This window comes from Palaemon carinicauda, chromosome 6 (genome assembly GCF_036898095.1).
Source record: "Palaemon carinicauda isolate YSFRI2023 chromosome 6, ASM3689809v2, whole genome shotgun sequence".
Lineage (NCBI taxonomy): Eukaryota > Metazoa > Arthropoda > Malacostraca > Decapoda > Palaemonidae > Palaemon > Palaemon carinicauda.
The window spans coordinates 22,880,732-22,983,120 of record NC_090730.1 but is presented as its reverse complement, the minus strand read 5'-3'; the positions used below and the strand labels follow the sequence as shown (position 1 = coordinate 22,983,120).

Below are 102,389 nucleotides of genomic sequence, written 5' to 3'. Positions count from 1 at the left end.
CTGAGACAATCTGCCATGACATTCAAGTTGCCTTGGATGAACCTCGTTACTAGTGGTATGTTTAGACCTTTTGACCAGGTGAGGAGGTCCCTTGCGATCTCGTACAACGTCAGAGAGTAGGTCCCTCCTTGCTTGGAGATGTACGCCAAAGCCGTGGTGTTGTCCGAGTTCACCTCCACCACTTTGCCTTGAAGGAGAGACCTGAAGCTTTTCCAGGCCAGACGTACTGCCAGTAGCTCCTTGCAGTTGATATGCATTGTCCTTTGACTCGAGTTCCATATTCCCGAGCATTCCCGACCGTCTAATGTCGCACCCCAGCCTACGTCCGATGCGTGCGAGAAGAGAACGTGGTTGGGAGTCTGAACAGCCAGGGGAAGACCCTCTCTTAGGTTGATATTGTCCTTTCACCAAGTCAGACAAGACTTTATCTTTTCAGAAACCGGGATCGAGACCGCTTCTAGCGTCTTGTCCTTTTTCCAGTGAAAAGCTAGATGGTATTGAAGAGGACGGAGGTGTAGTCTTCCTAGTGACACAAATTGTTCCACGGATGACAGCGTCCCTACCAGACTCATCCACAGCCTGACTGAGCAGCGTTCCTTCTTCAGCATCTTCTGGATGGATAGCAGGGCTGGGGGCTGATCGTCTTGTTGTTCAGCATCGTCCTCATCAGAGGGTTCCTCATCCGAAAACTGATGAGGAAACGGCAACGGAGTGGGCAACGTCTGGCTCGCTGAGTCCGGTCGCACTGGTGGAAGCGTGACGGAGCCGGACGCAATATCATGGAACTGCTGCACAGTCTGTGAAATGTCAACAACCATGGGTGCGCGAGGAAGCACAGCGTCAACCCGAGACTGTCTAGACCGTCTGGGTTGTGCAGTCAACACCCTACCGGGTTGCTGAGGTTGACGCACTGCGTCAAAACAAGTCACCTCTGCTGGTTGTTGAACGTCCTGAACGTCAACAACCACCTCCGAGCGTCGCTTAACGTCAACGTGCGGCTGGCAACCCATACTGGGTCGCATCGGTGGAGGAACCACCCCAACTGGCAGACGCGAGTAGGTTATCTCAGCGTCAACAAGGCGCACAACCGACCGGTTGGAAGGTTGTTGGCCAGAAGGTTCGGTAGCAACCTTCTCCGCATTTAAGTCCTCTATCAAGGACACAAGCTTGGACTGCATGTCTTGCAGCAAAGCCCATTTAGGGTCTATGGGAGCAGGTGTGGCAACAGACGGGGTTAGCGACTGAGGCGGAACCGTTTACCATCCCTGAAAGCCTTGTTATGCGTGACATAATTGTACAGCAAAACTTCAAAGGCTCGAAAACAGTTGTGAAGTTGACCTGTAAACAACTTGGAGCGTCTCCTGGCTAGGCGCCAGGGAGAGTCTACCAGAATTGAGAAGTCTATCTGGGCAGAGGCATGAACTCCCAAGCCGAGAACTTCTCTCGTGTCATATCAGACTCTCGCTCTATAAACCAGTTTAAAAGAAGGGAAAGCAAAGGCTGTATCCCCCAAACTCCTCCTGGTGAAAAACCAGTCGCCTAGCCAACGTAACGCTCTCTAGGAGAGCGAGAGAGCACTAGCTTAAAAACAACGGCTTCGAAGTAGCTAGGCCTAGTGTGAGCTCTGACGTTTAGGCGAACGAGGAGCAGCAGTTACAAAAAGATCCGGACGAAGATCCTTAAAAAAATCATCATGATTTAATTAAAGTCCATAGGAGGCTAAGCAGCTTTAGGCTCCTCTCCATCTGACAGAGTCCTCAAGGGAATATCAGTAGGAGGGAGAACAGCAACTTCCTCATCTACAGGAACCTTGTCCGATAAAAACCGAGTCTCAAGCAAGGGAGAGACCTACCGTGGTGGCAATGCTTTACAAGCAGAGTCCACACTCACTGGTGCATTAGTAGCGGACCAGAACGCAACGTCATGTAACTGCTTGACAGTCTGTGAACTGTCAACAACTGAACTGTCAACCACAACAGGTGCGTGAGGACGCACAGCGTCCACTCGAGACTGCTTTGACTGCCTAGACTGAGCAGTCAAAATGACTCTAGAATGCGGAGGTTGACGCACAGCGTCAAAACAAGTCAACTCCGATTGTTAGTGAACGTCTTGAACGTCAACAGGAGCATCAGCAAGTGGCCTAACATCCAAATGCGGCTGAAAAACCACACGAGACCGCATCGAGTGTGGTTCTAAACAACCTGACTGACGTGACTAAGCTACGCCAACGTCAACAGTAAGCACAAAGGAACGTTAGGTTGGCTGAAAGCCAGGATATCGATGAGATAAACGGCTAGACTCAACGGACTAATCGCTAGAATAGTCTTCCATAAGGGAGGCAAGCATATACTGCATGTCTTGCCATACAACCCATTAAGGATCAACGGAAATGGTTGTGGTAAGAGACGAGGGTAACGTCTGTGACCGCAACACTTTGCCTACAAAAAAAGACTCTCGGAGTCTGTGTTACGCTTTTGTTAGGCGGCGAGCAGTTATCCGATGACTGCATAGGGTCAGAGCTGTCCTAATGGTTGTAACCAGGACGCTGGACCTGTCCTGAAAGGACTGACTTTCGCTTAAGGGCTTCAAAACCTTGTGACAGGTTTCTTATGCGAAAAGCCTTCGGATGACGAGGAGAAACAACGTCTCTCTCGTCTTATGGTAGGGGAGATCTTGGTAAGATACACCCGATACCATAGAGGGAAAAACGTCTGTTCGTTGGTCAAGGCCTCTCGAACCCATAAGTCGTTTGACATTACTTCTCCCCTGGGCTTGGGAGCATGTAAGAGGTCCCGGACTAGGTGAACGACAGGCACAAACAGACGAACCCTCGGACGCAACACTGTAACACTTTGCGCCTCGGACGCAACACTGTAACACTTTGCGCATATCACTTTATCACTTCGATTTTCTGTTTTGCACTTATTTCTTCCTGAAACACGCAATTCTACCCTTCATTAAAAGGTAGTAATTGCGAAATCAGTCGTATAATGCAAGCTCATTAATACCAGCAAAAAACAGAAAACATATTTTAAGATAAAAAAAATCAGTGGCTGGGAAAGAGACTAAACACTAGTTCATATAACTACGTTTTCAATCTCTCACCGCACATAGCCTGGGGACGAGAATAAAAACCTAAAAACGTTTTATCCTTCCTCCCCGTACAGCGACTAGGGACGCGAGTAACACGAGAACAACGTTACCCGCTTGAACGGAACGTTTTCTCTCCTCTCTCTCCCTCCGTCTCTATCTCTCTCTCTCTTTCTCTCTTGATTTCGCACCTAAGAGAAGAGCCCAATTATATTTCGTCAAAAAAACATGTTATTTGACTAAAGGAAAAAACTGAAAGGTTTTTCAATAAAAAGTTCCTTTAAATTAGAATTTAAAACATTTAAGCTAAGAAAGAATGAACAAAACGTCAGAATCGATTTACTCTTACTGCAAAGTGAAACCGTGATACACTCTCTCTCTATCGTTACGATAGAGCGCATGTTGAACGTCCTGAACGTCAAACAACTGCGTAGCATAAAAAAACTAAACGTTAGTTCATCTTTGAAAACAGTACGAAGACTATCAAAGAAATTCTTTCATAAAATATTACCTTTAAAAAGTTTTAAATCCTTAGCTCTTTAAAAGCTAATTACGATATAAAGGGCTAAACGTCTATTAACTTCGGTTTCCAAGTTCGGACCGCCTACTCTCAGGAAAGGTCTATATAAACAAAACATTAAAATTTTATTTTTATATGTTTATAATAAATGGAAAGTTAATCGAAGAGGCCTAATAAAGGCGGAGAGATATAAAATATATAGAGGAAAATCTATAACGTGATAAGAATTACTAAAAGCCTAAACACACTTCCGTCTAAGGGAAGGGTCGGCCATTTAAAAGTGAAAGAAAGTCCATACTCTCTTTGTCACCATAATTAAATCTATCCAAAACGAGTTCAAGATTTAAGATGAAGATAAAACACCTGCATAGCGAAAGCTCAAAACTAGAATAAAGTACTTCACCAATTAGTTGTGAAAAAACTCCAGTTTAGCAACAGCGAATAAGAGCGTCTTGTCGATAGCTCGACAGAGAGAAAATTGAGTTCTTTGTTTACAATGAGTACTGGGTATCTGAACGACAGATGGCGCTGTTGAGTACACCCCCTACCTGTGTAGCGATCGCTGGCGAATTTTTCCGTAGAGTTTTTCTGTCGAGCAACAGAGTTGCAGCTATTATAATCACCGGCTAAGTTAAATATTGAAAAATACCACATATATCATTAATGACATTTAGAGTTACAGCTTCATCTTTTGCTGTAAAGTATATGGTAAAGAATTTTACTTTGAAAAATTAAATAACTATACTGTATAGGTACATGAACATTCTTTCCATGGTTACCATACACCACTGTAGATCAGTACACATTCATTCACATGTATTTATGCACTTAATAAACAACATAGGCTAAGAGGAGATAATTTTCAACTAAACTACAGTATGTTCACCTTGCCTTAAGACTTTAATAGATCAAATAGGCAAAAAAATATCATACTGAAGGCAAAAATACTATAATTAAAAAGACACAAAGTACAATATTCTAACAAATAAAGCAAAATATTTACATATAAAACCGATGTTTCTGACAACCAGTGAAATGGCAAACCAGTCCTCGAAGTCCAATGTTAAGAGTACTGTATGATAATGTAAAGTATAACAAGAGGAAGTAGTAGCTTTAACAGCTAGTGCTTTAAAATAATTTGGATTCAGACTTGGTATAATTATCCTGAGACTGACAAAAAGGACAATTAAAACAAAATTTACACTGCATATGACCATAAAATTTAATTTTGAGACAACACAAATAGGAATTGAAAAATAAAAGAAACATTTTGTTACAAAAAATTATTTATTTACAATAAAATAAAGTAATAATATTTATGTTACAAAAATACAAATGCCTTTCTGAAACACACTCCAAAATACCCTATAGGCAACGTTTAAGTCAAGTGCAGAATTCTCATTTGCCTAAATGAAGGGCATATAACCAAAGGTGAATGACCTAACAACTAATGAAAGACCCTTCCTCTCTCATGCTTAAAGTGACTTAGACCTAACTAATTGCAGCTAATATTTGCACTATCAATTGGAAATATGAGGAGCAACTTCCAGTGAAATATAATTGAACTTTTGTAAAGACAAGCTGAGTAAGATTTGGAGAACAAATAGACTGATTTAAAAAAAAGTAAGATTATCCATTAGTATTGTAAGATCTGTATTGATATGAACTTATATCACAATAATGAAATTATATTAAAAATACTTTGATGATTTAAAAACTGATCTAAAAGAAGAATATTAAGGGTTGCAACGCATGACAGTGTTCCATAAGTAGATGAGATAGTGATGAAGGGGAGGAGATGACATGACAGTCAGCTGGGCTCCTCTGGACTCCATAAAAGATGAAAGACCCAAAGAACCATGAGATAGAATGCTGGAGATGAGTTGATATTTGTGGAAGTGATGGCACAGGAAAGAATTGAGAGTTGGAATATCACAGAGGTCCTTTGCAGCACACAGCATAGAAGAGGTGATGATGATATGAGTTTTCAGAAAAGACAAAACTTATTCTATTCATATTGGATGGTCAATTAATTTCTAAATATAGTAATTCTCTAGACCACATTATATGATTGAAAATCTTATTACCATGCTATCTTTTCTGCCTTATTGCAACCTATAGTCACTTGCACCAGATTCCATCTTTGAAAATATTAAACCACCCATTATGTTCTTCATCATCTAGTCTATGAGCTGTATACTTCTCAAGGAAATCTCCTTTTCTTGTCTCCTAATAATTCCAGTACTTTGTTAATAATTACAAGCAACTACATTAAATGTATGGTATCTACATTGGGGGAAGTGCCTTGGTATATGTATGTATGTATCTACATAACTATCTTAGTTATGGCTGATACCACTGTAAGTACTGTGGAACAGTTGATAGTTACTTTGCACCTAAAAAGCAATGTAAGTATGCAGATTTAGCTAGACATTTGTAATCTCTTCATAGGTGTAAAAGTGTGTGGATGTAGAATGACAGTAACAGTAAAAAATTTGAGATTGGAAGTATGGTTTCGAATATGAGGATGAATGTATTGGCCTTATGTGAGACAAAGATAAAAGGGAAGGGTGAAGTGATGTTTAGTGAAGTGACAGGTAGTGTGTCTGGGATTGATGGGGGAAGAGTGAGCGAGGGTGTGGCTTTATTTCTGAGTGAATAGCTGATAGGTAGAGTAGTGGAATGGAAGGTGTCATTTAGGTTTATGTGGGAAAGGGTTAGGTTGGATAGGTAATTTTGGGCTTTTGTTAGTGCATATGGGCCGAGTTGTGAGAAAAGTGAAGAAGAGCTGAATGGATTCTGGAATGAATTAACTAGGTGTGTAAGACTGAGTAGAAAAAAATATGTAGATGAGTTGGGTGACTTAAATGCCAGAGTGGGTGCTGGAGATGTAGAAGGTGTCATTGGGAAATATGGAGTACCACGTGAAAATTAGTGGTGAGAGACTGATAGATGTGTGTTGAACAAGAGCTGATGGTTAGTAGTTTTTTCAAGAAGAGAGATGTGAATAAGTATGAATGGGTAAGAGTGCTAATGGAAGAGTGGGAGAAAGAGCATTGTTGGATTATGTGTTGATAACTAAAAGAATATTTGGAAGATTGAAAGACGTGCACGTGTTTAAGGGTATGGCTAACAGTACAGTATATCCGATTCTTTCTTTTCTTTTTGTTAAAGAAAAATGAAAATTGGTTGAGCAATAGAGTGAGGAAATACAATGGGGGATGTAAGAGGGAGGTAAAGAAGGTGGAAGAGTTAAAAAAAGCAGTGATAAAAAGTGAATATCAAGTAAGAATAGAAGTGGCATATGACAGGGTAAATGTGAGAGACACTGGTGATCTAGAGGAGTGGAAGTTAGTAAAAGAAAATTTTGTTAGGCTTAGGCAGCATACAGAAGGGTAGTGAGTGGTGGAATGAAGGAGTGAAGATGAAAAGTGGAAGAGAAAAAAGGGATTTTGACGAAGGAAAAATCTATTTCTGGGGAGAGACCTGTGACGCCCGGCGAAAAAGTCCTTCTTTGTACTTTTTCTGATATAAATCTTCCAAATATACCAGAGAAAATTAAAAGCATGGAATGCAGAGGTTACAACCCTCGCGCGAGCACCTTGTTGGTGTCGTATATCTAACAAGGGCGTTTGTAAAACGTGTCCATCGCAAGTTTGAGAACACCATTCAGAGACCAAGAGTCCTTTTGTGGCCGAACCGAAGGTCGAAGCCTAGCACATGTTTTTGGTGTTGATGAGAAATAGGAATCAGCTAGGTTAATGTTGAACCCAACAAGGAAGATCTTCTTCAAAGCTGACTTGATGGTGGTTAAAGTGCTAACTGTTAGGCCTTTGACAAATAGGAGCCTCAAGAAAGAGATGGCTAAATGCGGGGACATACGAGTATGGTCTGCACTATTAGGGGACCTACTAGTTGTTAACGGCCGAATCATATTGGCGAATTGTCGAGTCCCTTTTGTCCCATTCGATGAAGAGATCGTTTCCGGTTCAATGTTCGCATCTCTACGAGTTGCCAACTTCCTGTAGTCCACAAAGTTAGAGTTTTGGCTATCCTTGAGTAATCTGACACAGTGAGTTTGGATACTCGGGTCAGTTTGAGGAACGGGATCCGGATGGGACTGAGTTTCAACTCGAGGAGGAGAGGAAACCAACTGTTCTTGGCCAGTGAGGTGGTACTAAAGCCACTGCGCCCCGGAAGGAGCGTAGTTTGTGTAAAAGTTTTTAGAAGATTCCCTGGGGGAGATAGGGAAATCTTCTTCTAATGGTTCCATCCTGGAAGAGTTAAAAAAAGCAGTGATAAAAAGTGAATATCAAGTAAGAATAGAAGTGGCATATGACAGGGTAAATGTGAGAGACACTGGTGATCTAGAGGAGTGGAAGTTAGTAAAAGAAAATTTTGTTAGGCTTAGGCAGCATACAGAAGGGTAGTGAGTGGTGGAATGAAGGAGTGAAGATGAAAAGTGGAAGAGAAAAAAAGGGTATTTGAAGAATGGCTGCAGAGTAATAATATAAAGAAGTATGAAAAAGATAGAAAGAAAAATGTGGAAGTAAAACGGAAGGTAGCTGAGATGAAGAGGGCGGCTGACTGGAGGTGGGGTCAGGGATTGAGTAGTTCATCAGAAGAAAATAAGAAGTTTTGGAAAGTGAAGAGAGTAAAGTTGGGTGGATCAAGGAGTGAAAAGACAGTGAATGATGATAATGGAAAGTTGATGAAAGGAGATGAGGTGAGAAAAAAGTGGGCTGAATATTTTGAAAGGTTGCTGAATATTGAGGATGATAGGGAGGCAGATATAATTGCTCTTGCTGGTGTTGAGGTGCCAGTGATTGGAGGTGAGAATGAGAGATATTACAAAAGAAGAGGTGAAGAAAGCACAAGATGAAACGCAAGGAAAAGCACCCGGTATGGATGGTATGAGGGCTGAAATGTTAAAGGAAGGGGAAATGACTGAGTGGAATGGTTGGTGAGATTGTTTAATATGTTTTATGTTATTAATGGTGTCCGTGTACTGAATATGTGAGAGTATTGTTCCGTTATATAAAGGTAAGGGAGATGTGCAAGAGTGTTGTTGGAAAAGTGTATGGTAGTTTTAATTATTAGGATTAAGGATAAAACAAAGGATGCAATCTTAGAAGTGCAGGGTAGCTTTAGAAGAGGTAGGGGATGTATGGATCAAATTTTATAGTTAGGCAGACATGCGAGGAATATCTAGCAAAGGTAAGGAGGTATATTTTGCATTCATGGAACTGGAGAAAACTTATTATAAAGACTCGATAGGGAAGTGATGTGGAATGTGATGAGGTAATATGGAATTGGTAGAAGGTTGTTGTAAGCAGAGAGGAGTTTATACATGGGCAGTAAAGCATGTGTTAGAATAGGGAATGTAGTGAGAGAGGGGTTTCCAATGAGAATGAGGCTGAGATAGATGTGCGATGTCACCATGGTTGTTCAATTAGTTTATTGATGGAACTGTAAGAGGTGAATGCTCGAGTACTTAGTTAAGGATTGAAACTAATACTGTAAAAGAGTGATCATGAGTAGGAGTTAAATCAGTTGTTGTTTGGGGGATGATACTGTAATGGTTGTAAACTCGGAGGAGAAGGTATGTCAATTGGTGACTGAATTTGAAAGGGTTTGAGACAGAAAGATGTTGCGAGTTAATGTCGGAAAGAGTACGGTTATGAGATGCACAAGAAGGGAGGATGGTGCTAGATTGAATGTCATGTTGAATGGAGTTACTTGAGGAAGTAGATCAGTTTATGTACTTGGGTTCTATTGTTGCTACAAATGGTGGAGTGGAAGCAGATGTACGTCAGTGAGTGAATGAAAAATATAGAGTTGGGGCGGTGAAGGGAGTGGTAAAGAATAGTGAGTTAGTGAGGTAAAGTGAATTGTGTGTGAGAAAATGATTGTAACAAGTGTGATGTATGAATCAGAATTCCCCAAGTAAAGAAAGTTCTGTATGAGAAAGTGATTGTAACAACTATGACGTATGGATTGGAGTTGTGGGGAATGAAAGTAACGGAGACAGAAATTGAAAGTGTTCGAGACAAAGTGTCTGAGGAGTATGGCTGATCCATCTTGATTGGATAGGGTTAGGAACGAAGTAGTAAAGTGAGAATGGGTGTGAGAAAGGAATCAGTAGCTAGAGTGGATATAAATGTGTTAGGTGGTTTGGCCATGTAGAGAGGATGGGAAATGCTTGTCTTCTAAAGAAGGTGATAAATACAAGAGTTGATGGGAGAAGTGCAAAAGGAAGGCCAAGGTTTGGGTGAATGGATGGAGTGAAGAAAGCCCTAAGTGACAGGAGGATAGATGTGAGAGAGCCAAATGAGCAAGCTAGGAATAAAAATGAATGGCAAGCAACTGTGACACAGTTCCGATAGGCCCTGCTGCTACCTCGGGCCGAGATAGTGGCAGTAGGAGAGTCAGCATATGGAGCTTCATTTGTGGTGGAAAACCGGGAAAGGGTGGGCTGTGACACCCTTGCAGTACCAACCAAACTTACCTAAATCCCTCGACAGGTAAGGAAGAACGAGGAAGAAAAAATCCCCTTTGTTTCAATTTGGATGTTAGCTACCTTCCAAAATTGGGGGAAGTGCCATGGTAGATAGATATACAGTATAGATCTTTTGTATAGTACCTATGTAACAAAACAACAACCTGAGCTGCAAACGGAGTTGTAATATTAAGTGGTTTAATTGGAATTCTAATCTTTAGTAGGAATTCTGAAGATGAAAAAAGTTTCACCAATGGTTATTCTCAAGTACTGGTCATTATCCTAACGGACAGGGCAACTCACTGACTGACCTGCCAGATGTAATTACCCAAAATTAATATTTCCATCCCGTAAGATGAAGAATGCTTAGCTAAACAGCTTCTAGAAATTAAAGTAGTCCCAATTCTCAGGACTGATTGGTTGTTGGGATAATTTTAACTAAAAACTCATGAAAAGGACCCTCAAACCTATGTCTCCGTGAGATTAAAGCCTCTCATTTTCATACCTCTTGATATGCTCATCTATATCCCTTTATTAAATATTCTGAAAGCTGGCTATCTTAACTGGCCCATACAAATAAATGCAAGTCTTAAATCAGAGGAATACTGTAGTGACAGAGAGAAAATATATCTTCCCCAGTGCATCTGTGGTTGCCTCATAATCATGAATCTTCCTGCAAATGTATAGAAAAGTACTCTGCATTCAGTTTGCTGCATACCTCCTTGTGCAAATTGTCGATGACTAAGTTATTGGGATTGCCACACAAGATTGGGCCCGAAGGTGGGTTATACCAAGAAATTAATTATAAGACCTACAAAAATTGGTTATTTCAATTTATATCAACCCTAATAATGTGGACAATAACATCCTGATTGTGCTGGGCTAAACCAGGGAAGGTAAGGGTAAAGAATAAGTTAGTAAATTGTCTATGTATGTAAGTGTACTGTTAAAGGTTAAATGTTAAGTTTCAGTTCCAATTTCACCTAAAGATTTTCTCATTATAATGTCAGCCGCACAAGCCCAAGCTCCACTGAGGTGTCCAACCACAGCAATAACATCCCCAGTAAATAGGTTATACAGTCCGAGGCGGGACTAGATCTGTCGTCCAAGCAAGTGCAAGGATATCGCATTACCACTGTACTATACATTATCTTAAAACACTAACAGGTATTACAATGGAAAATATTATGCTCAGAGCTCATGGCTGTGGTTAATTTCTGCAATGTAGAGATTTACTCCATGACAGTTTGCACACTAGAGAATGCAATGACCGCTCCTATAACAGTACTTGTTTCCTACTGCTAGGAACATTTTCCCCCGATATGTCTTTTTATCCATACAAATTCTATGAAACTGATGATCTTTTTCCATTTTGCAGAATAAATGTACACTAAGAATTATCTTAAAACTTGTCTTTGACCTATCTTCCCTTCATTTTTGGATACATATGTCATTGTTGGCAAGCTGCCCAGCTTAAGGGTTTGCCTGATGAAAAAGGGCTCAATTTGATCACTGATTTTCAGCTTTTCATTGTACCTGGAACATCATTTTGCATTAGTTCCATAGAAAATGACCTTCATTCTGACTACCTTACTTTATATTATTGATCTCTTGAGCCAAAACTACGAAATTTCCTTTCCGGAAGGTAAGGAGAACAATCAGAATAGGGATGATAAGCTTTTGCATTAAACACAGTCCTGTCTTTCCTGATGACTGCAAATACTTATGAGTCTGAATCAAAGGTTTCCATATCCTCATGGTCAACTGTTTATGTTTCACTTCTAATACTATCTAATTTAGCAATAGAGGGAGACAAATGGAGTCATCACTTAAGCTCTTTTTTTTTTTAGGACGTTTTGTGCTACCCAACCCCCTGGCAGCATCAGTTTAGCCAAGCAACTGGAAAACCTGGTTTGTGGCCACTCGTAGAAGGAAAATTATCTCTTTTATACCATTATGTTACTACTACTATCTCAAATTGTGTAGTCTTAAAATCATTGCCATGGTCTCAACCTGCTTTAGGAGGGTCATATAGCTTTCCTATGTAGGGTCGTTTCCAATGAATTTCTAGTACAGGAGTTTCAACTGATTTTGGGCCAACCAATTCTACACATCAAGTTAGGTTAATAGTAACTACCAAGTTAATGTGGCATCCCACCTCTAAAGCCAGGGTAAAGCTTATACAGTAATTGCTGTCCTCTGTTGGAGTACCCATACCCACAGTTCATGACTTTCGCATCCAGCTCAACATTGCTACGTGTAAAATTGACAAAGGCCAATCAGATGAAAGGAACTCATGATGTTTTATCTTCAAGGGTGTTTTCTGGGGATGGATTCCATCTAATACTGGAGAAATCCTGAAATTTATGAGCCTATCAATTATATTCCCAAATACCAAGAGGTTTTTCCCATCGAAAGTTACTGAAAATAGCTTTGGAGCCTAGGAGGCCACTGCTTCCCAGCTGCATTTGCCTTTTGAATTTGCATACTTATCTCTACATATCTCTTGTGAAATCTGAGTAAGCTAATAAAAAGATATCTTGCTTGTCAGTATCTTCAACAAAGGCCACTCACTGATTTTTCTTGAGTTGAGATTGTTGTTCTTAGATTCATCTGAAATCACTGATTTTGCTAATTCAGCACTACACTTCTACTAATGAGGCCACATTCTTGATTTAATTCCCTGGTATCTACCTTTCTTTTGAAATGCATCATATGTAAAGAGATAGTCCATCTTGACATGTTTATTTCTTCCACCTACAAGATGATAAATGGGAAAGTGCCTTCTGGTGAGAGCTAACTTCTCATTACTCTTCGGGGAGAGACTGCTCTCACTCATTCTGGCCATGCAAGGCCTAACTGACAGCCATGGACAAAGCATCAACCATTATCATCACTGAAATTATTTCTTGATAATAGTTAAGGGAAGTTATAAAGCAATGATAATGAACAACTCAGGCACAACACAACACTGCTAAAAATGTATATTTATCTCCCATGGACACAAACTTACTGTAATTGCAAAATCATGCCCAACTAAAACCAATGTCTCACTCAAGCAAATTTAAACTTAAATAAAAATTCTTGTGTAATGCAAATTATTGCAAATATGGTAACCTTATACCTAACAAAATACAAATCAATAAACTATATCTAACACTAATCAACATGGCTTGAGCATCAACCAAAAGTACTGAAAAATTAGAGATCTAACAATAAATTAAGCTAAAAATATAAATACATCTGGAATTAATGGGACTATGAGAAGAAGCTGTGATAAAGTGGTGAAAGTATGACCTTGTAGTTTACTACTTTAACACAAAACCATATTTATGAATAAGGAAGAATGCAAAATTATGTAATGTAATAAATGTTCTGAAACCATCTGTTCTGTTAGATGAGCTAGTTAATACAGGAAGAGATATTCATTTGGTGATGAACTGTGACAAATTACAGTCTAGACATTTTAAAAATTTATTTGGAATTCAGCACTTGACTTCAATTGGAGTTTTTGGCATTATACATTAAGTCAAAATAGCATGTCTGTTTCTTGTATAATCACATTTCATGTGATGATACAACTTAATAATGACTAAAGTAATTCTTTAATATCAAACATTATCAACAGGATCATCTGAAGCCCCAGAAGCATTCATGATGGACTCATGTTGGGCAGTGTCTTCCTCATCTTCATCTTCATCATCTTCTTCTACTTCCATTTCAAAAAGTCTCACTCTTCTTCTATTTTCTGATAGTAAAAGGGCAACTTTACGGGACCCAGACACTGCCAGTGTAGATAAAGTACCAGCTTCAAGACGTCTATAGCCACTTGCATCAACCAATGTACTGGCATCCCGTGGTGTAATGCCCGCATCAGCCAAACTTTTTCCACCATATAATGCTAAAGGCTGTAGTTCACCACAAGCAGCTACTATCCATAACTGGATAAATAAAGATGCCTTTGGATCCCCAGGATCTTGAGCTAATACTGACAATGTTTCTTCTGTATAAAATTGAGCCCCAATTACCTTAAGTAAAGGTAATGTAGTACCAGGCTGGTCAGCAGAGCATCCTCTCACTCCTTCTAAACGTGAAAATACAAATGGAACAGCTTCTACATGATGAGCAGGACCAGGAATGTGGATTGACTGTGCAAGACGTTCAGCAACAGTTGACCACCTAGCCAAATACATTAGGGACTGTTGTGGACCCGGTAACAATACAGTATACATAGCATTTGTACGTGAACAGCTTATCTGACTTACATTTACAATGCCATTTGCAGTAACATTCATGAAAGGTACCCAGGACACAATATTAACTGCTCCACTTATAACTTGTGCTGGTTGTCCAGCCATGTCTTCCAGTACCTTAACAAGACTATTGTGTTCTTGTAAAAGAGAGCGCTCTTTATTATGAGGAAAAATGACAGAATGGCTAGCCAACTGTGGATGTTCCTCTAAAAACTGAACCCAAGGGTTGCGCCCTGAATCAGGAGGACAAGTCAGAGGTTCATCTTTAAGGTACTGACCTACACGTTCCAATCTAAACTTTGTTTCTTTTTCACCATCTGGACCTACGGTTGTGTCTTCAAGAGTATCATGAAGGAAATCTGTTATGTACGTTAAATCCTGCTGAGTCATACGACTTATTTCATCTGGTACTGCATCTCCACGGATTCTCTGAACAACTACGTAGAGCCAACGGAGGAAGGACTTGAAAGTATTCATTGAACCGTCAATGACCTGCTGCAGTTCAACAGCTTTTAATACAAACGATCCTGTTTCTCTGATTGCATTAATAACTACATCCTCTTGAACACCAAGCATACCAAAATGGTCATAGTCACGAGATAATCCTACAAGTGCGCTTAATTGGAAAACTAGTGCTTGTCCGACAGATTGAACATTTCGTAGAACTAACTTTTGGATATTTGAATAGCTTAATTCTATTGAGTGACCCAGTTTTTTTAAGCCTTTCTCAGTTAACTGATTAGAAAGAAACAAATCAAACTCAGGAGAAGAGAGACCAAACACTAATAAATCAAGGAAATCAGCAGATACACCACTGGCTGGAACTGTACTTGCATATTTTGATAATTTTCCATCAAGTTCTAGTAATATATTTTCCCATGCCTCCGTCAGAAGAGTAATTGTCTGTGAAGCATACATCATGAGACCATAGATTTTTCCATATCTATAAGCGAGTGCCTGAAGTTCTTTGTGTCGACATGCAAGAATCATTGTTTCAACAGTTACATGAATAATTGATTTTTCCCCTTCACTATCACATTCTGCCACACAACTGATTATATGCAGATCATGAGAGGGTGTGGCATCAATCACGCGACCAGCTCCTGGGATGGAGTCTTGCAAATGAACTGTGGCACAGTGAAAGAGTCCAAATGCATATATGTACACAGATGCATCAGCTGTTGCAACAGTTAGAAGAGTCAAAGAAGTTTGATCTTTCAACAGATGACCATCTTGCCAACCATCATCTCGATCCTCAACGGTGTTAGGAGAATAAGTTTTTGTGAGTGATGCTAAAGGAGGTAAGTAGACTTCCGAGTTATCCTGCAGGAAATTGAAGAACTACAGCAACATGACTAAAGTGTTAGTAATAATGAATAATAGAACTACATATACCATCAATATTAAGTCATACTGTATGTTCTAAGTACCGTATATGTATATAAACATGCATTTATTCAAATGTAACAAAAATAAAATATGATAAATATATATATATATAATCTATACACTAGCAACAAGATATCAATACATAATAACATAATGGACTACATAGTAAGAGGAGGATGTTTAGATTTGAAGATCAAGTTATTTGAAAAATAATTCAAATTTACACAATGTAAACTATTTTTCCATGTAATCATCCTGGACAATTGTACTTTGTGAGAGTAATATTTTGTATTTCTTTACGAAACATCTTTACTGCCACCATTTAGGATAGCAATGATTTCAGGGCCCTTAGGCAGTTAACTTTAGGCATTACTTATTGGTTTTACCAGTGCCCCTATGGCCCCTACCTAATTCCTAAATACTTTCTCAAATACTTACAGTACTTCCATCTTATTGTCTAACTCCTAACTTTTATTCCAAAGTGTAACTACAGGGTTGTCCTCTGCTGCACCTTGGTATTGAATGATCCTACTCAAATTCCATTAATCTCAATCTCTCTACAGCCGACTCATTCAGAAATATAGTCACGGATTCCTTGAGTTCTTAGGCTTATAATAAATTTCTGAATGGTACTCCAAGACCACTTTAGTTTTTCACAATCATAACATGTGTGTGAAACTCCGGTTTCCTACATTACTATCCAATATATGACAATTCCAGAATACTTTCTAAATTCACGAAGTTATGACAATTATTTTCTGAGACGATAGAAGTTCCCATTAAGCTCAAGTGAATGGAAATATCTTTTATTTATTCTTTTTAATAATGAAGTGATTACAATGGGTCATTCAAAATTCCATGAGAGGCATATCAGCTGAAGAAAGCATATCTGGCAGCAGATATGTATCATGATCATGAATTGATTCAAGGCAAAATAGTCTGCAATGTATACTAAGCATTACAAATAAGGATCACCAGCACCCTATTTGCATTTGTTCACCTCAGCACATTTAGTTCAATTCTGTATCACTTACTAATATGCTCTCAAACTACATCGTGACCACATCACTTGGAGAAAAGTTTGAGGCTTTTGACTTACATGTACTTTATAGTAATACCTCTAGATAAGACCTTAATCAGTTCTGGAGTGGCTTTCATATCAATGATTTTTTTCATATAATGATGGTAGTTTTACAAATAAATTTCCTAATTTGTTCCAAGCTCTACAAAAGCACCCCACAAATTTCATAATAAAGCTATAACCACAATGAAATACAGCCAAATTCATTTGAATCATTTAATATACCTAACCTAACTATTAATACCTGTAAATGAAGTAGTTATTAGAACATAATGCAATAACTAATGGAAAATAATAAAATATGTTATTTTGATTATAAAATAAATTTTTGAATATACTTACCCGGTGATTATATAGCTGCAACTCTGTTGCTCGACAGACAACTCTACGGAAAAACTCGCCAGCGATCGCTACACAGGTTGCGGGTGTGCCCAACAGCGCCATCTGTCGACCAGATACCCAGCTCTCAATGTAAACAAAGACTCAATTTTCTCCTCGTCCCACTGCGTCTCTATTGGGGAGGAAGGGAGGGTCATTTAATTTATAATCACCGGGTAAGTATATTCAAAAATTTATTTTATAATCAAAATAACATTTTTCAATATTTAACTTAGCCGGTGATTATATAGCTGATTCACACCCAGGATGGTGGGTAGAGACCAGTAATATATGTTTACACTTTTATGAGCTAAGAGTTTTTTATTTCATTTTAGAAGTTATCAAAATAACAAAAACAAAATAAATAGGTACCTGGTAAGGAAGTCGACTTGAACAATTACTCTGCCTTTTAAGTACGTCTTCCTTACGGAGCCTCGCGATCCTCTTAGGATGCTGATCGACCCCTAGGATCTGAAGTATCAAGGGTTGCAACCCATACAACAGGACCTCATCAAACCCCTAATCTAGGCGCTCTCAAGAAATGACTTTGACCACCCGCCAAATCAACCAGGATGCGAAAGGCTTCTTAGCCTTCCGGACAATCCATAAAAAAACAACATTTCAAGAGACAGATTAAAAGGATAAGGAATTAGGGAATTGTAGTGGTTGAGCCCTCACCCACTACTGCACTCGCTGCTACGAATGGTCCCAGTGTGTAGCAGTTCTTGTAAAGAGACTGGACATCTTTCAAGTAAAATGACGCGAACACTGACTTGCTTCTCCAATTAGGTTGCGTCCATTATACTTTGCAGAGATATATTTTGCTTAAAGGCCACGGAAGTTGTTACAGCTCTAACTTCGTGCGTCTTCACCTTAAGCAAAGTTCGGTCTTCCTCACTCAGATGTGAATGAGCTTCTCGTATTAACAATCTGATAAAGTCTGACCAAGCATTCTTTGACATAGGCAAGGATGGTTTCTTAACTGAACACCATAAAGCTTCAGATTGGCCTTGTAAAGGTTTAGTACGCTTTAAATAGAACTTAAGAGCTCTAACAGGGCATAAGACTCTTTCTAGTTCATTGCCTACAATCTCCGATAAGCTGGGGATATCGAAAGATTTAGGCCAAGGCCGAGAAGGCAGCTCATTTTTGGCTAGAAAACCAAGTTGTAGCGAACAAGTGGCTTTTTCTGACGAAAATCCGATGTTCTTGCTGAAGGCATGAATCTCACTGACTCTTTTAGCCGAGGCTAAGCATACCAGGAAAAGAGTCTTAAGAGTGAGATCTTTCAGGGAGGCTGATTGTAACAGCTCCAACCTGTCTGACATGAAGAATCTTAGTACCACGTCTAAATTCCATCCAGGGGTAGCCAAACGACGCTCCTTCGTGGTCTCAAAAGACTTAAGGAGGTCTTGCAGATCTTTATGTTTGGAAAGATCTAAGCCTCTATGCCGGAAGACCGATGCCAACATGCTTCTGTAGCCCTTGATAGTGGGAGCTGAAAGGGATCGTCCTTTTCTCAGGTATAAGAGAAAAACAGCTATTTGAGCTACAGAGGTACTGGTCGAGGAAGAAACTGACTTGCACCAGTCTCGGAAGACTTCCCACTTCGATTGGTAGACTCTAATGGAAGACGCTCTCCTTGCTCTAGCAATCGCACTGGCTGCTTCCTTCGAAAAGCCTCTAGCTCTCGAGAGTCTTTCGATAGTCTGAAGGCAGTCAGACGAAGAGCGTGGAGGCTTTGGAGTACCTTCTTTACGTGTGGCTGACGTAGAAGGTCTACCCTTAGAGGAAGACTACTGGGAACGTCTACTAACCATCGAAGTATCTCGGTGAACCATTCTCTCGCGGGCCAGAGGGAAGCAACTAACGTCAACCTTGTCCCTTCGTGAGAGGCGAACTTCTGCAGTACCTTGTTGACAATCTTGAACGGTGGGAATGCGTAGAGATCCAGATGTGACCAATCTAGGAGGAAAGCATCTATATGTATTGCTGCTGGGTCCGGGACTGGAGAGCAATAGATTGGAAGCCTCTTGGTCAGCGAGGTTGCAAAGAGATCTATGGATGGTTTTACCCCAAGTGGCCCAAAGTCTCTTGCACACATCCTTGTGGAGGGTCCATTCGGTTGGAATTACTTGCCCTTTCCGACTGAGACAATCTGCTATGACGTTCAAGTCGCCTTGGATGAACCTCGTTACTAGGGAGATGTCTTGACCTTTTGACCAGATGAGCAGGTCCCTTGCGATCTCGTACAACGTCAGTGAGTGGGTACCTCCTTGTTTGGAGATGTACGCCAAGGCCGTGGTGATGTCCGAGTTAACTTCCACCACTTTGCCTCGAAGGAGAGACTTGAAGCTTTTCAAGGCCAGATGTACTGCCAACAGCTCCTTGCAGTTGATATGCATGCTCCTCTGACTCGAGTTCCACAGTCCTGAGCATTCCCGACCGTCTAGTGTCGCGCCCCAGCCCACGTCCGATGCGCCCGAGAAGAGAACGTGGTTGGGAGTCTGAACAGCCAGGGGAAGACCCTCTCTTAGGTTGATATTGTCCTTCCACCAAGTCAGACAAGACTTTATCTTTTCGGAAACCGGGATCGAGACCGCTTCTAGCGTCTTGTCCTTTTTCCAGTGAAAAGCTAGATGGTATTGAAGAGGACGGAGGTGTAGTCTTCCTAGTGACACAAATTGTTCCACGGATGACAGCGTCCCTACCAGACTCATCCACAGCCTGACTGAGCAGCGTTCCTTCTTCAGCATCTTCTGGATGGATAGCAGGGCTTGATCTATTCTGGGGGCTGATCGTCTTGTTGTTCAGCAACGTCCTCATCAGAGGGTTCCTCATCCGAAAACTGATGAGGAAACGGCAACGGAGTGGGCAACGTCTGGCTCGCTGAGTCCGGTAGCACTGGTGCATGCGTGACGGAGCCGGACGCAACATCATGGAACTGCTGCACAGTCTGTGAACTGTCAACAACCATGGGTGCGCGAGGAAGCACAGCGTCAACCCGAGACTGTCTAGACCGTCTGGGTTGTGCAGTCAACACCCTACCGGGTTGCTGAGGTTGACGCACTGCGTCAAAACAAGTCACCTCTGCTGGTTGTTGAACATCCTGAACGTCAACAACCACCTCCGAGCGTCGCTTAACGTCAACGTGCGGCTGGCAACCCACACTGGGTCGCATCGGTGGAGGAACCACCTCAACTGGCAGACGCGAGTAGGTTACCTCAGCGTCAACAGGGCGCACAACCGACCGGTTGGAAGGTTGTTGGCCAGAAGGTTCGGTAGCAACCTTCTCCGCATTAAAGTCCTCTATCAAGGACGCAAGCTTGGACTGCATGTCTTGCAGCAAAGCCCATTTAGGGTCTACGGGAGCAGGTGCGGCAACAGACGGGGTTAGCGACTGAGGCGGTACCGCTTACCATCCCTGAAAGCCTTGTTATGCATGACATAATTGTACAGCAAAACTTCAAAGGCTCGAAAACAGCTGTGAAGTTGACCTGTAAAAAACTTGGAGCGTCTCCTGGCCAGGCGCCAGGGAGAGTCTACGAGAATTGAGAAGTCTATCTGGGCAGAGGCATGAACTCCCAAGCCGAGAACTTCTCTCGTGTCATATCAGACTCTCGCTCTATAAACCAGTTTAAAAGAAGGGAAAGCAAAAGCTGTATCCCCCAAACTCCTCCTGGTGAAAAACCAGTCGCCTAGCCAACGTAAAGCTCTCTAGGAGAGCGAGAGAGCACTAGCTTAAAAACAACGGCTTCGAAGTAGCTAGGCCTAGTGTAAGCTCTGACGTTTAGGCGAACGAGGAGCAGCAGTTACAAAAAGATCCGGACAAAGATCCTTAAAAAAAATCATCATGATTTAATTAAAGTCCATAGGGGGCTAAGCAGCTTTAGGCTCCTCTCCATCTGACAGAGTCCTCAAGGGAATATCAGTAGGAGGGGGAACAGCAACTTCCTCATCTACAGGAACCTTGTCCGATAAAAGCTGAGTCTCAAGCAAGGGAGAGACCTACCGTGGTGGCAATGCTTTACAAGCAGAGTCCACACTCACTGGTGCATTAGTAGCGGACCAGAACGCAACGTCATGTAACTGCTTGACAGTCTGTGAACTGTCAACAACTGAACTGTCAACCACAACAGGTGCGTGAGGACGCACAGCGTCCACTCGAGACTGCTTTGACTGCCTAGACTGAGCAGTCAAAACAACTCTAGAATGCGGAGGTTGACGCACAGCGTCAAAACAAGTCAACTCCGATTGTTAGTGAACGTCTTGAACGTCAACAGGAGCATCAGCAAGTGGCCTAACGTCCAAATGCGGCTGAAAAACCACCCGAGACCGCATCGAGTGTGGTTCTAAACAACCTGACTGACGTGACTAAGCTACGCCAACGTCAACAGTAAGCACAAAGGAACGTTAGGTTGGCTGAAAGCCAGGATATCGATGAGATAAACGGCTAGACTCAACGGACTAATCGGCAGAATAGTCTTCCATAAGGGAGGCAAGCATATACTGCATGTCTTGCCATACAACCCCTTAAGGATCAACGGAAATGGTTGTGGTAAGAGACGAGGGTAACGTCTGTGACCGCAACACTTTGCCAACAAAAAAAGACTCTCAGAGTCTGTGTTACGCTTTTGTTAGGCGGCGAGCAGTTATCCGATGACTGCATAGGGTCAGAGCTGTCCTAATGGTTGTAACCAGGACGCTGGACCTGTCCTGAAAGGACTGACTTTCGCTTAAGGGCTTCGAAACCTTGTGACAGGTTTCTTATGCGAAAAGCCTTCGGATGACGAGGAGAAACAACGTCTCTCTCGTCTTATGGTAGGGGAGATCTTGGTAAGATACACCCGATACCATAGAGGGAAAACGTCTGTTCGTTGATCAAGGCCTCTCGAACCCATAAGTCGTTTGACATTACTTCTCCCCTGGGCTTGGGAGCATGCAAGAGGTCCCGGACTAGGTGAACGACAGGCACGAACAGACGAACCCTCGGACGCAACACTGTAACACTTTGCGCATATCACTTTATCACTTCGATTTTCTGTTTTGCACTTATTTCACTGAAATCGAAACTTTTACTGATTTCTACCTGAAACACGCAATTCTACCCTTCATTAAAAGGTAGTGATTGCGAAATCAGTCGTATAATGCAAGCTCATTAATACCAGCAAAAAACAGAAAACATATTTTAAGATAAAAAAATCAGTGGCTGGGAAAGAGACTAAACACTAGTTCATATAAACTACGTTTTCAATCTCTCACCGCACATAGCCTGGGGACGAGACTAAAAAACTAAAAATGTTTTATCCTTCCTCCCCGTACAGCGACTAGGGACGAGAGTAACTCGAGAACAACGTTACCCGCTTGAACGGAACGTTTTCTCTCCTCTCTCTCCCTCCGTCTCTATCTCTCTCTCTCTTTCTCTCTTGATTTCGCACCTAAGAGAAGAGCCCAATTATATTTCGTCAAAAAAACATGTTATTTGACTAAAGGAAAAAACTGAAAGGTTTTTCAAATAAAAAGTTCCTTTAAAATAGAATTTAAAACATTTAAGCTAAGAAAGAATGAACAAAACATCAGAATCGATTTACTCTTACTGCAAAGTGAAACCGTGATACACTCTCTCTTTATCGTAACGATAGAGCGCATGTTGAACGTCCTGAACGTCAACAACTGCGTAGCATAAATAAACTAAACGTTAGTTCATCTTTGAAAACAGTACGAAGACTATCAAAGAAATTCTTTCATAAAATATTACATTTAAAAAGTTTTAAATCCTTAGCTCTTTAAAAGCTAATTACGATATAAAGGGCTCAACGTTGATTAACTTCGGTTTCCAAGTTAGGACCGCCTACTCTCAGGAAAGGTCGCATATAAACAAAACATTAAAATTTATTTTTATATGTTAATAATAAATGGAAAGTTAATCGAAGAGGCCTAATAAAGGCGGAGAGATATAAAATATATAGAGGAAAATCTATAACGTGATAAGATAATTACTAAAAGCCTAAACACACTTCCGTCTAAGGGAAGGGTCGGCCATTTAAAAGTGAAAGAAAGTCCATACTCTCTTTGTCACCATAATTAAATCTATCCAAAACGAGTTCAAGATTTAAGATGAAGATAAAACACCTGCATAGTGAAAGCTCAAAACTAGAATATAGTACTTCACCAAATAGATGTGAAAAACTCCAGTTTAGCAACAGCGAGTAAAGTACGTCTTGTCGACACCTCGACAGAGAGAAAATTGAGTCTTTGTTTACATTGAGAGCTGGGTATCTGGTCGACAGATGGCGCTGTTGGGCACACCCGCAACCTGTGTAGCGATCGCTGGCGAGTTTTTCCGTAGAGTTGTCTGTCGAGCAACAGAGTTGCAGCTATATAATCACCGGCTAAGTTAAATATTGAAAAACATACAGTAATGTACAGTACAATATTGCAGGCTACATATAGGAAATATACAGTACTGCATGTACTGTATGTTATCAATGTTACCCTTACAGTAGAGCGGTACATTTTCTATCATGCATAACCAAACCATTTTCTTCAACTCGTGCATAATTTTAACTACAACTAATTTATTGTTCAATAAAACAATTAATATTCATTAGTGATACATCAATAAATAACCTTCCTGTTTTTTTACACTCGTATTTTTAAGTAATTCAATTGTAAAACAAGCAAGATTCATTGATGTTAATATCTACTGTATGTGTACTTACTCTGTAGAATGAATAAACTTTAATTGTTCAGTAAATAGTTTATGAACATGACAAATTCGGAGATAATTTGTATTTTTCCTAACCATACAAACCTTAGCTATTTACATTGGGTATTACTTTCGGCGTAGCTGAAATGACGAGCCATTAGATTTTAACGTGGGTTTCCTACCCCGCGCTAGTTAGCAGGGGTAGGGGGAGGGGTAGCTTGCTACCCCCCCCCCCCCTCCCTCACACACCGGTGAAATGTCTCACTTCACTTAGAGGTAGGACTTGTCTTGGGGGACAGGGCTGGCGGGCAAATATGTGTAAATAGCTAAGGTTTGTATGGTTAGGAAAAATACAAATTATCTATGAATTTGTCATTTGTTCCGTAACCGAAATACAAACCACGCTATTTACATTGGGTGACTTACCCCTTAGGAAGGGTGGAAAGTCCCCAGCCATACTAGCTTTGGCTTTACCCGGGGACTCAGAATCCGAGTGAGTCGCACTCGAGAAAAGGAGTCCCTGCACCTCACAAAGTTCCTTGCTCCGCAAAGAAACGTGTGGCCTACATAAGCTTGTGTGTGAAGGAAGAAAGTGTGACCCGTCCTAGGCAGTTGACCTGGAGTTTCAGAAGGAACTCTGGGTTAGGACGTTCCCAATACCACCTCGTCAGGGTATGGGGGACGCGACAGTATTGACTCAATACTCGGGACACAAGGAAGCATGGTTTACCTCTAGAGGTTTGAGGTCAGCTATGCAGAGACCAGGATGCTGCTTCCCCAGTAGAGGGGATGATGAAGAAAGAAGTAAGGGCCAGACATACTTCTTTCGTTCATGCAGACTAAAACCTGATAACAATGCCCCCAACCTTCTGCTACCTGGCCAAAAAGGAGCCTGAGGTTAGACCAGCTGTTGTGTAGCCACCACAGAGCGATAGAAAAGTATCGATATTCCTGTGGGTCACGTCCTGCAGGAAGCGGGCTGCGAAGGTCATTAGACGCTTCCAGACTCCAGCTTGTAGCACCTGCGTCACAGAGTAGTTCTACTCGAAGGCGAGGGACGTTGCGATGTATCCGACATCGTGCTGTAGGGCGACGTGACGGGGGGAGGGTTTGGATGAATGCCCTTGAGTCCGAGCTGAAGAGGTATACTGGTGACTCTCCCGTGTCCTTCCTGTGCTCCCAACCAGGCTGCACGTGAGGACAAACTGCAGCTGTTCTCAAAGATAACCCCTTGATTCCTTTACTGGCAAGAAGGAGAAGGTTTGGGTCATCTGATACAGAATGGAGACTCGAAATCTTGAAGGAGTTGGACCGAAGGCCCGGGACTCCAAGATTCTGAGTCTAGAAAACAACTCAGGAGCGAACCTGAATGTTGCCTTCCCCTATGCTCTTGAAAGGGCGGAGTCGTACGAGACCAAGAAGATTGCTTACACACTGGCCGAGGCCAGAGTGAGCAGGAGCACCGTCCCCCAAGATGGAATACGATCAGAGGCCTGACGTAATGGTTCTTGAGAAGATCTCTTAAGGGACTAAAGAGTCCGAACCATGCTCCACGGAGGAGGTCTCACTCCGACTGGGGGCAGGGACGTTCGCAACTTCGCATGAGCGAAGAAAGGTCCAGCGGGAAGGAAAAAGTCTATTCCTTTCAGCCTGAAGGCCAGGGAAAGGCTGAGCGATAGGCTTCACTGCCGAGAGCGGAAAAGATTTTCCTCCCGCCGAAAAGCAATAAGTCCGTAATTGCTGGAGAAGAGGCCTCAAGGGAAGAGGTATCTCTCCCACGACACCAACCACAGAAGACTCTCCACTTCACCTGGTAGACCCCTGCGGATGACTATCGAAGCTGACGCGACCTCTGCAACCTGGTCGTGTTAAGACCCATTCTCAACAGACAACAATGGTGGGAAGACGCAGACGTCGATGTTGTCCCACCGTCACCGGAAAGCATCTTGCCAAGTTGTCTTGGGGTCTGAGACTGGGGGGAAGAACAGCGGAAGCTTGAAGTCCCAGGCTGTCGAGATCAGGTCCCCCAGGCCAGGACTTACTGGTTACTATAGGCCAAAGACCCCCAGGTACTCTCTATCTGCGAGGCTCTGCTCAGATAGTCGGAGAGAACATTCCTCTACCCGGAATGAGCGAGCCGATAGTGGTATTGAGAGGACATCGGATCATCTCAGTATCTCTACTGCAAGATGCGAAGGTATGAAAATGCGTTCCTTGCTGGTTGGAATACGCCAGTACCATGAAGTCGTCGCGCATGGAGCGACTCGGCAGGAACTGTAGGATCTGTAGAGGGGCCAGACTACGGCCCCTAAGCCTGCCTGAATGATGGGGAGGTATCCTTCAGGTCCTGACCATAGACCTGAACCGGACCATGCCCCCCCCCCCCCACCCCTTTTCTTTGATGAGTGCGAGAACAGCATCAAAATGTGGGGAAAGGACGAGAATATCCACTCCCATCAAGAGGTTCCATAGGTCAACCCCCATTGCAGATCTAAACGTTCCGCTGGTCCCATAGGGGCCAGAAAGTCCGGTTAATCGTTGCTTTGATACCACCGGAACTTGGGCCGCCTCACAGGGAACTTATCCTGAAGCGACCGTTCGAGACTTTAGACGGGACAATGAGGAAAAGAGACCTAGGAAACATTCCAAGGTAGGGCTGAAAGCTCTGCTTGACTGAGAACAGGTACTGCGATTCCCCTCAGCCTTGCCACAGTCAACTGAAGGGAAGGCTCGGAGAAGGAGGCAACAGCATCTGGTGTTCCCAGGCGGTCACCCATCCAAGTACTGACCAGACCCAACGTTGCTTAACTTCGCTGATCGGACGAGACGCGGTGTTTTCAACGTGGTATGGCCGTTGACTCAATATCATGGCTAGATACTCCAGATGTTGAGGCAGAAGTAGAGAAGGCTCCTAGCAAATTACCATGATCCCTCACTCTTGGTAAAGACCCGGAAGCTTGTCCCGGTGTTGAAGAAGGTCGAACCCGAGCCTACCGGGGTTGACCAGACCTCCAAAAAGCGAAGGAGGCGGAAGCCTGCTCCTGAGCGGCCATGAGGAAAGCAGGGGAAAAACCTGCGATGCCGCAGCGGGATCGCCACACCGCATCTTGAGCAGGAACACCTGTAGTCTAGGCTGAATTCCAAGAGCTTCCTGGAAGATGGATGGAATGGAAACTGGAAGTACCCGTCCTTCCGATCCAGGGCCTAAGGAGTCCTGAGCCTCGTTACCAGTCTGATCGTCTCTGCTGTTCCACGCTGGACGAAGTTTGTTCGACAAACTTGATCAGAGCTGAGAGGTCGACGACGGAACTCCCGTCTCAGATGCTTTCCTACGAGAAAGGATCGACTGAAGAAGCCGGGGGGTGAAGCCGTCGACGATCCTATGGAGGACCTTCTCCTAAGGCATGGATCCTTATGCCCAAACGGGCAAAACTCTTGCCGACCCCATGGCAGAGGTTCAGTGACACTGGATTCGCTGACAGAGACGGAGAGATGGTAAGAGCGAGGCGCGATATCCTTGGCTGATCACGGAGATCGTGCAGGAATCGTCATCGGGAAGCTGTTATCCGGATGAGTAACCTTAGGCATCCCCCCACCATGAGACCTGCCAGGGGGGGTTGCCAATCCTAGAGTTTGTGAACTCTGCTGCTCCCTCTAGGATTATGCCTCCCCGGGAGAGCCTCCCGTGCTACCTGTCCCTGACAGGAGGGGACTGCTATTGTACACCTTGTCTTAGCTGCCGTAGCCGGTCCGATAACTTAGGCCGACGAGGCTGAAAGAAGAGGCGTTGGAGGCCTGCAGGGTCTGGAAGAAAGCGCCTTGGAGGAGTGAAAACGGAAGTCGACTTCCTCCGCAAAACAGCTGTCCATGTCTCTGTCCTTGGGCTCAAACAAGCTCTTCCCAAGGATGGAAGAGTGTCTGAGCTTGTCGACATCCACGGATGAGACACCCGAGGGGAAGCCCTCGGTCACTGCGTCTAGATGCTCCAACATCGAGTTTTCCCACAAGTTCGAAACTTGGCGATGGAACGCAAAGGTGCTTGAGCCTGAGAGGGAGAAAGTACCTATGATCTTCCTGGAGCTTCCTTGTACAAAACCTCGGGTCGCAACCGAGAAGGGAAAGGACCTGGTAAGCCCCTTCCACGGGATGGAGAAGAGGAAGGGCTAAACCGGTCACCCCTTGCCCGACAGAGAAATCTCGAAAGGAAAACTCCCTGGCACGACCCTTCCAGGGAATGACGAGGAGGAAGGGCTAACGCAGGTTCTGGAAAGAAGAATGTTGCCCAGACCTCTCGGAAGATTCTTCCTGTTCTTGCACGTGCCATGCTCTGCGTTTACGGGGTGAAGACCGTGTTCTGGAAATACGCGCTCCAGAAAGACTCGCCAGGCTGGCCGTGTTGCGAAATCCCGACGGGAATCGCGGTCGCAATCGCCCTGGTGCTCGCGCGATGGTAAATTAATGGTTCGCGTGTGGCCGAACGTGGAAGCGCCAGTGCGCGGGCACGCAGGAGCGCGGACGAAAGTGCGCGAGGGAGCGCAGAAGGAGGGCGAGTGTGGTTGGAAGGGCGAGAGCTGGCAGTCGGAATCCGATAGTTCACAGGCGAGCGATGACCCATAGGCAAGCAATGGCTACTGCAGGAATCAAGCTGGCGCTCGCGCGATGGAACACCGTCGGTTCGCGCGATGGAACCCCGTCGGTTCGCGCGATGGAACCCCGTCGGTTCGCGCGATGGAACCCCGTCGGTTCGCGCGATGGAACCCCGTCGGTTCGCGCGATGGAACCCCGTCGGTTCGCGCGATGGAACACCGTCGGTTCGCGCGATGGAACACCGTCGGTTCGCGCGATGGAACACCGTCGGTTCGCGCGATGGAACACCGTCGGTTCGCGCGATGGAACACCGTCGGTTCGCGCGATGGAACACCGTCGGTTCGCGCGATGGAACACCGTCGGTTCGCGCGATGGAACACCGTCGGTTCGCGCGATGGAACACCGTCGGTTCGCGCGATGGAACACCGTCGGTTCGCGCGCGGGCGAACATTGGAGCGCATGTGCGCGGGCGCGCGGGCACGTGGGCATGCGGTCGCGTGGGCACGTGGGCATGCGGTCGCGTGGGCACGTGGGCGTGTGGTCGCCGGGGGAGCGCAGGCGGTCGGGAGACCGATGGCGCGTAGGCGGGCGATGGCGCGTAGGCGGGCGATGGCGCGTTGACGGGCGATGGCGCGTTGACGGGCGATGGCGCGTTGACGGGCGATGGCGCGTTGACGGGCGATGGCGCGTCTTGGCGAGCGAAGGCCCGTAGGCGAGTGAAGGCGCGTTGGCAAGGCGATGGCGCGTCAGCAAGCGATGGCGCGTTGGCGAGCGGTAGTGCGTTAACGAAACGCTAGCGCGCAGGCGAAGAATCGCGCGGGCGCGTAGGAGATCGCTGACGCGTAAGAGACTAGGGATGATTAGCACGCATCGCGCTAAACAGAAGGCGCGCAGGTGCATCAGGAAGGTGAGCGCCGATGCGAGCTGTCAATCAGGCGATCCTGGACGGTCAGGAAAAACTGTTGGCGCCCATTGATGCGTGGCAGAAAAGGGGGCGCAGACGTGCGCTGGCGATTGAAGGAAGCTGGCGCACAGAAGGACAGAAGTAAAGGTGAGTGCTGGCGAGCAGGAGGAAGATCTACGGCAAGACTCAGCTACCGGAGATCGTGGTCCACAGCAGGCGAGTGCTAGATCGCTACTGATGGTGTCCAGGGGACCTGACACGCGTGGAAGATCGATGGCGATCGTTGACGCGCAGGAGATCGCTGACGAGCAGACGAACGTTGACGCGTCTGTGGTCGCTGGCGAGCAGAAGGGCGACGCGTGGAATCCTGTGCGTAGAAGAGTCCTTGTCTAAGACCTGAACCGAAGTTCTAGGTTGCGCGGGCGAAGGTGGGCACACAGGGCGCGTATCAGGAACTGGAAGCGCAGGTGCGCTCTGACGGGCAGGAGATCTAGAGCGCTCAGGAGACCGATGGCGCGCAGGGCGCACAACAGGAACAGCAGGATGTTCGAAGTCCTCAGGAGAGCGCTGGCGAGCAGTAGGGCGACGATCATCAGGAGAGCGCTGACGAACAGGAGAGCGCTGGCGATCAGGAAAACGCTGATGAGCAGGAGCGCGCCTGTGCGCTAACACTGCAGAAGGGCGCGCAGGGGAACCCTGACACGCAAGGGAAGCACCCCCCGTGGGAGGCAACCCTTTGCCCCGAAGGGACCGTTGCCCGTCGGATGACGAGGTCAGACTGCTGTCCATCTGCACCAGGGGCGGAAGGTCAGGAAGGCGTTGGAGATCGATCCCCGGAGAGATCTAAGGAGGAAGAGACGGGTCAGCCAGTGACCTAAAAAGAGCAATCCTCCCTTGAGCGTAACTGCAGGTGCGACCGCTCAGCACCAAGAGCATAGTCGTACGAAATAAAGGCAAGAGGAGAACCCCCCAAAGGGGAAAAAAACTCAAGCCTGGACAGGAAAACTTCCCTCGGAAGGAAAGTTACCCACCCAAGGAGGTGAGCCTCCTGAGCGTTCTAAAATGAACTGGAGAGCTGTCAATCGTCACGGGAGTACTTCCAGGAGAAGGAGACACGCCCCTGACGAAGATCTATAGGGGAGGCAGCAACAGCCGAATCCCCAGGCCTCAACAAGACAGCTCACTCCGTTGTCACATTACAGAAACGAACTAGATCGGTAACTGTGAAAAATAAAAACAAAAATCATTAGTTAACATTCATTCCCCCGGGGAGGCTCCAAAGAGGAATCCCGAGGGAAAAGAACACAAGAATTACACAACAGGCACGTGCCCTCACAACCACTTACACTCACGGAAGGAGAGCTGTAACCAACACAGAATTATAACAATTATAATTATGTAACTATGTAATTATGTAATTTAAAAATGAATGAACACTAAAAAAAGAACGAAAACCCCGAAAGGAATCGTTCTACAAAAGCTGAAAATTTAACAAATACAATTAGATTCATAAACTAATTGAGACAAAACGTACGGCGTAGCAACCCCACCCACACGGGAAGGAAGCTACTCAGACGTAGTAACGTAGAAAAGGGTGAACGACCTCAAAAGAGAGAGAGAGAGAAAGACCGTAGTCAAACTCGATCGCGACCCATGAAATTACACCGTGGTGGCCTAACTGCCGAGGGCTCCACGGAGATATCGTACACTACACACACAAGCACAAACTCTGAAAAGGAAACTTACTGATTTCTATACTCAAATATATACATAAACACGAAAAAATGTTTACATATATATTGAGTAAAAGAAAAGTAAGTGATTAAGTAAAGACAAAACAAACAATGGCTGCCAAGCGAGGAAAAAGACAAAGACGTCTGTCCATTGTCCGAGCCAAAAGTGAAGTGAGACATTTCACCGGTGTGTGAGGGAGAGGGGGGGGGGGGTAGCAAGCTACCCCTCCCCCTACCCCTGCTAACTAGCGTGGGGTAGGAAACCCTCGTTAAAATCTAATGGCTCGTCATTTCAGCTACGTCGAAAGTAATACCCAATGTAAATAGCGATGTGTGTGTTTTTCGGTTACGGAACAATTATGTATTTACCGAAATGAAAGAAAAATATATCGCTAAGGTTTTGATATGTGTATGCAAATAATGTACAAACACACAATACAGTAGCGTTCATTGTGATTTTTAAAATAACCATGTACTTGATATTGTAAAATTAATTGTAAATAAATAATCATGACAAAAGGAAAAAATATGTTACAAGAGGAAGGTTTGGAAGGATGGATGGATAAATGGAGTGAAGAAACCTCTGAGTGATACGAGGATAGATGTGAAAGAAGCAAGAGAGCATGCTAGAAATAGGAATGAACGGCGAGCGATTGTGATGCAGTTCCGATAAGCCCTGCTGCTTCCTCCGGTCGCTTTGGATGACCGCAGAGGTAGCAGCAGTAGGGGATTCAGCGTTATGAAGCTTCATCTGTGGTGGATAACGGGGGAGGGTGAGCTGTGGCACCCTAGCAGGACCAGCCAAACTCGGTTGAATCCCTTGTCAGGCTGGGAGGAACGTAGAGAGGAAAGGTCCCCTTTTTTTATTTGTTTGATGTCGGTTACCCATGATATATGTATGTATGTATGTATGAACGAAAAATATATCGCTAATGTGTTTGATATGCGTAGTAGCATTGTGCGTTTGTACATACAATACAGTTCTGTTCGTTGTGTTTTTTAATATAAAAATGTACTTAATGATATAAAATTAATTGTAAAAAAATAGTTATCACATTAAAATGAAAAAGTATGTTATGATCTATTATCTATTTACCAAAATGAAATATATTGCTAATATTTTGATATGCGTAATAGCATTGTGCATACGTACATACAGAACATATACACAATACAGTGCTATTAATTGGGTTTTTTAATTTAAAAATGTACTTATTGATACAATATAGAAGACCAAGATCTTATGGCAGTTACTAGCATCAAGGTAGGGATATAATCAATGGGAGAGCAGGATGATTGTGGTGTGTTTACAGTTTTGAGGGGTGCAAATTTTAAGATTAATCATCGCTGCCAGGCATATCTACTTTCGTATCATGAGAGGTTTTTCGTAATATGAGGAGAAAAAATCTTTGAATCTTTTTGCATTTTGAATTTTTCGGATACAGAAATTTTCTTATCGAGAGGTATTATTGTACTATAAATTGCTCTAAAGAACTAACATTTGTGTACTCAACCTATTATGCCCTAGATATGCAGACGGACACCAAACTTGATACTATTGTATATGACAAATTTTATTCTATTTTGAAGAAACCATCTAAAAATTTGGGCAATAAATACTTCTATCAAATACTGGAAACAATATTGGACAGCTTTTTTTCAACTTCAAATTATGTAACACTGGTTCCCAACCCCATGGTTGCCACCCTAATGAGGGTCACCAGAGGACCTTAAAATACCACTGATAATAATTCACAGCTGGTCTCATTTTGATTTTGAGGAATGTAGCTGATTTACTCCAGAAGGAGAGCAAGAAGATTATCCTGGACACAAACTTTAGAGATGTATGCTAATAAAGTACCCAGAAGTAGTTGGTCAAGACACTAGCCAACCATAGAAATACTACAGCTGGCCAGACAGTACTACATTGGATCCCTATCAGGTTACAGTTCATTTTTCCTTTGCCTATGCATACAATGTATAATCTGGCCTATGATTTCCACATTCTCCTCTTTCCTCAAACAATTGACAACACTTCAATAACAGAAAAATTCTTCTTCACTTTAGGGGTTTAACTACTGTATTGTAATTGTTTAGTGGCTATTTTTCCCTTGGTAAGGGTAGAAGAGACTCTTTATCTATGGTAAGCAGCTCTTCTAGGAAACTCCATAATCAAAACACTGTTCTCTAGTCTTAGGCAATGCCATAGCCTCTGTACCATGGTCTTCCACTGTCTTGAGTATGAGTTTTCTTGCTTGAGGGTACACTCAAGCAAACTATCCTATCTGTTTCCTTATTTGCTTTCCTCATTACGCTATTTTTCCTGCTGGTACCCTTGGGCTTATAGTATCCTGCTTTTCTAACAAGGGTTGTAGCTTAGCTAGTAATAATAATACTTATGAGCTTCACATCTCTCACCACCATTTTTGCTTCTGTTTTTCTGTTTCTACATGTCTGTCTCAGTCAGTATGGTTACATTTATAATGCAGTACTAAACTTTAGAATATAAACTGGAAGAGGACTAAAGAAAATGTTCGCAGGGGAATAATTTCCCTTTAAATATATAATAATGGTTCCTATGGTACTGTTAGTCTTCCTTAATGCAGCTACCTAATTGAACCATTTAGATACAGCAGTGTCAAACATATAATTTAATAGTAACGTAATTCTCTAACTTACTACGTTTAGGTCTACTACAAACATCAGAAAGGATGATTACACAAAGGCATCTGTCATATAAATGTAAGAAGGACAGTGAAATGTAATTCTTTATACAAAATCCTATTCATAAGGCTTTTTTAGGTTTTAAAGATACAATTATTAAAAAATTTACAAGCTTACCTCACACAGTGTTTCATCTTTAGCTTCATCCTTTGATATGTGCTGTGCCCACGTAAGAGATGTCACTTCCGCATTAACATTCAAATTGTGAACAGGATTGCTGTCTTCAATGTCAACTAGCACCACCTCACCTAAATTTATAGCAATGAAAATCTCTGATAATCACATTAAGTGTTTTGGGTTTACCTTCAAATACTGTAGACAGTATTCTTTAAATTATTCAAGTACTGTACAGTAAAACAAAAAGAAATATTTAATCTTTGTAACATTAATAACAAATAACAAATTTTAATTCATCTTTGTAACATCAATAACAAATCTTAAAAGTAATTTACATTTATCTTATCTAGACAAACAAGGGTCCTTTAAAATAAGGATTTCTTCAACAGCACTGGGACGGCCCTTGAACTGATACAAGGTAGTTAGTTAATGGCAGGTGAGGGAAGCCCTACCCACCCTCCTTTCAGAAAACTCACTTTTGTTCATAGATCTAGGACTGCAAGGAGTGATTAAGGTGGGTAATTTAATTCAAAGAACTCAGTTCTTTATGTAAGGATAGGTTTTCAGCGCAAGCTTGAATGGCGTTAAAATTGTTAATGAGATATTTAACATGTGGGAGTAAGGGTAAGGAGCCCTGCCCCTTTTACCTGTCAAAGTCTCTTCACTTATGGCCTTTTGGCTCAGGACTGAGAGGGGTGGTTGTGAAGGGAAGTATAATATAAAGGACTCAGGTTTGTATAGCTAGGAAAAATAAAAATTACTTTAAACATTTATGATTTGTTCCTATGAGGATACAAACCATCGTCTTTTATGTAGGAAGATTCACTGCTTGGGGGTTCAGCAGACCCCTTAAAACCAAACTGGTTAGTTCTTTTACTTCTTTGGAAATGTCAATCTACTTTGTCCAGTACGTGAATGAGGGAGATGACTCCAGCAACCTCCTATCTGTCTATCATCGTGATGAATAGACTAATAATGCTTGGCCTGTCCAATAAGATTGGTACGCCATCAAAGGAGGGATCCCTTTCCCAAGGGGATCACAGTTCGGAATAATATACCTGGCATATAAGGACCAAAGGGTTGGTATATATTCCACCATCCCCATCTCTAAGATTTAAAGAATGAAGGTCAAGACTGAGGTTCACCAGTATCAAGTCAGATCCAATAAGTAACGGTTCAACTGTTTCATCCATAACATGGAGGTACCAAAAATGGAGGAGAAGAGGCAGTTATTATGCCTCCATTCATGACTTTTATCTATACATTACCTATCTGGTTTTCAAGTGATGACTCGTCTCAAGTTGAAGAACAAAAACTTGCTGTCTATTAAATTTCTTATCTTGATATGAATATTAATCTGTGGCACCATTATTCAGTTAGTTCTTTATGCATGTTGCATAAGATTTTTCATTATTTTGTATCAAGATTTTCCTATCTTGTATGAAGTACTAGTTATGCAGTTAATTTTAACAGTCATTTCTTCATCATAAGGCTCAACACTATACAGTATTCAAGAAGTTTTATTCCAGTTATACCCAGATTGTTAAATGATCTTTCTAATCTGACAGTTGAATTAGTGGAACTTCAGAAGTTCATAGTTTATACAGTACTATATATGACATATCTATTTTAATGTTGATACTGATCTTAAAATTTTTTAGATTTTTTTTATTTATTACTTCTCATATATAGTTTACTGTATTTCCTTCCCTCACTGGGCTACTTTTCTTGTTGGAGTCATTGGGCTTGTAACATCCTGATTTTCCAATTAGGGTTGTAGCTTAGCTTGTAATAATATGTGCAAAGACGGTAATCTAAATATTTTATCACTCCTGTGACATAAGTGGTCTTTACAACTCTTATTGTTTTGTAGATGGTTAATTGGTTTCCTTTTGTATAAAGATTCACAAGATCTGTCTGATTACATCTTTGAATGGGTGCGTGCATTGTTTACTTAGAGTTTCGCCACTAGTCTATCTTGTTTTTTTCTCAAATAGGGTAAATAAATGTGATTAGTACTTCACTTACTTGAGCTAGTCTCATTATCTCATACACATCAGTATTGGCATGTAGTAAGTAGTTATTTGGAAAACTGTTCAGTAAAATTCTAAAAATAAATTATAGTGAAAATTTTAAGATAAACTATTTAACAAAGCCAAATTAGCTACTTAAGGTTCATAATTCATTTTGGCAGATATACAAATTAACCTAAATTCAGAGTAGGGCTGGTAATTCAAGTTCCCGTTTAATGCTAAGGCCTTTTATTCTACTAGAGGGATCAATGCCAGTTTAGACTTGGATTACAATCTTTTCCCTGTCTTGTTACCTGTTAGGAAAAAAATATTTGTTTGAAGGTGTTAACTTCAAATAATGGTTAATCCATTTATTGGTTACTTTAAGTTGCCGGGTACCTAAATGAAGTTAGGTTAAGAGGATGGGTTTTAGATATTTGTAATCCCAAGGCAGACCTTAGCAGTATTTTCAGACATATGTCATCACTAGACCACATCCGAAACCAAAGGAGTACAAGGTCATCCTCCCTTTTTCGGATAAGGGAGGTACTGTTAGTTTGGGTAGGATATATCAGCCTATCAAGGTTTTGTAATAAAGGCAGAGAAGAGGTATTTACTTCCTATTTCTGTTCTGAAGGCCAGGGTTCTTAAGAATGTTTGAAGAACGGATGAGTACACTATCGGAAAAAGAGAAAAAGTGGGAATGCTACAAAGCATAACCTTCTTATTCCCTTGTTACCCCCATCCCACTGTCTGAAGAACCTTGGTTCCTTCCTAGATGTTGTATATGGTCCTGCTACGGACTAGGAAAGGCCCATTTGGAAAACTCTTTATAATTTTGGGGGTGCTGTTACAAGCATCCCTACATAATCTGTTTGATGTTATTAATAAACTCAACTCACATGATTCTCTCCAAACATTGATAGGCTATTGAGAGAAAACTAAATCTGAATAAATTAGTCTGTCAATAACTACGGATAGGTGACAAGAGCCAATCTACTCTACACATGCCTAACTGAAATTTAGATTTTGTCATTCTAATTATCATTACCTGATGAATATCCAACAGCAAGAATCTTACTGTCAGGCCTCCAAGCTAATCCTGTGACTTTTATGTTCTCTCCTTTTGAGCTGATAAGCCAAACTCTCTGCCAAGACAAGCGATGCATGGCTACTTGACCTGTAAGGATAAATTCATATTAAAAGTACATACATAAGTGTACCTATAAGTAATTTAAAATCCTTTTAATATAACAAATTTTAAATGTCATAAGTATTTTCCTTGGTGACACAAACCTGAGTCCTTTAAATAGGGAATGTATATAGCGAAGCTGGAAAGGCCATTGAAATCGTTAACGAGTAGTTAACGACAAGTGGAGGGTGCAGGCGAGTAGCCCCGCCCCTCCGCCTCTAAAAGACTCTTCACTTTAGACCTTCCGCTCTATTAGGAATAATCTCTCAAAGGGGGAATTATTAAGAATGTTTTAAAAGCTTAAAATCATTACGATGTTATGAATCGTAATATTAATTTTTATAATTATTATCATTATCTTATTATGTAAATGCTCAGTAGTGTAACTGAATTGTGAATGCTGGATAATTTGGTGTACCAATACCAAAATTTAATGCGCACCATGCACATAAAATGCGTTGCCTTTTAGTGTGACGTCATAAAATCTGAATGCAGAAAAAATCACGTTGCTTGTTAAATTTGGAAGACATAAGAGGAAGGGTATGGCATTATAAGGGAAGTGATGTCATTTGAAATGAGCCTCACTTCCGAAATCCTATTCTATCATGGTTAATAAAAATTTATCTTAAAACAGTTTATATCAAATGAATATGAATAAATTTAGCTACTTTCTATAATATTATGAAAAGTAACATTCTATTATGAAGATCCTTAAATTAGAAGCATTTGTATACAATGTAGGGATCATGTGACTTATAAAACTCTAACCAAAGGGGATATAAAAGTGGGTGGATGACGAAAAATGACACAATTTGATTGAACAAGAAGCAAAGAAGACAACCTTGTCTAGTTACTCTACTTATCTATGAACAACAGTTTCTCCTCAGTTTCTCAATGTGATTTCTTGTTAGTACCTCTGTTCCCTATCATAGCTCAAAGCTCGTTCAAAACTAGAAGTATTTATATCTAGCACTATTATAAATTGTTAATGAATAGATCAATGTTTTGTCACTTGATCTGTTCCTTTAAGACTTGTCTAATACAATTTGTATCCGGAATTATTGATAATTGCTATTATTGAATAATTTGTATAATCAATGATTTTATCACTCAGTCTATCACTAAGCGTGTCTTATGTATATAATAAATTGAATAATACCATTGATATTTCTCCCGATTTAGTACAAACTTCTGTTACCTCGGAAATGTAGTAATCTGTCGACTGAAACCAATTTTATAATTCGACCAGTGCTCTTGGCTGAAAGCAGACCATCTTTTGTGTATTATTGAGATTTCTTTGAATTAACAGGCGAGTGTAGATCAGGATGCAAAGACATACTATAAAGTATGTAAAGTATTACTGTACTGTATGTGTAAAGTAAAACCTGCTTGATACAAAATTACTGTACTTTAGATTGAAAAAATGTGTAACGTAAAACTTGTTTGACACCAATTATTGCACAAAGTTATATTTTGTGAAACTAAACTTTAGATATGTAATAAAGTATATATTGTAAGCCACATGTATTCTTTAAATCTTTTACTTTTTTTTGTATAACTCAGTTACCACCTTGAGTCTGGTCATTAGTATTCTTGACCCTTTTACCCACAGGATATTTGGAAATTTCCAACCCTTAACCCCCAGGGGTTATTTTTTTTCAAGCACATTTTGCAGTACAGTGATACCTCGGTAGTCGAACGACTCTATACTCGAACAATTCGGAGTTCGACCAAAATTTTCGAGAAATTTTTGCTGCGGTGCTCGACCAAAAATTCGGTACTCGACCAGCCGAACACGTGACGACCGCATGGGCTTTGTGATGATCGCGCCATCTCGGCCACTCTCGCTTGTTCGGGAAGCATCAGTTCTCTCGAGAGCGTCACTCAGACAACGCGCGATCAGCATTCGTTGTGATTTAGTGATTTTCAGTGCTTTTAATTGCTTTTTTAGCTTTCATAATGAGTCCCAAGAAAGTAATGAGTGTTAAGGGGAAGGAGAAGAGGAAAACAGTGCGAACAACGATCGAGTTGAAGAAGGAAATTATAGCGAAATATGAGAATGGTGTACGAGTGTCCGATTTAGCGGTAGAATACGGAATGGCGAAGTCGACCATTTCTACGTTTTTAAAGCATAAAGAAATGATTAAGAAGGCGAATGTTGCAACGGGAGTTACGGCGGTAACTAAGCAAAGGCCACAAGTGATTGAGGAGATGGAAAAGTTGCTTTTAATATTTATTAAAGAAAAACAGTTGGCCGGGGAAAGTGTTAGTGAAGCGTTCATTTGTGAAAAAGCGTTGCATATCTATGAAGAATTAGTGAAGAAAAGTCCGAGTACCAGTGAAAGTGATTCATTTACATTTAAAGCGAGCAGGGGTTGGTTTGAAAAGTTTCGTAATAGAACAGGTATTCATCGTGTTACTAGGCATGGGGAGGCAGCTAGTTCGGATCAAATTGCAGCCGATAAATACGTGGGGGAATTCGATCGGTACATAAATGAACAAAATTTGATCGCACAACAAGTCTTTAATTGTGATGAGACTGGGTTATTTTGGAAGAAAATGCCAGCCAATACGTACATTACCAAGGACGAGACGAAGATGCCAGGTCACAAGCCAATGAAAGATAGGCTAACATTGTTGCTGTGTGCAAATGCAAGTGGCGATTGCAAGATCAAACCCTTGTTAGTGTACCACTCGGACAACCCCCGGGTGTTCAAACGAAATAATATTTGTAAAAGTGCACTACCAGTTATGTGGCGCTCGAACACTAAATCTTGGGTCACAAGACAATTCTTTACTGAGTGGATAAACGAAGTGTTTGCCCCCCAGGTTAAGGCTTACCTCATTGAAAAGAGCTTGCCAATGAAATGTCTTCTGGTTATGGACAATGCTCCTGCACATCCTCCAGGTCTCGAGGATGACTTGAAAGAAGAATACAGCTTTATCAAAATCAAATTCTTGCCCCCCAATACTACTCCCATACTCCAGCCCATGGACCAACAGGTCATTTCAAACTTCAAAAAACTCTATACCAAGGCCCTTTTCAGAAAGTGTTTTGAAGTGACCAGTGACACGAAGTTGACCCTAAAGGAATTCTGGAAGGAACACTTCAGCATCCTCAACTCTGTTAACATGATTGACCAAGCTTGGCGAGGTGTGACCTATAGGACATTGAACTCTGCCTGGCGTAAGCTGTGGCCATCATGTGTCACAGAGAGGGAGTTTGAAGGTTTCCAACCAGAGGCGGGTCCAAGCACTGCTACCCCTGTAATTTCTGATGACACTGATGTCGTTGAGGAAATTGTTGTCATGGGCAGGAGTTTGGGGCTTGAGGTCGACAAGGATGATATTGATGAGCTTGTAGAAAGCCATTCTACCGAGTTGACTGTGGAGGAATTGTTGCACCTGCAACAACAACAGCAGCAGGATCTGATTGTGGAGCAGGAATCTTCAGAAGAGGATGAGGTAAGGGAGGATGTTCCAAGTTCTCTCATCAATGAAATTTGTTCCAAGTGGGCAGATGTGCAGGCTTTTGCTGAAAAATACCACCCAGAAATTGCAGTAGCAAACCGGGCAGTGCATATGTTTAATGATAGTGTCATGTATCATTTTCGAAGAATACTGCAGAGGAGGAAGAAACAATTAACAATAGACCAGTTTTTCACAAAAGAAAAGAAAGCTGCTACATCAAAGCCTGTTTCTCCTCCAAAGAAGAGACAAAGAAGAGAAGAAACCCCTGAAATAGATCTGCCCACCCTTTCATTGGAGAGAGAAACAACTCCTGAAGGAGAACTACCCCGCCACATCATGGAAGGGGACTCTCCTTCCAAGCAGTAACCTCCCCCTTCCATCCTCTCCACATCCATCCCTGTATGCCATCGAACCGCTGCTCAAAGGTATGTTCACTACAGTACAGAAAATGGTTTAAAATTGTTTTATTTTAGTACAGTAAATGGTTTAAAATTGTTTTATAGGATTTTCTGACCAATTTCATACACATTTAGATAATTATTGTTGTTTAGGTACACGTTTTATTAATATTTTGGGCCTGTTCGAGTGCTTGGGAACGGAATAGAATATATACCATTATTTCTTATGGGGAAAAAAAATTCGGTACTCGAACAAATCGGAGGTCGAACACGGATCTCGAACGGATTATGGTCGAGTACCGAGGTATCACTGTATATCTTTTTTAAATTGCTCTAACAGCCTTAATTTTTGTCATAGAGAGGTCAGGTTGGTCTCATTCTCTTGGAAAATGCCTGAAGTTTCTCAAAAAAATTATCAAAAATATGCAAAAAAAATTTAAATAGCAGTTTTTTGCAAGGACGTACCGGTACATCCATGGGGGTAAAGGGATGAGTTTTGTGAAACGTACCAGTACGTCCTTTGGGGGTAAAAGGGTTAAAACTATTCAAGTCTTAGACCTAAAAAACTCTAACTTAGAGCATTTCCTAAATCTATTTTCTGATAGGTAAAACCACCCAAATTAATCTAACAGGCTCAAAACTCACGAGGGGTGATGGAGGTGGGAAGTTCAACATGAAAGAACTCGGGCTTTAAAGTACTAATTACTTTTGAAACATGTTATTTTCCTTAGTAAAATAAATTTTTGAATATACTTACCCGATGATCATATAGCTGCATCCCTGCTGCCCGACAGAAAAAACCTACGGGCGGAATACGCCAGCGATCGCTATACAGGTGGGGGTGTACATCAACAGCGCCATCTGTCAAGTAGGTACTCAAGTACTCGATGTCAACAAGAACCAATTTTCTCCTCTGCCCACTGGTTCTCTATTGGGGAGGAAGGGTGGGTCCTTTAATTTATGATCATCGGGTAAGTATATTCAAAAATTTATTTTACTAAGGAAAATAACATTTTTCAATATCAAACTTACCCGATGATCATATAGCTGATTCACACCCAGGGGGGTGGGTAGAGACCAGCATTACAAGTTGACATTATGAGCTAAGTATTCCGTATTTCATTTTAGCAGTTATTAAAAATAACAAGCATAAAATAAATAAGTACTTGGTAAGGAAGACGACTTGAACAATTACTCTGCCTTTTTAAGTACGTCTTCCTTACTGAGCCTCGCGATCCTCATAGGATGCTGAGCGACTCCTAGGAGCTGAAGTATGAAGGGTTGCAACCCATACTAAAGGTCCTCATCAAAACCTCTAATCTAGGCGCTTCTCAAGAAATGATTTTGACCACCCGCCAAATCAAGTAGGATGCGAAAGGCTTCTTAGCCTTCCGGACAACCCAAAAATATTTCAAGAGAAAGATTAAAAAGGTTCTGGAATTAGGGAATTGTAGTGGTGGAGCCCCCACCACTACTGCACTCGTTGCTACGAATGGTCCCAGAGTGTAGCAGTTCTCGTAAAGAGACTGGACATTCTTAAGATAAAAGACGCGAACACTGATTTGCTTTTCCAATAGGTTGCGTCGAATATATTTTGCAGAGATCTATTTTGTTTAAAGGCCACGGAAGTTGTGACAGCTCTAACTTCGTGTGTCCTTACCTTCAGCCAAGCTTGGTCTTCCTCATTCAGAAGGGAATGAGCTTCTCGTATTAACAGTCTGATAAAATAGGATAAAGAATTCTCTGACATAGGCAAAGATGGATTCTTAACTGAACACCATAAAGCTTCAGACGGGCCTCGTAAAGGTTTTTAAAATAGAACTTAAGAGCTCTTACAGGACATAATACTCTTTCTAGTTCATTTCCGACCATACGATAAGTTTGGAATATCGAATGATATTGGTCAAGGCCGAGAAGGCAGCTCGTGTTTGGCTAGAAAACCAAGGTGTAGAACATGTAGCCGTTTCGGATGAGAATCCGATGTTCTTGCTGAAGGCATGAATCTCACTGACTCTTTTAGCTGTGGTTAAGCATATCAGGAAAAGAGTCTTAAAGGTGAGATCTTTCAGGGAGGCTGATTGAAGTGGTTCGAACCTGTCTGACATAAGGAATCTTAGAACCACGTCTAAATTCCAACCAGGTGTAACCAAACGACGCTCCTTCGTGGTCTCAAAAGACTTAAGGAGGTCCTGTAGATCTTTATTGTTGGAAAGATCTAAGCCTCTGTGACGGAAGACTGATGCCAACATGCTTCTGTAACCCTTGATAGTGGGAGCTGAAAGAGATTGCTCTTTCCTCAGATATAAGAGGAAGTCAGCTATTTGAGTTACAGAGGTACTGGTCGAGGATACGGATACTGACTTGCACCAGTTTCGGAAGATTTCCCACTTCGATTGGTAGACTCTAAGGGTGGATGTTCTCCTTGCTCTAGCAATCGCTCTGGTTGCCTCCTTCGAAAAACCTCTAGTTCTCGAGAGTCTTTCGATATTCTGAAGGCAGTCAGACGAAGAGCGTAGAGGCCTTGGAGTACCTTCTTTACGCGTGACAGACGTAGCAGGTCCACCCTTAGGGGAAGTGTTCTGGGAACGTCTACTAGCCATCGAAGTACCTCGGTAAGTTATTCTCTCGCGGGCCAGAGGGAAGCAACTAGCGTCAACTTTGTCCCTTCGTGAGAGGCGAACTTCTGCAGTACCTTGTTGACAATCTAGAACGGAGGGAATGCATATAGATCTAGATGAGACCAATCTAGTAGAAAGGCATCTATAAGAACTACTGCTGGGTCCGGGATAGGTGAGCAAAGTATAGGGAGCCTCTTGGACATCGAGGTTGCGAAGAGATCTATGGTTGGCTGGCCCCAGGTGACCCAAAGTCTCTTGCATACATCCTTGTGGAGGGTCCAACATGTTGGAATTATTGTCCCTTCCTACTGAGACAATCTGCTATGACATTCAAGTTGCCTTGGATGAAACTCGTTACTAGTGAAAAGTCTAGACCTGTTGAACAGGAGAGGAGGTCACTTGCGAACTCGTACCATGTCAGAGAGTAGGTCCCTCCTTGCTAGGAGATGTACATCAAAGCAGGGAGTTGACCGTGTTCACCTCCACCACTTTGCCTTGAAGGAGAGACCTGAAGCTTTTCCAGGTCAGACGTACTGCCAGAAGCTTCTTGCAGTTGAAATGCATTGTCCTTTGACTCGAGTTCCATAATCCCGAGCATTCCCTACCGCCTAAGGACGCACCCCAGCCTACGTCCGATGCGTCTGAGAAGAGAACGTGGTTGGGAGTCTGAACAGTCAGGGGAAGACCCTTTCAAAGGTTGATAAAGTCCTTTCATCAAGTCAGACCAGACTTATCTTTCCGGAAACCGGGATCGAGACCGCTTCTAGCGTCTTGTCCTTTCCAGTGAAGAGCTAGATGAAACCGGAGAGGACGGATTGTAGTCTTCCAAGTGACACCAATTGAACCACGGATGACAGTGTCCTAACCAGACTCATCCACAGCCTGACAGGGCCGTGTTCCTTCTTCAGCATCTTCTGGATGGATAGCAGGGCTGGGGGTTGATCGTCTTGTTCAGCCATGTCCTCATCAGAGGGTTCCTCATCCGAAACTGATGAGGAAACGGCAACGGAGTGGGCAACGTCTGACTCGCTGAATCCGGTCGCACTGGTGGATGCGTGACGGAGCCGGACACAAGATCATGGTACTGCTGCACAGTCTGTGAACTGTCAACCATGGGGACGCGAGGAAGTACAGCGACAACCCGAAACTGTCTAGACTGTCTGGGTTGTGCAGACAATCCCCTACCGGGTTGCTGAGGTTGCCGCACTGCGTCACAACAAGTCACCTCTGCTGGTTGTTGAACGTCTTCCTAGTGACACACTGAACGTCCACAACCACCTCCGAGAGTCGCTTAACGTCAACGTGCGACTGGCAACCCACACTGGGTCGCACCGGTGGAGGAACCATCTCAACTGGCGGACGTGAGTAGGATACCTCAGCGTCAACAGGGCGTACAACCAACCGGTAGGAAGGTTGTTGGCTAGAAGGTTCTTCTCCGTAAAAAATCCTCTATCAAGGACTAAGCTTGGACTGCATGTCTTGCAACAAAGCCCATTAGGGTCTATGGGAGCAGGTGTGGCAACAGACGGGGTTAGCGACTGAAGCGGAACCATTTACCATCCCTGGAAGCATGTTATGCTTTAATTAAAGTCCATAGGAGGCTAAGCAGCTTAAGGCTCCTCTCCAAATGACAGAGTCCTCAAGGGAATATCAGAAGGAGGGAGAACAGCACTTTCTCATCTACAGGAACCATGTCCGAGAAAAGCTAGGTTATCTCAGTGAGGGTTTCACTGGTGCATAAGCAGCAGACCAGAAGGCAACGTTATGTAACTGCTTGACAGTCTGTGAACTGTCAAAAACTGAACTGTCAACCACAACAGGTGCGTGAGGACATACAGCACTGGTGCATTAGCAGCAGACCAGGAGGCAACGTTATGTAACTGCCCGACAGTCTGTGAACTGTTTAAAAACTGAACTGTCAACCACAACAGGTGCGTGAGGACATACAGCCCTGGTGCATTAGTAGCAGACCAGAAGGCAAATTCATGTAACTGCTTGACAGTCTGTGAGCTGGCAACAACCAAAGCTGTGTGGGAAGCCTCAACTCCTGACTGACTAGTCTGCTGCGGGCGAGAGGCAGTAACCACAGTGGGTTGCGGAGGCTGACACACCGTGTCAAAACACGGCAGCTTGTGGTAGCTCACGCACGGCAACGGAGTGCTCCGTGTGTCTGTGGGAGTCAGCATGCGTCTGGCAGGGTCGACTGCGCATGGGTGGAGGAGCTCTCACAACAAGAGTGTGGGAGCAGGCAGCCATGCTGGGCGCACAACCGTGGCAGGCTGTAGGCCAACGGGTGCATCGTCAACCTTCTCCGCAGTCGGAGTGTGGGAGCAGGCAACAACCAAAGCGGAGTGGTGGTGCGTGGTGGGGACTGCCGTGGGTTGCGGAAACTAACGCATCGCGTCAAAACACGGCAGCTTGACTCCACCTTCCCACTGCTGATGCGGTAGCTCACGCATGTTAACGGAGGGAGCCGCACGTCGGCTAACGTTAACATGCGTCTGGCAGGGTCGATCGCGCATCGGAGGTGGAGCTCTCCGCAGCCGGAGTGTGGGAGCAGGCAGCCTCAGCGTGAGCTGGGCGCACAACCGTGGCAGGTTGTAGGCTAACGAGAGCAGTGTAAACCTTCTCCGCACGAAACTCCTGCATAACCGCAGCTAACTGAGTCTGCATAGACTGCAGTAAAGACCACTAGGGTCTACAAAAAACGGCAACAAACGGAGCTACTGTCCGTTGTGACTGAGGGTCTAAAACAGCTGGTGCGGCAACAGACGGAGTTACTGCCTGTTACGGTACCACCTTGCCTCTCTAGGGAGGTGTGCAGTCGTCAGATGACTGCAGCGAGTCCGAACTGACCCAGTGGCTACACCTAGGCCGTTGGACTTGCGCGGAAGGGACCGACTTGCACTTAAAAAGCTGCAAGATTGGTCCATGGTTTCTACGAGAAACCTCTTCCGCAGACGAGGAATAAATGGGCTCTCTCGTCTTTGTGTGGGTGGGGCGATCACGTCGGCAACGTGTGTAGATACACCCGAAACCACGGAGGGAAACGTCTGTTCGTCGATCAAGGCCTGTGGAACCCATAAGTCGTTCGACATTACTTCTCCCCTGGGCTTGGGAGCTTGTAAGAGGTCCCGGACTAGGTGAACAACTGGCACGAACAGACGAACCCTCGAACGCAACACTGTAACACTTTGCGCCTATCACTTTATCACTTTTGATTTTCTGTTTGCACTTATTTCACGGAAATCAAAACTTAACTGATTTCTACCTGAAACACATAATCCTATCCTTCATTAAAAGGTAGTAATTGCGAAAACAGTTTTACAATGCAACAGAAAAACATAATTAAAGATAAAGAATTCAGTGGCTGGAAAAGAGACTAAACACTAGATCAAATAAACTACGTTTAAAATCTCTCACCGCATAAAGCCTGGGAACAAGAATAAAACTCTAGAAACGTTTTACCTTCTTCCCCTACAGCGACTAGGGAGAAGAGTAAAAAACGAGAACAACGTTTCCCGCTTGAACGAAACGTTTATTCTCCTCTCTCTCCCTCCGTCTCTATCTCTCTCTCTCTTCTCTCTTGACTTAGAACCTGAGAGAAGATCCCAATATATATCGTTAAAACATATTATTTGCTAAAGGAAAAAACTGAAAGGTTTCCCAAATAAAAAGTTCCTTTATTTAGAATTTAAACCATTTAAGCTAAGAAAGAATGAACGAAACGCTAGAATCGGTTTACTCTTACTGCAACGTGAAACCGTGAAATACTCTCTCTTTATCGTAACGATAGAGCGCATGTTGAACGTTCTGAACGTCAACAACTGCGGAGACTAAACTAAACGTTAGTTCATCTTTGAAAACAGTACGAGACTATCAAAGAAATTCTTTCATAAAACATTAAAATTAAAAAGTATTAAATTCTTAAAAGGTTAAATACGATATGACGGGCTCAATGTTAATTAACTTCGGTTCCAAGTAAGGACCGCCTACTATTAGGAAAGGTCGCATATAAACAAACATAAAAATTAATTTTTATAAGTTTATAATAAATGGAAAGTTAATCGAAGAGGCCTATAAAGGCGGAGAGATATAAAATAAATAGATCTATAACTTGTTAAGCAAAATTACCAAAAACCTAAACACACTTCCGTCTAAGGGAAGGGTCGGCCATTTAAAAGTGAAAGAGAGTCCATACTCTCTTCGTCACCATAATTAAATCTATCCAAAACGAGTTCAAGTTTTGAAATGAAGATAAAACCCCTGCATAGCGAAAGCTCAAAACTGGAATAGTGTACTTCACCAAATCGTTGTGAAAACAAATCCAGTTAGGGACGGCGTATTTAGTAGGTCTTGCCAGTGGCACGACAGAGGGAAAATTGGTTCTTGTTGACATCGAGTACTTGAGTACCTACTTGACAGATGGCGCTGTTGATGTACACCCCCACCTGTATAGCGATCGCTGGCGTATTCCGCCCGTAGGTTTTTTCTGTCGGGCAGCAGGGATGCAGCTATATGATCATCGGGTAAGTTTGATATTGAAAATTATTTATTTCTATGCATATACTGTACAGTAATACCACATGATACGAAAGTTCCTGCATAAAAAAATTCAGGATGCGAAACAAGATGCAAAGATTTTTTCGCCTATGAAAAAAATTTCATGATACAAAATGAGATATGGTATGAGATTTGCCCAGCCGCCAAAAATAATTCTAAAATTTGCGCGCCATCAAACTGTAAACTTGCCACCAGGACCCACGTAAAGAAGGTCGGCCAGACAGAGGATTATGAATGATTCACCGACCTGGCTCATCACGTGGGCCAAGGCTCTCTCAGTCTGACTTCATATCTCTCATAAATGACTGGTTTGATGTCATGAATTCAAATTAAATGATTGGAGACTTGCAAATGCGCAGTGGATTTAGAATGCACATGGAGCAACAAATAAATGTGCTTAATAATAAAGTGATAGACTGCGTGAGTAAAATGAAAGTCAAATCTCTAAAAACCAAGTGTATTTATAGATTTCAGAAAGGGGTGATACTTTCGTCAAAGTCACAGATTGGTCTTTTCAATACGGTGAAAAGCAATTTTGGTGTTAACTATATCTTAACTCTAATGGAAAGTTTAACAATCAGGACACGTTGACTAAAATGTCTGCAAATGAAATAAAAAATCAAGCCAAAGAAAGGGAGATGGTGTTAGAAGTGTGCCTGACAAGCCTTTTGCTTAAAGATTTGGTGCCTAATTGTGAAAATTATTATGATTTTTCAAAGCAAGATGACATTCCAATTGATGATGCAAACTTGAAAAAAACGGTCAACACAGATATAGAAGAGGAAGCTTTGAAGTATATTGGTGGTTACATAGTTAAAATTTTTCCATCAAATACCCTCATTTGGGCAATCAAGAAACTAGTGAAACTTCAGGTAAATCGTGGATTGAATTCAAAAGTAGGGGCTATTTGCATTTTCCCTCTAAAGAGTTCTTCCTACAATTAACTAAGTTAAGAGAGGTGTTTAACTCCATTCACGGGCAGTCTTCGTGTAAGAAAAAACTGTTTTAAATCACTCGAGGAAGACCTTAAAAAGGCCTCAGGAGAACTTGAAATGGATATTCCTGAAGAATTGTTGAATTTTTTTCCCAAGATATCTGTATTTTTTAGAATACGCTACCTCAACAACGCCATCAGATTAAATAAAAAGTTGAAAAACAAATCTGACAAAAATAAGATAGGAAAGAAATTAAACTTAATATGTAGTATTATATTTCACAGTTCTCTCTCTCTCTCTCTGTATGCATGTATATATAGTAAAAATATATATTTTTATCTATCATTGTTCTCTTGGTCTTAAAAAGAAAACTGGCATCCCATAAATCTTTAATTGATCAGAAAATATCATGATATATCAAATATAGACTAATATACTTTTCGTTCTTCATTATCCTATGTTAAGATATAGTTTGAATACATTGATAGTAAATATTTTTCACTCTTTTCTATCTCATGTTAGGATATTGTTTGAACACATTGATAGAAAAAAACATTTATCCTAATGCATGTTACCTAACAAAATTTATGCAAATAGATATCATCGTCCTATCAGAACGCGCGCGACTGGGCCGGGCCATGGCTCAGTTGACGGGATAGAAAGAAAGAAAGAAAAAATACTGACCATCGTTTGGCCAACCTTCTTTAAGTGGGTCCTGCTTGCCACTATCCTCCTGTGCTCTCATTGTTTATCTCCCAACTCTGATTCTAGTTACCGCTATAACATCCTGCTCTCCCATTGGTCAGCATCTATCCCATCATGTATTTATGTATCAGCGTTCCTCAACCCTTTTATTTTGGCAGCGCTATCGTTTACATTGAATTTGTGTTGGCGATTTAGCTTTCTTGCTTTTGTTTACTGTACAGCACTGTAATGTGTTGTGTTTTTCAACTCATACATTATTAGCCATGAGTCCAAAGAATGTTGCTGATGTTCAGGGAAAGAAGAAGAGGATGCTTTCTATAGAGACGAAGCCGGAGATAGTTAACAAGTATGAGGCTGGCAATTGGTTAGGGTGTGATCGCTAAGGAATATGGCTGAAATCCATCAATGATAGCCACCATCCTTAAACAGAAGGAAGCCATCAAAGCAACAACATCTTCTAAGGGCATGATTGCCTTTCCAGCAAGGGGAGCCACGTCCATAATAAGATGGAGAGACTGCTTCTTCTTTAGATTAAGGACAAGGAAATCACTGGAGACATTATCTCCGAGACAACAAGCTGCCACAACGTCAGCACCATTTTTTGGTGATCTCATGCGTGCTCAGGCCCAAGAAGATACGGGAGAAAGGACAACGAAGCAGGCACTCCCAGAGTTCAAGGCTTCTCAAGGGTGGTTTTAAAAATTAAAGAGAAGGTCTGGCATTCATTCGGTGTTGCAGCTCGGGGAAGTTGCCAGCTCAGACATGAAAGCGGCCGAAGCCTTTGTTAAGAAATTTGACGAGTTGACTCTCCAGGAAGGCTACAATCCCCAGCAAGTCTTCAACTGTGACAAAACTGGGCTTTTCTGGAAAATAATGCTTTGTTGGGCCTACATCACAGTGGAAGAGAAGCTACCTGGGCATAAGCCTATGGAGGACCCGCTTACCCTTGCCCTCTGTGCAAACACCAGAGAGGATTGTAAGGGGCTCGAACCTTCAAAGCCCACAAAGTGCTAAAGGAGAAGCTTCCCATGATATGGAAGGCTAATGCGAAAGCCTGGGTAATGAGACTCTTGCTTACCAAGTGGATAAATCTCTGTTTCAGTCCAACTGTAAAAAAATAAGGTCTCCCTTTGAAATTTCTGCTGGTGTTGGTCAATGCTCACTCTCCTGGCCTCGAGAAAGATATCCTTCTGGTGTATTCCTACATTAAGGTTCTCTATCTTCTGCCTAACACCACCTCTCTCTTCCAACCCATGGACCAGCAAGTGATTTCCAACTTCAAAAAGCTCTATACAAAACATCTGTTCAGGAGATGTTTCAAAATCACCGACAACATAAGCCTCACTCTGCGTGAATTTTGGAGGGAGCATTTCGATATTGTGATACGAGTCTAACTCATTAATCAAGCTTGGCAGGAAGTTACGAGGTGCACCTTGAACTCTTTGTGGATGCAGCTGTGGCCTGATGCCATCTCCGCACGAGGCTTCGAGGGATTCCACATAGGCATAGCTGAGGCCAAAGCCAAAAATGTTGACGATCCTGAACCTGTTCCACAACCTGAGGTTAACAAGATCGTTACACTCAGGAGCTCCATGGGGCTGGTCATCAATGAGGACAATATTAATAAGCTTCTCGAGCAGCACCAAGACCAGCTTACGATGGATGACCTGAAGGAGTTAGAGGCCATGTAACTGAATGGCATTCAAGAATAGCTCTCTAGCGACAACGAGGAGGAGGACCCTATGACAATGGCAGAAATTAAGCAGGCTCTAGCTGCTTTTAATACGGTGCACACTTTTGTACAAAAGACACACCCCAAAAAGGCTTACACAGGTCATCTAGTTGCGCAGCTTAATGACGTTTGCCTGAGTCATTTCAGGAACATTTTAAAAAGAAGGCAGAAAAAGACTTCCTTGGATAGTTATTTTTTAAAGAGGGCATTTCAGTAGTAAGCCAAAAAAAAAAGGAAATCAAATTTTAAGTTTTTTGTAAAGTTAAGCATTAATGTTTTCTTCTATTTGTTAATGTGTTTCGTAAAGTTGTGTTAATGTTTTCTGTCATTTGATAATGTGTTTTGTAAAGTTAAGCGTTCAGGTTTTCTCCCACTTGTAAATGTTTTCTGCCATTTGTCCTCCTCCTCTGCTGCCACTTTCTCTTTAAGACATCGCCTCACTCGAAAGGTACGTACCACATTTTCCTTATTTTCCATTTACTGTATTATTGCATTACTGTATTTTCTAATAATACTTCATTTACAAGTATTAACAGTTAGGTTAGGTAACGTATGATCCAAATGATTCTATTCATTGAGGTTAGTACAGTTTGCCTTTATTATAAAATTTAATGTGGTGTTTTTGCAGGGCTTGGAACGAATTAGGCAATTTACATGTAAAACATGAGACATCATAAAAAAAAATCACGAGTTAAAGCGACATTATCAATGCTAGGATCTGAATGTAGATGAGCAACTGTCCTTGACCTACCTACAATCATACTTTGTGTTTTGTTAGGGTTCAACTTCATACACCATAACTTGCTCCATGCACTAATTTTTAGCTAGATCTCTATTAAGGGATTTACCAACCTCAGGTCTACATTAAAGAGATGGTATTAAGAAAAAGTCGCATCATCTGCACATGCAACATGCTTGTTTTCTAGGTCAAACCACATGTGTATATAGTATGAAAACCAATGAGCCAAGAACACTACCCTGAGGAACACCAGATATCACATTCTTATACACTCATGGTGCCCACAAACAACTACTCTCTGCAATCGATTACTTAAAAATTCAATAATGATGCTAGGAAAAGACCGACCTGCTCCAAACTGTTTGAGTTTGAAAACAAAGGCTTCATGATTAACACGGTCAAAGGCAGCACTAAAATACAGTACATGTAAAGGCCAATCAAGGGATTTCTGTAGGGCATTAAAAATTGTAAGAAAGGACATCACATGTCCCAAGGACTTTGAGAAAACCAAATTTCAAGCTAAGGAACAGATGATTAACTTCTGCATACTACCTATTTAGATATTTGCCTAAAGATGTTCATAAACTTTTAGATAATATGGGAGTTATGGAAATTTGTCATTTGTTCCGTAAATGGAATACAAACCACGCTATTTAATAGGGATGACTTACCCATTAGGAAGGGTGGACGTCCCAGCCAATCTGACTTTAGGCTTTACCCGGAGGCTCACTATCTGAGTGTATCAGTACTCAAAAAATAAGGAGTCCCTGCACCTCGCTAAAACCTTGTTACACAAGGTCCGCGGCCTACCCAACCTGTGTGTTGAGGTATGTAGAAGTGTGACTGTCCTGGTAAAGTTATTCCAAGTTCTTTAGAAGGAAAAACTGTGTAACTAGGACTTTCCCAATACCACCTCGTCAGGGTATGGGGACGCAACAGTATTAATCTTAATACTAGGTACACAAGGGAGCATGGTTTACCTGCAGTGGTTTGAGGTCAGCTGTGCAGAGAACTCAGGACGCTGCTTTCCCCAAGAGAGAGGAGAATGAAGAAAAGAACAAGGGCCAGTCAAACCTTTTCATTCATGCAGACTAAAACCAGGTAACAATGCCCTCAACATTCTGCTACTTGTCCAATAAGAAGCTTGAGGTTTTAAACCAGCTGTTGTGCAGCCACCACAGGACCGATAAGAGAATGTATCGAGTCTCCTGTGGGTCACGTCTTGCAGGTAGTGGGATGTGAATGTGGTCTGACGATTCCACACCCCAGCTTGAAGAACCTGCATCAATGAGAAATTTCTCTTGAATGCCAGGGACGTAGCTGGGACATCATGAGCTCTGGGGCGACGTGAAGGAGGAGAGTCTGGATTCAGTGCATGGTCTATGACCTTGCGAATCCATGCTGAGATGGTGTTCTTGGTGACCCTCCTCTTAGTCCTTCCTGTGCTGACGATAGTGCAAGCACACAAGGACGGGCTGCGGCTGTTCTCTTAAGATACTGCCTCAAACTCCTCACTGGGCATAGTATGAGATGGTCTGGGTCATCTGTTACAATACGGAGACTAGAAATCCGGAAGGAGTTGAATCGTGGATCCGCTACTCCCGGCTTTCTGAGTCTTAGCAATGAACCCAGGGACGAAGCTGAACGTTACCTCTCCCCATCCCCTTGAATGGGCGATGTCATATGAGAGACCATGAAGTTCACTGACTCGCTTGGCCGAAGCCAAAGCTAGCAGGAACACCGTCTTCCAGGTTAGGTGGCGATCAGTTGCCTGGCGTAATGGTTCATAGGGAAGTCTCTTGTGAGACCTGAGAACTCAAACCACGTTCCATGGAGGAGGTATCACTTCTGACTGAGGGCAGGTAAGTTCATAACTCCATATGAGTAAGGAAAGTTCTAGCGATGAAGAAATGTCCATTCCTTTCAGTCTGAAGGTGAGGCTTAAGGCTGAGAGATAGCCTTTTACTGCCAAGACTGACAGGCCCATATCTTCACGCAAATACACGAGGAACTCCGCTATTGCTGGAATAGTGGCACCGAGTGGAGAGATAGCCCTTCCACGATACCAACCACAGAAGACTTTCCCCTTTGCCTGGTAGAAAGCTGCTGATGACTTACGCAGGTATCCAGACATCCTAGTCGCAACTTGTTGCGAAAATCCTCTCTGAGAGAGGAGATGCTGGATAGTCTCAAGGTGTGAAGTCGTAGTGAAGCTATGGCTTCATGGAATATGTTGGCATGTGGTTGTTTGAGTAGATTGTGTCGTGGAGGGAGTTCTCTTGGGGGCTACGTTAGGAGCTGCAGAAGGTCCAGGAACCATTCTGTGTGATGCCATAGCGGAGCTATGAGGGTCATTGAAAGACTGACCGATGTTCTGGTCTTGTTGAGTACCCTCCTCATCAGACAGAACAGGGGAAAGGCGTTAACGTCGATGTTGTCCCACCGTTGTTGGAAAGCATCTTGCCAGAGAGCCTTGGTGTCTGGGTCTGGGGAATAATACAGCGGGAGCCTGAAGTTCAGGGTCGTTGTGAAGAAGTCCACAGTCGGAGAACCCTACTAAGTCAGGACTTTGTTGGCTACTAGATGATCCAAAGACCACTCGGTACTCACTATCTAAGATGCTCTACTCAGGTTGTCGGCGAGCACATACCTTTTGTCTGGAATGAAGTGTGCCGATGGTATCGAGTGGATTTCGGCCTATCTCAGTATCTCTACTGCTAGATGGGATAGCTGCTGCAAAAAAGTACCTCCTTGCTTGTTGATGTAAGCCACTACAGTGGTGTCGCTCATCACCACCGAGTGGCCCGCAAGGAACTGTTGAAGGGCTAGAAAGACGGCCTTCATCTCTAGGAGATTTATGTGGAGGTACTCTTCTGACCCTGACCAGAGGCCTGAGGTCGTGTGGTGCAGCACGTGGGCCCTCTCACCCTTTTTTTGGAGCGTCTGAGAACAGCATCAAATCTGGGGGGAGGACGAGAAGGTCCACTCCCTTTCGTAGGTTTTCGTCTATCACCCACCACTGGAGGTCTGTCAGTTCTGCTGATCCCATGGGGATCCAGATGTCCGGGGAATCGCAAGTCTGATTCCATCGGGACTTGAGTTGCCACTGCAGGGATCTCATCCTGAGGCGACCATTGGGAACTAAACTAGCGAGCAATGAAAGGTGACCAAGGAGACATAACCACGTTTGGGCTGGAAGTTCTTCTCGCCTTGTTATCCTGTCGTCTGATGGGAAGGCTTTGTGGAGATTGGTGTCTATGATCATGCCTAAGTATACCAGTCTCTTTGTAGGAACCAGAGAAGACTTCTCGAGATTTACTATGATCTCCATATCCTGGCAAAGTCTCAGAAGTTCGTCTCGGTGTTGAAGAAGGGTTGACACCGAGTCTGCTAGGATTAGCCAGTCGTCCAGATAACGGAGGGGACGGATGCTAATCCTGTGTGCCCAAGATGACACTAGGGCAAACACTCTGGTGAAAACTTGGGGTGCTATGGAAAGACCAAAGCACAGAACCTTGAACTGGTACTTTCCGTTGTCCAGGCTGAATCTTAAGTACTTCCTTGAAGACGGATGGACTGGGATCCGGAAGTAAGCGTCCTTTATGTCCAGTGTACACATGAAGTCTTGCGGTCTCCCTGCTAGTCTGACCGTGTCTGCCATCTCCATACTGAACGGAATTTGTTTGACCAACTTATTCAGGGCTGAGAGGTCGATGACTGGTCTCCAGCCTCCAGCAACCTTTCTTACAAGAAAGAGTCAACTGAAGAAGCCTGGGGACCCGTCGAGGACCTCTTGGAGAGCGCCCTTCTTCAACATGGTCTGGACTTCTGCCAAAAGGGCCTGACCCCTTGCCGATCCCATGGCAAGGGAGTCTATTGACACTGGATTCCTGGTCAGGGGAGATAGAGATGTTATGAACGGGACGCGATATCATAGACGGATCACGATTGTCCAGGAATCGGCCCCGAGTTGCTTCCACCTGTCTGAGCAACTTTGTAGGCATCCCCCCACTGGTGGAAACACAAAAGGAGTGCCTATCCTAGCGTTTGCGGCCTCGGCCGCTCCCTCTACGATTCTTTCCTCCCTTGGAGAGCTTTTTGTTTTTCCTGTCCTTGACAGGAAAGGGCTTATTAGACACCACTGTCTTCGCTGCTGGTTTCGTCGTTACAGTCTTTGTTGAATGGGACTGTTGAGTTGCTGGAGGTTTATAGGGCTTAGTTGTTAAAGCCCTATGGAGGAGGGAGTCTCGATGAGACTTCCTCCACCTCTCAGCAGCAAGTTCCACATCTTTAGGCTCAAACAGATGGGCCCCCTCTAGGAGGAATGTCTGAGCCTATTTATCTTGACGCTTGGGACCTGTTGGTGGAAACTCTCAGACACTGCATCTTGACGTTTCAAGATAGTGTTTGTCCACAAGTTTGAAACTTGGTGGGCAAGAAACTCGATCGCGCGAGTGCCTGAGAGTAAAAAGGTCTCCATCGCCTTCCTGGTACGCTCCTTGGAAAAATCCTTGGATCGTATCAGGATACCTAAGGTTCCTAACCAGATGTCCAGCCACTTAGTAGCTTGTCACATACTTAGTGACCTTTTCCTGGTTAAGGACTTCGGCCGCCGAGAACGAAACCTGCCGGCTGGAGTCTCTCTCAAGAGGGACTTCCCTGGTTAGCTCTTCCAGAGAATGATGAAGTGGAAGAGCTGAACTGGGTGATCTCAAAGTACCTCCTATGCTGTACGCGAGGAGATGGGAGGAGCTTGTTCATAGAGCCGGCACGGTTGGAGGAGGCAAACTCGGAGAGCTGTTGGGTGATCTTGTCCCTGGCACTCTTCAACCATTGAGACCAGGGCAGGGCTGCACTGGTCTTTGAGGGTTTCTAAGTGCCGAAGACGCGGTCTAAAACCGTGTCTTTGTCCTCTCGAGGGGGTTTCTCTGGGTCGGAAAATCCACTGTGAACCCTCATTAGAGTCAGAACCTGCCAGAATGCATGTTCTGATTCTTGTTGGTCTCCTCCTGATGTTGGACTAGCAGCGAAGTCTCCTTCTATCCCTAAGAGCTCTTCTTGGGGTGAGTCGTGAACATTTCTTGAGTGGCTGGCTGTCTCCGTTCTAGCCTTGGTGGAGGACTTTGGCAGAGTCTTGGAGTCTTTGGATTCCTTCCGAGGAAGGAGGTAAGACTCCAACATCGAAGGCCTGAGTGTCATGTCCCTCCTGGTCTCAGATTGAGGGGAACACTCCACGTGCAGGGAAGATTCCTTCAATGGTGCGATGGAAGAGTGTCTCTCCTCACACGATTCCCTTGGTGAAGGATGGTCTTCATCCGACAGGGAGGGAGAGTATCCCTGGGGAGATACTGGAGGGACTAGCCTTGATGGTCTGCACGGAGTCAGTTTCACCCTCGGGGAAGTGACCGTGTCGGAAACTCCTCTTTTCCTCTTGAAAGGGGTAGAGGAAGCCATGGTTCCGTGTCTTGAGTCCAGAGCTATAGGTTGCTCTGATGAGCGGTCGGACAGGACGGGCTTGAATGCCTGTGTTACAGCTCTGACTAAGGCACTGAACCAAGGCTGCTGACTGATTGATGCACTGTCAGACAGATTCCCTGAAGGGAAAGGGACCGAAGGTTCCCTACGAGGAGTCACCGTAATAGGTGGGTCCGCCATATAAGGCAGTTTAGGGATCCTATACCCCTCTGCTTGTGCCTGTTTCCCTTCTCCCGCAGGGCATGCTGGAATGCATTTACGGGGAGGGGAATGAGGTCATGGTGACCTTGCCAGGTGTAGATCCTGCGTCCGTGCCTGTTGGCGCGCACGTGCCCGCGGGAGAATATTGGTGCGCGCAAGAGAATATTAGAGCGCGGGAGAGTATTGGCACACGTGTGCAGGTGAAAGCTGGCGTACGGGCGCGTGGTGGCGTGTGCGCATGTCTCTGTGCGTGCGCGCGAGAGAGATTTGGTGCGCAGGAGAGCGTGAATGTCCAGGAGAGCACCAGCGCGCAGGTGAGAGCTACATTGTGCCTGCTTTCTCACCTATAGAGTGTTTGTGCACAGGAGAATAATGGCATGCAGGCATTTGTTGATGCGCAGGTGAGTACTGGCCTGCGGGAGCACTCTGGTGTGCATTAGAGAATTGGCGCGCAGGCTGGTGCACAGGAGATAATTGGCATGCAGGAGAGTAAGGGTGCGCAGGTGAGCATTGGCGCGTAGGAGAACGTGGGCGCGTGGGCGCAGGGAGCGCAGAAGATTGCTGATGCGCAGGAGACCGCAAGCGAGCTGTAATGCGCTGGCGTGTGGGCGACCCTGGGCGTGTGAGCGCAGGGTGTGCAGGTGAACGTGGGCGCGCAGGAGAGCGCTGACATGCAGGAGAACGTTGGCGCGTAGGCGCATGATCTTGCTGCCTTCTATGAGGGCGAGCAGGTGAAGGGGCGCGCTGTAGAGTGCTGACGAGGTGCTGGTGAGGGCTGAAGTCCTGTAGGTTGGCGGGCTGCAGGGCGATGGCGCGCAGCTGCACAATTTGGTAGAGCTACAATAGGCTTTACCGGTGACAGGAACGGTGATGGCAGGTCAGGAGAGTGGATGGTCGACGTACCCTTTCTATGGGCAACCATCCACCGAAGGGGATCGCGAACGATCAGCAGAGAGGTCCAGGTTCAAAGTCTCAGGACTAGTTGCAGGAGCAGTGATGATCGATGGATGAAGGTCAGATGACTACAGCGGAGGCTCCTCTGCAGGGGAAGGCTGCGACGATGATGAACCAAAGGTGCGCCTTTTCACCGCTGGTGAAAAGAGACCTCTAAGGCGAAGTGGAAGGCATGCTTTCCGACAAATACGCCCTCTGGGGGCCGTTGGATCAGCAAGCTGACTGTGCGCCATAGCAGTACTCTGAAGAGGAGACTCTATAAGTGAACATCCCGAGGGAGAGGAACACTTGCAGGAGAGACAGACGAACTTAGTTTTCCCCTCGAAGGATGTTCAGGAACGGGGGAAACTAAGTTGGCAACAACCGCTGGAGAGTCTGAAGGGGCAGATGAGTTGGATGATACTGCATGAGACACCTCTGACACAATAACACCAACGAGGGTCAGAGGATCTACCTCTGACGGCGACGATGACTGCTTAACAGAAGCACTCATGCGGATGAACTGTAGCAAAACTTCCTTGGAGGGCGGACCAGTAAGCCCTAAGGAAGACCAAATCTGTAAAAGAGGGGTTAGTGACAAGGCCTCAGCCAGGGGAAGAGGTGGAGCTGCTTTGCTAAGGGAAGCAACATCATCTCTCGAGAACCGGGGTTGGCCGACATTAACTTGGTCTACGCTACTACTTGACGGTCTCTCGTAAGAGACCGAACGAGTAGGAGCTTCGGAGGAGGGTCGGGAGACGGAAGAAGAGGCCTTGGCTTTTCCTTACTTCAAAGGAACCTTCAAAGGAGAAATATCCCGCTTGGACTTCTTCTTCCGCCATCGCCCAAACCTCTCCCACTGGGAGGAAAACCACTCCCTACACTCATTACACTTATTTGCACTATCACACTGTTGACCTCTGCATAAAGGACAAAGGGTGTGAGGATCAGTCTCCACCGCCGACATAAATGTCCCATAAGGGCGGCCGGAGAGTCCAGGGCAGGTGCGCATGGTCGCAAAAGTCAACTTCACAAACACACACTAAGAGAAAATGAAAAAGCAAAAGTCATTAATGACTGCCAATATTCGGGGAAGATGAAGAACGGCAACGTCTGTTCATTATCCAAGACGAAAGCAAAGTGAGCTCAATCCCAGGTGTGTGAAGGGGGCCGGTAGCAAGCTACCCTCCCTTACCCACACTAACTAGCCGTATGGGTAGTTAACCCTCGTTAAAAATTAATGGCTCGTCATTTCAGCTACGCCGAAAGTAATGCCCCTATTAAATAGCGCGGTTTGTATTCCAGTTTCAGAATAAATAAGTAATAAGAAAGCGAATACAGATAATACGCAATAAGAAACGATAAAAGGAATAAATGTAGACATAAATGAACTATAAAAATGTGTGAATAACAAAGATGAAAAGTAAACAGAAAAGAAGGGAGAATGAAAGGTAAAATATTATATAATTATGTATACTAAAGTCTTGTTTTTTCATTCTAATTATTCTAACTAAAATGCTTGTAACTTATCATGCAGGAAGGAAAAAAACATTATTAAAGGGAATAATAATAAGGTGAAAATAATTAGATAAAAATTATGAAAGTAAGGATAATAAACAGAATGAAATTTAGAAGAAGTGTACTCCTGCCCCTAACTTTATATGCTCTAGGTCTCCTCTATGAGGAGGAGGATCAGGATTCAATGCTCGGTCCATGACCTTGTAAATCCAAGCCGAGAATGTGTTCTTGGCAATCCTTCTCTTGACTTTCCCAGAGCTGACGAAGAGTCCTGACAATCGGGCGGCGAGCTTCTGTAGTTCTCTTGAGGTATCACATAGAGTTCTTCCCTGGTATAGTAGCCATTGATTTAGATCATTGGTCACACTACAAAGGACTCCCATTTGAGGGGTTCGAAACTGGGATCCGAGCTGCAAGGAACGAAGTCGAGTATTACCTGGCCCATTGCTTTGAATGAGAGACGTTGCAGGCAGCCCATTGGATTCCCGACTCTCTTGGCCAAAGCCTACACGGGTGGGAGCCCTGTCATCGAGGTCAGGTGAAGATCTGCTGCTCGGCGTCCTGGGTCATAGGGGGCAACCTTCTGACTGAGGGCACATAGGCTCAAAACGCCGTATGAAGAGAGACGATGTCAACGCAGAAGAAAGGTTAATTCCTTTCAGTCTGAAGGCGAGGCTTAGGTACACATGGTGGCCTTTCATCGTTGAGACCATGAGAAGCTTTTCTTCCCGAAGGTAAACGAGGGACTCTGTTATTTCTGGAATAGTGGCATCGAGGGGAGAGATACCCCTTCCATGACACCAACTACAAAAAACAGTCCACTTGGACTGGTAGACTAAAGCCAAAAATCTACACAGGTAACCAGACATCCTCTTCACAACTTGTGAAAAGGCCTCTGTGAGAGAGGAGATGCTGGATAGTCTTCAAGCATGAAGTAGCAAGATCCAATGAAGGCCGCTCTGAAGAAGGCCTTGTTGAAGTTCACTGAAGTGCCAATCAATGACTGAGGTAAAGCCTCACTCGGTTCATTGCATTCAAGAAGAGTGCCAGAACATCTACTATCCAGATCCAGTGCCTGTGGGGCAAAATAAACCTAAGTACCGTTATACTTCACAGGATTAGAGGGTTTGACAGGGTGCTCTGAAGAACTTTTACCTTCCTTGGAAACAAGCATTCTGACCAAGGACCAAACATGTAATGCTATCAGGAACTGATGCTTGATCAATCCAGTACAGTAGTCATAAGGGAGAGAAGGCTTTCAAGTACTGATCAAGACATAGAAAGTAGTAGTACATAGTACACGTTCTTTCCCTAAGATGATTTAGGTGGAAAGCGAGGTCCATGTCAGTTGGTTGTGCAATATGATGTCCTTTAGAAGTACCACCTTCTCAGCTATAAAGTTATCATGTCCTGTATATTTGTTTGCATTTGTTTTTCTTTACTGAACTGTGTAAGGTAAAAAATGGTGCACAGAAGGCCAGATGCAAAGGAGCGCACCCAGTTTGAAAGCTGTGAGCAGCACCGTGAACTCACAATTACAAAAACTTTTATTTATTTTGTTATAAGGTTCTCTGTACCATGAAAAATCAAATCCGCGAATAACAAGGGCAAAGTGTACTAAGGTATATGAGAATAAGGTCACCTATGAGCTGAGAAGACTGACTGATGGTACACTGGTGAAGGCTTACTACGTTCAGCTAACATCATGGCATGAGCCTCCAGCCTATATTAGGAGGCACTTCTTTTGGTATACAAAGAGTCCTGATCCAGTAACTAAGACTCAGGATAGTTTAGGACTTGTTGATTCATGTGATAACACAGATAGTTCTGATTATAGTGATGGTAACTCGTTAGATGTGGCTGTGGTTACCTTATCATATATTTTTTCTCGGAATCGCAGCTAGTCCCGACAATAAAGAAAAGGTTACAATCCTCTGAAAGATTTTACTCAGCCTAACCCCATCCACAAGTCAGCCAGGGCTTATGACAAAAGTTATGCTGTACTATAAAAAGCACTGTGAAACTTAAATATCGAATAATGTTCCAACGTTCCCTTATGAATGAAAAGCTAAAAATCAAAAGCAGTACTGTAATAAAAAAGAATTTATACCAACTCAAAAAAAAATAATAAACAATGAGTGGGTACCATAAGTAGGATGGGCTCTTCAAATACAGGGGTACCTTACTAGGTCATGAAGCACTACTAACTAGGTTAACTATATTCATGTCTTACTGTAACAAAATCAAAAGATTAAAAACTTATAACATTATGTCAACAAAATTAGTACAGTGCAGTACATTGAATAATCTATAGATTTGTCCTTACCTTGGACATTGGCAATAGCCACTAAATCCATCTTCGGCGACCAGATGCATTTTGTAATTTCATTAGCAACATGGCGCTCCTCAACTTGTTTCATAACACAAGTTGCAGCCATTCTGGATGCTCCTGTATGACAATAGTTTACCAATGAATCTGCAAAGATTTAAAAAAAAAAAAATATATATATATATATACTGTATATATATATATATATATATATATATATATATATATATATATACATATATATAAGAAAAAAATACCCCTGTTACAAGAAAATTAAAACAAAAATAAAATTGCCTCTATTTTACATAAAAAAAATATTAGGAAAAATTACAGTTTTACAATAAAAACTATCTTGGTATTTATTGGGTAATGTAGTTACATGAGAGACTTACTGTACAGTACTTCACTATACAATACTATCTTTTCACAGCTTCAACAACTTAAAGTAAGGGAGACAACTTCAAATCTTTGAAATGCTTGAAATATTTTTCAACAGCATCCTTTAAGCAAAAATATCTATAACTCATTATATGCAAACTAATCCAAATAAAAGATGTCTTAATAAAATTCATTACTGTATTTAAATATTTTCCTAATACAGTACAGTACTGTATGCCTTTATTTATATTCTCAAAGAGGATCTTTGCAACATATCACAATAACTTGAGTTATTCTCTAAAATATGTGACTAATCTTTAGTTCCCTATGAACATAACCATATACCTCATAAAAACCTGAGAGATGGCTCTCACTCCAAATTTGAAAGACTTAAAAAGGGTGTCTAGTGTTAATGCTACTTATGTACAGGAAAAAAAAATCTTTTCCGGGAGTCACACAATAGCAAAGAGACATTACCAACAAAGGCTTTAAATATATGCAACAATCAACTGGCAAAACCTAGAAAATTAAACCACTAAATGTAATTCATGATCCATTGTTTGAACACTAAGAAAATTGACAAATCCTTAAGATTAATATGACAAATTTTTAGGTAATTTGTATTTTTCCTAACGATACAAACTTGGAGCTATTCATAGAGGTATTGCTTTCGGCGAAGGTAAAAGACAAGCCATAAGAATTTTAGTGAGGTATAACCACCACACCTGTTAATTAGCGAGAATGGTGGGGTTAGCCACTCACTTATACACCTGGGCTAAGCACCCACTTTGCTTGCACGCCGGCCATCTTGGGGAATAAGTGCTGGCAGGCCAATCTGCATAAATAGCTCCAGGTTCATATCGTTAAGAAAGATACAAATTACTTCCGAATTTGTCATTTCTTCCATTACTCTATATAAACCTTAGCTATTCATAGGGGTGACTTAACCCTTAGGAGGGTGGAAGTCCGTACCAACTGTCTTTTGGCATTAACCCTGTGTTTTCTCCGTACAATATTAGATCGTAAATGGTAGGATGAAACGAGTATTATTTCTATACTAGGTTATAAAAGGGAAATGGTTTTACCTGCAGAGAGGTGAGGTCAGCCTTGCTGAGAACCCTGGTGCTGATTCCTCAAGATAGAGGAAGGTGAAGGAAAGAAAGAAGCCAGTCATTCTTATTCATTCACACTAGACTACTAATCCCGGGAAACCCTAGCCCTCAACCCTCTAATACTTGTCCATCAAGGAGCCTGAGGTATTTAAACCACTTGTTGTGCAGCCACCACAAGACCAATAAAAAATGTTTCTATGCTCTTGCAAGTTCTGGACGGTGAAGGTAGTTTGACGCTTCCACATACCCGCTTGTAGTAGCTGCGTCACTTTGTAGTTTTTTTTTAATACCAGCAACGTTGCAATGCCCCTGATGTCATGAGCTCTGGGTTGTTGTGTTGGAGGGGATTCAAGATTCACTGCTAAGTCAATGACCTTGCTAATCCAAGCCGAGATGGTGTTTTTGGTGACGCTCCTCTTGACAATCCCCGTGCTGACAAACAGTACCGATACAAGGGGGAGCGCTGCTGCTGTTCTCTTGAGGTAATACCTTAGGCTCCTTACTGGGCAAAATAACAGTTGATCTGGATAAACAGTTATTGTACGAAGATTCCCAATCCGGCAGGACCTGAATCTAGGATCCGCTACTCCGGAATTTTGAGTCTTAGCAATAAACTCAGGGATGAAATTCAGAATTATTTTCCCCCATCCCTTTAAATGGGCAAAGTCATTGGAAATACCATGAAGTTCACAAACTCTTTAGCCAAAGCTAAAGAGAGTAGGATCACTGTCTTCAAATTGAGGTGGGGCGCTGTTGCCTGGCGTAATGGTTCGTAAAGAGCACCTTTCAGAGACTGAAGCACAAGAGTCAAGTTCGATGGAGGAGGTCTCACTTCTGACTGGGGGCAGATAAGGTCATAACATCATATAAGGAGAGAAAGTTCCAACAAGGAGGAAATATCTACTCCTTTCAGTCTAAATGCAAGCATCAGGGCTGATTGGTAACCTTTTACTGCCGAAACCGAGAGGATTATTTCTTCCAGAAGCCTTACAAGGAACCCCGCTATTGCTTACATAGTGGCATTGAGGGGAGAGATAGCCCTTCCACGACACCAACCACAGAAGACAGTCCACTTAGCAAGGTAGACTGAAACCGAAAACTGTCAGAGGTGTGCAACTATCCTTCTCGCAACTTGTTGCGAAAATCCCCTCTGAGTGAGGAGGTGCTGGATAGTCTCCAGGCGCGAAGTTGAAACGAAGCTACAGCTTTGTGGAAGATGTTCGCATGTGGCTGTTTGAGTAGATCGTTTCATGGAGGGAGTTCTCTAGGAAGTCTGTCAGGAGCTGCAGAAGGTCTGGGAACCACTCTGCGTGATGCCATAGTGGGGCTATTAAGGTCATTGATAGGTTTTTGCTTATTCTGGACTTGTTGAGGACTCTTCTCATCGGACAAAACAGGGGAAATACATACACACTGATGTTGTCCCACAGTTGCTGGAATGCATATTGCAAGAGAACCTGGGGATCAGGGACTGGAAAGCAGTAAAGCAGAGCCTGAAGTTCAGGGATGTCATGAACAAGTCCACAGTCAGGGAAACTAACAAAGTAAAAACTTTGTTGGCTACTAGATGATTCAAAGACCACTAGAAACCCACTATCTGAGTCGCTCTGCTCAGATTGTCCGGGAGAACACTCCTCTTGCTGGGAAAGAAGTGGGCTGATAGGGACACCGAGTTGACTTCTGCCCATCTCAGTATCTATACTTACTGCTAGCTGGCACAGGGGCTGTGAAAAGGTACCACCTTATTTGTTTATGTAAGCCACTACTGTGGTGTTGTTGCTCGTGAACACCACAGAGTGACCCGCCAGGAACTGCTCCCCTCATCTCTAAAGAGATTTATGAGCTGGTACCTTTCTGACTTGGACCAAAGGCCGGAGGTGTTATGGTACAGCAAGGGGGACCTCAACTCTTCTTTTAATGTATTTGAATAGAGCATCAATTTCGGCGAGAGAATGAGAAGATCGATTCGCTTGCGGAGCTTCTCATCTGCCAGCCACTACCTGAGGTTCGTCTGTTCCTCTTGTCCTATCGGTACTAAGATGTCCAGGGAATCACTTTCCTGATTCTACTCAGACTTGAGCCGCCACTGGAGAGATTGGATCCTGAGACGGACATTGGGATCCAGACAGGCCAGGGATGACAGGTGACATATGAGACACAACCAGCGTTGGGCTGGTAGATCTGAGAAAGGGTCTTGCTACCTTCCTCAGCCTGTGTACTCCATCATCTGACGGGAAGATTCTTTGCTGTCAGTGTCAATGATCATACCCAGGTACAGTATACCAATCTTTGAGAGGGGAGCAGGGATGACTTCTTGAGGTTTACCATGACCCCCAGATCTTGGCAAAGCACTAGAAGTTGTTCTCAGTGTAAAAAGATAGGTAGCCACCGAGTTTGCTAGGATCAGCCAGTCGTCCAGATATCTTAGGAGACGGATGCCGATTCTGTGAGCCCAAAACGACACTAATGTAAACACTCTCGTGAAAACCTGGGATGTTGTGGCAAGAGCAAAGAACAGCACCTTGAATTGATATTGTTTTGTGGTTGAGTATGATCCTTTGATAGTTCCTTGAAGAGGGATGGACTGACATCTGGAAGTGTGCGTCCTAGAGATCTAATGTGCACATGAAGTCCTGAGGTCTTACCGCATGTCTAAACATGTCTGCCATCTCCATTTTGAACAGAGTTTGTCTGATAAACTTGTTCAAGGTGGAGAGGTCGCTGACAGGTCTCCTGCCTCCAGATACCTTTTTCACAAGGATGAGTCAATTGACGAAGCCTGGGGACCCGTCGAGGACTTCTTGGAGAGCATCATTCTCCAACATGGTCTGAACTTTGGCCTGAAGGGCCAGCTCTTTTGCGGATCCCTTCCCATAGGAGCTCGATGGGACTGGATCCCGAGACAATGGAGGGAGAGATTGGGTGAACAGGACACGATATCCTGAACGGATCACAAAGTTCATCCAATGTTTGGCCCTGAGCTGCAGCCACCTCTGACAGCGGCTTTGCACACATCCCTCCACTGGTGGCTAAGTGGGATGATTGCCTATCCTAGCATGTACAGACTCGGCCAGCAACCATATTTACCTTCCCTCCCCGGGAGGACTTAGAACCCTTGTGATCGTTGTCGTGAAAGGGTTTCTTTGACACTCTCATGGACAAAGCAGAAATCGTTGTTGTAGCACTGTCTGTCGACGGCTTGGCTTGGGGTTGCCTCTTCTGCGGTAGAGGAACATGGTAGGGCCTCGATGCCAGGGCCCTACAGAGAAGGGAGTCCTGGTTGGACTTTCTCCATCTCTACACCACCCACTCGACATTTCCCGGCTCGAAGAAAGAACTCCCCTTGAAAGTGGAGTTTCTCAGCCTCGAAATCTCGGCTTGTGGGACTTGTCGATGAAATCTCTCTATTATTGAATCCCTCCGTCTATGGATGATGTTGGCTCAAAGGTTAACTATCTGGTGGGAGGAACTCAATAGTCTGGGTGCCAGACAGAAGGAAGGTCTCCATCGATTTCCTGGTGGACTCTTTAGATCAGTCTTCGATCCTAATCAGATATCCCACAGACTCCAACCAGAGGTCCAGCCCCGAAGTAACCTACATGGCATACTTCGCGAATTTCTTCTGGTTGATAACCTCCGAAGTTGAGAATGAGACGGAGAGCCCAGACAGCCTCTCGAAGGGAACTCTTCTAGTCAGATCCTCAACAGAGTGGTTTAGAGGTAATGCTGGAAGAGACTTGTCAGGTACCTTGTAGTACCTCCTCTGCTGCAAGAAGGGAAATAGGAGGTTGGAGAAGCCTGTATGGAGGGAGCTGGAGAAGGTGGTGAACTGCGAGATTGCCTTTTCCTGAGAACTCCTAACCCCTGTGGACAAGGGCAAGGCTGCACTGGCCCTTGGAGGTCCGAGCGTGCCATAGACATGGTCCTCATACAGGCCAAGACCTACCAGAATGCAATCTCTGACTTCTTCTGCTCCGCTTTCGTCAATATAGGGCTGGCGGCCTTGGGTAGATAGTGGTCTCCATAACCTATGTCGTCATCCATCTCCGAACCCTCACCTATAAGAGCCCAGGGTGGGCCGAAGTCGTCAGGTTAGGTCGCTAGTAGAACGTCGCTGGCTGACGTCCTAGCGGGCAGAGGGGAGGCACTCCAAGACCTCTCTTGCTGAGGTCTAGAGGTCCTAGCCGAGGACATAGGGAAAATCTTGGTGTTCTTAAGCTCCCTGCGAGGAGGGAGGTATTCCTCCAAAAGAGATGGTCTGGAGACTGTCTCTTTCCTGCAGAAGGGATTACCCCTGATTGCATGGTCTTCTTCGGAGCTGGACAGAGCTCTGGGGGGAACCCCCAATGAGAGAGAAGCAGAACAAGCCCATCAAAGAGATCTACCTAGGAGATTGAGAGCCTCGGCTAAGACGACAATGCAATGTATTTCCCCGAGGAAGAGTCGGATTTCTATTCTTCCTCCTCTTTTTAGCAGTCAGTTCTGATGTCAACTGCATCTGTGACAGACCTTCCGACCTACCTGGTTCCGTTGTTCCTCGCTTCCTCTTGACGGGGGAGAAAAACATCTATGAAGTGCATCTGGGGTGGGCTGCCCCTTCGGACCTCTGTCTGGGATCAGATGGAGCGAGGATAAAAGAGGTTAGCAGACATTACCAGGGGAATCTTTGGAGTTCTGGCCATGGACCGCATCTGCAGGTGGAATCCTGTAATGGCTTGATGCACTGCATTGACCAGTGCACCCAACCAAGCGGGCTCCTTCCCGCAAGACAAGTCGACATGAACTTCCTGCAGGTGCGGCCTTCAGTTCCAGTACAAGTCCACATGGCAGTAAATAAACACAGCAAACACACTCATACACTGAAAAGAAAAAGCAAAAACAGATTAATGGCAGTCTAAAATTGGAGAGAATGAAAGTCGGTGACAACCGCACTCCATCTGAGCCAAAATTAAAGTGAGCGCAATCACAGGTGTCTGAGTGGGAGGGATAGCAGGTTATCCCCTAACCCCTGCTAACTAGCGGGGTGGGTAGTTAACCCTCACTAAATCTTAATGGATCGTCCTTTCAGCTTTCGCCGAAAGAGTACCCCTATAAACAGCATGGATTGTATTCCAGTTACGGAACAAAGTTGTTTTGGTGATATACAGTGAACCCTCGTTTATCGCGGTAGATAGGTTCCAGACCCGGCCGCGATAGGTGAAAATCCGCGAAGTAGTGACACTATATTTACCTATTTATTTAACATGTATATTCAGACTTTTAAAACCTTCCCTTGTACGTAGTACTGTTAACAAACTACCCTTTAATGTACAGAACACTTAATGCATGTACTACAGTACCCTAAACTAAAACAGGCACAAATATTAAAGGCGATTTTATATCATGCGTTTCCTAAACACGCCAAAAAGCACGATAAAAAATGGCAACCAATGTTTTGTTTACGTTTATCTCTGATCATAATGAAGAAACAAACGCATTTACACATCTGTGTATAGGTTAGTTTTTGCATTGATTATATTGATTATTCAGTACAGTATGTTGATTTTGTTATTACCAATGTTTTACTTAATTTTTCTTAGGACTTCCAAATGAAATATTTTTCTTTATGGCGTCGCCTGAAACGACGGCGTAATAAAGTACGCTCAGTAAACAAACGAAGGCATTTAACTCGCATGATGAAAGTGATAAATAATGATATTACAGTAAAAGCTTTTAGAAAATGTTATTACAAATATTATTTACCGTATCTATATAAAATCATACATACGTAGCAGAGCAGGAAAACAATTTACGAGAGAGAGAGAGAGAGAGAGAGAGAGAGAGAGAGAGAGAGAGAGAGAGAGAGAGAGAGAGAGAGTTGTTTTACGTACGGAAATGTAAATTCTAAACAAAAAAAAAATAGCCCCATTTCATATAAAATAGGTTATTACAAATATTTTACTTTATCATATTACAGTAGTCTGTATAATACTGTAAAGTTCAGTACAGTATGTTGTTGTTATAGTCGTGGCGATGAAATTCTCACGAAACAAAAACACGGCATTCAATTACAACAGCTGATTCATTCTCTCTCTCTCTCTCTCTCTCTCTCTCTCTCTCTCTCTCTCTCTCTCTCTCTCTCTCTCTCTCTCTCTCTCTCTCTTTTCGTGTTATCCAATACTTACATATAGATGAAGAAACTAAAATTAGTTTTCTTAGTGTCAATTAAATACGAAATGAAAAAATTATGCCGAGTTTACATCCATTTCAATTGTTGCTAAAAATACGGCATCCGATTTCATCAGCAAACCACTATTTTTTGGGAAACATCATTTTATTCAAGAAAATTGCTACTCTTTAAATAGTTAATTGCACATTAAGAAAGCATGTACTTTTGTTTTTAAATTTCGGGTGTGTTTTAAAAATCGAGTATTGTTGACTTCTTTTTGTTTTACTTTTGGCTGTGATTAGACCAGCTGACGTCTGGCTGCCGCTCTTAAGAGTGTACGAATACACTAACAAAGTATCGCTTATACCATTTCTTAACTTATTCAAACCGTTTACAGTATACAGTTGATATTACATAAGCATCAATGTGTTATAACCTATAAAATTTTTTTGTTTATTACATTTAAAACAACACACACACACTCTCTCTCTCTCTCTCTCTCTCCCTCTCTCTCTCTCTCTCTCTCTCTCTCTCTCTCTCTCTCTCTCTCTCTCTCTCTGTGGGCTACTTTTCACTACCTCCCATTCCTTACCTCTCTCTATCTCTCTAACAAATGATATCTTTGTTGCTCCTCAAAGTTTCATTTATATTGAAAATCAATCATGATTCAATTTTCCTTACTTTCTCCTATCTCCCACCATCGGTCACATCGCGGTATTTTCGAAATTTCCGGAAAATCCGCGATATATGTATATACATGCGTTATGAAAAAAATCCGCGAAGTGGTGAATCCGCAATGGTCGAACCGCGAAGTGGCGAGGGTTCACTGTAAATCACTATGACCACAATGAGAAATGTTATTTTCATTAGTAAAATAAATTTTTGAATATACTTACCCGGTGATCATATAGCTGTCAGCTCTGCTGCCCGACAGAAAAACCTAAGGACAAAATACGCCAGCGATCGCTATACAGGTGGGGGTGTACATCAACAGCGCCATCTGTCGAGCAGGTACTCAAGTACTCCATGTCAACACAGAACCAATTTTCTCCTCTGCCCACTGGGTCTCTATTGGGGAGGAAGGGAGGGTCCTTTAATTTATGATCACCGGGTAAGTATATTCAAAAATTTATTTTACTAATGAAAATAACATTTTTCAATATTAAACTTAGCCGGTGATCATATAGCTGATTCACACCCAGGGGGGTGGGTAGAGACCAGCATAATATGTTAACATTAAGAGCTAAGTATTTTGTATTTCATTTTAGCAGTTATTCAAAATAACAAACATAAAATTAATAAGTACCTGGTAAGGAAGTCGACTTGAACAATTACTCTGCCTTTTTAAGTACGTCTTCCTTACTGAGCCTCGCGATCCTCATAGGATGCTGAGCGACTCCTAGGAGCTGAAGTATGAAGGGTTGCAACCCATACTAAAGGACCTCATCAAATCCTCTAATCTAGGCGCTTCTCAAGAAATGACTTTGACCACCCGCCAAATCAAGTAGGATGCGAAAGGCTTCTTAGCCTTCCGGACAACCCAAAAACAATAATAAAACATTTCAAGAGAAAGATTAAAAAAAGGTTATGGAATTAGGGAATTGTAGTGGTTGAGCCCTCACCCACTACTGCACTCGTTGCTACGAATGGTCCCAGAGACTGGACATTCTTAAGATAAAAAGACGCGAACACTGATTTGCTTTTCCAATAGGTTGCGTCGAATATACTTTGCAGAGATCTATTTTGTTTAAAGGCCACGGAAGTTGCGACAGGTCTAACTTCGTGTGTCCTTACCTTCAGCAAAGCTTGGTCTTCCTCATTCAGATGGGAATGAGCTTCTCGTATTAACAGTCTGATAAAATAGGATAAAGCATTCTTTGACATAGGCAAAGATGGATTCTTAACTGAACACCATAAAGCTTCAGACGGGCCTCGTAAAGGTTTTTAAATAGAACTTAAGAGCTCTTACAGGACATAAGACTCTTTCTAGTTCATTTCCAACCATACGATAAGTTTGGAATATCGAACGATATTGGTCAAGGCCGAGAAGGCAGCTCGTGTTTGGCTAGAAAACCAAGTTGTAGAACATGTAGCCGTTTCGGATGAGAATCCGATGTTCTTGCAGAAGGCATGAATCTCACTGACTCTTTTAGCTGTGGCTAAGCATATCAGGAAAAGAGTCTTAAAGGTGAGATCTTTCAGGGAGGCTGATTGTAGCGGTTCGAACCTGTCTGACATAAGGAATCTTAGTACCACGTCTAAATTCCAACCAGGTGTAACCAAACGACGCTCCTTCGTGGTCTCAAAAGACTTAAGGAGGTCCTGTAGATCTTTATTGTTGGAAAGATCTAAGCCTCTGTGACGGAAGACTGATGTCAACATGCTTCTGTAACCCTTGATAGTGGGAGCTGAAAGAGATCGTTCTTTCCTCAGATATAAGAGAAAGTCAGCTATTTGAGTTACAGAGGTACTGGTCGAGGATACGGATACTGACTTGCACCAGTTTCGGAAGATTTCCCACTTCGATTGGTAGACTCTAAGGGTGGATGTTCTCCTTGCTCTAGCAATCGCTCTGGTTGCCTCCTTCGAAAAGCCTCTAGCTCTCAAGAGTCTTTCGATAGTCTGAAGGCAGTCAGACGAAGAGCGTGGAGGCCTTGGTGTACCTTCTTTACGCGTGGCTGACGTAGAAGGTCCACCCTTAGGGGAAGTGTTCTGGGAACGTCTACTAGCCATCGAAGTACCTCGGTGAGCCATTCTCTCGCGGGCCAGAGGGAAGCAACTAGCGTCAACCTTGTCCCTTCGTGAGAGGCGAACTTCTGCAGTACCTTGTTGACAATCTTGAACGGAGGAAATGCATATAGATCTAGATGTGACCAATCAAGTAGAAAGGCATCTATATGAACTGCTGCTGGGTCCGGGATTGGTGAGCAAAATATTGGGAGCCTCTTGGTCATCGAGGTTGCGAAGAGATCTATGGTTGGCTGGCCCCAGGTGGCCCAAAGTCTCTTGCATACATCCTTGTGGAGGGTCCATTCTGTTGGAATTATTTGTCCCTTCCGATTGAGACAATCTGCCATGACATTCAAGTTGCCTTGGATGAACCTCGTTACTAGTGAAATGTCTAGACCTTTTGACCAGGTGAGGAGGTCCCTTGCGATCTCGTACCATGTCAGAGAGTAGGTCCCTCCTTGCTTGGAGATGTACGCCAAAGCCGTGGTGTTGTCCGAGTTCACCTCCACCACTTTGCCTTGAAGGAGAGACCTGAAGCTTTTCCAGGTCAGACGTACTGCCAGTAGCTTCTTGCAGTTGAAATGCATTGTCCTTTGACTCGAGTTCCATAATCCCGAGCATTCCCTACCGTCTAATGTCGCACCCCAGCCTACGTCCGATGCGTCCGAGAAGAGAACGTGGTTGGGAGTCTGAACAGTCAGGGGAAGACCCTCTCTAAGGTTGATATAGTCCTTTCACCAAATCAGACCAGACTTTATCTTTCCGGAAACCGGGATCGAGACCGCTTCTAGCGTCTTGTCCTTTTTCCAGTGAAAAGCTAGATGGTATAGAAGAGGACGGAGGTGTAGTCTTCCTAGTGACACAAATTGATCCACGGATGACAGTGTCCCTACCAGACTCATCCACAGCCTGACTGGGCAGCGTTCCTTCTTCAGCATCTTCTGGATGGATAGCAGGGCTGGGGGTTGATCGTCTTGTTCAGCAACGTCCTCATCTGAAACTGATGAGGAAACGGCAACGGAGTGGGCAACGTCTGACTCGCTGAATCCGGTCGCACTGGTGGATGCGTGACAGAGCCGGACGCAATATCATGGCACTACTGCACAGTCTGTGAACTGTCAACAACCATGGTTGCGCGAGGAAGTACAGCGTCAACCCGAAACTGTCTAGACTGTCTGGGTTGTGCAGTCAACACCCTACCGGGTTGCTGAGGTTGACGCACTGCGTCACAACAAGTCACCTCTGCTGGTTGTTGAACGTCTTCCTAGTGACACACTGAACGTCAACAACCACCTCCGAGCGTCGCTTAACGTCAACGTGCGACTGGCAACCCACACTGGGTTGCATCGGTGGAGGAACCACCTCAACTGGCAGACGCGAGTAGGATACCTCAGCGTCAACAGGGCGCACAACCAACCGGTAGGAAGGTTGTTGGCCAGAAGGTTCTTCTCCGTATTTAAGTCCTCTATCAAGGACACAAGCTTGGACTGCATGTCTTGCAGCAAAGCCCATTTAGGGTCTACGGGAGCAGGTGTGGCAACAGACGGGGTTAGCGACTGAGGCGGAACCATTTACCATCCCTGGAAGCCTTGTTATGTGTGCATAATAGTACAGCAAAACTTCAAAGGCTCGACAAAAGTTGAGAAGTTGACCTGTAAACAACTGGAGCGTCTCCTGGCTAGGCGCCAGGGCAAGTCTACCAGAATTGAGAAGTCTACCTGGGCAGAGGCATGAACTCCCAAGCCGAGAACTTCTCTCGTGTCCTATCAGACTCTCGCTCTATAAGCCAGTTTAAAAGAAGGGAAATCAAAGGCTGTATCACTGAAACTCCTCCTGGTGCAAAACCAGTCGCCTAGCCAACGTAACGCTCTCTAGGAGAGCGAGAGAGCACTAGCTTAACAACAACGGCTTCGAAGTAGCTAGGCCTAGTGTAAGTTCTGACGTGAGGCGAACGAGGAGCAGCAGTTACAAGATCCGGACGAAGATCCTTAAAAAATCATCATGATTTAATTAAAGTCCATAGGAGGCTAAGCAGCTTAAGGCTCCTCTCCAAATGACAGAGTCCTCTAAGGAATATCAGTAGGAGGGAGAACAGCACTTTCTCATCTACAGGAACCTTGTCCGAGAAAAGCTAGGTATCTCAGTGAGGGTCTCACTGGTGCATTAGCAGCAGACCAGAAGGCAACGTTATGTAACTGCCTGACAGTCTGTGAACTGCCAAAAACTGAACTGTCAACCACAACAGGTGCGTGAGGACATACAGCACTGGTGCATTAGTAGCAGACCAGAAGGCAACGTCATGTAACTGCTTGACAGTCTGTGAGCTGGCAACAACCATAGCTGTGTGGGGAAGCAAAGCCTCTACTCCTGACTGACTAGTCTGCTGCGGGCGAGTAGCGGTAACCACAGTGGGTTGCGGAGGTTGACGCACAGTGTCAAAACAAAGCAACTTAACTCCACCCTCCTGTTGTTGTGGCAACTCGCGAACGTCAACGGAGGGTAGCGTGCGTCTGTGAACGTCAACGTGCGGCTGGCAGGGTACACTGCGCATGGGAGGTGGAACTCTCACAAGCGGAGTGCGGGAGCAGGTAGCGTCAGTGTCTACTGTACGCACAACCGTGGTAGGTTGTAGGCTAACGGGTGCAGCGTCAACCTACTCCGCACGATACTCCTGCATAAAAGATGCTAACTGTGTCTGCATAGACTGTAGCAAAGACCACTTAGGGTCTACAGTAGCAGGTGCGGCAACAGACGGTGTTACTGCCTGTTGCGGTACCGCTTTGCCTCTCTTAGGAGGTGAGCAGTCGTCGGAAGACTGCAGCGAGTCCGAACTGACCCAGTGGCTACACCTGGGCCGTTGGACTTGCGCGGAAGGGACCGACTTGCACTTAATAAGCTGCGAGACCTTGGTCCAAGGTTTCTTACGAGAAACCTCTTCCGCAGACGAGAAGTAAATGGGCTCTCTCGTCTTTGTGTGGGTGGGGCGATCTTGGGTAGATACGCCCGAAACCACGGCCTGACGAACCCATAAGTCGTTCGACATTACTTCTCCCCTGGGCTTGGGAGCTTGCAAGAGGTCCCGGACTAGGTGAACGACAGGCACGAACAGACGAACCCTCGGACGCAACACTGTAACACTTTGCGCATATCACTTTATCACTTCGATTTTCTGTTTTGCACTTATTTCACTGAAATCGAAACTTTTACTGATTTCTACCTGAAACACGCAATTCTACCCTTCATTAAAAGGTAGTAATTGCGAAAACAGTCGTATAATGCAGCTCATTAATACTAGCAAAAACAGAAAACATATAAAGATAAAGAATTCAGTGGCTGGGAAAGAGACTAAACACTAGTTCAATTAAACTACGTTTACAATCTCTCACCGCACATAGCCTGGGGACAAGAATAAAACCCTAGAAACGTTTTACCTTCTTCCCCGTACAGCGACTAGGGAGGAGAGTGACACGAGAACAACGTTACCCGCTTGAACGGAACGTTTTCTCTCATCTCTCTCCCTCCGTCTCAATCTCTCTCTCTCTTTCTCTCTTGATTTCGCACCTGAGAGAAGAGCCCAATTATATATCGTCAAAAAAAACATGTTATATGGCTAAAGGAAAAAACTGAAAGGTTTTCCAAATAAAAAGTTCCTTTAATTTAGAATTTAAACCATTTAAGTTAAGAAAGAATGAACGAAACGTCAGAATCTATTTACTCTTACTGCAAAGTGAAACCGTGATACACTCTCTCTCTATCGTAACGATAGAGCGCATGTTGAACGTCCTGAACGTCAACAACTGCGTAGTCTAAAAAAACAAAACGTTAGTTCATCTTTGAAAACAGTACGAAGACTATCAAAGAAATTCTTTCATAAAACATTAAATTTAAAAAGTTTCAAATTCTTTAAAGGCTAAATACGATATAACGGGCTCAACGTTGATTAACTTCGGTTCCAAGTGAGGACCGCCTACTATCAGGAAAGGTCGCAAATAAACAAAACATAAAAATTTCTTTTTATATGTTTATAATAAATGGAAAGTTAATCGAAGAGGCCTAATAAAGGCGAGAGATATAAAATATATAGATCTATAACGTGTTAAGCAAAATTACTAAAAACCTAAACACACTTCCATCTAAGGGAAGGGTCGGCCATTTAAAAGTGAAAGAGTCCATACTCTCTTAGTCACCATAATTAAATCTATCCAAAACGAGTTCAAGTTTTGAGATGAAGATAAAACCCCTGCATAGCGAAAGCTCAAAACTAGAATAGTGTACTTCACCAAATAGTTGTGAAAACAAATCCAGTTAGTAACAGCGTATTTTAGTAGGTCTTGCCAGTGGCACGACAGAGAGAAAATTGGTTCTGTGTTGACATGGAGTACTTGAGTACCTGCTCGACAGATGGCGCTGTTGATGTACACCCCCACCTGTATAGCGATCGCTGGCGTATTTTGTCCTTAGGTTTTTCTGTCGGGCAGCAGAGCTGACAGCTATATGATCACCGGCTAAGTTTAATATTGAAAAACCAGGGTTTTCAAGAGAGGCCAGGAACACATAAACTGATAGTGAAACCCAAGGACAGACCCAAACCTAACCTAAGGTGTCAGAAGCTAACTAAACTTGATAAATCATCTGTACTTGGCCTAATCAAAACCAGACATTTTAAATGTACAATTGGGATCAACAAATTTGAACAAATTAAGCAAATTTTAAAATCTGAAAATACTACGTTAGGTTGATAAATGGCATTCTATTTTGAGTCATTTTGATGTTGTACAGCTGCTTGGACATGTGGTCCTTTTTAAAAATGAATCTCATATCATCTGACGGTAAAGAAGTAGGAATATGTTAGGGGACAACAACAATATACACCAGTAAATATCTCAGAAAGCAGCCTTTCATATGCCTTTTAATATAACATTTGGGCTAATTATAGTTTTAGTAATGAAATAAATACCAAAATTCAAATCTATTACCTAGCCCATGGCTTTGATTCTGGGGCAAATACATGACTAATTCAGTGCCTTAAGGTTTCATGTCAAGCCATCAAGTTTTACTATACTTTTATTATGGCTTTGACATCAAATAACCTTCCCTACCACCATACCTATAAAATTAGGAAATGCCCAAGTGGAAAACAGGGGTATATGGCACCTCAAAAACTGATTTAGTCAACACTATAATATAATCGGTTTTATTATAGTTACGGATGGGAAAAGCTTTTCAACAAAAATACAGCTTAATCCTTTAGAAAAATGACAAATTCATAGATAATTTGTATTTTTCCTAACTATACAAACCTTAGCTATTTAATAGGGGTATTACTTTCGGCGTAGCTGAAATGACGAGCCATTAATAACTAGCGGTGTGTAGGGGAGGGTAGCTTGCTAACCAACCCCCCTCACACACCTGTGCTTGAGCTCACTTTGCTTGGAGGTAGGACTTCAAGGGGGATAGGGCTGGCGGGCAAGTTTGGTTAAATAGCCAAGGTTTGTATAGTTAGGCAAAATACAAATTATCTACGAATTTGTCATTTGTTCCGTAACTGGAATACAAACCCTTGCATTAGGAAGGGTGGACGTCCCAGTCAGTCTGGCTTTTTGGCTTTGCCCGGGGGCTCCTTATTTGAGTGTGTTACACTCAAGAAATAGGGAGCCCTGCACCTCGCTAAAACCTTGCTACGCAAGGTCTGTGGCCTACACAAGCTGTTTGTGAAGGTATGTAGAAGTGTGACTCGTCCAAGAATGTTGTTCTGAAGTTCTTTAGATAGAAAACTTGTATACTAGGACTTTTCCAATACCACCTCGTCAAGGTATGGGGTCGTAAAAGTATTAATCTTAATACTAGGAACACAAGGAAGCATGGTTTACCTGCGGTGGTTTGAGGTCAGCTATGCAGAGAACCCAGGATGCTCCTTTCCCCAAGAGAGGGGAAGATGAAGAAAAGAATAAGGGCCAGTCAAACCTTTTCATTTATGCAGACTAAAATTGGGTAACAATGCCCTCAACCTACTGCTACTTGTCCAATAAGGACCTTAAGGTTTTAAACCAACTGTTGTGCAGCCACCACAGGACCGATAGAAAAAGTATCGAGTCTCCTGTGGGTCACATCTTGCAGGAAGTGGGATGTGAACGTGGTCTGTCTTTTCCACACCCCAGCTTGAAGAACTTGCGTCACTGAAAAAATTTCTTTTGAAGGCCAGGGACGTAGCTATGTCCCCGACATCATGTGCTCTAGGGCGACGTGACGGAGGAAGGTCTGGATTCAGTGCCAGGTATATGACCAGCAAATCCATGCAGAGATGGTGTTCTTGGTGACCCTCCTCTTAGTCCTTCCTGTGCTGATGAATAGTGCTGGCACACGAGGACGGGCTGCGGCTGTTCCCTTGAGGTACAGCCTCAAGCTTCTCATTGGGCATAGTAAGAGATCGTCTGGGTCATCTGTTACAGTGCAGAGACTAGAAATCCAGAAGGAGTTGAATCGAGGATCTGCTACTCCTGGGTTCTGAGTCTTAGCAATAAACTCAGGGACGAAGCTGAACGTTACCTCTCCCCATCCCATTGAATGGGCAATGTCATACGAGAGACCATGAAGTTCGCTGACTTGCTTGGCCAAGGCCAAAGCTAGTAGAAATACTGTCTTCCAGGTTAGGTGGCGATCTGATGCCTGCCGTAATGGTTCATAGGACCACGTTCCATGGGGGAGGTCTCACTTCCGACTAGGGGCAGGTAAGTTCATAACTCCGTATGAGTAGAGAAAGTTCTAGCGATGAAGAAATGTCCATTCCTTTCTGTCTGAAGGCGAGACTTAAGGCTGAGCGATAGCCTTTCACTGCCGGGACTGAGACGCATTTCTTCACGCAATTACACGAGGAACTCCGCTATTGCTGGAATAGTGACACCGAGTGGAGAGATACCCCTTCTACGACACCAACCACAAAAGACTTTCCACTTTGCCTGGTAGACTGCTGCTGATGACTTCCGCAGAAGTCCAGACATCCTGATCGCAACTTGTTGCGAAAACCCTCTCTCAGAGAGGAGATGCTGGATAGTCTCCAGGCGTGAAGTCGTAGTGAAGCTACGGCTTTGTGGAAGATGTTGGCATGTGGTGGTTTGAGTAGATTGTGTCGCAGAGGGAGTTCTCTTGGAGGCTCCGTTAGGAGTTGCAGAAGGTCCAGGAACTATTCTGCGTGATGCCAAAGCGGAGCTATGAGGGTCATTGAAAGATTGACCGATGTTCTAGTCTTGTTGAGTACCCTCTTCATCAGACAGTACGGGGGAAAGGCGTAAACGTCGATGTTGTCCCACCGTTGTTGGAAAGCATCTTGCCAGAGAGCCTTGGGGTCTGGGACTGGGGAACAGTACAGCGGGATCCTGAAGTTCAGGGCCGTTGCGAAGAGGTCCACAGTCAGAGAACCCCACAAAGTCAGGACTTTGTTGGCTACTAGATGACCCATAGACCACTCGGTACTCACTATCTGAGATGCTCTGCTCAGATTGTCGGCAAGCACATTCCTCTTGCCCGGAATGAAGCGTGCTGATAGTGGTATCGAGTAGATTTCGCCCCATCTCAATATCTCTACTGCTAGATGGGATAGCTGCTGCAAAAAAGTACCTTCTTGCTTGTTGATGTAGGCCACTACTGTGGTGTTGTCACTCATCACCACCACGGAGTGACTTGCCAGGTGCTGTTAGAACTGATGAAGGGCTAGAAAAATGGCCTTCATCTCTAGAAGATTTATGTGGAGGTACTTTTCTGACACTGACCAGAGGCCTGATGTTGTGTGGCGCAGCACGTGGGCCCCCCACCCTTTTTTTTTTTTGAAGCGTCTGAAAACAGCATCAAATCTGGAGGGAGGACGAGAAGATCCACCCCCTTTCGTAGGTTCTCGATTGCCACCCACCACTCGAGGTCTGTCAGTTCCGCAGGTCACATGGGGATCTGGATGTCCGGGGAGTCGTAAGCTTGATTCCACCGGGACTTGAGTCGCCACTGCAGGGATCTCATCCTGAGGCGACCATTGTGAACTAGACGGGCCAGCGATGAAAGGTGACCAAGGACACATAACCACGATTGGGCTGGAAGTTCTTCTCGTCTGAGAAAAGGTCTTGCGACCTTCCTCAGCCTTGCTATCCTGTCGTATGATAGGAAGGCTTTGTGGAGAGTGGCGTCTATAATCATGCCTAAGTATACCAGTCTTTGAGTGGGAAGCAGGGAGGACTTCTCGAGATTTACCATGATCACCAGATCTTGGTAAAGTCTCAGAAGTTTGTCTTGGTGTTGAAGAGGGGTTGACACTGAGTCTGCTAGGATTAGCCAGTCGTCCAGATAACGGAGGAGACGGATGCCAATCCTGCGTGCCCAAGATGATACTAGGGTGAACACTCTGGTGAAGACTTGTGGTGCTGTGGAAAGACCAAAGCACAGCACTTTGAACTTGTATTTTCTGTTGCCCAAGCTGAATCTCAAGTACTTCCTTGAAGACGGATGGACTGGGATCTGGAAGTATGCGTCCTTTAGATCCAGTGTGCACATGAAGTCTTGCGGTCTTACTGCTAGTCTGACCGTGTCTGCCGTCTCCATGCTGAACGGAGTTTGTTTGACAAACTTGTTCAGAGCTGAGAGGATGATGACTGGACTCCAGCCTCCAGACGCCTTCTTTACAAGAAAGAGTCGACTGAAGAAGCCTGGGGATCCGTTGAAGACCTCTTAGAGAGCGCCCTTCTTTAACAGGGTCTGGACTTCTTCCCGAAGGACTTGCCCCCTTGCCGATCCCATGGCAAGGGAGTTCAATAACACTGGATTCGTCGTCAGGGGAGGTAGAGATGTTATGAACGCGACGCAATATCCTAGACTGATCACGGAGATTGTCCAGGAATCGGCCCCGAGTTGCTTCCACCTGATTGCGCAACTTTGTAGGCATCCCCCCACTGGTGGAAATGCAGGGGGACTGCCTACCCTAGCGTTTGCGGCCTCGGCTGCTCCCTCTAGAATTTTTGCCTCCCCTGGAGGACTTTTTGTCTTTCCTTTCTTGGACAGGAAAGGGCTTAGACACCATCATCTTCGCTGCTGTTGTCGTCGTAGGGGTCTTGGCTGGATGGGACTGCTGAGGTGCTGGAGGCTTATAGGGCTTAGATGTTGAAACCCTATGGAGGAGGGAGTCTTGATGTGACTTCCTCCACCTCTCAGCAGCATATTCCACATCCTTAGGCTCGAATAGAACAGACTCCTCCATGGAAGAATGTCTGAGCCTATTGATCTCGGCGCTAGAAACCTTCTGGTGGAATCTCTCAGCTGCTGCATCCCGACGTTTCAGGATGGTATTTGCCAACAAGTTCAAGACTTGGTGGGCCAGAAACTCAATTGTGCGAGTACCTGAGAGGAGGAAGGTTTCCATAGCTTTCCTGGTACGTTCCTTGGAGAAATCTTCAGGACGTATCAGGATACCTAAGGTCCCCAACCAGATATCGAGCCACGAAGTGGCTTGCATAGCACACTTCGCTACCTTCTCCTGGTTGAGGATCTCGGCTGCCGAGAACGAAACCTGCCGGTTGGAGAGTCTCTCAAGAGGGACACCCCTGGTTAGCTCTTTTAGCGAGTGGTAAAGTGGAAGAGCTAAACAAGGCTCCTCCAGGATCTCAAAGTACCTCCTCTGCTGTACGTGAGGAGGTGGGAGGAGCTTGTTGGTGGTACCGAAACGGTTGGAGGAGGACTTCTCGGAGAGCTGCTGGGCGATCTTATTCCTGGTACTCTTTACCCAATGAGACCAGGGCAGGGCTGCACTGGTCTCAGAGGGATTCTGAGTACCAAAGATGTGATCTTTGCTCTCTCGAGAAGGGATCTCTGGGTCGGAAAACCCGTTGAGAGCCCTCATTAAAGTCAGAACCTGCCAAAATGCGTGTTCTGACTCCTGCTGGTCTCCTCCTGTTGTAGGACTTGCAGTGAAGTCTCCTTCTATCCCCAAAGACTCTTCTTGGGGAGAATCGCGGACATTCCCTGAGTGGCTGGCTGGCTCCATCTTAGCCCTAGTGGAGGACTTAAGCAATCTTTTGGAGTCTTTGGATTCCTTCCGGGGAAAGATGTAAGACTCCAACATTGATGAGGGTGGCATGTTCCTTCTAATCCCGGACTATGTGGAACTCTCGGCGTGAAGAGAGGTTTCCTCCATTGGTGCGATGGGGTAAATCTCTCTTAGCGTGATTTCCTTGGTGACGGGAGATCTTCGTCTGAAAGGGAAGGAGAGTCAGTCCGAGGAATAGGAGGAACCTGCCTTGAAGGCGGAGTCGCCCCTGGGAAAATGACCACATCCAGAACTCCTCTTTTCCTCTTCAGAGGGGTAGAGAAAGCCATGGTTCCGTGTCCTAGCTCAGAGAGGACAGGCTTGAAAGCCTGAGTTACGGCTCTGATCGGGGCACTAAACCAGGGCTGTTGGCTGACAGACGTACTGTCAGACATACCCCCTGAAGGGAAAGGGACTGAAGGATCCCTGGGAGGAGTCACTGGAATATGTGGATTCGCCTTTGGTAGCTTTGGGATCCTGAACAACTCTGGAAGTTTCCCTTCTCCCACAATGCGCGGTGGTATGCGCTTGCGGAGAGGGGAATGAGGCGATGGCGACCTTGCCGGACGTCGTTCCTTGTGATGCGCAGGCTCACATGCAGGAGAATATTGACGTTCGCGCGAGGGAGAATAATGGCGCTCGCGCGAGAGTGAATATTGAAGATAGCGGGCGGGAGACTGATGGTGCGCGCAGGAGAATCACGATAAGCACGCGGGAGTGTGTTAGCGCGCATCTGTCAAACCCTTAGGGTGCGCGTGCGCCGGAGAATGTTCCCTAGCACGCGGGCGCGCTGTAGATTCATGATGGGCGCGCGGGAGAATGTTGGCGCGCATCCCTAGGCGATGGATGGCGCGCGTGCGCATGGCGCGAGCGAGTATCTTTGTAAGTGCACGCAGGAGAAGGCTGGCGCGCAGGTGAGCGCTGGCGCATTGATAAGGAATGGCACGAGGGTGAGGGCAGCAAAGCTGTCTCATCTACAAACTTGCCTGCAGGAGAAAGTTGGCGCGCAGGAGAATGTTGGCGTGCGGGAGAGTACTGGCGCACAAGAGAACAATAGCTTGCAGGTAATTTGCGCGCAGGAGAACGCTGCGCAGGTGAACGCCGCGCAGGTGAATGTTGACGTGCAGGTGGGCGCTGGCGCGTAGGAGATTGTTGGCGCATACGTGCAGGGCGCGTGAGCGCAGGGCTAGCAGGCGATCGTTGGCTCGCCCTGTGTTAGGGCGAGCAGGATGAGCAGCGCGCTGTAGTGATGCAGTCTGACGAGCTACTGATGAGCGCTTGTCAGGTTGCGTGGATTGTTGGCGTGCAATAGCGCGTTCAAGTGGAGCCTTGTTAGGCCCATGCAGGAACGGCAACGGCAGGTCTGTCGGGTGGAAGGTCGACGTGTCCTTTAAAAGGACGACCTTCCACCGAAGGAGATCGCGAACGATCTGCTGAAAGGTCTAGGACCAATGCAGGTGCAGTGATGGAAGATCGGTCTACAGGCTCCTCTGCAGGGGACTGCATAGAAGACGTTGAACCAAAGAGGCGCCTCCTCATCACAGCTGAAGGAAGGCCTCTATGGCGAAGAGGAAGGCGAGCCTCCCGACGGATGCGTCCTCTGGGGACCGTTGGATCAGCAAGCTGACCTTCAGCAGTCCTCCAAAGAGGAGTCTCTCTAAGTGAACTCCCCAGAGGGCGAGAAACATTAGCAGGAGAGACTGACGATGGACTTAGTTTCCCCCTCGTAGGATGATCAGGAATGGGGGGAAACTAAGCCATCAGCTACCGTAGAGTCTGGAGTGGAAGAGGAGATGGGTGAAACCGCATTTGATACCTCTGACACCACAACGTCGACAAGAGACAGAGGATCAACCTCTGACGGTGACGACGATTGCTTGACAGCAGCACCCAGGCGGATATAATCAAGCAAAACCTCCTTGGAGGGCAAACCCGTAAGCCCCAAGGAGGACCAAAGCTGAAAAAGGGAAGTTAGTGACATGTCCTCCCCCGGGGGGAGAGGTGGAGCTGGTACACTAGGGGAAGCAACGTTATCTCTCGAGACCCGAATTTGGTTAGAAATAATTCGGTCTATGCTACCACTCGACGGTCTCTCGAAAGAGACCGACCGAGTGGGAGCTTCGGAGGAAGTTTGGGCAACAGAAGAAGAGGCCTTGGGTTTTTCTTCCATCGAAGCAACCTTCGAAGGAGAAATATACCGCTTAGACTTCTTCTTCCGCTGTCATGAAAACCTCCCCCACTGGGAGGCTGACCACTCTCTACACTTGTTGACACTATCACACCGTTGGTCCCTACAAGGACAAAGGGCGTAAAGATCGGTCTCGACCGCCGACATGAACGTTCCACAGGGGCGGTCGGGAAAACCAGGGCAGGTGCGCATGGTTGCAGAGGCCAACTTCATGTACACAGTAACTAGAAAAAGAAAGAACAAAAAGCGTTAATGGCTGCCAATATGACCGTGTGGGTAGTAAACCCTCGTTAAAAATTAATGACTCGTCATTTCAGCTACGCCGAAAGTAATACCCCTATTAAATAGTGTGGTATGTATTCCAGTTACGGAACAAACGCCCTTGTGTTTTTCTCACGCAAAACCCACTGATCCCACGGGGGTCCCCCATTATCGATGTGTGTATATATATATATATATATATATATATATATATATATATATATATATATATATATATCTATATATATATATATATATATATATATATAATATATATATATATATATATATATATATATATATATATACATCGATAATGGGTAACCCAGGGTTTTGCGTGAGAAAAACATATTGGGAAATCGGTATATAATGGTAAAACAAGAAGTTGAACTGATTGTTCTGTTTGCTTGCCATTGAAATGAACGTCAAATTCGGTTAAATCACATTATTTACTACAGGAAAACATATGTTTTCTTTTTGAAATGTTTTACCATCTGTAACTATAATTTTACCATATATTTTGCTGTCGTCACATCGATCGTTTAATTCCAATGTTGACAGTGCATGCCCGCGATTTTTCCTAGAGCTCCCTATAAGTCTCTTTGTCTTACATAAGAATAGGGCTAGGGTTACTGCAAATGAAGAACAAAAACACAAGGCAACACAACCCAAGAGCAGAATGAAGTATTAACCAGATTAACAACCAGAGGCACCCAAAACACCCATAGGGTTCCTCCTAATTTAATTCAACGTTAGATATGTTTTAGGATATTGCTAAAACGAAATGAAAACCTTCCGAGTAGACATGAGGGTGCAAGGCACCAAGGTATGCATTCACAGTACCCTAACAAACAAGAGCGTATAATCATATAATTTACAATAATGGGTTAAGACAAAGAACAAGAAATAAAGGGTCCAATGAAAATTTATTTGGCAACCTAACCTAGAATAGGTATATGGGGGTTTGTAGGAAGTTGAGTTACAGAAGAATGTAAATATATGATACTTTATTTTCTAGCCAAATACATGAACCATATATATTTCCTACTGGCTATCTTTTTATGCATTTCTGACCATGATTATTGAGGCAAACCACCCGTTCATGAATTTGTGGAACCCCCCCCCCATATAAAGCCAATTATGGAGGACCTCAGTGGGAAACCGGGTTTTTTGGGTGGGGAAATGACATAAACGAGGGATTTACAGCAATAATAATGGTCAGAAATGCAAAAGAAGCTCAAGATAACCAGTTGGAAAAATATATGGTTCATGTAAATGGCTGAAAACTGGCAAAATATAATTATTTAACATTTTTGAGATTTGCAAAAGGGTACAGAACCTAACAAACCCACCTAACCTAACCTAATGGTTCCCAGGTTACAACTCCTAGCAGGGGGGCAAGCCCCGGGACCCCCCTGGTCATAACCCCTAGCCGGGGTAAGCGCCCGAACCCCCCTTCCCAGGTCACAACCACTAGCCGGACCACCCCCCATTCCCAGGTCACAAACTAAAAATTAATCACAAATTAATCCTTACAATATGATAAAGTAAATCACAAATAAATCCTTCCATTAAGAAAACATAAATCCCAAGTAACTCATTACCTAATGATTGACACCGTCACCTATTTTCTTTTCTTGGTAATCTTTACAAAATCTTTGCATTAGAAAATGTTCTGGCCTTCATTGAAAATTATGTCACAATCGAACTTTTGAGGCCTTAATTCGCTGTTATTTTCCAATTTCCCATAAGTATCAATAGCTTTACACTGAACGGAAAGCATTTTCATCATATTCAATTGTCGGCATAAACAAAATTACACTAAATTTTTAAATAGATTGATGTGCTTCCCTTCTTGGAATGTCTTTAACTTAAAACTGAACACAATGGTGGGAAAAAAATGGCTGTTAAATAACAACATCCGGGAACTTATGAAGAACTACAGTATTTGTAATTGGTTTGAAAAAACCATCTGACAAATATCTCATTTTAAATGCACAGAAAGCACCCCAAACCATAGGAAAACGCATGCGTAATAAGTCCCCTTCAGTCTCTCAGATGTAAACAATGGACTTGGAGTGAAAAACACACTTCACATTTTAATAGACCGAAACGTAATTATTATGCCCCAGCCCATATTAAACATATAAAGAAAAATACCAAACTAGCCCGTACTCTTCCGTATTTTATAGCGAATTCCAGTTTCGCTAAATATTAGAGTATCATATATTAACCCATTAAAAAAACATCCTAATCTAACCAAAGGGGCCTTTGTATATCAGCGGCCAGTTCCTCCAGCGTGCATAAAAAATAGACAACTAACCTAAACTTCGCCCACCCCATAACCTAACCTACAAGTCATTTCCTTACCTACTTACCTAATTGGGGGTCGGACAACCCACTGCGAACCCCTTTGCACTGCCGTATTCTTAGCCGTCGTCATACATACAGGTGGCCGTTATCATGCACACACCACTATCCAAACACAACACAATCACTTTTAAAAAACCTAATCTAACTTAACCTATCCTAAACTAAGCATTAAATAAATTACATGGTACAATTAACATGATACAAACAAAGGTAATGTTATATACTGGCAGCACAACCACTAAGGTATTCGACACTCGTATTTTGTACGGTGTGCTTTGAGGTTACCATCAATTCAAACTAGTCTAAGCCTTCAGCAATTAATGTATATCAAAATTACCTTATAAATCACTTCATTTAACCCGCCTTGCATAACGAGTTAAACTTTTCTACCATGAACTTGGAAAATGTACACAAAACAAACGTCAAAACGAATTTTGACTTAAAATTACTGCTGCCCAGGGTTGCCAGATGGGAAAAATCTCCTACGGCCAAATTATTTTCATATGACGGCCAAACCGGCCAAATCAACTATGGTTTACGGCCAAAATTCGGCCAAATATTATTTTTTTTTATTACACTAACTACTATCATTAGCCTATTATTATTAGTAATGCAGATGTAAGTATGTAGTATAAAAGGCTATTAATTAGATATGCATGAGTAGCAGGCCTAAATCAGGTATTAATCCTTCACTTCTTTGCCATGAATTTACATTTATCTATTGTCATTACTCTCATGCAGTTAGTATCACATTGTATGCATTCAAACACACAAACAAGTATGAGCATAAATTAATTAAATGCATATGTGTATTTTTTATGGGCATGTGAAGAGAGAGAGAGAGAGAGAGAGAGAGAGAGAGAGAGAGAGAGAGAGAGAGAGAGAGGGGGGGGGGGGGGGAACTTTGCTGAAGTAGAAAAAGGTTTACTTAATGACATAATGGTAATCAATCACCAATCACAGCACTATTTTTTATAAAGTCTCCTTTTGGCTGTTTAAAACGTCAGGTTCAAATTCACACTGATGCTCAAGTTAAGCTAGAAATGTATCTAATTCGATGCATTTCTTTATTTAGTACTAAACGCGTACTTGTCTTGTACTGTGTGTGTATCTGTCAGTAAGCAATATAGCCTGTAGGTTACGTTGCTGTTACATCACTTATCTAGTACTGAACAAGTAGTAAACATACACTTGTACTGTATGTGTCTGTCAATAGGCAACATAGCCAGTAGGTTACGTGGTTGTTACATCACTATACTGTCATTTCATTTGATATTTTACTGATTAGAAATAAAAATTAGATATAACATATGAAAGATAAATGATATTACATGAAATGTAATCATTTTGAAAACAATACGGCCAAAATTCGGCCAAATTGTTTGGCCGTCGATGGCTAATAGTTTACGGCCAGAGAGTTTTCCATACGGCCAAATTTGGCAAATTTGGCCGCAAAAACGGCCAGATGGCAACCCTGCTGCTGCCTACATCTTTTGAAAGTTAAATACATTGCCGCTTGAACGGCACTTCAATAATGTACACGTACTGTGGTTAAATTCGACTTGTTTAGTTTTAGAACATTATGAGTCTCATTTTCTACCTCTCGTTCATTATTCCTTCTTAAATCTCCCTGTGATCTTTCAAGAATAATTTTCCATACAGGTGCCTGTAGGCTATTAAGTACAGGTATTTCATCTCTAACTTTAATGTTCTTTGGGTAGGATAATAAAAAACAATTCTTTCACATTTCCATTGAAATGATAATCCTTATTTTACGTGTATATCACTTCTTGACATTTAGGTGTAAAGAGTTTGAAGAGATATTTAACAACAATAATAAATAGTATTTTGCTTTGCACACCAATCTACTTTTTTATTTCTTTTGAATCCTTATTTTTAGATCGCCAACACTAAAGTGCAAGTATGGACTCATTTGCATTATATTCACCAACTTTATTTTTTTTGGGGGGGGGCCTTGTATTTACTTTCTTCCTCGGCTGATATTTCCTCTACATGCACCTAAGAATTATATATTTTCACTTACACGTATTTAAAGTATATTGTAAAATAATGCCTTTCACCACTTCTCATTAATCAGATCAAACTAGCTTGCATTTTTCCTGAATGAAATACATATAACATGAGGAATATAATTCGAAATTTGGTAGAATAGCTAGTGTTGACTCAAAATATTCTTGTTAGTTGACTTATTTACATTAGGAAACCAAACGTCTCAACACTAAAAGAAAAGTGAAAAAATTTGCCTGGAAAGGCTTTCCGTGCTTATAGTTTATAAGCAAAAGAAAAAAAAAAGGGGCGAATATTGACCAACATAGGTTTTCTGAGACTGATACAGAAATTCATATAAAATCACTTAAAAAGGCTTATTAATAACTTCATTTCAGTAATCGTCGCTCACACTAACCCCACCTGAAGTGAATGGCAGTTGTTTTTCATTATCTGTTGGCTATATGACGGGACTCACCAGTTTTATGCACTATTGCTTTGTTTTCGGATTTATCACAAGTATTTTGTATATAGGCTATTGGTTATGATACTACCACTAGGGTTATTGGGTTCTTTGACGGGCCAGACAGAATTGGATCCCTCTCTTTAGTTACGCCTCATTTTGCTTTGCCTACACATATATCAAATAGTCCGACCCATTAATACTATAGTCATTCTCTTCAGTCCTTAAACACCAGACAACACTTGGATTGCCAAACTATTCTTCTTCACTCAAGGGGTTAACTAATGATACATAATTGTTCAGATGCTACTTTCCTCTTGGCAAAGGTAAAAAAAATTAACAATTGTTTTCTAGTCTTGGGTAGTGCCATAGTCTCTGTACCATGGCCTTCCACTGTCTTGGATTAGAGTTCTCTTGTTTTATGGTACACTCCGGAACGCAGTTCTATCTTCTTTCTCTTATTTTCAAGTTTTTATTGTTTATATATGGAAGATCTAATTTAATGTCATTATTGTTCTTAACTTATTATATTTTGATTTTTACCTCTCTTGTAGTTTATCTATTTCCTCGTTTCCTTTCCTCACTGGAGTATTTTTCCCTGGTGGAGCCCTTGGGATTATAACATCTTGCTTTTCCAACTAGGGTCATAGCTTAGCTTGTAATAATAATAATAATGATAATCATAATAATAATAACAACAACAACAATAATAATAATAATAATAATAATAATAATACATCGAACGTTGTATATTTTCATTTAAATTTCACAGAAAGTTTAAACTATGATTGTGGGCACAATATTAGATATGCAAGTATAAAGCAATTCATTCTGCAGAAAGTTAATTGTTATCACTTACCTCACACACAAATGCCGCAGCTTGCATACTCTATTCTACTATATCGTGCAACTTCTTTAGTCGGCGTTTTCATTTCCTTAATTCTATGACAGTGCTTCTAAATTTTCTTAGTCCTTTGCCGTAGAAAAATATGTTCTGTTCATCACGATTCTGTCTCTGCATAACTCACAAACTCTATCACGTTAAATGTTTCTATATTTCTAAGTCTATTATACTCAGGTCTTGTTTTCATTCCCATTACTGTTTCCTAATTAGTGTCAAGTTCACCTACATAATCTCTTCTGTCATTACCATTTACTAACCTCGACTTGGTCATATCTGCTTTCTTTTCTTCTTTTAATTTCATTTGCCACTTTACGTTTTATTTCTTTCTTGATTTCTTGCTTTATATACTTCTTCAATTTCAATTATCTTCTTTTACATTTCCATAATGCCCTTTTCCCCAGCATTTCCCACATAGTTTCCTTCTTTGGCCTTCCAGTAGTTGCTTAACTAATCGTTTATCATTTGATGAAATACTGTTATGAAACAGCGTAACATTTTTATACTCCATTCTATTCTCAACTGCCCATATTGCTATTTCCGTTATTAACGTGCGTGTGTGTTAATACTAACACAGCTGACTTCTGTGGATTGGTGCTTAAAGTAATTTTTTTTTTAGTTCTTCCAAACTGCGGCAGTTGCTTATAGATTTTTTTTTTCACTTTGTTTCTGTTATTACTGGGAAATATTGTATCATCTACATATAACAGAGCCTCTGCTCTGGTTATTCTAATCAAAGTTATCGCCTTCTTGCTTATAGTATTAACTTTGTCAATAACAAGAAAACAATTTTGGGCCAAAAATTGTCTCAATTCCCTCTGTATATCCAGTATAGGACTCTTAATCATCGGTTTACCTTTCTCGTTCAATTTATATATAATTTTAGGCAGATATAGTTTATAGAAATTTTACTGCCTCCCCAAACTCAATGTTCCCGAATAAATATAATCTTTAAAAGTACTCAGTGTGATAAGGTGATCTATTCTTTATGCCACCCTACACACTGAAATCTGCTAATCTTGTACTTAATCCTTAATTTTCATTAATACTGGCTTCTTCGTAATAAATAGTCATCCTCTATTGTCAACATCTATTCTGATCCCTTTAGACTTGCCTACTGATATTTCTAAATCATCCCATTCATCTGGTATATCTATTATCTCCGGGCCCTGATGAAGCTGTACAAGTCCTTCATCACAGTCACTAGGTGGGTCTTCACGAGAACCATATACGGATCTGGGACTCTAACGTCCCCGGCCATGACCTCAAGCTGAATTTGATGACAGGGAGGCAGCTAGTCTCTCTTTGGTCTCCTGCTCCCGACGGAGAAGGTGGTCGTTCAGCTTCGGAAGATCTTCGTTGAACTGACGTCCAGCCACGTCAGGGTCCAGTTTCCCGACCGTGAAAGTAAACTGGATGTCTTTCCAGAATCTGTCGTCGGGGGGAAGGGCGAGGGAGAGAGGCCTACACTCCTCCAGGGTAGGGCAGGGCTTTCCTTCCTCCACCGCCTTCATGACCGCATGGAAGGCCTTTTCTACGAAGGGAAAGGTCGTAGAAGAGGGAGCAAGAAAGGACGGGTGCTTCTTACTCAATGCCGGCATTTTAGAGTTGGTAAAACCGCGACTCTTAAGGCACTCTGCCAGCATGGCTTGGGCTTTTGAGTGATCAAACACGATCACCTCTTTGGGTTCAGTCTCCTCCTTGGAGGCCGGTTCGGACCTGAGTCGGACGTAACAGTCTGGGTAAGCCTCAAAGTTAGGGAAGAATTCCACTTCTTCCAAAAGGATGGACCCTAACTTGTCGTTGATAAAGATTTTTCTCGTTGTAATTGGCATATGCTAGGCGTACCTTCAGGGGTTAGACTCCGAGCAGGAGGGAAGGTCCTTAACCGAGATCTTCTTTGGTTGCTTACATCCCATCAAACGACTTGTGAGCTCCGCTGAATGCTTATTGAGCTTCTCGTCCATCAGTGCCACCAATGCCCGGATGGCATCTTCGGTGGCGGGTAGCAGGGGCTGCGAGGCGGCGGAGGTGGAGGGGACTGGCTCCTCGACCACTACAGGGGCTGCCGGAGGTGGTGGGGTGACCTCGCCCTCCGAATCAGGGTACTCCACCTGATCCTCTTCTTCCTCTGGATCCTCACCCATGAGGGTCCTCTCGGTGTTGTCGGACACGTCCGACATCTTCTCCACCTCGTCCAGACTACACTTGCTAAGCGTGGTCTTGATGTCGGGCTCAACAGTCAGTTGAACCAAGGGGAACTACAGAATCTGCTGACGCTTTTGGGAAAAGCATGGCACTCATCTTCTCATTGGGGAGATACGGCCCGGTGGCGTTCTTCTGGAAACCGCGCACCCACTTGCGCAGTTTCTCTCGAGCATTGTCCCTGGCCTCCGCGGACGGAGGGTTGTCGAACGCCTCATCAAGGAGGCCTTTGCAGATTGAGCAGGACTGTGGATCCCAATATTTAAGGTTGCCCTTTTTTGCTGTACAGGGGGCGTGGGTCCGGCACGCCTTATGCCCGTAGAAGTCCGGGCGGCGAACTCCGCAGAAGGAGCTCTCACACTTCAGGTTCTCCTCCTTTCCAGAAGAAGGCGAGGCAGAAGGTTGAGACATGGCGAAGGATGCACAAGATAAAAGATGATCACTGGGAACGAACAAACGATGTTGGGAGCTACCAGACAAGGAATGAGGATGGACGTGACGTCACACAGTATGGCGGACGGTTTGTTTACGTTGCGAGTACCGTAACAGTAACGAAGGAAGGGTAACTTTGGAACGGCTCCTCAGTTACCTCGCCACCTTTCTCCCTCGAAGCGTAAACGCTAGGTGGGGTGCAGATAGCCATGTGGCGTTAATGCATGCGTCCCCTGTTGATATACGATATCCTAGAGGGAAACCTTTAGGGTACTCGCACCAGAAGTTACAATTCTGTGAAACCTTTAGTTTAATTCTCTGGGAATATTTATGGTAGTCATATATACCCAAAAGAAGCTACTGAAGGAACCTTCCATCAGGACGACATGGCCATCTCACCCAAAAATAGATTTTTCGCTTCGCTCAAAATCCGTTATCTCTTCCACGACATTTATAATTCCTCTTACGTTATTCTTCATGTCTTGTCTTCTAATTTTTCAAGGATAGTATAATTGTATTTACTAATTGTCGCATTGTCTTTTTCTATTCTTTTTAATTACTCAGCTGAATGACAGCTAATATTTTTTTTCATCTTATCATTCCATTTCAGTATTAATTATTTCTAATTCAATGAGATCTGTATAACAAAATTCTAATATTTTCATAATATGAACATTTTCTATTGTTACCCCATCTTTATTTCTGATGGTAGCCTAGTCAGTAAAATAAGTCTATGTTCATCCATAATTTTCTCAAAGAAGTGCTGCTCTTTATACTTCATCTGCTGTTTTCATTTTATTTTATTACGTTCTTACTCTTTTTGTTAAACTTTGTTTTTTGCAATCTCTTGCCACATCTCTCCCAAAAACCTCATCTTGACATATTTCTTTTTACTCTTATTCTATCGCCATCCCCCAAAACTTGAGGATATTTGATAGACCGGCAGCTTTAGTATCAGAATTCTTCTCTTCTGGGTACTCTGCTTACGTATCATTTGCCGGTGCATATGTGGATGAGATCTAATGAGGGGTAGATGGAGATGGTTTGGGCATGCTCTTTGCACTCCCCAAGAGATTAGTTCACCAAACGTTCAGCTGGGCTCCACAAGGCACTAGAAGAGTTGGAAGACCCAAACCTACATGGCTGACAACTACGAAGTGCATAGTAGGAGATGGTGAATGGAGAAGTATTGAATTAAAAGCTCAAGATAGAGACTGGCGAAATCTAACTGAGGCCTTTTGTGTAAGAGATAATGATGCTGATGACTATTTTATATTCTTGGGCATGTTACTTAATGTTTTTGGATGCCACTAAAATAAATGTGTATATTGTAAGCACCTCTTCTAGGAGAAGGACACTCCAAAATCAAACCACTGTTCTCTAGTCTTGGGCAGTGCCATAGCCTCTGTACCATGGTCTTCCACTGCTTTGAGTTAGAGTTCTCTTTCTTGAGGGTACACTCGGGCACACTATTCTATCTAAATTCTTTTCCTCTTGTTTTGTTAAAGTATTTATAGTTTATATAGGAATTATTTATTTTAATGTTGTTTCTGTCCTTTGAATATTTTATTTTTCTTTGTTTCCTTTCCTCACTGGGCTTTTTTTCCCTGTTGGGGTCCCTGGGCTTATAGCATTTTGCTTTTCCAACTAGGGTTGTAGCTTAATAATAATAATACACATGTACATAAATATTTGCAAACATACATGTGTATACTGTATACAATGTGTGTATGTTCGTGTGTTATGTAATTCTAGGACTTTTTGAGCTTTACTCCAATGTATTAATTAGTAAGACTTTTGCAGTCATTTGTTTATATTGCTAGTTTTTTTTTCTTTTAAATGTGCATGGAATACAGACTATTTACAATTGGTGGTGTTTGGTTATGAAATTCACTAATATCAAGTTCCTTATATTGAGTTCAAAATAAAAATTAATAATTCTGAATATAAAAAATTCATGTACAACCCATTTAGATGTACAATTCAAAACTGACTAGTTTTACTTGTTTTTTTCAACATAATTTCCATATTGTATTGTAAGAATGTACATAGTTAATTGAGGTGCTTAACTTGGGTATCTTAACTCTTACTATATTCATAATATGAATTCATTTGACCTAGATGCCAGGTAGAGCAAGAGTTAAAACAAATTTTCTATATATTGATTACTGAACTAGAAAAATTATCAAAACTATTGCAGATTAATTTTACATACCGTATATAAACATAGGTTTATTATGATCTATGAATTTCGGCCGAGTGCCAGGGCACCATAGTTCAATTAGTGCCACTTGGGGGAAAACCCTGCAGTTACACTATGGAATAAAAGCGGGTAATGGTAGACAACAAGACGGAAAAAAAAGAAACTGGAATAGAGGTATAATAAAATCCAAAACAAAGCGATTGGTCCCACTGCCTTGGAGGGTTAACTTAAGGAGCTCCCCTGAAGATGAAGCAAGCACAGGTTATTGGTATTAAGATGAAAGCCAGGATACTTCTGTGAATATTTTAGGTCTCCTGCAGGGGCCAGGCTTTCCCTAGTCATCTGACATTGCACAGTTCTGTCAATTATGAGTAAGTCATTGCCAGAGATTAATATCTACAGTAGACTAGGAATAAGAAACTCAATAGACTGCAAGTTCCTGTCCAACAAAGTAAAATGAGATTCAGCAGCTGATGACCAAACAGGAGAACAATACTTGAAACAAGGCAGAATGAAAGAATTAAAACAGTTCTTCAGACTAGATTGATCACCAAAAATCTTAAAAGAATTTCTCAATAAGCTAATTTTTTTTTTGTGAAACTGAAGAAGAAACAAACTGAATATGTTTCTAAAAAGTAAATTTGCTATCAAGAATCACACCTAAATTTTTAAAAAATATAGAGTTAAACAAAACTGTCAATGCCGATCTGGATGTTGACGAGCCAGTGCCCTCGACCTACTTACAATCATACTTTTGAGTTTTGTTAAGGTTCAACTTCATGCTCCATAATTTGCACCATGCTCTAATTGTACCTAGATCGCTATTAAGGAATTCAATAACCCCAGATCAACATTAACGAGATGGAATTGAAGTAAAGAAAATAGCATCATCTGCTTATGTAATGAGTTTGTTTTCTAGGTCAAATCACATATGTGTACTGTATATAGCATGAAAATTAATGAACCAAGAACACTACCCTGACTAATACTAGATATTACATTCCTATACTCACAATGGTGCCCATAAACAACAGCTCTAAAATCCATTGCTAAAAAAATCAATAATGATCCCAAGAAAAGACCCACCTGCTCCTAACCATTTGAGTATGAAAACAAGGGCTCATGATTAACATAGTCAAAGGCAGCACTAAAATCAAGGCGAATCATACAAATTCTACGATCACTATCAAGGAATTTCTGTACGCTGTTTCCATCATTCATATACACTTTCAATAGCACTTCACAACCTACCATTTATACCATATACTTTCAAAATTGCCTTGTAGCAAATACTACCATGAGCTGTTTTTAAGTTGATGTATGTTCCACACATTGTATTCTTTTTCTTTTCAAATATCTCACATAATTGTTTCAAAACACACACTGGATCCATTCACTCTCTCACTTGTCTAAAACTATCCTAATTTTCCTTTATGAGTTCCTCTGTCAATTACCCTACTTTCTTAGTCAAAATCTCATAAAAACCAAACAGCAACTCACAAAAAAACCACCAAAAGTTTGTACCCTTCATATTGATTCAATCCTTGTGAATGGGTATTGCAGTAATCTTTGTTGTCATGATCGGTTGAAGCTATCCTTTAGGAGTGTGTTTTTTTCCCTTGCCTTAGAGTTTGTTCAGAATTTGTGATTTGATTTATAAATTTGGGGGTACACTGTATACGTCAGCACTGGGGCCTGTAAGGGCATTCAGCACTAAGTGCAAATAAGGGAAATCGAGCAGTTGCATTATAAGTAAAAGTTAGAAGTTGGACAGCATGAAAGTATGGAAGCAGGAATGGAGGTAAAGTAGGATATAAAGGAATTGTAGTTAGGGACTAAAGGAATGCTGCAAAGACCCTCAAGTAACACCTACCATATTGTAAGGTGCACTGACAACACTAGTCCTACAGAGCCGATTGTGTGGAGGCCAGTAATCATTTCTTCCTTTAGTTTTGATGAATTTTGTTTTAATTTATAATGATCCAAAGGATTACCTCTCCTGACTTGGATGTGTTTTGTCCATTTATATTTAATTTGTTGTTCTCTACTGTATTATGACGTTGGCTGTAGCTCTATCGTATCATGCTGTAGTTTCCTTTGTTTGCTTGTAGTTAAATTTTAGTAAATGATTACGCTAAGGCATAAAAATGGTGTAGGCATTTCATTGATTTAAGCTACTGTCACTTAGAACGTTATTCATGTGCACTTACCTGTTTAAATATCAAAGCACAATTCTGTTGATTTTGATTGAAGAATAATTTGTTTAAAGTTAAGCATGGCAATTTATTCTGATCTTAAGTCATCTGTAATGAAAAATAAATTTAACAGGGTTTGAAACACTGGCCAATTATTAGTTTTCTGGTGTACATTATTAGTGTTCTATAATAATGTCTTCCCTGACGCTGATACTAAATGTAAGAAGACATTTGCCTTGGAATATAGTTAACTCATAAACATTTTCCTTGGACCACCACAACCTTTTTCTTGAGAAAAAATAGTACAGTAGTAAACATTGCAGGTCTTAGTTACCATCTTCTTGCATTAAAACTTTGCTATCTTCCCCTACTGGTTCTTATTTTTATTTCATCTATTGCATCTACAGGACCTATCAATTTCCCTGTTTATCTAGTGTTTTTACACCTTCACACTACCCAATTCCCAAAACTCATTCATGTAAATTTACATCTCTCCAACTCATTTGTGTACATCTACTGTGCATCTCTTCAACAATATTCGCCCCTAGTCCTTAATTTACTATATGTGCAAAGCTGGCTAGTAAAGTATATTGCTTCAGAATGCTGTGTCTTTGTAAAGGAAATGAATGCCCTAAAAGAATAATGTAATCATTTGAAGGGAGAAAAAAAACTAACAATAACGTGCCTCATAGTGCAAAGAATATCTTCTGGTTGGTGAACCAGGGAAAGTTAGGTGGAGAATCTAAGAATAGTATTAGCACCAGCCACCCGTTGAGATACTACTGCTAGCGAGTTATGGGGTCGTTTGACTGGCCAGACAATACTACATGGATCCTTCTCTCTGGTTACAGTTCATTTTCCCTTTTCCTACATATACACCAAATAGTCTGGCTTATTCTTTATATATACTCTTCTATCCTAATACACCTGACAACACTGACATTACCAAACAATTCTTCTCTTGAGGGGTTAACTGCTGTAATGTAATTGTTCAGTGGCCACTTTGTAAGGGTAGAAGAGAGACTTTAGCTATGGAAAGCATCTCTTTTAGGAGGACAATCCAAAATCAAACAATTGTTCTCTAGTCTTAGGTAGTGCCATAGCCTCTGTACTATGGCCTTCCACTGTCTTAGTAAGAGTTCTCTTGCTTGAGGGTACACTTGTGCACACTATTCTATCTTATTTCTCTTCCTCTTGTTTTGTTAAAGTTTTTATAGTTTATTTAGGAAATATTTATTTTAATATTGTTACTGTTCTTGAAATATTTTATTTCCTTGTTTCCTTTCCTCACTCTGCTATTTTCCCTGTTGGAGCCCCTGGACTTCTAACATCCCACTTTTCCAGGGTTGTAGCTCAGCAAGTAAAATAATTATTATAATAATAATAATAATAATAATACATACATACATATACCAAGGCATTTCCCCCAATTTTGTGGGGGATAGCCAACATTAAAAAAATGCAACAAAAAAGTGGACCTCTCCTCTCTACGTTCCTCCCAGCCTGACAAGGGACTCAATAATAAAGGGATTTTGACAAAGGAAAAAAATCTATTTCTGGGAAGAGGCCTGTGACGGCCGGTGAAAAAGTCCTTCTTAACACTCTTCTAATATAAATCTTCCAAATATACTAGAGAAAGATAAAAGCATGGAATGCAGAGGTTACAACCCTCGCGCGATCATCTTGTAGGTGTCGTGTATTAATAAGGGTGCGTGAAACCACTATTCACAGGCTGTCTTCCATTTAGATAATCCCTTCATCAATGGGGAGGGCCATGACAGGCCCTAGAGAACACAGTTGGACTACCCCACCGACACCTACCACCCGCGCTCTCTAGGACATCCTTCTGCAAGAACATATAACTTGGCAAGGAAAAAAGAGGGTGGGTCCGTACCAAACAACCGGGAAGGGTTTCACCGGGTGTCACAGGCCTCTTCCCAGAAATAGATTTTTCCTTCGTCAAAATCGCTTTTCTGGGGCGGCCTGTGACGGCCGGTGAAAATGTACCAGAGAATGCCTTCCAAGCCCAATACAATAATAACATAATAAGGAGAAAACAAACACCATGTAAGCCAATAATATAATACTGTAAGTAAACATAAAATTACAAACTAGCCAAAGACATAGGAGACGTAAGGCTAAAATAATATGAAGACAAGGAATCACCTGAGTGTCCAGTCGCAAAAAGGTATCAATCTTACATGTCTAAGCATATCTAATCATTAAAGGAATGGTAATTACAATAACAGTTAAATCATAGGAATTAAACATGGTAAATATCTTAGGGCTAACGAACCAACCAGGAGAGTGGCGACGTGGTGTGAGAGGTGGGTAGGAGGGAGGAGAGAAGAGATGGAATAAAAAAGTAATCAGAGTTTAATGAGGAGAGATAAGACTCCCCGCTGCAACCGTAGGGTATTTAAGGGCCTGTAAGTTCTTTAGATAGTGGCGTTTGAAAACCATAGGAGATTTCCAACCCGTATATTTTTTAAGGTCATCAAAGTCCATGTTCTGGAAGTAATTGATGGAGGTAGCTATTGACCGTATATCATGAGCATGGGGAAATGATTCCGGGTTAGCATGTTTAATGAAGTACAGTAGAGGATTTGTTGTCTGATACCTTGAATGGTCATAGTACCCCCTTGTTCCCTGATAAATAAGGGGCCAGACGAGCGGGTGGCAAATCTAGCTAAAAAGGTCCTGAGAGTAGTGACTGGACACAGCGAAGGATCCTGGGGAAGGGAGATAATCTTCCAAGGGGACCACCTATTTTGCGGGTCCTCATTTTTAGCTAGGAAAGCTGTCTGGAGAAAGCAGTACTTCGCCTGAAGGGAGGAAATCTATGTTTTCCGGGTTACGTAAGAGAGCTGCTAGTTCTGAGATTCTAGCACCTGAGGCCATAGCTGTTAGAAAGAGAGTCTTCCTAAGCAAAGTGATATAAGAGCAGGTCTCATTGTCCGTGTCTGACGCAAGTTTGAGGACATTGTTCAGAGACCAAGAGACTTTTTGTGGCCGATCCAAAGGCCGAAGCCTAGCACATGCTTTTGGAATAGATGAGAAATAGGAATCCGCCAGGTTAATGTTAAACCCAACAAGGAAGATCTTCTTCAAAGCTGACTTGGTGGTGGTTATAGTGCTAGCTGCCAGGCCCTTGTCAAATAGGAACCTAAAAAACGAGATGGCTAAATTCGGAGTCATACGAGTATGGTCTGAATTCTTTAGGAAATTTGCTAATTTCTTAACAGCCGAATCATATTGACGAATTGTCGAGTCCCCTTTGTCCGCTTCGATGAAGAGAACGTTTTCCAGGTCAATGTTTGCGTCTTTATGAGCTGCAAACTTCATGAAGTCCACAAAGTTAGGGTTTTGGCTATCCTTGAGGAATATGACACAGTCTGTGTTTGGATTACTTGGGTCAGTTTGGATAATGGAATCCGGAAGGGTCGGAGTTTCAACTCGAGGAGGAGAGGAAACCAACTGCTCTTTGGCCAGTGAGGTGCTACTAAGGCCACTGCTCCCCGGAAAGAGCGTAGTTTGTGCAATACTTTCATTAGAAGATTCACTGGTGGAAATAGGTAAATCTTCCTCCAATGGTTCCAATCCAGAGTCAATGCGTCTATGGCATAAGCCTGAGGGTCCATGTTTGGTGTCACATAACACGGAAGTTTGTGATTCATCTGAGTTGCGAATAGATCTACCTGGAGGCCCGGAACCAGCCTGAGTATCCACCGGAATGAAATTATGTCCAGAGACCATTCTGATTCCAGTGGTTTCGTCCTGGATAGTGAGTCCGCTATCACATTCTGGACTCCCGCTAGGTGAGTTGCTGACAGGAACCAGTTCTTCTCTGTTGCCAAGGCGAAGATAGTGACCAGGATCTGATTCAGGTTGGGCGACTTGGATCCTCCTCTGTTGATGCAGTGTACTA

At 43.1% G+C, this 102,389-nt stretch overlaps 1 protein-coding gene and 1 non-coding gene across 2 annotated transcripts; both read right to left on the bottom strand.

Annotated features, from left to right (window-relative positions):
* Positions 1-13,383: 13,383 nt before the first annotated feature.
* On the bottom strand, positions 13,384-88,511 carry APC4 (anaphase-promoting complex subunit 4). The gene is made up of 5 exons (XM_068375124.1): positions 88,393-88,511; positions 62,803-62,952; positions 37,048-37,176; positions 33,985-34,115; positions 13,384-15,685 (listed from the first exon to the last, which is right to left on the bottom strand). The coding sequence occupies exons 2-5, from the start codon at positions 62,912-62,914 to the stop codon at positions 13,721-13,723; spliced, it is 2,337 nt and encodes a 778-aa protein (XP_068231225.1). The 5' UTR covers positions 62,915-62,952; positions 88,393-88,511; the 3' UTR covers positions 13,384-13,720.
* Positions 26,660-26,778, bottom strand: LOC137643415 (5S ribosomal RNA). The gene has a single exon (XR_011044938.1). It is a non-coding gene; the product is annotated as a 5S ribosomal RNA (ribosomal RNA).
* Positions 88,512-102,389: the final 13,878 nt, after the last annotated feature.

Excerpts from the sequence above, each read along its gene's own strand:
- APC4 (XM_068375124.1), bottom strand. The coding sequence starts at position 62,914 with ATGGCTGCAACTTGTGTTATGAAACAAGTTGAGGAGCGCCATGTTGCT. Across the intron at positions 37,177-62,802 it reads GGCTATTGCCAATGTCCAAG|GTCAAGTAGCCATGCATCGC; the intron begins GTAAGGACAAAT and ends TTATCCTTACAG. Across the intron at positions 34,116-37,047 it reads TGCTGTTGGATATTCATCAG|GTGAGGTGGTGCTAGTTGAC; the intron begins GTAATGATAATT and ends CTATAAATTTAG.